The 121,232-nt window shown below is 37.0% G+C and overlaps 2 protein-coding genes across 6 annotated transcripts; both read right to left on the reverse strand.

Moving 5' to 3' along the window:
- Positions 1 to 2,513: 2,513 nt before the first annotated feature.
- Abca9 (ATP binding cassette subfamily A member 9) lies at positions 2,514 to 48,967 on the reverse strand. The gene is made up of 39 exons (XM_048365179.1): positions 48,740 to 48,967; positions 46,586 to 46,687; positions 44,619 to 44,826; positions 42,959 to 43,123; positions 42,094 to 42,197; positions 40,876 to 41,102; positions 38,792 to 38,933; positions 37,545 to 37,730; positions 36,415 to 36,562; positions 35,243 to 35,411; positions 33,326 to 33,384; positions 32,700 to 32,810; positions 32,105 to 32,280; positions 31,665 to 31,784; positions 31,318 to 31,456; positions 30,824 to 30,914; positions 29,278 to 29,417; positions 27,739 to 27,858; positions 26,906 to 27,104; positions 25,613 to 25,779; positions 24,048 to 24,181; positions 22,468 to 22,605; positions 21,798 to 21,920; positions 19,983 to 20,156; positions 19,647 to 19,760; positions 18,791 to 18,910; positions 16,701 to 16,769; positions 15,063 to 15,154; positions 14,570 to 14,690; positions 13,681 to 13,798; positions 12,756 to 12,847; positions 9,886 to 10,046; positions 9,118 to 9,193; positions 8,950 to 9,044; positions 7,678 to 7,797; positions 7,344 to 7,484; positions 6,519 to 6,598; positions 4,363 to 4,418; positions 2,514 to 4,229 (listed from the first exon to the last, which is right to left on the reverse strand). The coding sequence occupies exons 1-39, from the start codon at positions 48,818 to 48,820 to the stop codon at positions 4,131 to 4,133; spliced, it is 4,977 nt and encodes a 1,658-aa protein (XP_048221136.1). The 5' UTR covers positions 48,821 to 48,967; the 3' UTR covers positions 2,514 to 4,130.
- A 7,796-nt stretch (positions 48,968 to 56,763) lies between these two features.
- LOC125365534 (ATP-binding cassette sub-family A member 6-like) lies at positions 56,764 to 108,766 on the reverse strand. Of its 5 annotated transcripts, none has more exons than XM_048365667.1 (40): positions 108,595 to 108,766; positions 108,117 to 108,156; positions 107,302 to 107,402; positions 103,768 to 103,972; positions 102,364 to 102,522; positions 100,850 to 100,953; positions 99,751 to 99,977; positions 95,612 to 95,753; positions 94,822 to 95,007; positions 92,387 to 92,534; positions 91,059 to 91,227; positions 90,563 to 90,621; positions 87,922 to 88,032; positions 87,365 to 87,540; positions 87,031 to 87,150; positions 86,404 to 86,542; positions 85,823 to 85,913; positions 84,878 to 85,017; positions 83,762 to 83,878; positions 82,417 to 82,597; positions 81,816 to 81,979; positions 81,296 to 81,429; positions 79,689 to 79,826; positions 75,096 to 75,200; positions 73,812 to 73,985; positions 73,123 to 73,236; positions 72,471 to 72,590; positions 70,301 to 70,378; positions 68,845 to 68,936; positions 68,073 to 68,193; positions 67,268 to 67,385; positions 66,005 to 66,096; positions 65,452 to 65,630; positions 64,649 to 64,724; positions 64,478 to 64,572; positions 62,807 to 62,926; positions 62,124 to 62,264; positions 60,868 to 60,950; positions 57,916 to 57,971; positions 56,764 to 57,781 (listed from the first exon to the last, which is right to left on the reverse strand). In XM_048365667.1, the coding sequence occupies exons 3-40, from the start codon at positions 107,395 to 107,397 to the stop codon at positions 57,680 to 57,682; spliced, it is 4,872 nt and encodes a 1,623-aa protein (XP_048221624.1). In that variant the 5' UTR covers positions 107,398 to 107,402; positions 108,117 to 108,156; positions 108,595 to 108,766; the 3' UTR covers positions 56,764 to 57,679. The 5 variants fall into 5 exon arrangements, with proteins under 5 accessions (XP_048221624.1, XP_048221622.1, XP_048221625.1 ...); XM_048365665.1 differs by having other exon boundaries at positions 108,586 to 108,766; XM_048365668.1 differs by lacking the exon at positions 108,117 to 108,156.
- Between the last annotated feature and the right edge of the window lie 12,466 nt (positions 108,767 to 121,232).

Below are 121,232 nucleotides of genomic sequence, written 5' to 3' on the forward strand. Positions count from 1 at the left end.
AATGCACCAAATTTTAAAATAAAACCACTTAAACTCCCCATGATAGTGTGTTTTCCAGCACTAAAAAAAAATTGGCACATCCAATTTTTTTCTGCACATGATGTAATAGTTGTAATTTCTTAAAAATTAATTACTGACTCCTTTTATCTGTAAAGTATACTGGCAGAAATTTAGAAACATTAAATTCATTATTATAGTCAAAATAATTTCTCCACAGGTGTTTGTCATTTAATATATGAAGGTTTATTTATAATTACAGAATACAAACCAAACAAGGGAAAAAGAAAAGGTGAACTTACTTCTGTGGTGTTTGAAGGAAGTGACCTAAACACTCACTAATCTCATCCCTGGGTCTCATCACTGACAGAAAAATGGTTCAGATCTGGACAGCATCTTTGTTATGCTTGGTGCATTTGCCTGCTTTAAAGGCTACCAGGCAAATGACTTTCAGAGGGAGATCAGAGCTGTAATTTTCCTAGGCTTCAGAGCCCTGAACTCATGGGATCACTTTTGAATAAATTCATTTTCATTGACTTCCAGTCAATTCCCACAGCAGAGAACTCCCATTGGACTTATTCCCTGACCATTTATGATCTTCCCAGGAGATGGGGTGCAGACAGAATCTGATATTTGTCTGTACCTGAGAGGGAGGAACAGGTTGCAAACTATAGACCACTGTTTCAACACAGTATAAAGCAAAGAGCTTTTGCTGTGAGGAGAAGTTCTGGATTTTCTGGTTGGCATGTTGAATCCAAGAATCTAACAAAGTTTTTTTTTGTTTTTTTTTTTTTTGGCCAGTCCTGGGTCTTGGACTCAGGGCCTGAGTACTGTCCCTGGCTTCTTCCCGCTCAAGGCTAGCACTCTGCCACTTGAGCTACAGCACCGCTTCTGGCCATTTTCTGTATATGTGGTGCTGGGGAATCGAACCTAGGGCCTCGTGTATCTGAGGCAGGCACTCTTGCCACTAGGCTATATCCCCAGCCCTCAAGAATCTAACAAAGTTTTGAACATCGATAGGAGCAAGCTCTTGTCTTTGTTTTCTGATTCCTATACCAAGTCTTCCCTCGCTTTCTGCTTCCTCTCAGGAAATACCAACACTTGCCACTTGTTCAAGCTAAACTATAGGGAAACTCCTTTTCTCCCATCCCTGCAATCCCCTAGCACTCAATCCACCAGCAAATTGTATCAAACTGAGTTTTAAAGTATCTCTCAATTCAACCAGTCTCCACACCCACCATCCCCACCTTGCTCCCAGCCATTATTACCATGTCACAATTAGTATCACTGCTGTGCCTTCCCAGTGACTCTCCCAGGCCCACCTTTAATACCATAAAGCCATTCTGTATTTAGAGACAAGTATTACCTTTTCCCAATGATGTATCTGATAATGTAGCTTTCTCTCCTAACCAACCTCCAATGGCTTTCTAATGCATGCACTTGGTTTAAAATTCATGATGTACAAAACTCAGGTTTGGCTAAGCCCTTTCATAAGGATCCATTGTCTCTAATCACTCAAATTTGTTTCTAATTTGGATCATCCCTTGTGCTTTTTCTCACAGGATGCCCAAGCATCTTTTTCCATTTGCAGATTGCATCCTTAACCTTAACAATAAATTTTCCATTCACTGTCCCCTCAAAAGTCTTGTATGATTGACGCTCTCAGTGCTGACTTTAGTCTTTTTTGGAAGTACTTCACATTATTAGATTTCCTCAACATTATTGATATTTAGGGCTATGTAATTCTTTGCTAATGGGGAGAGGCAGTGCTTAGGTGAAACAAAGGAAGAAATTACAGGAAATGAGAAAGCTGAGGAAATAAGCTATGAGAGTATTGGGTAAATCACCAGATCATCTGGCTAGATATTAAGGCATCCAGAAAATGATTTTAGGAGTAATGTGGAAGAGATGAAGTACAACTTTCACATACATCTTACACCCTAATGACACTAATTCTACGGGGTATTAACAGATGTAAATTAAACATTGGTACATTTGGTTGTGCCCACAGAGATGATCTTCTCATGTTAATGTTAACTGTATCATACCACACAACACCACAGTGGAACATGTCCCACCATATGCATAGGCTCTAGAGAGGAGGGGAACAGATATCTTCAATGGAATATTCCAGAAATCTGCCTTTCACAGCGCCAAATAATTAGCTCCAATGTTCTTAGGAGGTCTGCATAAAGTAATCAATATATGCCCCAAACCTAGCATGTAATGTATATCCTTAGTTTTTCAAGTGAAGAAGACTAAGAGATGTGCATTATTGATGTACTCAACATAGTATCATTTTACATTATGCTTCTGAAATTGTAGTTTTGATATTCTATGTGCCCTAAGATTGCTATCTTAGTTCCTTTCACAGGACTGAGAGATAAAAATATTCCCCTTGAAAGATGCTCACTTAAGATTATTAGCATTGCTTTCAATGCTGAAATAATAATGTATGCACCTCCAAGAGTGGTCGGTGCCCATAAAATGGGATGGTGACACATCCTTCTTTTAAAAAAGTGCTTCACTAAAACACTCCCTGAGTCTAATGAGATGTTGTTAGTACAACTGAGACACATCTTAGAAAGTCTTGTATTATTTAAGGGAAAGTTTTATAAGACAGAGATAATTGCACTGTTTTGTCATTGAGTTAATTGCAAGGAATTCTTATTCTAGTGCTATTATAAGTGATGTGAACTACAGCTTTCAATGTGTCAACTTGTATCAACTCATGGGTAATTCATAAAAGTCAAGTAAGTCAACTGAGAAATAATAATAGTTAAAATAACTTAATCATGTTCAAAAGAAGAAATGCTGGATACCTTGTCTCAAGACCTCATGACTGTTCTCTTAAGATGAAGGAAGCATGTTATTTCCATAGATAAGAAAGACAGGGGAATCAAAGTAAAGATCTTTACTTAACTACCTTTGAATGTTCAGTTAGACAACAATGATAATAGTGGTCATACTAACAAGACTCACATTTAAAAAGTATGCCAATTAATTTTGTGAAATTTAAGGTATCTTGAGGTCTCTGGTTAGATAAGGTCATAGAATATATAGACTTGGAAATAAGGCCTATCAACTTTTAGTGCTTTTTGTAAGAGTATATAGCCTGTATCATAAAAAACACGGAAAATTAAAAATATGTTCAAATTTGATGCAAATATATATGTATATATTTTAAAAATACTCATCAACAAGATCATTCTGATTCTTATTGAAAGCATTTATCTTTGCAGGTTTCAAATTTCCTGCATTGTCAAAACAGACAAAAAATTACTTATAGTCTAAAGTCTGCAAAATGACAGGAAAAGAAAAATCAGTAAATTTTTAAAGTGAGTAAAAAATACTGTGCTAGTGGATATTCGATTCCATGTCCACTGAAATCAATATTATGTCTTAATCTGTACTGACTGAATAAAAAAGATAAGTCAATATTTTTAAATTAGGGAAAGGAAATCAATCCCTATCACATCCTTAGACGAATAAGCAATTCCATTGTGTGTGTGTGAAACAAGATTCGTTTGCTGGCACCATCATTGCATGGTCTATTTGCTCTCAACCTCCATCACTGGGGCTTCTTGACTTTGCCCACTGGCTCCACTAATAAGAAATATTTTTTGAGAAAATTTGTGAGTTCCAAAGGTATGTTGGATCATATCTAGATAAGGCACATTAATGTGTAGAATATAGTCTTAAAAAGAGTTACAAGCTCCTATGATTTGGGTGTACAATGTAATTCACAGGCTCGTTTGCTGGCCACTTGGTCACCAGTTGGTGCACTACTTTGGGACGTGATAGAACTTCAGGAGGTGGATCCTGAAGGCCCTAGCTGAAGAGAGAGGCTCACAGAGGAGCATGATGTGGGAAGTTAGGACCTGGCCCCCAGTTTTCCTCCTTGCTCTTTGAATTCTGACCAGCACCCCATGGAGAATCTTTCACCCCATGCTCCTGCCACCATAATGCTCTGTCCAGAGTCAATGCTGCCAAAAGGACTATGGGCTGAAGCCTCTGAAATCCTGAACCAAAGTAAACCCTCCCTTTGGTTGTTTCTGTCAGGTATTTTGACACAGTGACACAGAAACATGGTTAATGTACAAGCTTAAATGCAAGTGCTGCTACACGGATCTTTAAGGGTCTTCAGGTGGGAGGAGCTTCCACTTCACGGAGGAATCAATCTCCTCATCAAAATCATCCAGTTCCTGTTCTTTGGAGAGCTCCAGGAAAACCTGTAATGGGAGAAAAAAAATAAAGGGGAGGGATGTTACATTTTCTTCTGAAGCTGCCACAGAGAGCAAAGGGTATGAGTATATTATGAATTCATATTCATTGGATGATGTAAAATCGCTTGAACTGACGTACCTGTTCCAGAGTAGACTGTGAAAGACTGTACTCCTCCAAGTTGAAGTTCTGCTTAACTGTGTAAGGATGAATATACATTAGGGGTTCATGTTGTTTTTATTCAGGGAACTTACTGGGAACATTCAATCAAAAATCTAAGAAATTGGGGCTTTTTTCATTCCATTATGCGAGTATCTGGTGCATTTGCTTTCCAATATTTAGTCCCCAGATTTTTATTACTCTATATTTTGTATTTGGATTTCTGACTGAGGCACCATAAGACTGGAAAAAAAGTAGAACAGGCTTCAGAATGTGAATTAGGGGTAAGTTAAGACACAGTTGTTTCGGCTGGAAAACCACCATGTACCCACTACATCTGCCCTTACTCTTCTCTATCCCCATAGGCTGGTGTGCGGTGAGGTCTCCTTCAGGCTATCCGATGGAAAGCCCAACAGGAAGGTCAGAGGAGAGGAAAGGTCACAGCACATATTCTTTCATCCCTTCCCTGACATCCATGTGTCCCCAGACGGAAGGTCATGATTTCTCTCAAGCTGGTGACTCCCACAGGACTCTGCTTCCAGGTTCTAATCATTGCTTCCTTTCTCTGCGCTTTTGGATCTAATGGTCCCAGATATGTTGTTTCTAGTCTCAGGGTATTTTGCTGCCACTGCACTCAATCAGGGACCCCCTGATGATATATGACATGTTGATGATGAAGCCAAGTTGCTGCCATATTATCTCTCCTCCCTTGCCATTTCACTCCACGCAGGAGAGGCCCAGACATATTATGAGTCAGGAGGCATCAAGTGAGAAGAGTGATAAAGCTGACCATCCTATCGTCCTAGATGCAGATCTCCAAATTGGAGACAAGACTGACCTGGCAGGGCCATGTGATGCTAGAATTTTGCTGGAGTTTATATGATCAGAGTGTGATCTTGTGGTAGAAAAGAATGAATTTATGTAAAGGGAAAGGAAAGGCCACGGAGTATGTGTTTCCTTTGCACTTTACTGAGCTTAGCTCATTCAATACATGTGTTGCAACTGAGACTCCTGATGACATTTGGAGGAAAAGGAAATGATAGCTTATGCTTCCACATTTTGCACTCTGGGTCATCTTCACATAATAGGGTAGGAAATTGTGATAAGAAGTTGTGGTTTTAAGTAGAAAAATAAAGTTTTAAGTAGAAAAATAAATTTTAGCAAATGAAGCACCACAGAAGAAACTGTAGGCAGCAGAGAACGCTGTTGAAAGCAGAAATGTTAGGAGGCTTTTAAAGAAAGATTGTGTTGTACTCTCAGGTGCTAGCTTTCCTGGAACATCAGCCTCTCTGCTATTATCTCATTAGGAAGTGCTTCTTGTGTTCTCAGAGCCTGCTGTGGGAATCCTTCACAAGGAAAGGATGCAAAACTAGCAACTAGACTAAAAGAGTTAGTATGGAAAGGAGACTCTAGCATGAAGTTGACCAGTAAGGCGGGGAAAGAAAATCTATCTGGTAATCTTGATCCTGTATCAAAGACTCTTAATAGCTGGGAAGCCTGGTCCTCTGATGAAAGCAGATAAGAACCCAGAGGTACATCTCAGGAGAAGGCTGGGTAAAATGGTGAGAACGCGAAACCCATCAGGATTCTTGCATTAACATACCAAGCGAATACTGAGTCCATGTTAGTTCAATGCAGCATGTCAAAATCTAAATCAAAAGGCTAAAAGAGACTCATGGATTAGCTGACTTGACCATAGATGGACTTCCATATTATCATCTAAAGTATATAAAAACACATTAAGATAAAATCAAACCTATATTTTTCTCTTTGAATAAGTGTGTGGACATTCCTGTTCCAAGTATTGTTTTCTTTCCTCCAGAGCAGTGTTCAATTAAGACAAGGCTTCTCAAACCCAATACTAATGACCACTTGGTTTAATCATTCTTTCCTGTGGGCTAGCTTTATTTCTGGCCTTGACCTACAAGACACCAGATGTACCCTGTGACCCCCACCTCTAGTCATCAAAACCAAAAATACCCTTAAAAATTGCCAAAAATCATCCCCTTCTGAGAGCCACTGGATTGGAAATCTTAACTTACTTACAGTGGAATACTACAATTCAGTAGTTGTATATGTTATACTGTTGAGTTGGAATTTTCCTTGTTTCTCAATACTGTCTCTCAACCATCACTTACCTAGCTCCAATTTGGAGAAAGTTTGTGATAAAGGTCGAACATCCTCAATGGGCAATTTATAAACCATCAAGGAGGAATACCTGTAAAGAAGAGAAAGTAAGACTGACCTCTAGCTTTCAAGGTCATAACCTTAAATAGGTCCTTGTCTGAAAAAAGAAACTCAACAATTTTGTCAAGCATTTGTTTAAATACACCCATCAATCTGGTCTTGGAGACAGCCATAGAGTAAATGGTCTTTGATCAACAAAATGCCAGTCCACTACGTAGACAGGAACATGAGGAAGGAAATCAACAGCATTAAGCCTTAGGAAGGAAGGAACTAGATTATTTTCCCTCCTTCTCAGTGAGAGAATATTGAAGCCCAAACACACACAAAAACCCAACAACATCCAAGTCCAATTTGGCTCTACCACAGTTACTTGGTGTTATTCCTAAGCCTAAAATGCTATTACTGATAATAATGAGTTGGGGACACCATTCAATGAACTCTGAGAGATGGCTGGTACTGAAGCTTGGGTTTTATTCAGGGGCTTTCCTTTATGAAAGGAAGATTTTACCCTCTGGAAGGGGCCACTGAGATGACCTAGGCTCATGTATATGCTACCTGCACCACATCATAGAGCCACCAGAAGTGTTAACTCCCTTCCAAGAGTCAACTTCCAAATAACATTTGGTCGTCCCATTTCTCTATTATGGTAGCACTTGGAACAGAGCCTTTCCCTAGTAATGAAGGTACTCAGTAACTTTTTTAATCAGTGAAAAGATAAAAGCTTTTATTTCTTCACCACTCCAATAGAAACAGCGACACAAAACCCTTATGCTTACCTTTCCTGCCGAGCGGCCTGAGGGAAAAGTCTGAGTATCTCTGCATGGAGGGACTCCACCTGTGTGGGAGTCTTCACCTTCATCTCTAGCAGGTAATCTTTGCCAAACTTGCTTTTCAGGTGTTGGATGGAACCAACACATCTGGAGACAGAAGGAGGATGAAATCAAGCAAATCAGGAGAGAATCTGTGGCCAGAATCTGTGGTCATTCGGCCCCAGAGGCCCCAGAGGCACAAAGAGCTGGGATTGGCCTCTCCAGCTCCTCGCAATGGGTAACGCTCTTCTATCAGAGCAGGTAAGCGAGGGATCAAGCGCAGGCCGAGAGATGCACTCACCTCAGCCTTCCAGACACCATGATGGCCACGCGGTCACACACGGCTTCAGCCTCCACCATGTAGTGGGTGGTCAGGAGGGCGCCCCGGTCCATATTTTTAATGGTGGCCCGGATCGCCTGCCTAGAGTTCAGTCAGAGAAAGAAGTTAACTAAAGGGAAAGTTCAGGGTAGTGTGGAATTTTTTTTTTTAAAGCAGAGTTTCAGCTGACACACTTATAAAACAAGATGTGAATTCAGACTAGGCCCAAACTAGAAATCTTGTAGGATAACAGTCATGAAACGAAACAAACCATTGTTAGACTACAAAATTTAGGAAATGGATTAGCCAAACATAGAGAGTGATATTGGGTGAAAGGATTTTAAAAAAAACAAACCAATAACAAAACAAAAAATTGTTATTTCAAAAGTATTTGTGAGAGTGCAAGGGATGAAAGGCTGAAAATGAGAATTTATTTTTAAAAAATTATGATAATTTTGACATGTGCTATCAAGATATAAAATATCAGACTACAGAAATTTCCATTTGAAAGAAGTTTTTTCTTGTTGGAATATTTCTTTTATCCTCCCAAAGGATTACATGCTAAGTGACACTGCAGACATATTTATAAGTTAAAATTGATCTAAGTATGCCTCATACATACTAGAAGGTCTAAGAGGAAAGAAAATCCCTTAGAATGTGTTAGGTTGACAAGCATACTTTCTTTCTCAATGAGAACTGTTTGTTTGTTGTAATACAAAGGGGCTATTTCTTTTTCTTTTCTTTCCTCCCTCCCTCCCTTCCTTTCCTTTCCTTTCCTTTCCTTTCCTTTCCTTTCTCCTTCCTTCCCTCCCTTCCTCTCTCCCTCCCTCCCTCCCTTCCTTCCTTCCTTCCTTCCTTCCTTCCTTCCTTCCTTCCTTCCTTCCTTCCTTCCATCAGTTGTGGGGCTTGCACTCAGGGCCTGGGTGCTGTCCCTGAGCCTCTTTGTGCTCAAGCCTAGTGCTCTACCACCTGAGCCACAGTGCCATTTCCGATGTTTTTAGTGGTTAATTGGAGATGAGTCTCATGGGGACTTTTCTGTCTGGGCTGGATTTGAACTGTGATTCTATTATCTCAGCCTCCTGAAGAGCTATAATTACAGGTGTGAGCCACTGGCACCGGACTTATTTCTTTTTTCTCAGTGTTGATTTCCCTGTGGGTGGGTATCTTTTTGTTTCTAAGTAAACATCAGTTCTGAAGGCAAGTTGCTACAGGATCTGTATGTCCACACAAGGACAATTCAGGATAACGCCTCACCACATTTGCTGCTGGCCCTCGGGGTCCATGCCTGTGGATGGCTCATCCAGAAGCAGCACTGACGGGTTTCCCAGGATGCTCAGCACGAAGCACAGCTGGAAGGAGAGGCATTGCTTATTAGACTGTGGTTCTCAGGATGCTCAGAGCATCCCCAAGTCTGACCCATACCTTTCTCTTTACTCCCTCTGCTAAGGTCTTCACCGGGGCCTTCAGCTTATCTTGAAGCTTAAATGCATCCACTAGTCTAAAGGAAACAGAGGGATTTCATCATCATTACCCATAAGCAGTGGGAAAGGCACAAGGCAGAACCACCAGATCAGAGCACACACTACAGTGGGGAATTGTGGAGAATCATCCTTGTGCTCATGACTTTGAAAACCCCAAGAGGTTGATGTGTGAGTTGCTTTGACCCCAGTGCGAAGTTGTTAGGGGATGAGGCCTGGTGGGAGGTCCTCAGCTGAAGTGAAGGTGAAGCATCCGAAGGGACTAAGAATTTCTGCTTTGCTCTGGCTTCCTGTCTGGCCCTATGATTGCTCTTTCTCACACACATCCCTGCCTTGCAGTAACTGGCTGTTTGGCCCGCACCAGAAGCTGTCCAATCTTGGATTGTCCACCTCCAAAAGTCCAAGTGAAATAAATGTCTTTTCTTTGAATGTAGCTGGCCTTGGGAGGTTCATGATAATCACGTTAAATTGAGCAATACAGATAGTTTCACCATCCTCCCACTTGTATTATCAATGATTTCTTTCCTACAGTCAAGTTTTTGTCTCCAGGCTTGCAAGGAAGGGAAAACAACTCTGACTTGAGTCCTAGATGTTCAAGTCTCCTCCCACAAGCAAGGGGGTCGTGATTTAGAAACTCGCTTCTTTGATTTTATGTGAACATTATTCACATTGTGTCCCCCTAGTAGGGAAGGGGTGGGGGCTGTTCATGTACCGTTCAATGGTGATTGAAGCATCCTTCTTCCTCAGCCCTTTCATGGCTGCATATACCTCTAGGTGTTCCCCCACTGTCAGGACAGGCCACAGTAAGTTTTCCTGAGGACAGTACCCCAGGAAGCCCTGGGTGTCCTCCTCACCGCTCTTCTTCAAAACCACCTACGCCAAACAAGTCATTTTCAGAGTCGGCTCAAAATGGTGTGCACAGAACATAAATGAGCACAGCCTCTGTATGGAGGTTCATTAAAAAAAAATCAAACATAGAACTGGCCTAAGATCCAGCAATAGCACCCTATGGTATTTATCTAAATTAATAACAACAACAACAACAAAAATGGAAGTCAGGATACAATAAAGGCACCCACACATTCAAGTTCATTACAGAATTATTCACCATAGCTAAGTACTGGAATCAGCACAGATCTACAACTGATAAATGGATCAAGAAAATGTGACCAATTATATAGATGTATGACTATCCACACATACTTGTATGTAAATATATACATACATACATGCATTTTTAAACTAGCAGGAATAACAAAATTATTATCCATTTGCCAAGAAATGGATATAGTTGAATAAAGTCAGACCCAGAAAAACAAAGGACACCTACTTTATCTCATACACAGATGTCAGACTTAAATATAAATATATATGTATGTAACATCCATATACATGGACATTAGACCTAAATATCTACATATGTTGCATGCATATTATATACATGTGTGTAGATGTGTATATGTATATGTGTGTATATATGAATGTTAGATGATCATATTAACTAAAGTATGGTATATGGAGGAGTGAGATTCTGTAGTGTAACCCTTTGAAAATTAACAGTTTGACAAAATAAATATCAGTAAACTGAAACATATCTTGACTTAAAGAGGGGAGATTTAAGAGGAGGGGGTGGACAAAAGCAAAGAGCAATAAATAGAGTCATAATATTCAATGTTCCTACATGAAAATAGAACTAGGAAACCCAAGAGATGGGTGGGGGAAAGAGAAGGTGGGAGGTGGAGAAAGATATAGGAATGGCTTTGATCAAAATATACTGTACACATAAATGGGCAAGTTAATTTGAAATCCCCTTGTACAAGTATTTAAAGATAATATAACAAATCCAATTCTATCACAAAATTTGGGAAAAGTTCTGTATATGTGCATGTGAGTGTATATATCAGTAATATCTTCTCCTTGCATGAGTGCTAAGAATGAAAACATATAAGCAATCCCTTAGCTCTGGGAAAAGGATGGTAAAACATTCAATAATTTAAAAGCCAAATGTTATACATCATTTTCTCCTCCACAATATAGTTTAGATGTCATTACTAATTTGACAATTATTAGTTATTACTAATAGTTGGATTTGAGATTGTTTATCTGGTTGTCCATTGGTTGATGTAATTCACTGGTCCACACTTTCACCAGAGATACTTGTGAAGGATTTTGTTTTACCATTGATAAAAACTTATAACTATAGGCTCTATCCCACAATAAAGCAATAAAGCTCTCAGTCAGGAGCAATCATCCTGTCAGAGCAGATTTAACAATGTCTGGAGACATACTTGGTTGTCTGTGGTAGGAAAGGTGGTACTGGCATCTAGTGGGTAGAGATCAGGGATGCGGCTAAGCATTCTACCACATGCAAAAATTGTCAAATCCAAAATGCCATTAGGTCTAAGAATGAGAAATCCTCGACTAAATAATATATAAAATAAGTAATAAATCCTGAGCTGCTGCATTGGAAAACAATACATCCATGGCAACATTTATTATTTTGAGGAGCTAGAGTGTTGAAATAACTTGTGCCTGAATCTGAGCATTTGTGATAGCTTGAATTCTATTATCTTTACAGAAACCCTATGTTTGGTGTGTAGTTTTATCATTCTTCTGTTTACATATGCAAAAAAACATGTGCACAGATGAAGAAATTTGTACAAGGCCACAAAAGGGTAACCGTTTGTGACCTGAGACTGGATCACCCTTCAGACCAAGCCCTTGACCTTCATCCTATAATGTCCCTCTCCCATAGAAAAGAGTAGAAAACAAGTTAACTGGGCCCCTTGGGTGGCATTAGCCAAAAGGAAATGTACTCTTGGCTTGACTGTAACTGTAACCCCTCTGTTTTTAGCATTTTCAAATTAAAAAAAACAAACACCTTTCACTTGAAAGAGCGAACCAGAATGGGAGCAGCTAAATACACAAGGGGTCCAATTAAAGCCTCAGTTCAACATATTCAAGGAAATAAGTGTGCCTGAGAATGCTGTAGATTTAGTATGGCAAGCATTCAAAGAAAGGCCTTTGGGGGAGGTACATTTTCTAGTAATGAGAAGATAACCAAGCACTATGGCTACTCTATCCACAGGGAGCTCAGACCCAAAGACCCTACAGTGAGATCGGTAAAGGCTATGGATGATATGCCAACACAGCCCACAGCATGTCAAGCCTTTTTCACCTATGGTAAAGGTCTTGATCTATGAATTCTAAAGCAGAGTTTGTCATTGGGAGAGTGACAGGCTATCCTTTACATGAGGTTTTGTTTAGTGCCAGTACTGCGGCTAAAACTCAGAGCCTGGGTGCTTTTTCATTGAAGGGATAGCACTATACTCCTTAAGCTCTATTTCTACTTCTGATTTTTTTTTGCTGGTTAGTTGGGGATAAGAGTCTCATGAACTTTTTCTGCCTGGTCTGGCTTCAAACCTGGATCCTTAGATGCCAGCTTCCTGAGTGGCAAGGATGACAGGCACGAGCCCCTGGCACCTGGCATCTCTGTATTTTTAAGATGAACAGCCACATTCACTGTAAGCTGTTTGTCCTGGGAAGCATTCAAACAGCATTATTCCTGTGGACTTTACTGACCTGACCTGCAGTTGGTTTTGTGTCTCCTGTTATCATCTTAATTGTTGTACTTTTACCAGCTCCATTGTGTCCTAACAGTCCTATAATTTCACCTGAAAGAAAAAAGCAGATGTGCTCAGACATGTAGTTACAACACAAATCAAAGCACATATCACTTGAAGACGATGTCAAGCACTCTGTAAAAGGTGCCTTGCACATTGCATTGAACCAATATGTGGGTGACATGTGCTGTTTGTCAGCTGTGCTGCTCTGCTTCAGTCAGATTTTACCCATTGGGGAATTATGTTGCTTTAAAACCCATTCCAAGGCTGAGGATAGGCTGTTTGCCTACTCCATGTAAGGTGAGATCCTGGGTTCTATTCAACACGACATAAATAAGTATCAAGTAAATAAATAAATGCATTTTTAAATAGAGAGAACAAAACCTGTACCCCCATTTTTAATGGAAAGACTGCATTTTTTTGCTGCTGCTGTTCTAATTGCTGTTTATTGTTCTACAGAACCTAGATAACTGTCTTCTTTTTTTCTTTTTTTTTTTGCCAGTCCTGGGCCTTGGACTCAGGGCCTGAGCACTGTCCCTGGCTTCTTTTTGCTCAAGGCTAGCACTCTGCCACTTGAGTCACAGCGCCACTTCTGGCCATTTTCTGTATATGTGGTGCTGGGGAATCGAACCCAGGGCTTCAAGTATACGAGGCAAGCGCTCTTGCCACTAGGCCATATCCCCAGCCCGATAACTGTCTTCTGATGCAAAGAAAAACTCTTATGATTATGACCTAGGCTTGCAAACCCAAAAGAGCTACTGAACAACCTGGCCATCTCTTAGGTTCAGCAACATAAAGCTGTGATTCAGAAACTCTTTACCACTTAGAAGCATTGTATCTTTAGAGGTCAAGACGGCTCTACTAATAGAACTACTGTTTCCAACCTTTTTTGACACAGAAAGAAACATTTCTTGTGGCGATTTTTTTCTTCCATTTGGAAAAGCAATTTTTCCTTTTGCACGCATATTCTTTCCGGAGACAGTTGGCAATGATAACTGGTTTCTGTAAGGAGAAATGAGTAGTAATGTGGTGTTGCTCCACCTTCCCTTGAGAAAGCACGCTGCCCTCTCACTTGACATTCCCAGGATGACTCAAGAATCGAACCCTTTCCCTACAAACTGGCATTTTCATGAGAACTCTCCTAACTCTATATCTTCATAGGGAAATGCAGTTTGCATGGTCATTGGGCGATTTGTGATTGCCCATCTTGAGACAGCCTGAATAAAGCTAGTCACTGAATTCATGGCTTTGTTAAAACATATACTCACACACAAGTACTTCTGAATTGCTTAGAGTAAGCTTTACTTGGGTTATCAAAGTCACAAAATATTTCTGAGGTTTTAAAATGTCTGACTATACTGATCAAAACTGTGACCCTGAAAAATAAGTTAATTAATCTGTACTTCCTTTGCTTTCTTAACATTGTGTGTACTGCATACTTACCTACATGTGTAAGGGTGAAAGACCCTCAGGCATTTTTTCAGGAAAAAACCTAAGATTAGAATGAAGTTTGCTTTATCTGACAAAATTATTTGATAAAGACTATTTTGGGGGCTGGAAATATGGCCTAGTGGCAAGAGTGCTTGCCTCCTATACATGAAGCCCTAGGTTAGATTCCCCAGCACCACATATATAGAAAATGGCCAGAAGTGGCGCTGTGGCTCAAGTGGCAGAGTGCTAGCCTTGAGCAAAAAGAAGCCAGGGACAGTGTTCAGGCCCTGAGTTTAAGGCCCAGGGGTGGCAAAAAAAAAGACTATTTTTTGTGAGTTCTACCTCATCCGTTTCTAGGACAGCCATTGCATTTGCTGTTCTTGCTCTTTCCATTTGTACATCTTCATCCTCTCCTTCAGGTTCTTCTGGATTTGGAAAAACATCACTGCTTTTTGGAGAAATTCTGAAATCCAAATAGCATGAGAATATCAGGTTTCTAGTTGAAAACTTGTAGCAAAAGAAAAATATATTTTTTCTATATACTGCTATCAGTTATCTGAACAAAATAACCAGGAGTACCATAGAATCTCCTTTCTTCGACCAGCATCTGCCTTTCAAATGGCCTACTTCCTTTCAGTCATGAGTCGAAAGGTACTATTCTTACATTATCTTGACTTTTGATTTAAGTATAGTTTTTGTTAGGAGCCATGACTGCTTTTCAAATGATAAAGCAGTACATACCCTTTAGAAAAGAACTTGGAGGCAGGGTTGTGTGAGAAAATGAATCTAGAAACTAATTTTGACCTGTATGTTCTAGAACTTAAATTTTTTCAACCTGAACACAGGGTCCTTTCTCAGTGATTTCTTCCCAAAGCGCCTCTCCAGACAGCGCAGAACGAAAAGAAAGATGAAAAAGTGGAGGTAAGACTATGGGAAAAGAAAGGTAATCAAAGTTAGTTTAGCATCATCATACAAACAATGATTTCAATATTGCAATGGATTAAGATTTAGTTGTCTAAACAATGTTCATCGCAGCACAATTTGTCATAGCGAGAAGCTGGAACCAACCCAGATGCCCCTCCATAGATGAATGGATCAGGAAAATGTGGTACATTTACACAATGGAATTTTATGCCTCTATCAGAAAGAATGACATTGTTCCATTTGTAAGGAAATGGAAGGACTTGGAAAAAGTTATACTAAGTGAAGTGAGCCAGACCCAAAGAAACATGGACTCTATGGCCTCCCTTATTGGGAATAATTAGTACAGGTTTAGGCAAGCCATAGCAGAGCATCACAAGGCCCAATAGCTATACCCTTAGGAACACATAAGATGATGCTAAGTGAAATGAACTCCATGATATGGAAACAAGTGATATATCACAGTTATAACTACTTTCAACGTCCTATGTGAATGTGTAGTTTCTATTATTGATGATGTTTTGTATCACCTTCCTATGTTTGTACCTACACTATCTCTGTAATCTTATCTGAGTATATTGGAAACCGTGTTTACTGGTATTGGAAGTAGGAAATTCAAAGGGAATACCAAATTCGAGAGACACGGGGTAAAAAAAGAGAAATAACTACAAAAGCAATACTTGCAAAACTGTTTGGTGTAAGTGAACTGAACAACTGGGCGGGGGGGAGGGAAGGGGGGGAGGGAGGGGGGCATGAGGGACAAGGCAACAAACAGTACAAGAAATGTATCCAACGCCCAACGTATGATACTGTAACCTCTCTGTACGTCAGTTTGAAAATAAAAATTTGAGAAAAAAAAAAAAAAAAAAAAAGATTTAGTTGTCTATAAAATTGATTACTGTTGTGTAATTATAACATTAGAATATTAATTGAGCTCACTTATCTATAAAATTGCATTTGACAACATTTCCACAAAGCATGAAGGTCAATAGAGTGGATATTCCATGGAATTCAAAATTAGTGTTTCTGCTCTTCAGAGAAAGTATAACATAAAAATAACAGTATGACATTGATATCAGTAAAGCTATTTCAAGTCTGGGCTATACTTTGGCATCAAATGGTCATTGACATTAGTAGTTGAGATTGAAAAGACATTGTGTGTGTGTGTGTGTGTGTGTGTGTGTGTGTGTGTGTGTGTGTGTACATGCTGTTTTGGATGTTCAAAATATCTAGACAGTTTTGTTTGTTTTTTTTTTTTTGCCATCCCTGGAGCTTGCCTTAGGGCCTGAGCACTGTCCCTTGCATCGTTTTACTCTAGGCTAGTACTCTGCCACTTGAGCCACAGCGCCCCTTCTGGCCGTTATTCTATATATGTGGTGCTGGGGCATGGAACCCGGGTCTTCATGTATACAAGGCAAACACTCTTGCCACTAGGCCATACTCCCAGCCCAGTTTTGTTTTTTTTTTAACTTGTTGCAAGACAAATAAACTCAAACCATCCAAATGTTGCATTCTCTCATGTAAGAGCATTGGAAAGAAAGTGACTTCTTACAGTTAACAATGCCAGGAACGAGATTTGAGATACTGAGGCTCCTAAGTAATCAGCGGAGTCAGGAGGAATCTGTAAAGTGAGGAGAACGTGGGCTTGAGTGATTCCTTTTCTTTTGTTCATGAACTTATCCTACTTAAGATAAATCCATGCCCCGTAAGTGGTCTTGCTGTCATTCTACTGGATTCTCACTGTGTAGCAAGTAAAAGCTGATTTCTGACCATGACCATGTCTTCTTTGTTTCCAAAGGTGTCATAGTAAACTGTCAATCTGGCAGGTGGACAGGTGAGGTCCTTTGTAAACTGAATCAGCAAACTATTTATTAGTTGTACCTGGCAGAACCCACTAAAGCCATAGGTGAGTTTATCCAAAGACCATCATTCTTCCTACCTACACCAATACCTTATATACACCTTCACCTATACCTGCACCTGTACCTACACTTTCACCTAAACCTTCATCTACACTCTCACCTCCACCTTCACCATCACCCAAATCTTTACCTTCACCGACCCCTACATCTTCACCTATAACTACAGCCTACATCTTCCTCTTTTTATCTGGGCTCCTTTCGCAAAGAACCCTGGGATGATATTGTTTTTGTGCTCTCACATCCTCTCTTGACCTAATCATCCTATCCATTATTCAAGACAAAGACAAAATTCTTCATTCTTTCCTGCCAGGGCTAACTTCAAACCATGATCCTCAGATCCTGACCTTTGGAGTAGCTAGGAATACAGGCATGAATCCCTGGCTCCTGGTTGCTTCATTCTCGAAGCCCTCCTTATTTAGAAATTCTGTTCCCCTATCCTTCCCTTTGTCAGATGCACTGGGCATATTTCCAACTCTACTTGTTAAGAAGTGCCTGGGAAGATATTAAGAAAAACTCCCCACCCCGCTGATTTCACTTGAAAGTCAGGGTGGAACATCTTTTAGTAGGTCTTTCAATCCTTCTGGTTAGTCTGATTAGGTCTATTAGTCCTTCTGGAGATTATTTTTCAAATCTTTTCTTTTGTTCCCTCAATTTCCTGTTAGGCTGTGTTAACCTTGCAACTATCACCTGTGTCCTATTAAATCCAATAAGCCTCTTTTTAGTTAGCATTTTTCAGGTTCTCTTAGCAGTATTTGATGGCACAGTAACTCCCTTTTAAAAATATTCTCTCTTATTTTGTAGTCCTAGGATTTTGAACTTAAGGCTTTGCACTTGCTAGGCAAAACTCTATCAAATCTCTATTGGGTAAGTCATTCTTCCAGGTTTTTCTTCTTTGGTTATTTTTTGAGGTAAAGTATGCTTTTTCTTTTACTATGAACTTCCTATTCATATTTTTCAACATAGCTTGGCTAATAAGCATTTACCACCACATTCAACTTTTTCCATTGAGATTGGGAGCTCATGAACTGTAGTTTGAATAAATTATTTATTGCCTTCGGGAATACTCCTATAAACAGTTAAGTATTTAAAAGAGTTTCCAAGAGAAGATGCTAGGACACAGAAGTATGCCATTTTTTCTTGTATCTCCCTAATTCCTTTTGAACTGATTAATTGACTCCTAAACCGCTAAACTTTGGAGTTGAGGTCAAATGCTTGGCCCAGTGTCATTGCTATTTATATTATAATTATACTCTCTAGGTTGTAGTATCCAGTTCTATGGATTTTTAAGACCACCAATGACTCCTGAATCTCAAAGATTTGCTGTAGCTTCATTCTTCCCCACATGTTTGCACTTTGAATATAGCTCTAACTTGCTGCTTGGCATATGTCTTCATGTGTCTGTTAGGATTCTTAAACTTAATATGTTCAAAGCTTAACAGAAGAAGCAATCTCTTTGTCTATCAGTAGAGAACTATAAAATGCTACTACTACTTGGATTTGCTTTTCATGAATGAAGAGTGGGCTTCTGTACCATGAGATCAGTTGTCTTGCTTATAATAAGAGAATTCCTTTTCTGAAAGCAGACTTAATGTTTTGCACATTTAGATGGAGTCTACCCATATGCTTTGCAATCAATATTTTGCAACGTTTGCAATATTCTAAGCTTTCTCCAATGGCCACACACGTTTGCTGATGTGAGGATAGGACTAAAATTACTTACCTCAGAATAAATGAATAATGAGCCAGTCAAGGTGAAGGATGGAATTAATATGGTGCAGAAAAATAGTGCAAGAAACCGGTATTCATTTAAATCATTGGCAACTATCAAGAAATTGGTGACCTAAAATAAAAGCACAGCATAGTGACGTTAAGCATATTAACCATCTTTAATAATTGCCTTTCTCTCTGAGCAGCAATGTGATGTTTGCTATCTGCATCTTTGAAGCCTGAGTTCATTGAGTTTTCTGGCTGTGGGCTATCATTTTCAATGGGTATTACAGAGAGAAGAGTTTGTGGGAGAAAGGAGTAGAAAGAGAGAGACCAGAAAGAGATCTATAATGAATTCATAGATGATAGGAGAAGCAGTAAAGATGGAGCACTCCAGATTTGAGACATTGGAGGACAAAGGACACACAGGTGAACTGAACACAGAAAGAGGCTAACACAGAGAAAACAAGGATGACTCCATATTTTCTGTAGCTGAGTTAATTCTGTACTACATACATAATCCCTTAGGAGACAAGGAAGAATAAGGTTGAGAAAATAGTTACACTTCAGCTATGGAACCATTAAAGTCCTTTTTAAATATTCAAGTGATAAAGTAACTCTTAGAAGTAGGAGTCTCTAGCTCAGGGGAATTTAGCTCTGGCGATGGGGTTGAGAGTCATCCATTATGGATGGTATATACTTACACCTACTCTATATTTTATATGTGTCTATGATTGTCATAGGCAATTAGAATTTTGGAGAGAAATATTAACTTACCATCCTGCTTAGCACAAAGTTAAAATACAGTCTCTTAGGTTTGTTCAAAAATGGTTTATAAATAAAATAATAGGCACCATCTGAATACTTACAATGAAGAAGATAACTGACCAAAGGCTACTGTTTTTTTTGATATTGCGAAAAATGAACGAGATCACATATGTCAAGAAAATGAGAGACAATGCATATCCAATATTGCAAAGGACCTGGAAATACAAATACCTAGGTTATATAATATAAATAGGACTTAGGAAAGCATTTATACTTAGCTCTCAACTTTCCACAACTGTAGTACAAATAATTTGAAATTCTATGGTTTAGGATTAGTAATATTATTCTATTCATGAAAAAAAGTCTAGTGAAACAACCTTAAAACCGAAAGACTTAAAACCGAAAGACTTAAAGACTTATTAATCTTTACAACCTACCTGAATTAAAAGGTTTTGAAGGATAACTATAATCTCCTCTGGATTAAATACATAGTCCATTATTTGCATTAGAAGGAGAATCAGGAAGTACAGGGGCAAATCCACCAGGGCTTGTCCGAACCAGTAAGCAGAAGGGAAGAGGCCAGAAATCCATAGCTGGGAATGAACTTTTTTCTGATAAAGGAGCAGAACAATGAAGAGAAGGCAAGAAAAGTTGAGACATGGGAGACCCTATATAATCACAAATCAGTTTTGTGGTATCTCTTGAACAATTATTATTCTAGTTTGATAAATGGAAGTGCTACACCCCAGCAGTATTAATACTGCAGATTGAGACCCACAAAATGTCCCATCTCTCCCTCCAGGTATTTGGTCAGAAGTTAAACATTGTTAAACACTGTTTAAAAATATTCATGTTAGGGGCTGGGGATATGGCCTAGTGGCAAGAGTGCTTGCCTTGTATACATGAGGCCCTGGGTTTGATTCCCCAGCACCACATATACAGAAAACGGCCAGAAGTGGCGCTGTGGCTCAAGTGGCAGAGTGCTAGCCTTGAGCAAAAAGAAGCCAGGGACAGTGCTCAGGCCCTGAGTTCAAGGCCCAGGACTGGCCAAATTATATATATATATATTCATGTTAATAACTTCCCTTTACTGTAAGCATTCATATAGTCAATCATCAAAGATAATTTAAGAGAAGAACATATGAAAATTAATTCAAGCCCATCAAAGACTTTTCCTGAACATTCAGAAGGTTCAGTATCACTAAGTATCAGGTAACAATGTTGAAGGCAGGAAGATAGAATAAAGTTCTTTAATAGGCACTAGACATACTATAGAGAGACAGAAAGTGTCTGTCACACACTTCTTGAATTTTATATAAAAGTGAGGTGTAGGCAGGTACCAAAAAATTAAAAAAAAAAAAAAAGAAATAGTGCATCAAATAAAGCCAGAGACTAGGCACAGCACCACCATCTGGGCACATCCTGTATGCCATCGTCTTGAAGTTTCAGTTAACCATAGAGGACCAGCTTCTTGGTACATGGTCAAGACTTCCCAGAAGTAGGGCCACAAAGGGATTTTTCCCACCTCTAGATGTCAGCCAGAGGTCCCATCTACATCTCCTATGCCTATGGCTTTCTGCACACACCTTCTCTCAATATCCCTTCTTGGCTCTTTAGCAGACTTTTTCGGGTAATCATTTCCCTTTCCCCAGTTATTGTAAAAGCTTTCCTATTTCATAGATTTCTTCACAGTTATGTACATACCCTTAGCATCCTTGAAGCCTATCCGTAAAAGTGCCAGAGACCCAAAGTTCAGTGTACTCAGCTGCCTTGTCCAGTTGTCTGCCCTCCTAGTGTACTATTGCTTTCCCTTTGCTTTGCTTTCATAAACCCATGTGTTCATGTCTGTATTCCTTCAGCAAGACTAAGAACCTGCCGTTCATCTCCACTGACAAGAACATTACAAACCTGAAGCTTAACAGGACAATCTTTTATCAATAGTAAAAGTGCCATGGTGAATTGGTTAATGCGTTACAACTGAGTTAACTTCCCCACAAGGAAAAATGGAAACCATCACTAAGAAAGTAGATAGAATTGCGAGTGGCAAAGGTCTATGAATAAGACCCTCAGTGATGCACAGTTAAAAAAGCTGTCATTCCTGGTTAGTTGGTGGCATTTCCTGAAACACCCACTTGTTTAGGGAAATACAACCTTCACCAATTGACAAGCCGTTTGACAAGCTATTTGTAGGAAGCACATAAACGAGATGGTTTGCAGAAGAGTGGTCTGATTGATGACATGATCATTCTTACTTTGAAGTCACCGATGCTGCTCATCGCAATGTAAGGAGGGAGGCAGGATGCCACGGTGCTGGAGAAGAAGAGGTTGCTCAGGATGGTGTCGAACAGGTATCTGTGCTCGTAGTACATATACTCCTGAAATTATGCAGAACACGCTGAGCAGCTGCCAGTGGGGCACCTGGGTCATCTGTACTCTCCTAATCAGCCAGGCGTATGAGTTGCACAAACCATTGTCATGTTTGCACCTGCTTACCCACATTCATGTCTGTCTCTGTGTTGCAGTAAGTGGGATGTTTGAACATGTGTCCCCACTTAGGAAGAGGCAAGCTCAACCCCACGAACTGGCTAAGGCCCCATACTTCATACCTATGGAACAGCACGTACGTTTTGCTCTCTGACTTTGTGATTATGACATTACATCCAAGTGATTACTACACACATCAAGGTGATAGAAACTAGAGGTTGTGAACCATCAATCCAAGTGCAATTTTACTATTCTTAGAAATTAGTGCCCCAAACAGTTTGATTCAATGTTTATGAAGACTCATTCCCCTGGTTCAGCATAATGCAGAGAGAGCAAATTAAAATACTTTCCAAGACCCAGTAGATGGAAGTCAACAAGTAACAGCCTTTAGAAAACAGCAATGATGACTCAGGGTGAGGAAGATAATGTTATACTTACACCGAATGATGTACTTCTCTCGGTTTGAATGTGTTTTGAAGAATTAAAAACTCCAAGGAGCCCATTGCTGATAATATCCATGAGAACGGGAAAGCAACTTAGTCTTTTGGTATTACATGCTATTGAGAATCTGCGATCCTAAAATAAAATGAATATTTCTAAGATCTCAGAAAAAAATGCAAAATTGAATAAATGAACATGGTAAAAATCATTAAACATTGATACTAGACCAATACTAAAACTTAACTAATTACTGAGAATGAATCACAACTTAATTAATCAATTAATTAATCAGTTAATACCCACACTACCTACATTATTGAATGAATTCATGGTATACTTAAATGAATCCAGGTCTTCAGTTTTTATCCACCATAGCATTGGCCATGCAGTTATTAATGCCTAAAATCTCACAAAGAAAAATATCTCAAATGATTTTGGCATGCTACAAACTGAATAATAATGCAACTTCACTTGGACATAGACTTGTTTCCAAATGTGGTTCATTTGTTTTGTAAAAAAAGAATATATGGACACTTGAAAAACAAGAGATAGCAGGTGATTTTAACGAATGCCTAAGTTTGCACAAATACCAACCTTGCATCTAAAATCTCTTGTAAAATGGTATATAGTACAATATAAGTGTCACATACATGTCACTATTTCTCATTACTCAGAGTTACAAAATAATCACATGCATAATTATCTCTTCCTCAAATAAAAAAAATAATTATATTGCCCACAGTACAGAAAAGCAATATAGTGGATTTTTAAAATCACAAGTAAATCAAGTATATTGCATCTCACTTAAATATTTTTTCATTTCTTTATTGTTAAGGTGCTGTACAGAGGGTTTACAGTTTCATATGTAAGGCAGTGTGTACATTTCTTTTGCAACTTGTATTATTTAAAATAGAGTTTGTTGAAAACATGTGCCATTTAAAAATTGTATCCTTCTGGGTATATGGGAATGAACTCAAGATCCATCAGAGGCTAGGTTTATTGAGGTAATTTCTTTTTTCCTTTCTTTCTTTTTTTTTTTTTTTCAGGAGGCTGGGGAGATAAGACTGGGCATTGCTATGTAGCTAGACTGAATTTCCAATCTTCTTTTCTCAGAAGTAGTTTCTCATTTTCTTGTTGGCTTGGAAAAATTAACTCTGAAAATATCCAAAATGGTTGTTTATGATTCCTAACCAAGGCGATTTACCCATGAAATTTAATTGTCTCATCTTTTTCTGTTTGTTTATCATTGGGATCTCGAACTTTTTATCTTGTTTAAGCACAAGATATGAGCAAGCAGGACAGAAATAACTACAGCAAACTACGGCAGAATGAACACCAAGTCTATTTGGGCCAGTTGTTTTCAGTTCCAAATGAGAATAAGATTTAAATCTATATTGGAATGGAATCCAACTGATAAGATTTAAGTAATTCCTATAGAGCAGGAAGCTCTAGGAAAATGATTATAGTGCAGATTCCCTAAAGAAAGTGAGAAATACCTCATTTCTGTCAAATTGACCTTGGGTATAGGCTGATTTGAATGACTCAACTTTAATAGACCATCTTTGAGTCCAACTTACCTGATCACTCCCTGACACAATGATAGCACCGTTGTATGATGGTTCATCTGTGCCGTTTCTAGTTCCAAAGGCATCTACTTCTACAGCTATGTTCTGCTGTCTCAGTGAACGTATGAAGTCATCAATGCTTGACCCTACCAAGAAGTTAAAGATCAAATGGAGCAAAAACGGACCACAAAAGCCAAGTACTAGACAACAAACTACTAAACTACTAAACTACCAGGTGAATACAGTCACAATACTCAATGTATATGTGTAAAAAAGGAACCAGTTAACTTGAGATGGGTGAGATTGGGACAGATAGCAAATATGGGGAGTGACTTTGATCAAAATGTATTATATTCAAAAACTGACATGTTGAATTGAAACCCTTACATATGCTGATTTAAAGACAGCATTAAAATAATAATAATTTTAAATCATAAAACATAAAAGTGAAATTTTAAAAAATTCACAAGAAAGTGAAATGACATCACTCAAAGTATTCTATAATATGAGTTGTTGACAGATTTTCTTAAAATTGGAATTGTAGCAATGGTACTAAAGTACATTTTGATATGGGTATAATGAAGTTTTCTTATCTTGAGCCTCAAGTTTACTTATAATTTCTATTAGTGAAAAAATGCTAATTACTGGGCTGGGGATGTGACTCAATGGAACACTTGCCTAGCATGGGCAAAGCCCTAGGTTTGATCTCAGCCCCACAAACCAACAAATATGGATGACTAATCTAAGTATGGGTTACTAATCAACAGCAATATTAATCTATTAATCTGTCATCATATAATCTTTTTGCGCCAGTTCGGGGACTTGGGCTCAGTACGCGGGCACTGTGTCTAAGCTTCTATGTTCAAGACTAGCACTCTACCACTGGAGTCATAGCTTTATTTCTTTTTGGTTGCTAATTGGAGATGATTTTTTTTTTTTTGCCAGTCCTGGGCCTTGGACTCAGGGCCTGAGCACTGTGCCTGGATTCTTTTTGCTCAAGGTAGCACTCTGCCACTTGAGCCACAGCGCCACTTCTGGCCATTTTCTATATATATGTGGTGCTGGGCAATCGAACCCAGGGCTTCATGTATATGAAGCAAGCACTCTTGCCACTAGGCCATATTCCCAGCCCTGGAGATGATTTTTGTAGACTTTCGTGCTTGGGCTGGCTTTGAACCACAATCCTCAGATCTTAGCCTCCTGAGTAGCTAGGATCACAGGCATGAGCCACTGGCACTTGGCTGATACACACAACACACACACACACAACACACACACACAATTTTTTTTTACAGGCCCATCAATACAGACACAAACAAAATGATACAGGAAGACCTCATCAGGCAATGATTTCTTTTCCCAAATCCACTTCAGTTGCTTGTGCAGTCATCTTAGGGTTGAAGTCAACTTCAAAATGAGTTTCTAAAACAAATTTCTTAATCTTGTACATTTCAGTTTTAAATTAATTTTCTATCTGGCCTCCTGTTTTCTAAAACGCCAGAATGTTTTTCTTTTCCTCACGTTTCATTTTTTCTGGGGAATCTCCTAACAAGAACACTTAAAATCCCCTTGCTTACCTGTTTTGTTAATGACCAGGAGGTTGGTAAGAGGGTCCTCAGGCTGTTGTCCTGGTGAAAGGAAGTACATATTTGGAGACAGTCCCCAGGAATTGTTTTTTTTATATGACTCATGGAATAGATGATCCAAAAGTTCAGGGATAAAGCTAATCCCCAAAAGCACTAAGCTATATGGAGGGAAATATACAAGAAAAATCAATTTATAGCCACTTATAGCTTATTAGAGGGAAATAGATAATGACATAATAAAGTAAGTTATAAGCACTAAGTCAACATTTGAATTATGATTTTTCTTCTTTCTAAACGAGGTAGTTCCTATGTACTTACCTTTGCTCTTTTTTTCTTTCTGTTTACTCCTTTGGATACTTCATTCTGGCCTCTGGTGCCTCCTAATTGCCATTCTCAAGTATCCCTGTCTCTCTCTTTCTGTCTCTCTCTCTCTCGTTCCCTTGCTTTCTCTGTCTCTCTCTAGTGCCAACTTCTTCTCTCGACTTCACATCTTCCTTTAGCTGCACTATGCCAATGTTGCATGTCACCAACACCCAGACCCTCCACACCCTCAACCTTTTCCCATGATCCCAAATGATCTCTTTCATTTTCCCATTTTCTCCTGCATTACCTACTTCCAAACACTATTCTACCATTGCCCGATGAACGTGCCTGACATTCTGCTATTGTTTTATCAGCCACTTGTTCAAAATGAAAAATCTATTCTTGGGGACTATCGTGTGTGTGTGTGTGTGTGTGTGTGTGTGTGTGAAATGCTGTGGATAGCAGGTCCTCACACATTCTAGGCAAGTGCTCTACCACTGAGCTACACTCCAGATTTTCGCTATGATGTAGTTTAGTAAATATTTTTACTTTTGCCGCACACTCTGTCTGGTGATGGCCTGAGGTTAGTAATAGACTTCTTTAGATTCCTCTGATCTTCTCCTGTTTAGTACCACTCCTTCTGCCTGATCGTCCATCTCCCTTTCCCACCTTAGCTCAGTGAAGTTGCATTCTCCTTCACCAAGCTCAAATTCTGCCTAAGCTCTTTCTTTGCTGTCTCTCCTTTCACTTAAGCACTTCCTACCCCATGCCTACTGTAGGTTGCATATCTCTATTATACCTTACAAAAACCCCCAATGTTTATATGTTTTTATTATAAGCCCCCATGAGCAATGAGCAAATGTTTTTCGTGTTATTGTTTCAACGGCCAGACACAGTTCCTGGGATTTCTTTCACCAGGTGCTTGCCTGCGTGTTATCCCCCCACATTTACCAGGGAATGCGGAAGCCCGTGGGCACTCACATGGCCAGCAGCCTTTTCTTTTCATGCTTCAGCTTGAGGAAGCGAACTTTGGCCATGGCACAGAGCTGCTGCCCCCAGAGCGCCATGCCGCTCACGATGTTTCCTGTTTCGCTGAGGGAAGATAAAGCCTGTTCCAGCGCCACCGAATTCTCCGTGTCTTTTCTCCCATCGCTTTGCAACTGTCCCCAAATTCCAAGATCTAAAAACACGAGAGCATTCGTTAATAAGGTGTTGTTTTACAGTATCATTTTAGATGCATCGTATTTAGCTTTTCTGGGAGCAAAGGTTCCAGGCTTAACATTATGGTCAAACATGCAAGTAACCTAATTTGTGGTATGAGAGTAACTACTGAGGAAATGGGAGAGAAGCAAAATAATAAATTATACAGTGAAAGGAAATCATGTATTTTCTGGAAAAAAATATTCTCTTCGATTCTACAAAACTTATTCTTGAGAAATCAATGGAAATCAATTTATAACAAAAGCTAGTTCTAAACTGTGTTGCAATAAACGTGGGCATAATGGTGCTCTTGTTACTTCCATCATGCAAACGCTGGGTAAATACCGACCTTCAGAGCAATATCTGAATCCTGGAAGTACTGAAAAAAATCCCTTAGAATGCCACCATAAAGGCAATCATCTATGTAAATCCTACTTTTCTTTTTCTCTTTAGCATTTATATTCAGGTAGCACAGTATTGCATATTCATTGTCTGCATCCTGAAAACTAGGAAATTACATTCCTGTGTTCAACAAGTACCTTCCCTCTCTGTTGTAGACTTTCCTATGATGAGCACCAGCAAAAGCTATAACGTCATTATTGGAAGCATTTTACCTGATTCATCAACAGTTGATTCCCTTTCTAATTTCAGGAACACCTCATTCAAAGTAGTCATGGACACACCATAATCATCAATGCCTTGATTAGAGCACCTGTCAAGGTCCCTGTAAAGATCTAAAGGTAACCACAGAAATAGATCAACAGAAAGTACCCTAATTAAATGTATAATAATTACATTTTTATAAGACATAATCTTGGTGATGGGCCAAATGTAGTTTTTTTGTTTTTTTTGCCAGTCCTGGGCCTTGAACTCAGGGCCTGAGCACTGTCCCTGGCTTCCTTTTGCTCAAGGCTAGCACTCTGCCACTTGAGCCACAGCGCCACTTCTGGCTGATTTCCATATATGTGGTACTGGGGAATTGAACCCAGGGCTTCGTGTATATGAGGCAAGCTCTCTTGCCACTAGGCCATAATCCCAGCCCGCAAATGTAGTTTTATTAGAGACAAGACACTTATGTCTAAAATACATCGATGAGGTGCATTAGCTTTTAGGTCTTTCTGTGTATCAGAGTCTAATGTAAACATTTATTTTAGAAATGGATGTGGTCTATAATCCCAGCTACTTGATAGGTAGAGAGAGGAAAATTGGAAGTCCAAGGCCAGCTCCAAGATCATATCTTGAAAATAACATATAAAACCAGAGGGTTTGGAGTATAGCAGAATGCTTCCCTAGCATGGTAGGTTCAATCTCCAGTACTAATATATATAAATATATTATAATATAATATATAACAATATATTATATTTTATATATTATATATACACACATATATTGTATGTAATATATATGGAAGTGTTTAATACTTCTCAACTCTAAAGATTATTTCCCATAAAATAAAGATTCATACTTTCATGTTAAAATTATGATAAAGAAATAAAGGAACAAGTACTTGTAGATATAAATAATTGCCACAGAATATTTCCCAGTTTGAAAAAAAAATCTCTGTATAAGAAGAAGGTGTGTACTGTGTAACTTGTGCATGAATTCTGAACAAATTCTCCATTTGATCTCTCGTTCTCTATATTAGTTTTGGATCTATGTGTCTATGTATCCTATCTATCTATCTATCTATCTGTTTTGGATCATGGTATGAAATTATACAAATGCCCTTATTTGGGATTCACAAGTCCTTTCCTAATGAATTCTTAAATCTACTCAAGTTGTATCTTTTTCATTCTTTTGTGAAATTATTCATCCTCTCTGAAATGTGTTTAATGAGCAATCAGGTAAAATCTCATGCCCTAACCACTCTTTCATTCATTCCTCAAACAAATTTCCCTAATAACCCTAATTTTAACTTTATTCTATCCTTCACCTCATAAAGATACATGCTTTAATGTGAACACATTATCATTTATTAATTACTCATAAGTGACTATGGGACCATCATAGGAGCTGATATTAGAAGTGACCCTGGGTTGGGAATATAGAATAGTTCATATTGCCATGTGCTTAGCAAGTATGAGAACTAGCCATCATTTTCGTGGGCACCACCATTATCTCAGTTCATTCTATGGTCTCTAGTATGTTACCTGGAAATTTGTTTGTCCTTTCAAAAGGCAAAATATAGACAAGTTTTTCTCCATTTTGGGCTGTTAACTTGGCATCTGGGATGTGTTGCTTAACGAGTGTTGTTATGCTCTCTGGATCACACATTTCATTCAGATGCAAACTAACATTGAGAAGAATAAGATAAAGTTATTATTATCCCACATTGCCTTTACAAACAGCCTCCTGATGATATAGTATATATTTGCCACTCAATATCTATGAGACTCAATATCTGTGATACCAGCATATTATACACACACTAATACAGTTCCCACACTTTAAACACATGGCAGAGAAAGGATTAAAAGGGAAGAGTTAGATACTCAGGGAAAATTAACCAATCAGATCTTGGCTGTGGTAAAGTGGAGAGATATGTCCAATCATGTCAATGTTTATTAGAAAACTCAACCTCAGAAGTTGTCTGAGTTCTGGAAACATAGTAAAACAAAAATAGAACTAATTTATATAGTTGTAAAGGATATGGTTATAATACCATACTAATGCAAGTCCTAGAACTGAGGCAATTTGATGATCATCTCTGAGTAACACTTTTACTGAGGCAATTTGATGATCATCTCTGAGTATCACTTTTCTCATCTGAAAGATAAAATAATACCCAGTTCTCAAAAGAACTTCTAAAGACAGAATAAAATAGTACATATGAGGTAGCCCATGGTCTTCCACAAAGTAAACGCTCAGGACTTGTTATGTAATTTTACTGAGAAATTTATTCAAGTGAAAGCTGTTATCTTTTGAAAAAACCATATCAAGTTCCCGATGAAGTTGTTGTATTTAGGCAACATCCTTATTAGTCATATCTACTAAAGTAAGCTGAGGTGACAGAAAGATATGAACATCATAACTGGCTGATGACTCAAACCCAAAAATCTACTCTATGCTTATAAGGCTGGAGAAAGGTTAAAACATAGGGAGTGTTCCATATGTAAATGTCACAGTAAGTCCCTAAAACATAGCCAATATGTCATAAGTGGTAGACATTACTTAACAATGGTAATGATGATTATTGCACAAAGAGGAGGAGGCAGAAAAGGATGGTGGAGAAAATGAAGTCAGGGAGAATAAAGGGTATTTTTATTTTCTAAATTTTAATAAAGATTTTTCAACGCAACAAGTCAAATCATGAGTACAATGCACCTTGATTATTCCAATATCCTACGCCATCTTTCTTACACCCATCCAGGGGTTTTTTAATTGTTCAAACTACAATAGAATTCTGATTTAGGATATGAGTAAAGATTGAAATACTAGTAAGTTTAGCAAGCAACAGGCTACAAAAATATTTTCCAAATGCTTTATTTGAACCTAAATCAAACATCCTTATATCCTTATTGTTGACAATTTCAGATCATCTATATTCTAGCTAAGAAAGTGGTTGGGACTTTGTTCCAACACAACTTTCCTGAATGAACTTAGGAGTTGTGACCTACTGTGATACAGTGATGCTGATAGCATCAGCCACCAGCATTTTCAATGAGCCCCAATATGTACTAACATTAAGAGTTGTACCTTAAATGGTAGCCAATACCCCATTTCTTCTTCAGGAACAGGGAAGAGCCTGCACACTTGAGCCTCCCGTTGGATATAAACACCTTTCTATCTGGTCAGGAAGAACCAGATGATATATTAAGGAATTATTTCTTCACTGTTCACAAAAGAACAAAGCCATTCATATAAAATGTATGTTAGAAACATGATGCACTAGAATGGATAGAGCCTAATGCTGCCACCTTCCTTTCCCTCCAACAACTCAGATGATACTGTCCTATAGCCTACTTGGGAAAGTTGACAAGTATCTTTTTGTCAAGCCCTTGACATTCATTCTAAATAAAAATAGTATGCTCTATTTTACAACCTCTGCTGTCCTGAATCAGAATGTGTGAAATTCCCATCTGAACAGCTGGCAGTCACCATTGAGAGACAGTCATAGAGCCAATCTATACAGAATTTACACATGCTTCTAATTCCCCCACAAGGACGCATGAAATAAAACTGCAAATTACCAGCCAGGATATCAGCCTCGTCCATGAACTGGGTACTGAAGAGAATTACCCGGTCTGATCTCCTCTCTTTCAAGAGATTCCATACACGGTGCCTTGAAACAGGATCCAGTCCAGCAGTTGGTTCATCTAACAGCAAAACCTGGGCAGTAGAAAGATAGGGAACTACCCTGCTCCTTTCAGGCAAAATTCTTCTAGCGAGCACTATGGCACAACAGTACGAGGGAGAACCATACCCATACTTATCTTGTAAAAATGTCTTCACATTCATGGTTTGCAAACAGCTGAATCTTATGCAGTCATTTGGATGTCCCCCATGTGATTTCACTGTTCATTTTACTTCTAGTTACCTGTGGATCTCCTAAAATGGCAATCCCCAACGTCACTTTTCTTTTTTGTCCACCGCTTAAGTTCTCAGCAAGAATATCTTGAATATTTTCCATCTCTAGGTTCCGTAAAACTTGTTGTACCTACACAGATAAAGAATACAGTATTAGTATTAGTCCAAAACGTAAAATGTTTATTTTTTAAAATTAATTTTATCTTTATTGAAAAAGTGATGAGCCGGGGGAGGGAGGGATGGTTAAAATTACCTAAGTAAGGTAATGACTACATTTGTTTTAAGATGTTTATTTTTAAGAAACTATCGTTTTTATGTCTTTCTGCAGAGCCATTTTTTCTTAAATTTCAATTGTACACAAGTAACTTAACACAAAAAGGGGTAGGGTTTTCTAGGTAAGGCAATTCCCATTTTTTTAATAGATGTGTAACAGTTATCATGGTTGAATACCTCTCTCTCCACTTCATGTGGCAGAATCCCTTTTATTTTAGCAAACAGCCTGAGATTTTCTCTCACAGTAAGAAACTCAAATTGTATGTTGGATTGTGGACAAACTCCAGTGAGCTGGCTTATAGTTTCAAAGTCAGTCACTTCTGAAAGTGGCTGATTATAGATGGTGACAGAGCCTATTAAAAGAAGGTAATGGGTTACTATCAAGAGAAATTAAAATAATGCACTTAAGATACTTTAAAACATAAACCAACATCTATATCAGCTAGTAACTGAATAATCATAAAGTTATTTAGAATACATTTTCCTAAATAAACTACAATTACATACAGGAATGACTTAAGCTTCTAAGATTTGTTTTACTTTCTAAACTGATAATAAAACAAAGATTGTACTTATTAGTGGGATTTGTGACAATATAATATCTGTATGATACATACAACTACAATAGTTGTTACACCTCAGGATATACTCATATTGCAACATTTAAGAAAATGCTAGAATATTTATTGTAAGAAAATCATTGAAGTGAAAGGACAGAATGTGAGGTTAACTCGTTTGTCCTTGAGCTTGTCCTTGGATTATTGTTTCTTACCTGACGTTGGTGGCAACAATCCACTAAGAGTATTTAGCAGTGTGGTTTTCCCAGCTCCACTGTGACCAAGAAGGGCCGTGATCTGACCTTCGTATATGTCAAATACCAGACCTGGCAGTATTTCAAGGAAATGACACTCAGATCCAACAGAGTAACTCCCCAGTTTCTTCCATTTTTATAACTTTTCACAGCATGAATGTTTCTAGCTACCAATATTCATAATTAAGGCAATCTTAAATTCTTCCTTTCACACTTATATCTGGTCCGATACATTCTATAGCTATATCATAATCAATGATGGGTCATTAACATATTGATTAACAAGTTGGGGGATAAAATACTTTGACCCTTAAGGGGAGGCTAGCTATCATAATGATAACTTTAGTACCAGATCCTATGATGAGTTGAAAATAATATATCTTTTAAATCCATCTATCTAAATGGTACTTCTTACATGTTAAATTTATTATATTATTAATTGAGTAGAAGGAAAATAATGTGTTAAAATAAAAAGGAGCCTTGATATCTGGACCATCTTGGTCTTAATTCCTACCAATATATTTGCTACAAAGGAGGCATAGCCCGTAAATCAGACCACCGTGTTACATATAATTTTATTTTATTACCTCTTAAAGCTTCTACCTTTTTATACGTTCCCGTGTATTCTTTCTTCAGATTTCTGATTCTGCAAAAGAGGAGGGAAATGTTTTTGAGGAAATTGTGGATCTGGAGGGAGGCTTGATAAGTCAGGTCTTTGAGGTTATAAGAAGATGTTGGTGGTGTTCTTTGACGTGGGCAGTAGCTGAAGCATCTGGGTCATCTCACTAGAAAGCTGCATCTCTGATCATCATCACTGGAACAGGCTCTCGATGGAGGGGCAAATAGCATGTGGGAGCATGTTGCTATGAGGACTTGGATAGACGGTTAGAGAAGAGGAGAGCTGAAGGTGGAATCAATGGTCATGAGATGGGTAGAGCAGAGAAAAGAAAGAAATCAGCAGACCCTAATAGAAAGATGGGGGTGGAGGGTTGCAGCTACCGCACTCTGGGTAAAGTCTCCCTTGTGTCTTTTACTAGCTCTGTTACAAGTTCTATCTTCTTAACAGTCACTGAATTCTGTTCTAAAGCACTAAAATGAAGATGATGATGTTGCCACGCAGGGCTGATTTATAGAGGAAATAAAATTGAAAATGCAGAGCGCAAAATGCTGGAGATATAAGAAACTTCAAACAAGACAGAAAGAAGACAAGAGGAAAAACTTAAAATGAAGACTTAAAAAAAAAAAAAGAATACAGTGGGACCTAGTGGTAGCGAGTGCTTGCCTCACATACATGAAGCCCTGGGTTCAATTCCTCAATACCACATATATAGAAAAAGCCAGAAGTGGTGCTGTGGCTCAAGAGGTAGAGTGTTAGGCTTGAGCAAAAAAAAAAAAAAAGAAAGAAAGGAACCAGGGACAGTACTCAGGCCCTGAGTCCAAGCCTCAGGATTGGCAAAAATAATAATAATAATAATAATAATAATAATAATAATAATAATAATAATAAAATAATAATAACAAAATAAAGAATTAGCTAGTTGTATTTAAAAAAAGAATACATAGAAAAATGTTACAAGCAAGTTACAGGTCTACTATAAGCCAGGCCCTGTGTATTTTAATTGTATCATGTTCATATATTAACAAAACAAATGTGTATTAGTCTGCTCAGTGTGCTATAACAAATACCATTGACTGAGTGGCCTAATATCAGTCATTTATTTCACATGATTTTGGATGACAGAAAGCCTCAGATCAAGACACCAGCTCTTTTGGGTCCCTGGTGAAGGGTCCCTTCCTACTTGCCTTCAAGGTCACCTTCTTCTGGATCTTTCCATGGTAGACACTGTCTCTGAGTCTCTTCTTATAAACGTACTAATTCCATCATGAAAGCTACCATGTTTGTGATATCATCCAACCCTAACTACTTTCCCAAGGCCCCACTTCCAAGTTAGTCTAATGGGTTAATATGTCAACAGGTGATCTTATATTGAGACAGATTCCCTAAGGGAAGAGGAAAGGGACAAAGTGCATCACAGAGAAAAGAAATGAAAATGACAAGAAAATGATAGCATTGTCTGTCACCAACAGAGTAGCAAAGGAAGGGAGAATAATGTGTGAAGTGGAGAAACAAGAGAGATGGTGGAAAAATGAAAGTATAGAATGAGGGAGGAGGTAACAAACAGTACAAGAAATGTACCCAAGGCCTAACATATGAAACTGTAATCTCACTGTACATCACTTTGATAATAAATAAGAAAAATATTTTTTAAATGAAAGTATAGTTTTTGTGATCTGGAAGCTGTTGCCAATGGCATAAGACTTTAGTCGGTGCAAATGTTGAGGACATGAGAGGATACAGAGCTCCTCAGAATGAGGGTAGCCTTTCCTGGGTGCAGCAGCCCAGGGTTGGTGGGTACAGAGGGACATAGAGGTTCGTGGTTTATCTGACCAATCCTTGCTCTCTGATCTCTCTCCATTGCCCTTCCATGTGATGGATTTGTTACCTGATGGCTTCTTTCCCTTGGAACTCTGGAAGCACTGGCTCGAACGAGTCCTCCAAGGAAGGATCTGAATCCACTTCGTTCTCAAGAAGTACATGCTTAGGTCTTTGGTGTTGGAACCAAAAAGAAGACTTCAGGAAAAACAAGGGAGAGTGCCGACGTCCATACTTGGCTACATGAGCGGAAAGCAACCACAGGTTGGTCAGCTACCATTTCATCCTGAGTCAGTGTGTCCACACTACCCCTCTTCCATGAAACCAGAGCTACACTGTCACCTCAAATTACTGTTCATGTGTGCTTTGATAAATGCAGACCAACATGGAAAAAACAACAGACAAATTACCATCTAGTATACTATTCAACTATGACAAGAAGGTAGCATGATAAACTCAACACTAAGGTGGTCACAAGGTAGTGAGGTATTTCAGGAAGAATTGAAATCTCACATTAAAAACAAGCGTCTCTTCCGTTAGAGCTATCTGAATATGTTGCAGGAGACTATGGTGAGAAATCAACCTCATGTTATTACACTGGCAGCATTTTATCAAGCCCATAAAAGACTGGTGAGTCTGCAAGCTCAGGTTTCCCAAAGATCTTAGAGGAGACGATAAAATTGCATACAACAATTCGTGTTTGTGAGTGCGCCAATCCTGGGGCTTGAACTCAGGGCATGGACACTGTCTCTAAGCTTTTGTGCTCAAGGCTAGCATGCTACTTTGTGAGGTAAAGCTCCATTTCCAGCCTTTTGATTATCCACCCATCTGATTATCCACAATATCTTTGTAAAAGAGGTTGAATAGCCAGGTGCTGGAGGCTCCTGCCTGTAATTCTAGCTACTCAGGAGGCTGAGATCTGAGGATTGCAGTTCAAAGGCAACAGTTCCTGCCCAGGCAGGAAAGTCTGTGGCTTAAGTGGTAGAGCACTAGCCTTGAGCTGAAGAGTCTAGGGACAGCACCCAGGCCCAGAGTTCAAGCCCCACGACCAACAACAACAAAAATGAGGTAGAATAAAGTATTAAGGCAGAGCCCAGTCTTAGAAAGTGAGTCTACAAAGTTCCCAATGTTGCACAACTTGTGTTTGCTATTCTGAAAATGCTAGATGATTTATATTTAGTACTATTTAAAACAGATACAGTTAATGCAGTTATGTTGAAGTCCAATCATGCTACTACTTACTGGGAAGAATTTTGTCAAAATACAATGCCAGCACCAAATAGAGCAGAGCATCCACAATCAATACAAAAAGAATAGCTATTATTAGGTATGAGTTGTTTGAAGAATCCAAGTGAGCGTTAGAATTCACATCATAGTCCAAATGTATAAGCTGGGGAAAAGAAAGAGACATACAAATTAAGAGGATTGGTAGAGTATTATGAATTTTACTATCTCATTTCCACTACTCACTGGATTGCAGACAAATAACCCATGACTTTATCTTTACAGAGCTGATCTACTGGAATGCTAGTGATGAATTTATCTGACTGTAAGCCACAGACTACTCCATCTCCTAGGAGGAGGCAATTATTTGAGCAGCAGATAGAATGACTTCATGCTGAACAATAAGAAGATAATGGTCAGTTGACATGTAAATTTCATTTAGCAGGTTATGGTTTTAATGTCATCACTAGAACTCCCTGCAGAGAGGAAATTCCATTTCATGTAGAAATGTTCAATTCAAAAATTAAAATTCACTTTTTCCAAATTCCTGGTTTTCCAATACTTGTGATAAAATTGCGTTGCATTTCCTGAACTTAGGTGAAGCAAGTGTTCATGGGCACAATCAATTAGAAGTAGAAGCTGAACTATCTGAATCATTCAGAATCATCTTGTATTTAGTGACAAGTCTGCTCAGAGAGAAAAATTTCTATCTCATGTGTTTACCTATTCCCCCTCAGCACTGGAACTTCCAAAGTACTGAGCTAAAGATAAACATGGGCTGGACATTTAAATACTTATAGTAAGTTTCATGAATTATCAAAGGAATTTTTTTTGGATATTTTGGGGAAAAAGTATAATAACTGGGTGCGGTTGGCTCTAGTCTTTAATCCTAGCTGCTTAAAAGACTGAGATCTGAGAAGTGTGGTTTGAAGCCAGCCCAGGCAGAAAAGTCTCTTATCTTCAATTGATCACCCAAAAGCCTGACATGGAGGTGTGGCTTGGGTTGTAGAGGGCCAGTCTTGAGTGAAAAAAGCAAGTAGGAATGTGAGGGCCTGAATTCAAACCCTAGTATGAGAACTAAACAAAAAAATGTAACAAGATAATAATTAAAAGTAATAAAAATTAAAACAATGTAGTTAAACCCTTACCTGGGCCATTCCAGCAGTAAAGGCGAAGGGGCTAAGAACACACAAGGTCCATTCCCAAAAGGCAGGAAGATGTCTGTACAGTGTTGTTAATCCCAGACTCCCCCAGGAGACTGTAAGGACAAAGATCACCAAGCCAGCGAGGAAAGGTTTCCTTATCAAAACACTCATCAGGAAAGCTAAAGGTATCTGAGAGGAGACAAAATTCAGCTGGCAGACCATTCTGAGCACCACTAGTAACACAATAATGAATTTCATATTTCCTGTGATTCAGATCAGTGTTTCTCAAAGCTTAGGTGTGCTAACCACACCTCAGCACTACAGGGAGATGTTGGACCTTTTCATAAACAGTCTACTGAGTGGTCTTCTAATCTTTGGGGGTCTACCCACCAAGGGAGTTGTTGTACCTCAACTGCTTCCTTCTTCCTGTCACAACTGTACCCTGGCATACAATGAGCCATAAGTTTACCATGCACTACTGCTATGAACATTGCCTAGATACAGGCCCCAAAGCAGCAGAGGTCAACCAACTATTTTTTTTTCTCCTTGTCTAAAAAGACTGAAACCTCAAAGACACTCAGCGAAAAATAAAACTTTTCATGTTTCTTTCCCTTTAAAAAAATTTGTTTGTTGTACTTGAGATTGAATCTGGGACCTCCCCTGAGCCACACCCCCGCCCCATCCTTTTTGTTTCAGAGATCGGATTTACTGACTTACTTGGGTTGGCCTTGAACTCATGATCCTCAAGCTATTGCCTCTAGATTATCTAGGATTATAGACACGTGCCACCACACTGAGCTAAACATTCCTAGATATTCTTATAGTGTTAGAAAGTTTATTAACACAATGTGATATAAGTATATTTCGAGCAGGGGGATCGTGGTTCACGCCTGTAATCCTGGCAACTCAGGAGGCTGAGATCTGAGGATCGTGGTTTGAAGCCAGCCCAGGCAGGAAGTTTGTAGGAATCTTATCTCTAATAAACTACTCAGAAAAGGCTGGAAGTGGCACCATGGCTCAAGCGGTAGAGCATTAGCCTTGAGCAAAAGAAGTTCAGGGACAGAGCTCAGGTCCAGATTTCAAGCCCCCAGGACAGGAAAATAAAAAGAAAGTATATTTCATCGATTTTCAATTAGATGTTGTCCCATAAAAACACTCAAAACAGAACAAAAAATGGTGAAATAGGATTATTAACACATGATGGCCATGAGGTAATGAAGGAAGAAAGAGTGAGAGAATTCATCACTTACCAAAGACAGGCCATACAGGAGAAAAAGGATGAAGACCACCATAAAACTAGTGAGGACAACAACATGGGTTGCTTTGACAATAATTGTCATCAAAGTGGCCATGAGAAGGACCCAGGTAGCATACATCAAGCCCCAGGAAAGCCTAGCAAAAAACAAACAACAGAAAAAAAAAAAACAGCATGAATCCAAATTTCTGTTAATTTGTCATGAATGGAATCATTCATCTGTTCAGCCAACAACCGTTGAAGTTGACAATTTATTAGGATTTTAAAAATGCAGTAGCTGGAAAACAAAAACATTCCCTTGCCCCAAATCCCATATTCCATAAAGAAATATAAATAATCACCAACTGTGTTGCATAACACAAAAGCAATAAAGTAGGTGATGCAAGAGGAGTCACTGGGAGAGATTTCCACGAGCTTTTGAGGAAGACATGTTTCTATCAGACATGGACGACTTCTTCCCATAAAATATTATAGGAACAACACCGGCAAGAAGCAGATGATATGAAAGTGGGTCAGCAGGCCATCCTTTAGAAGAACAAGACCATGCAGTGACCAAAAATTTCTTTCATTGTCAAGGTGCATTGTTTAATTTTAATTCAAAGAGAAAAAGAACAGGAGAAAGTCCCATTGTAGACCAAACCAACAATTTAATCCACTTCTCCATTAAATATACTTAATATCTCTTTAGACACAAAAAGTAATAGAACTTGGTATAAAGCAGTAAGCAGAAGCCAATGGCTCCCACCTATAATTCAGGAGGCTGAGATCTGAAGATCACAATTTGAAGCTCGTCCGGGCAGGAAAGTCTCTGAGACTCTTATCTGCAATCACATAGCAAAAAGCTACAAGTGGAGCTGTGGCTCAAGTGGTATAGCACTAGCCTTGAGGAAAAGAAAGCCTAGGGACAATGGCCAGGCCCCAAGGACTGATACACAAGTGCACACACGCGTGCGCACACACACGTAGACTTCCTACTTGGTAGTATAGACTTCTCTTTTAAAGATTGTTTAGCATATGTCTAGAAGTATCCGTGCATCCTCCATTTCTTGTTTAACATTGACAATTCCAGCACAGCTTGTAAAAGGCAAATTCAACATCCAAATCATGACTTTCTGAACTTCAGGATGAATGTTTGACCAATACTGGTCTCTAAAATATCACTTACAAATGTACCCAAGGCCTAACATATGAAACTGTAACCCCTCTGTACATCAATTTGGCAATAAAAAAAAATCACTTGCCTAAACTCATTATATAATGTGGTTACGGACTATTCAAAGCCTGTTTTCGTAAGTTACTCTCAAGTCTGTAATAAAGACTTACAATAAATAAGTGCTTATTTTTTCTTGAGCACTATGTAAAACATTTTAAATACAATTTCTTTCATTTTTGTCTCCAGTGAGTAGACATTATTTTTTTAATTAATTTGCTTTATTGTTATTATAAAGGGGATGTGCAGCGGGATTACAATTACATGAGTCATGTAAATGAGTACACTTCCTTTCGCACAGTCACTCTGTTCCAGTCCCTCCCTCCCATGTCTACCCATGAGTTATATAGTTCACTTTCATCCGTGACAATTATTATTGATGCACTACAAAAACACTGACTGAGATGTAAAGATCTTAAATAACTCGCCCAAGGTGGTCCCTATTAAGTGGTGAGGTGGAGACAGCTTGATGCTCATTAAGCAGAATTTTCTTTTCTCAATGGCATAAAAGTGATAGCTCATTCAACAACAAAGTTAAAACCCATCAAGGCTTCTAATATAGTCACTGAAATAGACATTCCATTGTCCATCGGAACCCTCAGCTTCTAATTACAGGAAAACCGATCATTTGAAATTGTGCTGTGTGCTTAAGCCCTAGGAGTAGTATTCAGCTAAGTCAGAGAAATTGAGGAAGGTCCAGTGACCAGTCACAGAGCTCCATCTGTTTCATCCATTTGTAATGCGTTACTTTATGCATACATCAAGGAAGTCTAAATAGGACACTTTCTATATCTAGGGAGTCCAGCCAGCCAAGTTGTTTTGTTCATTTCTGTTCCTAGTGCATTTAAACACAAAACCATGTTACTTACCAAAATGCAGATTCTCGGAGTCCCATCATCATCATCAATGGCTTCATGTATCGCCTTTCTTGTGCAACACTGACGGATACATAGTACATGAAGGAAGAGAAAGAAATCATGCACATGAAGATGAAAAAATCTGTGGCAACTCCTCCTTGGGCAATGAAAGGTAGATTCCTCATATTTATACCAGTGACCGACATCAGCTGTTCCATCACTGAGTGACTTGTTGTGATCTAGAGGAGAATATCAATAAACAGGCCTAACTAAATTAAACTCCAAGGAGCCAGGAACATTTTGCATTTTAGTAGATGTACCACAGAGGTTCTCAGGATCTGCCAGTTTGATCCTGGATTGCCTCAGGTTTTGCAACCCAGGAACAACTCCTTAGAGAATCTCTGCTTGCCATGTTCACTGAACATAAGTCTACCCATGTTTTAAGACTAGTGGGAATGACACATGACTAGTTAATGTTCCTTGGTATTTCTTTCCTTTCTTTCTTTTCTTTCTTTCTTTCTTTCTTTCTTTCTTTCTTTCTTTCTTTCTTTCTTTCTTTCTTTCTTTCTTTCTTTCTTTCTTTCTTTCTTACCAATACTGAGTTTGGAACTCAAGCCTTGTACTTGTCAGGTAGGGCTGGTTCTTCCATGTGGGACATACCCTGAGTCCTTTCTTACTTCAGTTATTCTGCAGATACAGTCTCTTATTGTTTGCTCAAGGCCTCATGTGGACCAGCTCCCTCCTACCCAGACCTACAATCTCCCATGTCATTGGGATCCCACACACATGACACCTCTGTTTGGCATATTGGCTGAGATGAAGTCTCACTAACTTTTTGCCTTTGCCTGCACTGGAATCACACCTCTACCAATTGCTCCCTCCCAAGTGGCTGGGATTATAGGTTATGAGCTACCAGGCCTGCTTCAGATACTTCTTATCAGAGCATCTCTGGCTCATTGTTGGCCTAGCACACAACTTACAGTCTGATAAAAAGAACTCAAACCTTTATGGCTGTGTATCTCTATTTCTATCTCCCTGCTTGCTCGAACCTCTTGGTAAAAGCGCCCATGTGGTGCTTGTTTTCTGATCTACGATACTTTGTATAATAGTGTGACACTGAGGTTGTGTTGTTTTTCATGCTTAATGACGTGAATAAATTATAAAAATAGGACTATCTACTTTCACTCATCACAATTTAGTTTATAATGCAATTAGTCATTTGGTACTCACTTCTATGATAGCAGCGTTAATAGCGGCTTGAAAAGCTACAAAGCCTTTCTCCCAGAAGACTGAACTTTCACACGTGATATTTTGGCCCACTACTTGACAATGAGCTTTAAGAAAATAAGAACATGCCCATTATTATGTGGTAGGACAGTCTTGTCTAGAAAAGAAATCATAATTTCTAATGTTTCTAAATGTATTCAAAATCCAGAATAATACAGCATATAGTATGATTTCTCAACTGACGTTTATAGAGCAAACACATGGAGGGCCTGTTCAAATTGCTTTGTTAATGTTTTGAAAACCAGCTCTTATTAAGTTTTATAATTCCCACAATTTTAGAATATTTTGGTAAGTTTTTCTTTGCTTGTGTCCCCCCAAATAGCACTAAATAATATTTAAATATTGGGAAGTATTAAGCAAAAGTCTCCCCTTCAAGTTTTATCTAGGTGAGTTACATAGAAATAACAACAAATATAAATTCTTCATAAAATAATATACTAAAGAATATCTTTTTTATTACATAAGAATCAATAAATATCTTGTGTTTGTATAATTTCACCTCTGTCCTCTTGCGGTTAATATCATTAGACAAACATACACACATGCATACATACATAGATAGGTGGATGGATGTTTAGATGAATAGATGTATATGTATTTGAGTGGATAGATATATACATAAATATTTATGTGGGAAGAAGTAAAGGAGGGAGGAATGAAGGAAAAAGGAAGGAAGAATACATACACATACAGATATACATGGATGGATGGGTGGAAAAAGTATAAGATGATAGATAGAGGAATCGATAGAGCCACAGATATAGAGAGATTAGAAAGATAGATAGATCTTTAATAAAGTAAGAGTTACCTGAATGGTCTGTGTGTTCTTTCCTACTAGGAATTCTATTTCCCCAAGGAAATTTCAGATGATAGGAGAACGTATCATTAAAGATGATTTTCACTGGGTCTACAGAAAGATTAAAATCCAACTCATCCATGCTTTGTTCATCAGGCCATCCCATGATTGATCTCCCTGCCATGTAAATAAAGGCAATTGTTGAGGAAGGTTTCAATGTGGCACAAAGACAGAAAGCCAGCTTCAATTATGAAGTTATTTATGTTACAGCTATTTTCTCCCTAAGATAATCACACTTAGAGGTGAGGAGGCAGTGTGATTTCAAATGTTCTAGATAAAATTGGAATTTATATAGCAAATACTTTGATTAAAAAATCCATCCATTCTTTCCAAATAATTTAACCAATCATTTAAAACATACTTGAAGTAATACCAATACCAATCCATCCATTTAAATTCATGTTCAGATAGACCTATTTATGGCAAACCAATGTGGCCAGATTTCCAAAGATAGCATGGTTAAATTGTTAAATTTAGATGCTGTTTTCTTTCTTGATGACTGTTTATTCTAAAATATACAATGTACATATTATAACCTGGACTATTTAGTCTACAGTCTGGATTCTGTGGACTTCATACTCTTGATAAAATCCAGCATTTTCCTTGGTCCTACCATATATTTCCTGAAAACTTTTAGTCAGATATTGATTTATTTATTGTTTTACTAGACTGTAGGAGGTGGTGTTTTGTCAGAAGCTTCCATTTGTAATTGACATTTCTTTTAGGATTTTAGCAGACATTAATGCTCAGTGTCTAGATCCTTGACTTTAATGTAGATTTCAAAATGGCGATGTTTTATTTATATCATTTATTTTCATTTATATATAGAGAACATTTACATTCATAGTTTTGGATGATTATTTGATTAGATATAACATGGCTCACAGAAGATGAGTATAGAGGTATTTTCCCCTTCATTTGTAAAATTTCACAATAAGAACTAAATTAGTATTATCTTATAATGTGATAGAAAAGTCAGCTATGTTTTTGCCTTTTAGTCTCAATCTCCAGGCATGAAACACTTCACTGCTTGTAGTGTTTGGTACTGTCTTTAGTTTCTCTCTTGATTTTTATGTGTCTGAAGAGATTAAAAAGCCATGCTACCATAATCATCTAATATTTCCAGTCTTCTCAAAAACACATCATTAAACAATCCCAGATGACCTATAAAGAGATAATTATCTTTTCTGTGTGTGTGCTGGTACTGTAACTTGAACTTAGGGCCTGGGAATTGTCCCTTCTCTTTTCTGCTCAAGACTGGCACTCTGTCACTTGAGCCACACTTCCATTTCTGGCTTTTTTTATATTAAAGATAAGAGTCTCATGGACTTTCCTGCTTGTCTGGCCTTGAACCACGATCCTCAGATCTCCTGAATAGCTAGGATTACAAGAGTGACCCACTGGCTTTGGGCAATAATCACCATTTTAACATAAAAATTCTTACATAGGACACTGGTTAATATAATAGAAAATCCTCCATCATCATGGGAAGGAATATAAATTAATGATGTTAATAAACAAAGTGTTAACAATTGCCACTGTATATCAAGGAAATCCTAAAGTGAATTTTTGGATTTTTGGAGACAAAGAAATGAACTGCCAGGAAAGATACCTTTCATAAATGGGGCTGAAGCTACCTTGTTCATTATCTCTTGGGTAGTGTTAGATTCGGGTGAAAATTGAACAACAAAATCAGAATCGTTAAAATTATCTACACGTCCCAGATTCACAGCAGACATCTGAGGAGAGTCATTAACTTGATGCAAATTGGAGGAAAACAGGCATGCAAACAACACTAGAAGAAATGAGAAAAACCATTCCTAGGGAACAAAGAGAGAACAAGGGAGTAAGTCAATAGGTGATCGACTAAAAACCATTATAACCACTTCCTGTTGTGACAAAAATTGCATTCCACGGATTCTCTCTCATGTATTTTTTTAAACTATCTTGACTTTTCCTTTGTCCTTAAATATAGGCTTTCTGAAATATGTATTATTATCCACCAAGACAGAACGGTGACAAGGATCTTTGGCTTTGTCATTCTTAACCACAAGTCTAGATGGCTTCTTTTTTTTTTGGCCAGTCGTGGGCCTTGAACTCAGGGCCTGAGCACTGTCCCTGGCTTCTTCCCGCTCAAGGCTAGCACTCTGCCACTTGAGCCACAGCGCCGCTTCTGGCCGTTTTCTGTATATGTGGTGCTGGGGAATCGAACCTAGGGCCTCGTGTATCCGAGGCAGGCACTCTTGCCACTAGGCTATATCCCCAGCCCTCTAGATGGCTTCTTGAATGGCCCAACAGCATGAAGTAGTGTGAAAAGGGCAGGACGTGTGGGACAGGTAAGTAGATGCTCTTGTTGGAGCATGGTTGTGTTTCCACCCGCTGCTCCCTGCAGGTGGATGAAAACAATTCCCAAACACGGCTTGTGGAAAGAGCTTTTAAATTCTTGGTGACTATGACCATCATCAGCAATTTGGAATGCAACAGAATCCATTTCAACCTGAGTCATTAAAACCCACTTTATGACTCTCACTATAACCCTAAACACTGGGCCTTTCCATGAAGAAAGCAGAGTATTTTCAATATCATATGCAATGTTAGCAGTGTGTGGATGAAGCTCACTCTCTGGATCTGTATACTGACATAAATGAGAAAATAGACAAATTGTGTATTAATAAAAGCTAAAAGTTGGGAAGCAAATCAGCTATTTAGAGAAAGATCTCAATTTTTACATTCATATTTATATTATCCTTCTTCCATGCAGAGAATTTTGTGGCCTTTATTCACTGAGAAACCAAACAATAAATATTTGTTGGAGCATGTTCATGAGATAAGGTATTGATATACCAGTTCCTTTTTATGGATGATTTTTTAGTTATTTACTTTGTTTTCCTGGGTTTATCAACTTTCTGTACAAAGAATGTTATTATTGTTGTGGCCAGAAGGGAGTCCCATTTTCATAGAAGCAAAAGCTCAAGATGTTATTTTCCTTTCTTGCTTTTATTGTATGCCCATTTCTTTTCAGTTGACATTTTCTACACCTAAAGTGCAACTATTTAGAAGCAGTACAGTTTGTTGTTTTTCTTATTCTGATCGACACATAATATTTGATTGACACAATATTTGCATAAGTTTACCATGCATGGTGAGATGCTTTGCTGCTAGTTGTTATGCTCATCATCTTATGCTTTTGTTACTTCTTCAATATGACTACATTCTTTTGATTGCTTTTTCAGTTTTGGAATACTTTTATCAGTTAATTCTATATTGAAACCTGCCTCTTTGACAGAGCTTCTGTGTCTATGACTTTATAAAATTCAAATGAGCTCAGATGTTAACTTCTATCTTGGTAGTACAAACATACGGCTTCATTTGTCAAGATGTTTCTGAAAATGGGTTCTTTAATTTTTTTCCATACTAAAACATATTATGATTACATATTTTGAATTTTATTTGTAAAAAATCAAAGTTTTGAAGTTTTTCTGGTAATGAGAATTAAGATGCATATGATACATTGAACAATGATTATAAACATGTACTGCTGAAAGAAACATGCTCACTCTTCTATGATCTGAGCCTTACCAGACAGGTCTCTCTTTTCATCCTTCGCTTCCTCAGGTAGTTCTTGCAGAGAAGGGCCCACGTTTGTGGGCCCACACTTATGTGTCTCCTGCTCATTTTGACCTGTTTATTTTTAAAAAGAGGAAGTAGATGAAATGTGGAAGTTTGAAACACTGTGCAATGGAACAGAGAAGGAACATTGTAACAGCTGTTTCTAATTGCAAGCTTGAAGAAGAAAGTGCCAAAGGGCAGAGAGAAAAAGAAGTGGGGAGGGGGAGAAGAGGAAGAGGGAAAGAAGAGAGGAAGGAGGAAGGGAGAGAGAGGAAGAGTGAGGGAGCAGGAGGGACAGAAGGGGGGAGGGAGAAGGAAGGAGGGGAGCAGGGAGAAAGGAGTTGAGAAGAGAGGAAGAGGAGAAAGAAGAATAGGGAGGGGGAAAGGGAGAGAGAGAGATTAAGATAGAAAGAGGCTAAACTCAGTATTGAAAGAAGTTACAATTCAAACATTTATGAAATAGAGTCTTTACCTTGTTGAACTGAAACAGTTTAGATAATTTAATGGTATGGAGGGTTGTTGTCCATAATACTTGGAGGTTAAATTGCCTAGTGGGGGTAAAGGAGCTTTATGTGCTGCTAGTTGAGTGTGAACATAGCCAGTTATTTGGGTGACTCATTACTCGTTCATTGCTACATGGCAGTATACTCCTGCGTATGTATCCCGCTAAAATTCTTTGACGTGTTCATGAGGAAACCTGGGCACTGATGTGCTTCCTAGTGTAGCTTATTGTGATATGGTGGTGTAAAACACATTGATGGAATACTGACCAGACATTACTATGCAAGAGTTAGGAGCAGCGAATACTACCTGTGAGTCACATGAAGAAGTCTTAAAAGCATGGTGTCAATTTAAAAATAGGGCAGAAAAAGAAAAACATTGAGAATTATCTCACTTACATGATTTATATAAGTTTGTACTAGATGGCATACACATTTTCCAAAAACATTCTGGAACTAAAGGATCATCATAATATGCAATTAGAAGACCCTCTTTTGTGGTGGGAAATGGGGATGGAGGTCCTACGTGAAGAAGTTGTAAGTTAAAGAAAATAAATAAGAATATGCACTTTTCAAGTCACAGATTTGAGTATGATTATAACTCAACCTTTTATGAACCTTTGTGGGTAGAAGCTAACAAATTCTGGAACCAATAAACCTTTGTCTGTCTTTCTCTCTCTCTGTCACACACAAACACACACATACACACACACACACACACATACGCTAAAAGTCCAACTAGCATCAGTTTCTTGAATCTCAAGAATTTCTGTATGCCCGTTATAGGTGGACTGCTCAGCTATGGACTAGTCAAATAAACTCCCAATAATAATGTCATCCGCGGGCTGCCTTTCCAACTCAGAAATCAGTGCTGTGGCGAGCCCTGGGTATCTAAAAGAATTCAACATATTCCTCAAGTGATTAATTTCTGTGACTTAATATATTTGCAAATAAAAACAATTACATAATCATCATCAATGCGGTTATTTAATTCTGACTGCTAAGCCCATCTTTTTCCACTGTGTATCTTGATGTAACTATCAGGAAGAAAAAAAAATACTGGCCAGTATAGTAACACAAAAAACATCTCGTTCATTTCAGTTACTCCCCATAGGAAATCATGTTAACTAGAAATAATAAATTGATTATCAAATCCCAGTCATTTCCCAATATAATAAACAAGATTAGTAAAGAATTTCCCTTAATGAAAATATGCTCAATAAAGTTTAAAAAACAGCAGTTCAAAACTCAGTGAAGCTTGTCTTCTGCACTATTTAAAATTCCTCTGGCAGTAAAGTGGAAACAAGTACAAAAAAAGAATAAATAATTCAAACAACTTAGAAAATACTTTCTACTCATAAGAAGAGAGCATAAAGGTACCATTCCTTTTTGTGAATCTAGCAGCTATTTTTGCAAATATACTGTATTCAGGGGTAGAACAAAAAAAATCATATTTCTTCAATTGCTCCTTTAGACATACAATACAAAACACACAAACTGATTTGAAAAAACAAAGAAACAAAAAAGACTAAATAGCACAGTGTTCAGATGTTTGGCATTTCCATTGCTAGTCTTGCTTTATATTTCTAAACACAGATCACCAGAGTTTTGAAAGTTAACTTACTCTCGAGAAAGCAGAAGCAAAAAATCTAGAAAACAGTTCATCCACGGGTCTCTGTGGTCTCCTGAAGAATTCACATTCCATTAATACATCGTGGTTTTAATTTCGTGACGATTAGCTGTAGTTCTGAGTTAGACCCCTTTCGGAAGAGGATGATGGATTCAGTTCACACAGACTGCCAAATTCTGTGTGTTCACATAGTGACTCCTGGATTGTTTGCTGTTTCTCTGTCTCCCGCCAGTTCCTCAGCAGGGAATTCGTTGTTGCAGATGGTTGGCTGTGCGTTTCCAAACATTAGGAAATCCCAAACCAACAAAGCAACAGGAATTTATTCCTTCTCAACTGTCTCTTTTGCATTTTTCTCCCCTGGTGGGAAAGTTGACCCTTAATGTGATCTTTTAAATCAAGATAAGGGAGGAAAAATCAACTCAAAAATGGCAAAGCAAGAACAAAAGCAGAAAGCTTTTGTTTTTTTGTGTGTTGTTGTTTTAATGATGGGTAGATTTATTCTTTTATTCTCATTACATGAAATCTAGAAGTTGCTCAGCAAGCAGCTAGTAGAAACAGACTGAACTAATTAGTCCAACAAAAGACAATAACAAAATGCTCCTGATTGTTTCTGCATGCTTACATGTACATACAGAATGATCCCAGAAAAATAACACTGCTAATATTTTGTGCCTAAGAGAATATAATTTCTGTAGTATCTTAGTTTCCTCTAGAAGAGCTTTGTGTTTAAGAGAATTCTGGCTCTAGTTGACTTTCTGTCCTGAACTCTGTGCATTTCCTCCAATATGCTGGCCTCTGTTGTGATATTTACTATACCATGTAATTTCGGTGGTGTTATCTCAGAGCAAACTCACCCTCACTGATTTTATTTTCAATGTTTTCTGATTGAGTCAGATGTGTTTACTTCACTAAATAAGCTTTAGAACTTCTTGCCAATCAACAAACAAACAACAACAACAAACTCCATCCAGCAGCTAGTGGCTTACGCCTGTAATCCTCACTGCATCAGAGGCTGAGATCCACAGCTTACAGTTCAAGGCCAGCCCAGCCAGAAAAATCCATGACACTCCATTTCCAAAATACCCAACAAAAAGCTGGGCTGGAGGTGTGGCTCAAGTGATAGAGTACCAACCAGTGGCGCAAACCGGTCAAGACAAGCAAGAGCTACACCATGAGGTCAAACCCCAATATTACCCTCCACACATGAAGAAAAGAAAGATCCCAATATCCAGTACCAGCAAAAAATGATAGTAGAATTTCAAAACTTGAACGACACTGATTTGATACTGGAAATCTTTATTTAGCAATCATTCCATAGAACCTACTATGCTTAAGGTATACTGAAGGGATTTCCAGGGCCTACTGCACGCTAGACAAACGTTCTAACACTGTCAGGAGCTGGCGGCACGTGCCTGTAACCCAAAATACTCAGGAGGCTGAGATCTGAGGATTGCAGTTGAAAGTAGGAAAGTCTGTGAGACTCTCATTTCCCATTAACCACCAGAAAACCGAAGTAGAGCTGTTGCTCAAAATAGTAAAACACCAGCTGGAGCAAAAGTGCTCGGGGAAATGTACTCACTACCTTATTAGGTAACTGTACCCCCTTTGCACACACTTTGTCAATAAAATTTAATTTAAAAAAAAATAGAGCTCAGGGACAGGGCCCAGGCTCCCAGGTCAAACCCCATGACAAACAACAACAAAAATAAACATTCTACCACTGAATCAAACTCCTGACCCCACACTTAAATAATCCACTCATCTACAGATGAAAGAAATGAGGTCTTAGAGTATAAGTAACTTGTCCAAATGCATAGTGATAGAAACAGCAGAATTGCAGTTAAACTGCAGCCCCGCTCAAGATGTATGAGCTAAACTCACCAGTGCTGTGCTGTCTGCCTTGTTTGTGTGTTCTCCGTTCATTCGATTCTACTCACTTGGATGTACACATTTTTACAAAATTCTTTGCCTTTTGTTTCATCTATTTTTCAGCAATATTCTCCAGGGCTGGAAATTATATAAACTTTATGTGACGTATAACATATTATACTGAAAAAACAAAACTTCGAGATCCTAGCTGGCTGTTTTTGTAGAATATTTGTTATCCTGGGACAGCGGATCCATGTGCACTTCCTAACCCTGGGTGCCAAGCCAGCGTTGATTTACAAGGACAGGAGAAGGAAGCAGCCCGGCTGCCAGGGAAGGAAATTGAGATACATTTGTATCCCAGGGGTTTTTCTGTTCTTGCTTTTCCTTCTTGCTTCATCCAGCTGCATTGGTTGCATGTGGGTTTTTGTCAGCTATCTGCCATAATTTTCTTTCTTAAAGTAATTGTAATGAATTCCACTTGGTCCTATTTTGTGCATTTTTAGCTTGAAACATCCATTGTAACACACATTCACACTTTATTTGCAAATCCATTTCTTTTTTATTTTTATTCATTTCTTTATTATTAAAGTGCAAATCTGTGTCTTAGGTGTATTTTGGCCCACCTCTCCTACCTGCCTATATAACATGCCTTGTTTTAAGAAGTGTAGCCAGGTGCCCGTGGCTCAGGCCTAGCTACTCAGGAGGCTGAGATCTGAAGATCCTAGTAAGTCAGCCCGGACAGGACAAATCTAGGCGACTTTTATCTCCAATTAGTCACAAAAAAAAGCCAGCAGTGTTTGCTGTGGCTCATTTGAGAAAAAAAGTAAAGAAAAGCTCAGGGACAGTGTTCAGGATCTGAGTTCAAACTCCACGACTGGCACACACACACACACACACACACACACACACACACACACACACACACACAGAGTAGGGTTGTTTTTGTCATTGTTCTCAGTTTTCTAGTCTCCACTGAGGAAATGTAAATACTTTGCATCATCATTTGATTTCCTTCTTCTCTTTGAGCAATCCTGTTGTTTTCCATTTCTATCCCGATATTTTCTGTTCCTTTGTTTTTAAGGTTCCCCTTTTGTAAAATCCAGCTCTTGTCTAGAAAGTACCAGATCTGAATGTTCATCTACTAGTGATTGTTCTTAAGTGGTAACAAACACATATGAACCCCTATGAATCTGACAGGGTAAAAACTTAGCCTCTATACCTCTCTTTACCTTTCTACACATGCTTTCTGTACTTCACAGGATGTATTTAGCATATTTCAGCTTGAATTTCTCTACTTCTTACTAAGGTGGCAGCAGAACTTCAGTTCTCTTCATCGGTGAAATCCACAGAATGCATACTGGCATCCTAGAATTTACAAGTATAGGACTTGAGGGAAAGAAGGAACGTGGACTCTTTAGCCCAGTACTGAACAGCAAGGGACTGCTCGGTGAATGTTAGCCACTGCACAGTAGTCTTGTAAAAACTGGACAATTTGGGATTTTAAAATTGTGCTGGCTTAATTGGTAAAAATACCCCCAACAACTTACACACATTTTAAATTATTGTGATTTCAAGCAAGCTTTTGTATTAATTGTTGGTTATTTAAAATTGAAGGGCTATAATAAATCTATCCCCGCTCAAGAAGGCCTATCTTTGCCTTCTGAGTAACTGGAAGTACAGGTGTGCTATACATATGCCCAGCTTTCCATAAACACACTTTTTACTATAATACCTCTATTTTCTCTATTTTGTTTTGGTTTTTGTCCTGCATGACACTGTGATCACTTGCAATGAGAGATTGAGACATTTTTAAGCTCTGGAATATTTTCAGTTAATACTTCTGTTAAATATTAAGTGTTCTAATCTTCCTTTATTTTTCCTTCTGGAAGTTTATTGGATGATGGCCATATTGTAGAAGCATCTTTTGTATGGGTGCCATTTTGAGGCAAGCACTCTTGCCACTAGGCCATATACTCCGCCCTTTGTGTGCCATTTTGAAACAAGAAAACTGTCCTATTTCATATCACATATAACCAATCCTTCTGATAATTGTTCATTTTCATTAATTTTTTGATTCTGATCATTTCCTGCACTGCTCTCTCAACAGCATCTGCTTTGCTTCAAGAAAGCATAAGCTTCCTTTATCATCTGGTCTCCGCTTTTGTCTCCTCTCACCTCTTGCTCCACTCACGGTCCCATCTCCAAATCCAGCCATTCCTTAGACATGATTTGTTTTTTCAAATTTTTATTATCAAACTGATGTACAGAGAGGTTACAGTTTCATACGTTAGGCATTGGATACATTACTTGTACTGTTTGTTACCTCGTCCCTCATACCCCCCTTCCCTCCTCCCCCTTTCCCTTCCCCCCCCCCTGAGGTGTTCAGTTCACTTAGACCAAACAGTTTTGCAAGTATTGCTTTTGTAGTTGTTTGTCTTTTTTTACCCCGTGTCTCTCAATTTTGGTATTCCCTTTCAATTTCCTAGTTCTAATAATACCAGTATACATGGTTTCCAATATACTCAGATAAGATTACAGAGATAGTGTAGGTACAACTACAGGAAGGTGATACAAGAACATCATCAATAATAGAAGCTACAGATACACATGGGACGTTGAAAGTAGTTACAACTGTGATATAACAATCGTTTCCATAACATGGAGTTCATTTCACTTAGCATCATCTTATGTGTTCATAAGGGTATAGCTATTGGGCTCTTGTGATCCTCTGCTGTGACTTGCCTAAACCTGTACTAATTATTCCCAATAAGGGAGACCATAGAGTCCATGTTTCTTTGGGTCTGGCTCACTTCACTTAGTATAATTTTTTCCAAGTTCTTCCATTTCCTTACAAGTGGGACAATGTCATTCTTTCTGATAGAGGCATAAAATTCCATTGTGTATATGTACCACGTTTTCCTGATCCATTCGTCTACTGAGGGGCATCTGGGTTGGTTCCAGATTCTAGCTATGACAAATTGTGTTGCGATGAACATTGTTGTGCTGGTGGCTTTACTGTGATTTTGTTTGTGTTCTTTTGGATAGATACCCAAAAGTGGGGCTGCTGGGTCATGGGGGGTTCTATATTTAGCCTTCTGAGGAATCTCCATACTGTTTGCCAGAGTGGCTGAACCAGTTTACATCCCCACCAACAATGAAGTAGGGTTCCCTTTTGGCCACATCCCCTCCAACAACTGTTATTGTTAGTTTTCTTGATATATGACAATCTTACCAGGGTGAGATGGAATCTCAATGTTGTTTTGATTTGCATTTCTTTTATGGCCACTGATGTAGAGCACTTTTTCATATGTCTTTTGGCCATTCTCATTTCCTCATCAGAGAAGTCTCTGTAAGTCTTTAGCCCTGATGAGGGGGCTATTGGTTCTTTGCGGTTTTGTTTTGGAGGAAGGTAATTTTTTTAGTTCTGCATATATTTTAGATATGAGGCCTTTGTCCATTGAATGGCTGGTAAAGATCTCCTTCCAGTCTGTGGGCTTTCTGTTTATCTTGCAAACTATGTCCTTTGCTGTGCAGAAGCTCTGCAGTTTGATGCAGTCCCATTTGTCCAACCTTTCTTTGATTTGTAGCCTTTCTGGGTCTTTGTTAAGGAAGTTCCGTCCTGCGCCAAGGAGCCCAAGTGTTTCTCCTACTCCTTCCTTTAGTGTTTTCAGGGTGTCTGTTTTTATTTCGAGGTCTTTAATCCATTTGGAATTGATTTTGGTGCAGGGTGATATATAAGGATCTAGTTTTAGTTTGTTGCATGTGTTGAACCAGCTTTGCCAGCACCATTTGTTAAAGAGGCTATCTTTCTTCCAAACTATTGTTTTAGCTCCTTTTAAAGGGAATGATTTTCGTTTTTCACCATTTAGAGTTATACTTGCTATTGGTTTGCCATAAACTGCCTTGATTATATTCAGGAATGTTCCCTGGAATCCCAGTTTTTCCAGGGCTTTTAGCATAAATGGGTGCTGGATTTTGTCGAACGCTTTTTCCGCATCCAGAGATAGAACCATGTGGTTCTTTACCTTGCTCCAGTTGATGTGGTGGATTACATTAATTGACTTGCGTGTATTAAACCAAATTTGCATCCCTGGGATGAATCCAGTTTGATTAACCCCAACCCTGACATTCCCTTCCCTGGATGACATATTTACTGTCCCAGGTCCTGTATGGCCAGACATCTACTTACCCCAGAGTCCTTCCTTAAACTGTTCTCTCATAGCTTCCAGGTCCTCCCTACCTTGCATCCCAATGCACTTCTAACTCTCATCCATCCTATTATGCAAACATCCACTAATAAAGCACTCCAACACACCTCAGAAAGCCTGAAACATAAAAGACACTCAATGCACATGCTTTGGGTTTTTTTTTTTTTTTTTTTGGCCAGTCGTGGGCCTTGGACTCAGGGCCTGAGCACTGTCCCTGGCTTCTTCCCGCTCAAGGCTAGCACTCTGCCACTTGAGCCACAGCGCCACTTCTGGCCGTTTTCTGTATATGTGGTGCTGGGAAATCGAACCTAGGGCCTCGTGTATCCGAGGCAGGCACTCTTGCCACTAGGCTATATCCCCAGCCCATGCTTTGGGTTTTAGCTGAATGGCAACAATACGAACTGGAGAAGCAAAAGAAACAAAAAGCATCATTTATTTTTTCCTCTGGGAACTAGGAAGTAAGCTTACATGGTAGCCAAATGAGTTGCTTGGCCAAGAGGTTCGTTGTTTTTCTTTTGTTGTGGTGACTTTTGGAAGGGGAAGTGAAAAAGGAAATGTTGAAAGCACAAGATTAAGCAAACAACAGATGGAGTACTACTTTTTCTGAAAGGGGTGAGGTTAAGAAGAGCTTGGATCAGAGGAGAAAGGATAGTTTTGTTCTGCCATGCGATGGTATTGCAGGTGAGAGCGGGGAAGTTTAGCGGGGAAGTTTAAATGGAATGATTCCAAGTAAAGGTTTTACTTTTGACAGTATTTATGCATGTGTGAAGTAAGAAGTCAAAATTTAAGAGTAGCCTTTCAACACGTGTGCTAAACAGCTGAGGACAGTGTTAGGATTCTAAAACATGCAGCAAGGAGAACAAAGGATTTCCTCAGTCAGGTCAGGAACTCTGAAGCCTTGCACATGTACTTAATGCTACTTACTGCAAAAAGAAACTTTGTGGAGCTTGTTCTGAATGGATGGCTCAAAAGAACACATTTTGAAAAGTCATTTGTCATTCATTAACTGAAATCATTAGTGGAGTAGAGTCATTAAGGCATCAGTGGCTGTTGAAGCCAGGAATGAAAGACTTAAATACTTGATAAGAAAATGTTAAAATGAGCAAGGGAAACACGTAAGCTTGATGTAAAGCTCAACACTCATAAATTTGAATTTCCTAGTTTTCATTATTTGTACTAAGAGTAATTTCCTCAATACATGATTTAATATTTGACTCTATCGCCTAATTTTGAATTTATAAAAAATGCCATTGAATTGACTATTTTGTTGGATCCATTGGAGTTTGACTTCAAGGCTGTATACTTGCTACGATAGTGCTCTAGCACTGAACCACTAGTCCTTTTTGGATTTGTTATTTTCCTACTAGGGCTTCACATTTTTGCCTGTGCCTCTCGGAAGTATAATCCTCTTATTTACATGTCTTAAGTAGCTGGATGACAGTATGTATTTCTACACTGAGCTCATTAGTTAAAATGTATTATACAAAATGTCTGCCCAGTGATGACCTGGAACTTCTGTCTTCTTGATGTCCACCTTCTGAGTAGCTGATACAAATGTGAGCCACTGTTCCACACCCCTATATTGGTTCACTTTTTAAAAAATATTATTTAAATGTATTTATTTATTTTTATTGTCAAGGTGAAGCACAGAAGGGTTACAGTTACATACATTAGTTAGTGAGTACATTTCTTATCCAACTTGATACTCCCTCCCTCATTTTTCTCCCACCTTCCCCATCCCCTCAGTTGTAAAGTTAATTTACAACATATTGTCTTGTAAGTGTTGCTGTTGCATTGCTTTGCCTTTTACTCTTTGTCTCACCATTTTAATGTTCCCCTTCCCTTCTCTAATTCAGACAGACATATATAAAATACCCAGGGTGCCAGGATCAAATACAGTGACAACAGGGGCTAAATCATAGGGAAGATGAACAGAGGAAAAAAAGAAATAATTTCACATAGTATATTGAAAATAATAACCTCAATGATAAACCTTCGTACTAAGATGGAGACTCCCACAGCAACCCTATCAGTTACAATTACATCATTCCCAACAAGCTGTAGTCAGAAGTTACAGAAACCACATGCAGCTAATTAGGATTGGGGGAACTAAATGCAGCTCCGCTGAATTTCTTCTCACTTGAGTGGGAATGTGGCTGTGCTACAGTGGAATGCAAACCCTCTACAAAATGTTAATTTTTAAGGAAAAAATAAAATAAAGTCAAATGGTCACAACCAAAGACATGTATCGCGTATACAAACAAATACCAGGGGACTAACCTTAAAATACTATCAATGACAACAGAAAACCATTGAGGAGCCAAAGATCATAAGAGCTTAATATCAGTATTCAAAACTTTCAATCCTAACAAACATTACCGTGACCTCCCTCTGTGACCTTCCTCATTTCCAAAAGATTTATTTGCCCTTCTTTTCCAAGGGATGTGTTTGTGCATTGGTGAGTCTGAGGGCCTCCTCAGCTCTGTGGGTGTCAACACAATTGGGAAAGCTCTCAGGAAAAGAATCTTGAGTTATACTGTTGATACTGTTGATACTGTTATATCAAAGAAAACCTTTATATGCAATGGTATGAAGTAGCTTCATGGCCTCTGGTTATTGAATACATTCCTCTTTGTGTATTTCAGCAAATGAATTTTTTGGTAAGTGATTAAAAATAATATTTCAAAGGACAGTCTAAACTTGTATTTTGTTTTCATAATGATCGTCTGGCTTTATTGGTTAAACCTAAAATATATGTTTGACATTAATGTTAAACTATCGTTTTAATTATACATACTTCCAAGTTACATAAATGTAACTTTATAGTACAGGAACAAAATTTATTTGGTTTGAGGTTTTAAGGTTCATCTGAATGAGAAAGGAGTTTCCATCTCATGGTTGTATCAACTTCTTCATCAATATTTTCCAGCTCTTGCTCCTTAGAAAGTTCTAAGAGTACCTAAGTAGGAGGAAAGGAAGGAGGAAAAGGATTACCAGAGCTATGGATGTCTTCCAAATGAATGGGAGAAAATACACCAGTTGCCTTCAGGTAAAATTTACAAGGATGATATGAAGTCAAACAAGCTGACTTACCTTTTCCAGTGTGCACTGAGAAAGGCTGTATTCTTCCAGGTCAAAATTATGTTTTGCTGGGTAAAAAACAAAGAGTAGGTGTATATGCTCATAATTCACTATCAAGAATGCTTTCAGTTATACAAACTAAGAATGTAAATCATTAATATAAACAGGAGTTAAATTTAATAAAAACAAATGCTTGTCAGACAGAATAATAAAATAATGACTATCATAGAAAATTCGTATAAATATGTATTAAATTCATATTGACATGAGGATTTTCTTACACGATATTTTTATAACATGCTATTATTTGGTGTGAGTCTTAGGGAGGTATATTTCTTCCTTGAGGAATTGCACCAATGATTTTAACATTCTGATGCATGAGGAAGATTTCAATCCATTTCATGTTTTCTTATTAATTTCAGCAGATTCATGGGTAGGTTTTTGATAATAGTTGTTTTTTTTTTTTAAGCAGCCATGAAAGAACTGTATCCTACAGAACTTGAAGATGGCAGAATAAGCTGATAAATCAAAGCCTGCCTGACAACTAAATGGGAGTAAAGAGTTTCAAAAGAATGAGAAGGTAAGGAATGGGACATAAAATTCCTGGCAACACAAACTTACAGGAAACAAACCCACTAATCAGAAAACCATCTAGATTTAGAAGAGTCTTAGGTGAGGCACTTCAATTGCTTATACTCCAAGCAGTTAGAAGAATGAATCCCTTTGCCCCCAAAGCAGGTCTGTGTAGCACAAGTCAGTAACCACCACATCTGTAATTTGCAGATGGGCCCAAACATTTTCCCCAACTTTCCAAAGTTTTATGTGTCTTGCATGATCCTTTTACCCTTTATGAACAACATTGCAATTGCCGTGTTGACAAAGGGTCTTTAACTATATTCGTAGGTCTATAGAAATGAAAAAGCTATCCTGGAGAGGGAAAAAAAATTATGCCTAGCAAAAAAAATAAACATGTTTTCCTCTTTGTGCTTCACATTGCACTAGATAAAAAATAAGCATAAGCTTTAAGTTTTATGAATATCATGAAGCTGAGCAAGACTTAAAATGAAATAATTGTAGTCTTTATTCCAGCTAAATTGCATTATTGTAATTATACATATGGAAACAACATAAACAGTTTAATGGTTTATCAACTTATATTTTCTCTACATGATGTGCTTTAAGCTCTTATTTAGTTCGGGGAATCTTAAACTCTTATATGGATGTATATTAAAATATTTTTGCATGGGACATAAAAATTTGCATATGACATAAATAAAAATTTTAAATGTTACTGCCATTCAAAAAAAAAAAGAAAACCATCTAATTCTCACTAACCCAAGGCCGAATTCTGTAAGGAATAAGACACTAGGGTATATCTGTGCCATGTGCTCTCTTTCCCTATCACCTTTATTTATGTTGGTCACTTACCTGAATTCTTCTCTTGCCAGACACAAGGACCAAGGTTTTTTAGCTGCCCTAAATTTTCTGGTGAAGTATTTGTTATATTGGCTGGAAAGTTAGAGATGAAGAATATCATCTGGTATGGACTCATGGAAAGGTTATAGTATCCAGGCTCTGATGAGCTTTCCCACAAGGATTTCTGCATGACCTTTGTCATTAGATTCTCATTTACTGTTTATACACTGAATCTCGTATGTGAGAGGATCTCTTAAATACCAGGAACAGAACACCAAAGGTATTGCCAACAGCTTCAATCTTTGTGTGCCCACATTACAGTGGGAGAAATATGGGCACTGACTCTGCAAACACTTAAATATATAATAAGGGAAATACCAATAGTGACTACAGAGAAAAATTAAGCATGTAGAAATGAGTGCCTGTCAAATATGTGTATATATACATATATGTATGTGTACATATATGCATATATGTACATATGTATATACACATACATACAACATAGTCAAGATAGTGGTAATACTGGGATGTTAGAACAATAACCTAAAATACTGAAAAGTAGACCAAGTAGGCCATCTGTTTTAGAAGATTTTCAGAAAGAAAGGTTGGCAAATGCAAAATCTGAGACAGGGGCTTGTGGGTCTGGAGAAATTTAGGGAAAGACAGGAAGTTAACTGGCCAGAGTGGAAGGAACATAGCAAATATTTACATGCCATTTCAAAACTCCAGGGCAAGGCACTTTTCTGGACAGTTCACAATTTTAACCCTTTAACTCTCCTAACAATCTGACCAACAGGACCGTGATACTATCCCTCATCGCAGGGATGGGGCATCTATACATACAGGGGTTAGGTAACCCAGCAAGTGGGCAGCAACACTGGGCTCTAAAGCCTGAGCCCCTCACTACCACAGTGTGTTCAGTAAATACTCAAGGATGCTCTGCTTTGGAGGGATGGTCCAGCTGAAAGCAGAAAGATAATGACCAAAAAGAAAGGGGACAATTTCAGGTAGCAAGAGGAGTTATGCACAGGTAGAGGTTGGCCTTAATAATCACTTAAAGTAACAGGAAAGCCAAATATACTGGCAACACAGATACTAGGAGGTTGAAGGATAAATGGAAGGTATTTGTGTTGCTTTTCATTTTACTAGTAAATATAGAGTGATGGAATCAACTGGTGGAGGAAGTAGGGAGGAGGTAGAAATGTAAAGAAAGAGGAGGAGCAAAATCATAGTTCTAAGTTCACGGTGGTAATGGATTGCGTACACATAGGCAAAGAAGGCCACCCATAGGAACTTTCTGAGGGTAAGGTCACTTATTCAATGTAAGGAAAATGAAACATGGCTGTGTTCTCTGAGGCTTCAGTCCCTTCCATGAGAATGATCTGCTTTCCACAAAGTTGGATTGACTATCATGTTCTACATGAGTCTTAAAAAAATCATGTCCTATATGGCTTAGTTTTAAAATAGGCAATTATCTCCCATTAAATTATTTATACAAGTACAAACTGATACCTCAAAAGTTTTGTGTAAAGTAGTCATCCTTACCTGCTTCTAGTTTGCGAAAGGCCTTAGATAGAGGGTAAACATCTGCTGCTATGGGCAGCTTATAGGTCAATAAGCAGGGCTGCCTAGAAACACATTTCCCAGGGTGAAGATGAGCATCAGAAGAAATATGACAATATCAACAATTCACGTTTTAAAATAAAATCGGGTACAAAGTAATGTATAGCTTAAATATGAGACCAAATTATCTACCCATGGAAAACACTTTACATATGGTTACTGGTTCTGTCAGATATTTCTAGCCATGATCTTGCATAACTTGTAACTTCAGCTTGTGAGAACCATTTACTATTGTCAACAGATACGGCATACAATTCTCTTTGATTAGTTCAAATTTGGTTAATTCTAATTAGTTCAGAATTGAACTAACCTCAAATACAAATTCAGTCATATCAGAAGAAAGCTAATTTGTCAGAGATATGAGGTGAGCAGGATGGGGTGAAACAGTAGAGGAAGAACTTCGAAGGCTTAAAAGACTCTTCTGGCTCTAAGAAACAGCAGTTTAGATATCTAGTTTTCCTGTGCTACTTCTGCCTGTACAAATTTATGCTCCAATCCTTTTTTTTTCTTTGCCAGTCCTGGGGCTTGAACTCAGGGACTGAACACTGTGCGGGGCTTCTTTTTGCTCAGGGCTAGTAGCACTCTACCACTTGAGGGCTTCATGCATGCTAGGCAAGCATTCTACCACTAGGCCACATTCCCAGCCCCTCATGCTCCATTCTTATATCCATCCAAATAACAGTTGGACCTTCCAGGGGGCCATAGGACTAATCAGAGCTACAAGACTGGCTTCTCTTCAGACCAGGATTGAGTTTCACATCCTGACATATACCCTAGATAACTATTACATTTATACTGTGCTAAAACAGAAATCGTAATTTTGTCTTGTTTTGATGATATACTTATCCTTCTAAGGAATTGTAAGTTCAGTACCTGTTTCCATCTTCTTGCTCTCCCCCCAGTAAAGCAGACTTAAATAAATGAACACATTTTGGGTTCACACACAGACACACCGTCCTTGCCATGCCCCATTTAGGAGCACGCAAATTCCACTAAATGGAGACTCTTTATCTCAATTGATATTTGTTTCCTGTCTTGGTGGGATGGGGGTGAGATCACAGCTCTTTGGGTAGCTCACAAATTTCTTATAATCTAGAGAAATCAACAAATCACTTTTTGAGGTCCCTAAGGAGTCTCGTAAAGCCTCTTCCCTCTCCACAGTGGAAAGCTCTTTTTACCTTTCCTGTTTTGCAGCCTGTGGAAAAAGCTTCAGAATCTCCGTGTGGACTAATGGCACTTGAGACGCCTCCTTCACTTTTACTTCTAGAATGTATTCCTTGCCAAATTTGCTTTTCAGGTATGGGATGGAGCCAATCCATCTATGAGCAAGATGGAGAACATGAAAGAAAAATATACTGTCCTTAATATTTGTTTTGGCTGCCCTGAGGTTTTGATGAACTCAGGACCTTGTACTTGCTAGAAAAGCTCTCTAGCATTTGAGCCACAACCCCAGCCTTTTATGCTCTCTTTATTTTCAAATTGGGTCTCAGGTTTTACTTAGGTGGCCTGGATTGTAATCCTTTTATTTCTACTTCCTAAATAGTTGGGATGGCATGTACTTGTCCCCAAACCTGGTTTTTAATTGGTTGAAATGAAATTTTGAGAACTCTTTGCCAGGGCTGGCTTTGAACCAACATCATTCTCCTGATTTCCACCTCCCACGTAGCTAGGATTATTAGTGTGAACCACCATTCCTGGCTGGTCCTTACTTTTTTTGGTGCTACTCTTTAATTCTCAAGGAGGTAGGAGAGTATCAGTAAAGAAGCCAAAGGAAAGGCTTTAGATGCTCACAGTGACTTGCTTTTTTCCTCCACAGAGTTTCAGTTTAGGTGTTATGTAGAGGTTCTGGAGAGATACCCACCTCAGATTTCCAGAAACCATGATGGCTATCCGGTCACACAGGGCCTCAGCCTCAGCCAGGTTATGGGTAGTCAGGAGAACACACCTTTCTTTGTTTTTAACAGCTTTCTGAATGGCCTGCCTGAAGTGAGTTGAGAAATCAACAGCATTTAAAGCAAGAAAGTGCAGAACAACAATAAGGGGGGGGGTGGGAACTTCATGCATAAAATAATTTATGAGTCATGTACAGATCTTAATTCAAAAACCACAGAAAAACATGAAATCTAATTTTTTGGTAATGTGGAAAAGGTTCCAATATTTTTCAGCTGAACAAATGGCACTGTAGTTCTTTAAGTAGAATCTTTTAAAATTTCCATTGAAATTATATTTCCTTCAAAACAATTAGAAGATGGAAATAGAGTGGATGGAGATATAGATGAAAGATGATTGGTTTTCTTAGTGATTGATGGCTCTTAGAACTAAGTGATGGCCATAATGAATTAATAAATTATCTTTTCTATACTTACATAAACTCTCATGACAAAAGATTCTCTTTAAACTGGAAAAAACACTGAATGGTCACTAATTCCCAACTAGATTTGAGATGTTATTAGTCCAAAGAGTAATTCAGAGATAAGAATTTTTAATCTGTTAAGTTGGATAAATAATTTTGTCACATTAATTAAAAGGGGGGAGGAAAGTGGGAAGTTATATTAGCAAGTTAATGTTCTTTAGGAGTACAAGTAGAAAATGAAGAGTTATGGACATCTCAGTCACAAAAAGGCAAAGTTAATACCTAAAATTCCAGCAAAATAGAGTATTTTTTTAAACTTAAGTACTAGAGGAATATGTTAAAATTTTGTTTAATATGAATTACCTCAGGTATAGTCTGGATCTTGATGTCCCTTAAAGCCACATGTGTTAAATAAAAAGACTTGGTTTCTAGGGTGTGGTACTTTTAAGAGATGGATTCTAATGGAAGATCTTTAAGTCACTCTGGGACAGGTGCTCCAGGATAGTGGGATCATGATCAAGTTGTCACTAGTTTGTTCTCTGGCTTGTGAACTGACCAGTTTTACTCTGCTGTGTGCTCCTGCCATGATGTGCTTGTCTTGCCACAGGCTCAAAACAATGGCACCATTGATCATGAACAGAACAACCCTTTTCCCTTTGTAAGGTTATGGTCTCAGTTATTTATTATATTGATAGCTGCTGTAATGGCTGTCACTATGACAAAATATCTGTAAGAATCAACCTAAAAGAAGAATACTTTAATTTGGCCCATAAATCTAGGGGCTTGCCCATGGTTAGTTGACTCCATCACATGGGCTGTGTTAAGGCAGAATACCATGTTGGCGAGTGAGTGGGTGGTAGCCAAGAAACAAGAAGAAAGAGAGGAGGAACCAGAATCCCAGTATATCCTTCAAGGGCATCTCGCCATCTGACCTCACTTCCTCACACTAGGCCCTAAACTTTCTACCATCTCTCAAAAGCACCACAGTCTGGGGCACAAAGCCTTCAATACATAGGCTCCTGAGGGACATTCAAAACCCAAACTAAAGCAGCTGATCAACACAATCTCTGCTGAATCAAGAACCAGTGGGTTTGAGGACCAGTATTCAAAAAACAGTTTATGAGTGCAATTTCACATAATGTTGATATTCATGGATCTGAGGATTCTAATAACACTCACCACATTTGTTGCTGCTCTATTAGATCTGTGCCTGCTGAAGGTTCATCCAGAAGCAGGATAGGTGAATCTCCCAGGATACTCAGCACAAAACAGAGCTGTAATGAAGAGAAATGCCCTTGTTTGCTTCCATTTGAGGTCAGCCCTCAGACAAGCATCAACTAGAACACATACCTTTCTTGTGGCTCCAGCAGCCAGTTTCTGCACTGGAACATTCAGCTGATCATGCAGCCTGAAAGCATTCACTAATCTGATTTTTTAAAAACACAACAGGATAAGAATATGAGGCTAACAGGATTTTTGGTAAATGCAAGCATGTATAACTGTGATAGCACTGAAAGGAAGCTTGGAAGTATTATTCCAAATTCTATGTCATGACAAAAGAATAATAACTATTTTGTAACATGACATATTGTTCATTTCATAGAAAGGCTTTGAAGAAGCTGGGCACTGGTGGCTCATGCCTGCAATCCGAGATACTCAGGAAGCTGAGATCTGAGGATCACTGTACAAAGCCAGCCAGAGCAAGAAAGTCCATAGACTCTTACCTACAACTACTAGAAAACTGGAAGTGTCGCCATGGCTCAGTGGTAGTGTGCACCTACCCAGACCCAGTTCAAGCCTCATAACCAACAACATCAAAAAAAAGTTTTTAAAAGAAAATCCTGAATTCTGAATTAGAAACTGAAAATGGTTATTCTATTTCCAGATAATCTTTCACTAAAAAACTGAAATAAATGATTATTCAATCATGATTATACATTGTCTTATTCCTTGTCAACCATTTTAAACAGTCACTTTTTAAGCTCTCCCATCTATGATTCAGGGAAATAGGTCTTCTTTCCATCCTTGTTCTGCCACTAACACTCTGAAAAGCGGGATATCCCCCTCAGCCTTGCATTCATGGGGATTCCTCATCGATGGGACAAGCCCCCTACTTCTGCACACTAAGTGATTACAGGACCTCTCTACCATACCGTGAAATGACAATGGCTGCGTCCCCCTTCTGCAATCCTTTTACAGCAGCGTACACCTCTAGGTGGTCTTTCACCGTCAGGAATGGCCATAGCACGTTCTCCTGAGGACAGTATCCCAGGAACCTGACTGTGTTCTTGCCCTGGTCACCTGCGACAGAACTGAATCCTTTCATTTCCACCTAGAAAATTAAAAGGCTTTTAGAAACATGTTTGACCTTTTACCAGCTGCACAATTAATCAAGAAATGGACACGTATCTACCTCAACTGTTACATAAAAAAATGCAGACTAGAAATTGCTTTATACTTATTACAGAAGGCAATGTGATCTACTGATATAGGGTTTCCCTCTTCAAGTAGTTCCTGAAAATATGTAATGAACAAAAGGTACTTGGCATCTGATGACATTCCAACTCCTCTTATCAACTTTTACATGCCCATCAAAACCAATTAAAGAGGGCAAACATTTGTATAAAGACCAAAGGAAGTACATTACACAGATATACTCTGTATTTATCATGAATTTCTACTTGAGGAATATATTCTTTTAATTACCTCTCCAGCTGTTGGCTTTGTGATCCCAGCAATCATCCTAATGGAGGAAGATTTTCCAGCCCCATTGGGTCCTAGCAATCCCAAAATTTCACCTGAAAGTAAAAACAATCCAGATCTCAGTATTATAAGGAAAATGGTGATTTACACAAACCTATTTCTTGCATGAAATCTGAAGATTTCTTCTTTGTGCCCATTTCAGAGAATGTCATTTTCAAATTTATAATGTGTAATGGAATTCATGTCATAAAAAAATACTAAGTTCTTATAACGTAATAAATGTAAATTTAAAAATAACTTAAAAAATAGAACTTAAAAATAAAAAGTAAAAAAATATTAAAAATAAACTTAAAAATAGCTAAATAAAATGACATACAAATTTTTGATGCCAAGGTATCTGCTCCTAATTTTCTTGTTTCATCTAGAAATGCACCCATATGTTTTCTCTAGTAGGTGACTCATGTACTGAGTACGTAAATAAGTGATTCCTGAACTTCAGAAGTCAGAAGCACTTTCTTTATGCCCAAATTCAATCATCTGTGCTAAAACTACAAGACTTTTCACCTAACTTGATATAAACCATCCCCTTCCTAAATTCATGAGTAGTCAATGTGTGATCTTTTCAAAATATTAACTAAAAGATGACACAAGTACTCTACCCCCAAAGGCATTCTACCCCCTTGGTATAAAATACATATTTCTTATTGTTTAAAAATTCTTTATGTAATCTAGCCTGCCTTCCTCTTTAGCTTTATCCATTCCACTCACAGACACACCCACTGGACTCTCTGTTTGATACCCAAACACTCCAGATGTTTTTCTATGCTCTCTCTAATTCTTCCCTGAGTGCCCTTGACTCTTAATGCTTATGTAGCTAGCACCTTATCTTCACCCTTATCTAGACTTCTATGGCACTGCTCAAGAACAATACACTGTCTAGACTCTGACCAAACAGATGCAAGTCATTCATGGCATTTATTATATTTCAATGTTCAATGACTTATATAATACTTGATACATTTTAAGTTATCATACTCACAGCACCCCTCCTGGAATAGAAAATACTAGAATAAAACTAGGAAATGTGCCAAATTTCTTCATTTTTAGATTCCCAGAATCCAAAACAGTTCCTAACACACTCAAAAAACTATACGCTGGGTGAATAAGTGAATGAAGGCTTCAACAAGCAGAATGATATCTCTGGCATACATATTCCATAACTATTTTTGAAAATAAAAGTTTATTTTATAAACATTCACTCCAAACCTTTGTTAACACAGAAAGAGACATTTCTTGTTCCTATTTTCTTCTTCAACTTTCTAAAGCATCTTTTCTTCTGAACTGCATACTCTTTATGTAGACAGCTGGCAATTATGATGGGCTTCTAGAAAAGATGACAGCATGATTTTCCTCTAAAGTTTTGAACACAGAGATTGGCATTGATATCAACAGGAGGAAACAGCATGGTTTCATGGAAGGCCAATCCAAGCCAGAATAGCAGTGTCTACGCTCATGGAAGCATCACAACATTGATGGCTTAAAATCTTAATCTCTGCTCACTATCGTATATCAAATCTCATTTAAATTCTTCAGCTCATGAGGTCTTGTTTAGATTGCAAATTGTAGCTCTCATTATCAAACCTCAATAAAAGAAGAAAAACATTATATTTTGTGTCCTTTTAGTTACCAGGACACTCCCAAAGAAGTGTCAGTGTACTTAAAGATTAAAAAGGCACCAAAGTGCCAGGCTCATGTCTGTAATCTCAACTACTAAGAAGGCTGAGATCTGATGATCTTTCCAACCTTGGAAAGTACCTATGAGTCAGCTTCACCAAAAAGGCAGAAGTGGAGCTGGGGTTCAAGTGGTAGTGCACTAGCCTTGAGGACAAAAGCTTAGGGACAGCACCCAGTCAGAGTTCATACCCTAAGATCATCACACACACACACACACACACACACACACACACACACACACACACACACTCCTGAAGCACCACACTTAAAACTAGTCTATCAAACTCTATTATGGGAAATTCTTGGATATTTCTAGAGTATCCATTTGCTTTTCTACCTCATCTGAGTTGGAAATTCTTAGGGCAGTTGATGTCCTTGTTCTTTCTGCTTGAACATCTTCATCTTCATCCACAGGTTCTTCTGGGTTTGGTTGAACATCTTGACTTTGGGGAGCAATTCTGTGGAAAAAATGAAATATGTTGCATGTCAATTTTCAGTTGTCAAAAGTAAGACCAAAAGTCAGTGTCCATGTGATTTTACGATGTCCCCTCTTTTAATAAATAGCTTCTGATTATGGCTATATCGATGTTGCTTAGGCTTTTGCAAATAACTCCCATCCTGCTAGCCAGAATCCTTTTCTTGGTATTTCTGTCATTCTTCGGGCAAGCGTCTTTGGCCCTTTCAAGCTTATTACAAGTACAGCTACTTCCTACTGAAAATTCAAGTTTTTCTCATTTCCTTTGCTTAATCACATCAGAAATTTGTTTTGTTGTGTACTCTTTCCAGAATCTCTCTATTTGTGAAACACTTGAACTCTGTAGCTAAGCCAGTATCTCTTCTGTTCAAGGATATATACCATCTTGGATGGGAGAATAGCACATTCAGTTAGTTACCATTTTTGAGAAACTAAACTTTCCCTCAACTGCTTAGTGACAGAACTCTTTCTGAGAGTTCTATTTCTTGGCTGTAAGAAAGAAAAAGAACCCACTGACTCTAATAACCAGCATCACATGGTCTATATTGTAAATATCAATCCAAATTTACAAGTCAATCATACACTATCTAGGAATATTCAACTATTACATTCAATATAGACTTAAATGTGCTACCTGAAAATAGGATCCTTGTGTATTACTTTCTTTCCATATTTTAGTTCCATGCATCTTAGAACAAAAACGAATATCAAAGTCTGAAAGTAAGGCTAGAAGCAAAGAAAACCAGCTTTATTTAAGTGTAAATTTACAAATATAATTTAAACACTTGAACGAGGTAACAAACAGTACAAGAAATGTATCCAATGCCTAACGTATGAAACTGTAACCTCTCTGTACATCAGTTTGACAATAAAAATTTTAAAAAAATTTAAACACGAGAGAAAACTGGCAATGTTTTGATTGTCAGATAAAATAGCAGACATAAATTGGTATAATAAGAACACTAGCTATATAATCACAATCCAACTTACTTAAACTTGACTCTTTTGGCTCAGAACCCACATCAGTCTCCTAGTAAATTCTGTTGCAACTTCAAAATTATACACATCTCAATTATTTCCAACCCTTACCCAAGTTTTAGATATTATATCACATCTGAATTATGGCAACACATTCCTACCTGGTTTTCCTATGATATTTATTCCTATACAACTACTGTCATTACAGTATCACAGCTAGTCTTTCCATGTATACATCTGATCATGTCACTTTGTTTAGCACTGCAATGGATCCTTCATCCATTAAACTTGTGTAAGCCATTAGAGCAACCTAGACTTTATTACTTCTTAACTATCTTTCCAATTATCCTCTTCTTGCTCATTTCAAAATCATGCCTGGATGACCCTGAACAAGCCAAAGTCACTTTTGCTGCTTCCTAATGGAATGTCCTTCTGTAAGTCCTTCTAAACAATCCACTTAGCATAGTACATTGTAGTTAATTAGTTTGATATCTATTTTCATCAGAATCTAAAGCTTTTGAGGGCAAGGATTTCAGTCTATGTTAGTTTTTATGCCTAGCAAAATATTGACACAACTTAAAGGTAGTTGCTTTCTTTGGCCTAAATATGTCAACATTGTCATTATCCCCTTTCATTGTTAGAATTCACCTTTTGCCTTTTCATCTATCAGCTAAAATTGTAATATCTATTGCAGCTACATTTTCTATAAGCTTTCTCAAATTTAAAAGTAGTCAGTAAGCAAAATAATTAAACAAAAATTCTGTATCAAATCCTAGATTTGTATTTTGTGTGAGTCTGTGTCTGTGCATACATGTGTGTATAACCTTGAAGTTCAAAATTATGTCTGAATATCATTATTTTATTTGAGATTATATTTACCTTTCACCTTATTAGACTTTAACCACAATTGTTATTTCTTATTGTTAAGTAGTTGTACAAAGGAATTTCAATTCAACAAATCAATTTATGAATAAAATGCATCTTGATCAATGTTTTTCCTAAGACTATATTTAAAATACTTTGAAAGTGGGCACACTTCAGACAAGATCAAATAGTTGTAGTAAATGATATCTACCCAAAAAAAAGCATAGAAATATCAATAAATATCTTACTATTAGGCAGACTAGCATATCACTTCCTCTCAAGTTATATTCTACTTCAGACAATTCTTCATTGTAATGGTGGATTCTCTGAAAACACAAAAATGATGCATATGAAAACTTTATCACCTTTATAATGAACATTTAAATAATATGATATTAAACATATTGAATATTTTTCTCTTTAAGCTTCATTCCTCTGTGAACATGGGGGCAAGTTTCCTGCAGGAAAGAAATCCTCTTGGTCGTGGGCTGGGGATATAGCCTAGTGGCAAGAGTGCCTGCCTTGGATACACGAGGCCCTAGGTTCGATTCCCCAGCACCACATATACGGAAAACGGCCAGAAGCGGTGCTGTGGCTCAAGTGGCAGAGTGCTAGCCTTGAGCGGGAAGAAGCCAGGGACAGTGCTCAGGCCCTGAGTCCAAGGCCCAGGACTGGCCAAAAAAAAAAAAAAAAAAAAAGAAATCCTCCTGGCCAACTCTGTTTCTCAATGAGCAAGTAATGCATGTCTGTCTGTTCTCTTATTCCAATTTTCAGAAAGTCTTCTGGTTTAACACCAAAATATTTGCTGAAAATCAACTGAAACCCTAACAGAAAGGGGTGCTGATGTTGTGAAAATTTTCCTTAAAATATTTGTCCCATATATCCCATACAAGATAATTCATAAAACTCTTCCACCCTAGTGCTGAAGTGACTATTTCTCCAACCTTCATAGTAACCCTTTCATGTTATTCTTTTTTCATTAATCAACTCAATCAGAAAACCATTCATTCCTTCTATATTGGATGTGGCAGGTCCTGGGAATATGGCCTAGTGGCAGACTGCTGACCTCATCTACATGAAGCCCTGGGTTCGATTCCTCAGCACCGCATATATAGAAAAAGCCAGAAGTGGCGCTGTGGCTCAAGTGGCAGAGTGCTAGCCTTGAGCAAAAAGAAGCCAGGGCAGTGCTCAGGCCCTGAGTTCAAGGCCCAGGACCGGAAAAAAATATCTAGATGTGGCAGGTCTAGATATATTTCACCTTGCCTGTTTACTTAGGTCTTAGGAAGCAAACACTTTTAGCACGGGGATAAGTTTATAATCAAAAAATCCTGTCATTATTAAGCTCAGATGAAAATATTTTGGCAGATGGATGGCCTCCCCAGTTCCTCTACAACACAGATAATGTTACCCCATACGTTCTTTCAAACCAATTCATTTGGGCTGGTGCAGGGTCCCCCAAAATGTGTTCCTGACTTGAGCTGTCCTATACCCTGCCTTCCTTGTATACTTCCCTCCACTTGGGTATACTTCCCCACACTCGGGTTATTAACATTTTGTGATTTGTTTTTTACTACAATACCTTTGTTTACTTCTTTAGAACATGTTTACCTCCTGTTTCACTCTCCCACTAATTAATTCTTACTCATCAGTTAAGAATGTATTTAAACATCACTTCTCCATAATTGTCTGACTTTAGAGTACATCTGCAATGCTTTGCATGTTCTCCCTTGGTACTCTGCCTTTCCCTTTTAAAAGCTCTGTCTCTGCTGAGTTCTATGATTGGAATGTCTTCACTGTCCTGTCCATCAGATGTTCCTAATTACTAGAACAACAAATAGTAGAGAATAATATCCCATATGTTTTTGAGAGTTGAACGTTATTGTACATCACACTATTCTCATGGTACTTAATACTCATTGAATTGGAAGCTTTATTCAATGGGGGCATTTTAATGAATAGCATTTTTTTTTTTTTTTTGGCCAGTCCTGGGCCTTGGACTCAGGACCTGAGCACTGTCCCTGGCTTCTTCCTGCTCAAGGCTAGCACTCTGCCACTTGAGCCACAGCGCCGCTTCTGGCCGTTTTCTGTATATGTGGTGCTGGGGAATCGAACCTAGGGCCTCGTGTATCCGAGGCAGGCACTCTTGCCACTAGGCTATATCCCCAGCCCTTAATGAATAGCATTTAACAGTGTCTATATTTTCCAAAGTAAATAGGGCAAAGCTTAAAAGAACTCTGTTAAGGTTTAATTTCATGCCATAAAAGTTACTTATTTTAAGTCTATAATTCAGAACATTTTTTCAATTTGCTATGTAAGCATTACCATAGTTCAACTTCAAAATATTTTAGTCATTCCAAAGAAATCCTACATGCCCTTTTGTTGGCATCCCCTATTCCCACAGCTGATAGTATCCCTTACCTCTGATAAAAAGTATAGATATCCACACAGGGAAGATGGAGGAATTAATATCATGCTGGAAATGATTGCACTTAAGTCCAAGTAAGTGGTTGCAAAAATGTAGAGGGTGATTATAAACACCTATAAGGAAAGTCCAAACATACTGCTTTAGACATAGTTAAGTCCCAGTTTGAGTTTCTTTTATTTGGAGTGCCTAAATCCAGAAATGTTTTAGATTTTAGATTTTTTTTTAAGGATTTTAAAATATTTCATGTGATGCATTGGGATGGAACAAAAGTCTAAACACAAAATTGATTTACTTCATATATACTACATATGTTTACATATTTGTATATGTGTGGGTGTATATTTATATATATATTACATATAATGATTTTTATAATATTATCTGGGTGCATATGCATTTATGTGGTCTACTGGAAACATTGCATAAATTGTACAATATATCTTCATTTGAATACAACCCATCACAAGTCAGGTGTAAAATTTTTCACTTGTGGTACCATATCAGCTCTCAAAAACTTCTGGACTTTACATATGAGATTTTGGGGTTCAAACCATATTAAATTTTCCCACATCACAAAGCAAAAGTATGTATATGTTCCACTGAAAATTTAAAATCACCATCTTTTACATATATATTTAGACTTACGACATAAAAGCAAAGTGACCAGAGGCTGCTGTTTTTCTTCCTCTTGCAAAATGTAAATGATATCACATATGTAAAGGAGATCAGAGCCACTGAATAACCAAGAGAATAAGCAACCTAAAGATAATTCAAATAGTATCACAGTCAAAAAACAAAATATCTCATGTGAAATTATACCTTTTTTTTTTGTCTTTCTTCCCCATGGTTTTACCCCCGATGTCACTGTAACTGATTTTGGTACCCTAGATATTGTATATACATGTATTGGAACTAAGGAAGGGAAGGGGAATATCAAAATGGCGAGGCAAAGGATAAAAGACAAACCAATACAACAGCAATACTTACAAAACTATATGCTGTGTAAACCAACTATACAACTCATGGGGAGCGGGGAGGGAAGTGGAGAAGGGGGAAGGTGGGAGAAAAATGAAGAAGGTAGTAACAAGTTGGATAAGAAATGTGTACATTGCCTTACGTATGAGACTGTAACACCTCTGTACATCACTTTGACGATAAAGAAATAATTTAAAAAATGAAATATCATCTGAGGCATAACTTAAAATTACAAGCACTCAAAAATAGTTTATTGTACATGCACTTTGCATTTGTTTATTATGACATCACAGTTATACAAAACAGCAACATTAACATTTTAGTTTTATAAAATGTTGTCTATATAATATGCTACTTACCGTAGTAAACAGAATTTTACTTGGAATGTAAAGGCCTGTCATTTTTGTTACGTAGAAGACTAAATATGTTAAAATGAGAATTAAATTGAGCAGGTTAACATCTACTACTGCCTGCCCAAACCAGTAAGCAGAAGGGTAGAGGCCTGAAATCCATAGCTGAGTGTCAGCTTTCTTCTGATGAGAAAACACAGGTGTACACAGGGTCAATTAATGCAAATTTTTTAAAGTACATTAAAAAATTTTAAATAAATATATTTAATCTCCTAATGTTATTAAAATTATTATACTCTCTAGAAAATAACTATAGATCCAGTTCTAAGATAGTGTCCATTTAAAGAATACATTTTTATTTGGCAGGTTTGATTCACAATACCTAATAAATAGAAAAGTAGATCTCATAATGATCACTGAAGCACTTTCAAAAAGAAATACTATTGTGGAACCTAAAGGTCAATGTTGTGACCTAAATAAAACACAATAAATTTTCTTTGTCTAAACATCTTCTCAAGGAGTTAGTGTCTCTGGATGCTGAAAGCAGACTTATCCAAATCTGATTGTAATGTTTCTGTGGATAAAATGCATAAACACATATATAATGCAAAATTAAATTTTCCAAAGTGAAAATAAAATCCAAGTCTTTAGTTTCAACATTAATATTTTCTCTTTGGAGCCAGGAAATAATGCAGTTAAAATATATAATATTTCCATTTGAAGCCCTGGATTAAGTCTGAACAAATATTTGTGCTTTCTCATAGCATTAAAATAAAAAGCAGGGTTGGGAATATGGCTTGGCAGTGGATGGCTTGACTTGCATGCATGAAGCTCTGGGTTCGATTCATCATCACCACATCAACAGAAAACGCCAGAAGTGGCGCTGTGGCTCAAGTGGTAGAGTGCTAGCACTGAGCACAAAGAAGCCAGGGACAGTGCTCATGCCTTGAGTCCAAGCCCCAGGACTGGCAATAAATAAATAATAAAAAGCAGAGTCTCTCTATATCACTCACACTGGCTTTGATCTGTCTCTGCAGTCCAAGTTGGCCCTGAACCCTCAGTCTTCCTGCCCCAGTCTCCGGAGTGCTGGGATTTCACAATCCCCGTGTGATATTATGTCTGACCTACTTTGCATTTTGAAAAGTAAGTTTTCTGGCTTCCTAGAATCAATGATTAACTACATTACCTAAATTACAAATTGATATCAGTGTCCCCACCAGAGGAAAACATTCTGGACACATTGCATTTAAATTACTGAAATTCCTTACTCCCATTCCCCACCATCCTTCTTACTTTGTAATCAGTGGCACTACTCATGGCAATGTAAGGAGAAATACTGGAAACAACTGAAAACATGAACATGAAATCTTCAAACCCAAGCCAGAGGATGAAGTGGGTCTGCAAATATAAAAGGCACTTGAAACTACAGAATATATTTTAATAAAATATATATTAATAACCACAAAGAACCAATATTTGGAAATACTGTAAAATTAAAGTATATATGTAGCTCACTGCCACAAATGAGAGAGAAAATGATTTCTTTAATATGAGCTTCAACTCAAAGAACAAAGAAGTCAAACTCAGAACCTGCTTTTGAGTTTATATCTCAAAGAACTAACAGCCGGATTTTGTGCTCATTTCGGTGTTCACAGTACCATTATTCACAAAAGCTAGAAAGAACCGAAAGCATGGTAACTATATGTGTAATAAAATAGTAGTCTGCTTTAAAAAGGAAGAAACTCTTGTCACGTGCTATAACGTGCGCAGCATGATACTAAGTGAAATAAGGCAGGCAGGACGTGCTGGCTGGGCACCAGCAACTCATGGCTGCCATGATAACTAAGTGAAGTTGATATTGGGAGGATCATGGTTCCAAGCTGACCTAGGTAGAAGAGTCTGAATGACTACGTCTCGACAGAAAGGAGCTGGATCTGGTGGCATGTGTCCATCATCCTAGCTATGACAAGAAGCCTAGTCCAGATGTAGAGCTGTGGCTCAAGTGCTCTAAGCACCAGCTTTGAGCAGAAAAAGCCAAGTCAGAGCACAAAGCCTTAGTTGAAGTCCCAGTATCAGTATACACACACACACACACACACACACACACACACACACACACACACACACGTTTTAGTAGCCAAAAATTTTAGAAACAAAAAGTTGAAGTAGTTACCAGAAAAGGAAGAATGGATAAAGAGTTGTTTAGTGGGCACAGAGTAGTAGATCCATAAAATGAAAACATTCTGGAGACTTAATTCACAACCATGTGAATAGATGTAACACTAATGAATCTGACACTTAAAATGGTCAATTTCATGTTTTAATCACAATATAATAACTAATAATCAGGAACTGTGTGACCCCTGGTTAACTGATAATTCAGGCCTATAAAATACATCTTGCTCTGTAAACCAGAGGCTGAGGGTGAAGAGTTGAGTAGGTGAGGAGAGGAATTAATTCATCAACTGAGTAGGTGTGTTGTGTATCATAAGGTAAAAAGGAAACATGTCACCACCAAACTCACCTTCAAGAAATTTAAATCTCTACTCCAAAATCAATGTTCTTCTAAGGCTAGTCTAATCCCCAAGCCAACTATAAAACTATCTCATAGGTATAGCAACAAAAGTTTGTCTTGTAATAATTCTGCAATTTTCAGACTTTATTTATAAACTCCAGTTTTTCTCCAAGTGGGAATATCTTGCTCTAACAGAATTACTGTCACCACAGGAGTGATGGTGTTTCACTAGACTGTTCCTAAGAGATTAATCAAAACCTTATGAAACTAACACACGGAATCCACAGCATTAAGTGGTAGTACCTATTAGGTGGTCAATAAACAGTAAGTTAAAAAACAAACAAACAGATGTCAAAGTTTTGCCTAATGTGTCTACACATATCTATCTTCTCAGTATGGGAGATTTTCAGAACTTTTTTTCCATGATATCATAGTTTTCTGTGATATGTACTATGTTTCTAATATGCACTATTCATGATTTCTAAAATCAGAGCAAAAGTAATTATAGTTAGCGTCATAATCCTGTCCTATGTAACAAATCCAATGAATGACCTTTCAAGAGTATATTTACACACATTTATATTTAGCCTAAATATATAGTCCTCATATATAGAATAAATATATATTCTATACATGCATATACATTTATGATAAATGTCATAGCAAAATAAAATTGCTTTCTTATTCTACTTACTGATCTTGGCATCCTTGATGTATAATTTACATTTAACTGGCAACATTCTAGGCTAACTCATATTAACTGCAACAGGCTGAACAGCATGAACTTCAATAAAATGTGCATTAAGTGGCTGAGTTAATTTATCTTCATGAATCCTCAACCATCTGAAGCTTTCCAAGCAGCCTGTGCTTCATCTACAGCATGAACATGCCACTGTAGGAAGTCAGCCCCCACACCATGAGGAAGCCCTGGCTCTCAAGTTGTCAATGAGCAGTACACGACAGCATAATTCCCAGGACTAGACTCTTATGTACTACTTCATCATCTGAGTTATTAATAAGATGAGTTTTGAAAAATAAATTTCTCCTCTGATCTTTTTTTGGAGGGAAGGAGAAAAGTAACTGTAAAGATATATTGTACTTGTAAAATGTTTTGTTACATGGCAACTCCTTTGTACAATTACTTAATAATAAATAAATTTTGGAAAAGTTCCATTGTTTAACTGGTAACTTAATAAAAATGATGGCAAACCAAAGACTACTCGATAAAATAAATTTAACTCATCTGTTTCTCCTATGTAGGATTAGTAAGAGAAGCAGTAATAGCAATTCATGTTCAGAATTTTACTCCATTGGACTGAATTTTTAAAGTGCAACAAAATTTCAAAATTTAGCCAAATGCTTGCTGTTACACATGAGACTTTTTATTTACTCCTCTTGGTACTAATTGAAACTGTGCTCTTACCTATGTTAAGCCCTCTGCCATTAAACTATGTTCACAGTTAAGAAATGCAATTTTCTGTAATATTATGTAATCTTTATGAATCCTGATCTTTAATCAACTAAAACATGAAGCTGATAAGATAAAATAATCTGCAAAAAAAGGGAAAGTCCTTAGCCCATTTTGATCTTGAGTAAATAGGAAATGAAATAAAGAAACGAAAAATTCAAGAAGGGTATTTCACCCAGAGCTATGCACATACTCATAAAGCACTCTCTACTTCTGAGCTATAGCCTCAGCCTCTGGTTCAATTTTCTGAAGAGTTGCCTTCAGACAAGATTGCCCTAAACCATCCTGTGCTGTCTCTAATCACATGATTGGTTGTACTTCTATGCACAGACGTGTGTTTCCAGCCCTGACGCTCAAGTGCATTACACCCTCATTTTTTCCAGTATCTGCAGAAAATTTGCAATCCAATGCACCCCCTGCACCATCAATCCAGTGAAACCAAAACTAAGCTTGAAACCATTGTCAAAAGTTCAACTTCCCTTCTGTCCAGTCCATTGGTAATCTTTATTGTTCTTACAATCTCTGGCATGAAATACTTGGGAGTTGTATCGGCTAGAAAACTACAACCACCTTAAATACTGAAAATAAAACATAAATCAATCATGAAATGTTGTATGGATGATCATCATCCAACAAAGATGATGAGATGGGAACTCACCATCATTCCCTGGCTGAAGAAACAGTAATATGTGACTGGAATCCATTGTGGCAAATCTCTCTGCTGTCCCATAACTGCTTCCTCTTGCCTAAACTGTCTACAGCCAGAATCATGAGCATGTAGCGTGTGTGCATCACACACCCTTGTGATACAGAGTAGATAAAGGAATGAATCAGACAGCACCCAACTCCAGGACTGCTGATTTCTCCTCTGTATTTGTCCACTTCATCAATGGAAATTCCGTTAACAAATTATAAGCTGGTTATAAGAGTCTAAAGCAGGATCACAATACTCCTCATTTCTAATTCAGTGCTTTCTCCCTGTCTACTTCCATAATCAAGTACACATTTGTATCTTTTCATAACATCCCTTATGGGCTACAGCGAACTCTTGGAAAGTATTTACCTGTAAGATTTCTCCACTAACCTAGCAAGAAAAAGAAAGTCCTATTTTATTTGATACAACCTGTTTAAGATATTACTACACAAGAACCACCTTTGGGATCAATGATAAGTTATCGAACATTTAAAAGCTGAAGAGGTTGACGATTTTTTTTGTAGTTCTGAGGTTTTCATGAACTTAGGGTCTTGCACTTGTTAGACAGGAATTCTACCACTTGCATCATGCCTCTTTTTGCTTTAGTTATATTCTTGAGTAAGGTCATGTTTTTGTCTGGGACCAGCCTCAGACCACAATCCTCCTACCTATTCTTTTCACATAATTGGGATCCCATGTATATACCACCATGGTCTGGTTCATATTTTAAGGTGAGGTCTTGCTAACTTTTTCCTGGGCTTGCCTTGAACTTGAGTCTTTCTATTCTGTACCTCCTAAGTATCAGATACTATGGGTGTGACTCACCACTCCTGGTTTATTTTTTTCCTGCATTTGTTTATGTCATCAATTAGTTGTAGAAAGGGGTTGTATTTTGATGTGCCCATATTTGCATACAATGTACCTTGATCAGACTCAACCCTGTCACTTTCTCTCATTCCCCTCCCACATACCAATCAAATGTACACGTTTTTATATGTGTATATAAGGCATTTTGACCATATTAATTCCCCTTCACCCTCTGCTCCCCCTTTCTTCTCCTAATTGTTCTCATACCCAGACAGGATCTGATTTACTTCCCTGTCATTCACTTGTTAGAAGTATCTGTTCATTGTTTAGTATAATTCACACATGCATATAAGTACTCAAAATCAGAAAATAAAATACTTACAAAATGAAAAAAATACTTACAAAATGAAATGAACTTCTTTTGATTTGAATATACTGTGTATGGTTAAGCATATGAAGTAGCCCATTGCTGATGATATTCATAAGGATAGGAAAACAGTGCATCCTCTTGGTGTTGCATACAACTGAAAATCCATAATTCTTAACACAAACAAGACAAGTACAGTAAATAAGAGTAAGTCTAAATCTGTGAAAAACTAAGAAGTGTGCTTTTTTTTTTAAGAGCCTAACAGAACTCGTTTCCTAGGGGGTGTCAGGTGGCTTTCCTGAGCATTGGCTTCCTTCTCTCGATGGGCTCTATGGTTTCAATGACATCATAGCCAATGGAAAGTACAAAGTCAATATTCACTAAGTACAATTTTTATTAGTATTCCTCATTTCATATTATTTTGTCCCCATTTTTCTGGTGAGGAAATTTCAATAAGAGCTACTTAAAAGTTGCCCAGAAAAAGGTTTACCATGGGGCTGGGGATATAGCCTAGTGGCAAGAGTGCCTGCCTCGGATACACGAGGCCCTAGGTTCGATTCCCCAGCACCACATATACAGAAAACGGCCAGAAGCGGCGCTGTGGCTCAAGTGGCAGAGTGCTAGCCTTGAGCGGGAAGAAGCCAGGGACAGTGCTCAGGCCCTGAGTCCAAGGCCCAGGACTGGCCAAAAAAAAAAAAAAAAAAAAAAAAAAAAAAAAAAAAAAAAGGTTTACCATGAGCAAACAAACAAAAAAAAAGCCAGTCTTCTAGACAGGAGATAAATATGGATATAGGTAAGATATCATGATGCCATTTCCATTGAGGCATTTGCTCACTTCCTAAGACACTGTTTATACTCCACATTTATAAAAAAAAATACTTATGTACTCAATCATTGTTACTTAAATAGTATCAGAAGTTCTGTGCAATAAATACATAAGATAAACAAAGCAGCTATCAAAGAAGTTTCTTAAAGTTAGCACTAAGTGACTGAAGGCTCATCATTTATTTATAGTGAATAAAACTGAGTTCAATGATAAATGTTCAAAAACTTTAGCTTTTATTTCTATTACCCTCCTTTTTGTTTTCTTCCCTTCTTAGGAAAAAGAAAGAGATAATTTCATTTAGCTGAACTTAAATTTCACTGGAGTGCAGATAACACTCAAGAGGTGTGTTTTTAGTAGCGTTGCCCTTTCATGGGTCTGTATACCTTGTACACTTTCACAAAAATGAGGTACGTTCAACTATCACATGGATAATACATTGTTCTCAGGGATTTGATGTATGCGTATATTTCATCTGTGAACATATATTCTCATCTTAAAACATCATTCAAGAAGCTAAATAATAAATAGAAAGCTGTAACTCATAATTTTATTGGAGGATAACTACAAGAATAGATTTTTAAGTTGGAAAAGTACAACTAAATTTTGTTTCTTTCAAATATGAAAACCACCTAATTCAAAACAAACAAAATGCTTCGTGCAAAAAAACTTTAGTTTATGTAGATGGAGTCAAAATATTTTTCTGAGTCAACTGGTTATATGGTTGTGTTTTAAACACTTAAATTGTATCACCATTTTACTGTGTGTGTGTATATATGTGTTCCTTGCCATAAAAACAAATAAAATATGCAAATGTACCTTTTGTTTTCCAGAAACTATGATGGCTCCATTATAGGAGATACTTTCAGTGCCATTTCTGTTTTCAAAGTCATCTACTTCCACAAGTATGTTTTGTTCCTTTAGTGACTGAATAAAATCTTCAATATTTGAGTCTAGTAGAGTCCACAATAGAAGAATACATGAAAGCAATAGAATATGTATTATATCCTTTATAATGAGCATCCATACATCAATTAAAGTTGATGGTCATAGTATCTGTCTCATGCTTCTGAACAATAGCAATGACCCATGAAAGAAAAATCCCTTGCTACCATTCTCTACTAAGCAAATCTTATGCTACGATCAATTACCTTTACAATTGTGTTCAGTGTATGTTAACAAGTGATCATTAAGTCAAGTCAATTTTTTTTTTAATCTTGCCTTAAATAAGCCTGCTCCTCATTTGTTGTTTTCTATAAAGGCATATTTTTCTTCTCTGAAGATTGTCTTTTCCTGGCTGCTATTTATTTCTGGATTTAAATTTGGTTTTTCTGTTTACCTGTGTTATTGATGATCAACAGGCTGGTGCGGAGACCCTGAGGAAGTTGTCCAGGAGACAGGAAATACAATTCCGTTTTAAATTCCCAGTCCTTGTTATTTCGCACAAGATACATTACCAGGTCCACAATCAAAGGCAACAATGAAATTCCAATTATGAACAGCCTATAAAATAAACAAAAAAAATTACCCTATGAGTCAGCAGTAATTCTCCTTTATTCAGGAAGACATTCTACAACTATTTGTTGTGTCAAATCTAGTGACACCAACCATGATTCTAATATTCTAGTACGTGTACTAGATTTTGCTATATAAACATCAAGGTATCGAACTAGAAAAACTATACTTGCTGAAGAGTAACCATATAGGTGTTCCCATTATGAGGAAAAATCACATGCTACATTTATCTGCCCTTTGGCAGGAATTCTGGGTATAGTGTTCTACTCTGACATTATCTTCTGGTGTGAACCTTTTAAATTCTTTTCTTGTGGTACTGGGTTTTAAACTCAGGGCTTCATGCTGTACCACTTGAGTCAAATTGACAGCCCAAGAACCTCTTAAAATTCATTTTTCTATTAAACCCCCAGGGCTCTGCTACTTACAAGGCCAAAAGTGACTTCTTCCCACGTTTTAGTTTTAAGAATCGGAGCCAGGCTATTGCGTAGACCTGTGTTCTCCAGAGGCGCAAGTCACTCACGGCCTTCCGCATTTCCAGAGAAGGGCAGGCTTGCTCTGTTTCACGTAAGCTCTCTGAGTCTCTCAGCATTTCTGATTGTTCAAAATCTGTAGCACAACACACTACTTATTAATACCATCCTGAGGGGATCCTAGGGGTTTTTTTCTTCTTAAAAGTATTAAAAGTTGCTTCACTTAGATCTTGTTTTTATAATTGGATTCAAAGCAACTACTTAAAGAACATTTTTCAAGATTTATTAAGTTTATATGCTACCATTGCCTTGAATATTTTCTTTTTGTAGTCATATTTTATACTTTTCCTTATAGTAGGTGACATGCATTAAATGAACACTTCTTCATAACAAAATGTTTTTGGAATATTTGTGGTTAGCAGGCAAATAATATAAAAAATACATAATACTGCCTAAATTCTATAAATTCATGGGAAATACGTTGAATTTTGTATATATTAAATACAAGAAGAATTCAGAAAAACGGTGGGTTTTTTCAGCTCAGATTTTTGAAAGTCTCTGATGCATCAATATGAATAAGAAATTTCAAAAAGTCTTCATAGGAATAGCCAATAATTATCATCTAAATATCCACCACTAAGGTATCATTAATCTAGTGTCGTAGGGAAAAAATATCTCAAACTCCCCAACCTACACAAGAACCCTGTATATAGGTTTTGCAAGTGGAATGATATGGGGACTACTTAACTGCTATTAAGCCTGATACGCTTATCTAGAAAATGGTAACAAGGATAGTATAGGAGTGTAGTGTTACAGGAATAGATCAGTGTGTTATCTATACATTGTTTAAAGTATTGAACATAGCAGGAGCTGTTGAAAAAATAGTTCTTATCGCCCACAAAGTACTCAAAACATAGATAATTAGAATTTTCTCCAATTGGACTTTTTTGTATTAAGGTAAGAACAACTTTTATTTAAACATATATAGATATGTTCAGATCTCATGCCTATGATGAAGAATTTTCATAGCCCCAAAGTATCCAACATGCTATGGGGATTGGAAGTTGCTGAATATATAGGAAGTACATAGTTTCCAAGGATAATGCAGAAAGATCTATGTTAAGTCCTACTGATGATAATAGAAAACAGTAACAGCCTATAACAAACAGAAAAGCCAAATTTGGAACTAGACACTTTGCTTAGAATATATTACGAATAAAAGATTAGAAATAATAATTGACCCATTTATTCCAAAATAAATTTGGAACTTTATTTCTGTGAGTTATACAAATGATATTACCTTTTTTGGTAGTGGATTTTCCTTCTAGGTTCATGAAGACTTCATTTAGAGTTGATAGAGAGATGTCATAACTCACTATACCCTGACCGGAATATGCATCTAGATCACTGAGGAGATCTAAAACAATGAAAAGGAGTATATACATTGGAAAAAACATCAATAGGCAAACCTAGTAAATTAAAGCTTATCTGAAAGATGATGTATAATATTGTTCTGCAAATCATTGTGGAATATCACAATAAATAAGAGAAAAGGTTCATCAGCATGGTCTTCCTCTGAAATGACTACATCAGATTTCTTCAAACTATTATCGTCATCTTCTCAGATCTTTTCCTAGGGTTAGAAGTATACTAATCTCATTTTCACAATAAGAAAAGAAGACCATAAAGTTAATGTCCTCAGCTTATCCCTTAATCACTCAAGGATATGGAATAGGGAGTGATAACCCCATTTTTTCAGGCCTCTAGTGGTATAACTCAAGCATGTTTATTTATTCTTTATACTCCCAGTGAGACTAAACTTCAATTGCCTGCCACAGTAACTTGCTTGATAATGTCAGTTTCACTGGCTTCCTTCTCTCCCCACCTCATAGCTCCATTCTCAACTTGCATTTCCAAAAATTTTCTAGCAAATAAATTCATTGCCCTCAAATCCTCATCTCAAGTCCTGCTTCTCAGATAAGAAACCTAAAACAATATTCATAACCACTAAATAATTTTTTTATTTTATTGCCAAATTGATGTACAGAGAGGTTACAGTTTCGTACATTAGGCCTTGGGTACATTTCTTGAGCTGTTTGTTACCTCCTCCCTCATTCCCACTCATGCTATCACTGTATCTCATCTGAATACACTGGATACTGTATATACTGGTATTAGAACTAGGGAAGTGAAAGGGAATATCAAAATTGAGAGACAAAGGATGAAAAGACAAACGACTCCAGAAGCAATACTTGCAAACCATTTGGTGTAAACAACTGAACAACTCATGGGGGAAGAAGGAAAAAAGGAGGGCGGATGGGGGAATGAGGGAAGAGGTAAATAAATTTTTTAAATAGTGTCAATATTCATTCCCAAATTTCATTCCATTAAATCTATACAGTCATCTATATATTACCTGGAAACCTATTCGTCCTTTCGAAAGGCAAAGTGTACACAAGCTGCTCTTTGTTTTCTGTTTTTAATTTGGCCTCAGGGATGTGACGATTAATGAAGGATGTTATTTTTTCTGGATCACATATTTCATTCCTATGTAAACTGATATTTATTTAAAAAAAAGACAATTATTTACACTTTCTCTGTGGCTACCTCACTGAAGTTTTTACTGAATAATTAGCCTTTGAGCACTATCTTACTTGGCTTTATAAAACAAAATGAGCAGGTAATAACAATAATCATTGGAAATTTTACCTCTATGTGGATGAGCAATAGATCAGAACAACTGAAAATATACAAATATTTCTTGTATTTAAGACAATGCACTGAGTAAACAAAGGGAAATGAGAATATCAGGCAGAAGAGAGTTGTGAGAAAAACAATGACTACACCTGATAGGGTCACTATCTAAAATAATTGGCCAGCAGAGAAATTTGGCCCACCTGGATGTTTTGCTTGCCACAGGGTTTTTATTTTGTGATTTTTTAAAATCCATTTACACCGTATAGATTCTTGTTTCACACATTTCTCACAACTCTACAAGCATATTTTCTACCTGTTGTTACTGGTTTCTGAAGATACTTGCCTTTGAGCTTTTTGAGAGCATAGAAATATACTGCCACATATCAGCTGCATAAAATGAAGAGTGAGATGGTAGAAGATCTGATATATTAAAGAGCTACCTGGAAAAGTAGTACGGAAAGTAACGCTGCTGTAAGCAGATGTACTTAGTTTATAATGTTGACATTTTTGCCCATCATTAGCCTTGTATGGGGTCAAAGAAACAAAAAACTAGGCAAAGTAGTTGAACAATCCTTATCATGAGATTAATACTCTTCACATTGTCTCACTTTTATGTATACCACTACTCACAAATATAGATCTAGTCTTTTCCCAAAGTCTTTACCTTAAGTGATATCCAATGCCCCATTTTCTCTTCAAAAAGACAGAGGAGCCTGCACATTTCAGTTTCCCGTGGGACATAATCACTTTCCTATCTGATTAAAAAGAATCATGAGATAAAAGATATTAGGAGTCATTTTGTCTCTTTCCAAAAATATATAATAGATGAGGAATTAAAGTTCAGAATCCCAAAGAAATGCTCTAGGAGACAAAAAGAAATATACTACACATTTTTAAAATCAAAATAGATATATTCTGAGCTCATCTAACCCAATCTATTTCAGTATCCTCCTTTACTTCCTAAAGAAAAATATCACAAATTACATAGGGGTATATTTTCACTATGAGCACTAAAGAATGAGTAGATTTTTTTTCAGACAAATATATATGAAATAAGATTTGTACATTTAAATAAATCTAGGGCTGATGTGGTCACAACCTAGCACATGCATGGCGATGAGGAACTATTCTCTAGGGTAGAATATAGGCACATCCTGGTGCTCACAGTTCTTACCCAAGAGTAAGCTTCACATCTAAAGCCCCTAGATTTGTCATTGTAACTCTGAGATTAAAAACAACCATTACCAGCAAGGCTGTCTGCCTCGTCCACACACTTGGTACCCAACAGGATCACCCGATTTGTTCTATGTTCCTTCAGGAAGCTCCACACCTGCTGCCTTGAACATGGATCCAGCCCAACAGTTGGTTCATCTAAGATCAAAACCTACAGGTGATAAAGATATACAAAATAAGCCTCCTTTCCATGTTAACCATCTCAGTAATTGATCATGGACAATAATTAATAAAAACAAGTAAAAATGTCCAATAATTGTGTCCAATGTACTTACAGCTAAGCAAAGTGGGTTCCCAGTTGATACAATGCAATGAAAACTCTACCATTTTAAACATCAGGAAACATACTTAAAAGGGGTGGTGAGGGGTTAAAGGGAAGGGGACATATAAATAAAGAGGAAGGGCGGGAAATGTAATAAAAAATACAATATATAGCCTACAAAATTAAGACAAGTGGGGAAGGGGGTGGTTGGGAAGGATGGGTGAGAATGTTGACATTGACCCAGATGCTTGTATTCATAAACTGCTTTGTATTCATAAACTCCTTTGAACAACTACTTAAAGATAATAAAAACATATTTTTAAAAGAATGATTGTCCCTGCCAATCTTCTTTCCTCCCCAGACACAACCTTACTTACCTGAGGATCTCCTAAAATGGCAATCCCAAAGGTCAACTTTCTTTTTTGTCCTTCACTTAAATTCTCAACGCGGTTATCCTGAATATTTTGCATGTGAAACTCCAATAAAATTTTTTGTACCTGTACAAAATATATATATAAAGTCTAAAATCCAAAATGATTCATTTTAACAAATGCAAAAATGCAATTAATTAAGGTAGTGGATGCTATTAGAGGTTCTGATTGACTAAATTTCATTCATAGCTAGACAGGTCAACCAGGGATGAGAATTTTACGGTCATGATTTAACTTGGTACATTATTGGCAGTTCATTAACCTGAGCATGCCCACCAACCTCTTGTTCCACTTCCTGTGGATAAATGCCTTTTATTTTAGCAAACAGCCTGAGGTTTTCCTTCACAGTTAGTATGTTAAACTGAACATTATGTTGAGGACAAACACCAATTCTCTTTCTGATTTCCTCCAAGTCTTGCATTTCAGAGGGATTTTTATTATATATAGTGACTGAGCCTAAGAACAGAATAAAAAATAATTTAATGTTGGTAAGATGATATATATTATTAATATTTTGGATATATTATACAAGAAAATATTGACATACATTCCCCTAAGAATCTAAAATTATGACTTCATGATTCGTTAGCAGCTATTAATTATTTTTAGCACAAATGCATGTTTATAGTGGATCACATTTTCTCTGAAATATCACACAATAGAATCAAAGTGATTTTCATGAGATGAGTGAATTGGAAATATATTCAAAATTACTTAGTTCTTGAAAACTAGTTTAGGAAAACAAATGTCTCTCAAGCCATCAAATTAAAATATTTAATGACATATATATGTATGTGTATATATATATGCATATCTTTTGTTTGCCTTTGTGCTTACCTTCTGTAGGAACAGATATTCCAGTAAAGATATTTAGAAGTGAAGATTTGCCAGCCCCAGAATGGCCCAGAACTGCTGTGATTTGACTTTCATGTATGTCAAAGAACAAGCCTGTTTTTGACATAAGATATTATAAATAGGAGGGCATTCACAGGATGGGTCCTAAGCATTGAACAAGACAAGTAGATTTCACAGTATGTTTATCAAGCATTTCAATACAGTGCATAATATTTTTCCAACTTCCAAAATAATATGTAAATAATTTAATAACTAAAATGATGCTAATGATCATGAAATACATTTAAAAATTAAAATGATACTGATGCAATGTGGAGTGATTAACAGAAGTCTAAAGTTGACCAAAATAAACACAGCCATAAAGATTAGTGAAATGATCTTGCAAATTCATCAAAACATTAACAACTTTTATGTTTGTTATTAAATATAATACATAATGGTTTCTTGGGTCAGAGGGAACTGAACATATCATCACAAAAATAAAATAAGTGACTAAATTTCCACATCTACAAAGGGATGGAAATACTATGTGATTTTTTTTAATTAAATGAGAAAAAAAAATCCATGAGAAACAATTAGCATAGTTTCCAGTAAATGCTAACACCTCAATAAATTTTATGGGTTTATTGCTATTATTTTTTGTCATCATTTTTAATTTTGTATTGCTTATAAATATGGATTTTATCCTCATGAAGGAAAATTAAATATTAATTAAGAACAGAATGTCCTAGTGGAGTATTTTTATGGCAGTAAAAACTTAGAAATAAACTGAATATCATTCACCATATGTTAGTTGAATGAATCATGCCAGTCATACAAGAGAATGGATCTAGTTATTGAAAAACAGGCTCATGAGAAGAGATTTCAAACGTGTGCTTCCAAAGGTATTCTAGAGCCAAGCACCAGTGGTTCATGCCTGTAATACTAGCTACTCATTAGGCTGAGACCACAAGATTGTGGTTCAAAGCCAGCCTGGGCAAGAAAGTCCATGAGACTCTTATCTCCAATTAACCACCAGAAAACTGGAAGTGGCACTGTGGCTCAAAGTGGTAGAGGACCAGCCTTGAACTGAAGAACTCAGGGACAGTGCCCAAGCCCAGAGTTCAAGACCCACAACTGACAAAACAAAAAGTATTCTAGAGTTGGCAGAGACTAGCTGCAGGAGCAGAAAGCCAAGAGTGTAATTATATCTGTTTCTCCCAAGGAGCAACACCAACTCCCTGTGGTTCCATTTTGCATTATTTTTGCATTGATATTCAATATGTTTTTTAACTTTAAAGAACTAATAAATTTTAAAGGAAAATCTGTATTAATAAGGGTTTGTTTGTTGTCTTTTTTGGTACTGCGGATCAAACCCAGGGGTTACAGTTGTAAAGGAAGTGTTTTCCCTCACAAAACACTGATGAATACAACTCATCCAAAATAAAGAAATTCTTAAAAGATTTTTTTCAATGTTTAAGACTGTGAAAAGCTCTGATTATTGAGGAGTGTAATGCTACTTCATAATGTGGTCTGCAAATTTAAAATTATAAATTTAAAATTATTTCTATCTTTCCTCAGCCAAAATTACAGAGCCTCAGACCTAGATAACATTTGTTGATGAAAACCCTAGGAGGAAAATAAAAGTGCTCACATATATGTTAAATTATCAAGGACTTAACCTCAAAGGAATCATTGAGGTTAGCTAAAGGATTTGGCATATATTAGAAAATAAACACAGTGTAAACATAAGGGACAGACCTTCTAGATATTACTGAAGGTTCATTGCCCTTCCTGTATAGTTCTCAAGGCTACTGTATTTTGCATAAGTCATTTCTTTTCCTTCTAAAAGTCATTAGGAATAAAAGCAACAGGATCTCTGTGAAATGTAGATGCTAACTGTAATGTTTGCTTTAAAATTCATTATAGAAAACTACTTTCTAGAACAGTGTTAAAATGTTTGTTTCATTCAAAGTTACAAACTATTCTATCACAGGAAATTGTACATTTAATTCAGTCATTGTCAATGGTTCTACTGAGACGCCTTTAAGTACTACTCTAGTGTGTTTAAGCTCTATATCCCAAGACTTGCTTAAACATTATTCGACTGTAAGTGTAGATGCTCTTTCATCACAGTACAAATGTATCATTATGTTTTTACCCTACTCATACTAAAACACAGAGAACTTGTCTGTTTCATTGTATTAGCCAATTTTACAAAATAATATATCAATGAAATACTGGAAAAGATTTTACAATCAATTTTAATCTCAAAACTTTATTAGCATAAATTAATTTATAATAAATTCTTAATCATGGTGTAAATGAACTGAACACCTCATGGGGGGAAAGAGAAAGGGGAGGAGGGTAGGGGGGTATGAGGGACGAGGTAACAAACAGTACAAGTAATGTATCCAATGCCTAATGTATGAAACTGTAACTTCTCTGTACATCAGTTTGATAATAAAAATTTGAAAAAAAATAAATTCTTAATCATGACTAATACCCAAGTAGTAGAGAAAGATAACTTGCATTAATTTTCCTTTCTATTTTTGTTTTATGCATACTTTTGACTATTACATGTTGAACTTTTCTCCTGTCTTGGTAATAAAGCCAATGACAGAATTAAGTCTCTTTTCTTTACCTTTCAATGCTTCCACTTTCCCAGATTTTCCTTTATATTCTTTTTTAACATTTCTGATTCTGAAATGATAAAGATACTTATTTAGCTGCAACAGAGATAAAAACAGCACAGATAATGTGCTTAGTTTGAGTGATTATATGCAATTGGCCACTTTGTGTGAAACAGATGATGTTCTAACCAAGCTATGTAGAAATCTTCTTCAACTATCATCATAAGATAGATTACACAATGGAGAAAGGGGTTCAGGAAATGAAAACAACAAGTACAATAGAGAAGAGGTAGTACAAGAGACAAAGCAGACACAAGGTGCCACAAGGTGACAGTAAATGGTGGTAATCAAAGCCAAGGGACTTTCAAGAAGCATTTAGGACAACTTGCTGGTGAAGGAAGTAGAACAGCTCAAACGGATGTGGATAAAGATAAACTCCCCTTCAATCTTTTAACCTAGTCTCACTCAAGCTCATTCATGCCTTCATGTCATTCTCGGTGTGATTACCTGATGGCTTCTTTTCCTTGTAACTCAGGAGCTACAGGTTCAAAGTAATCAACAGAGGGCTGCTCAGAATCTAGGTCTTCTTCAATAACATTATTTTTAGTCCTCCAATGTTGGAAACAAGATGATGAATTCAGGAAAAACAATGGAGAATGATGGAGTTCACTCTGGTCTAATTAATCAAGACACAGGAAAGTATCAGATCAGTAATGGTATGAGAAAATAAAATTCAAAATAATATAGAATGTATGTGTTTTTTGTTTGTTGGCCGCTTTCTATAATGTCCTATGTCATTTGAGTGACACTTTCAGCCCTCTTTGATTTAGTTTTTAAAAATATGGTCTCGCATTTATGCCATCCTGCTAGACCATGATCTTCCTCTTATTTATAATTCCCACCCTTGCTTCCAACTATTGGTTGAAATGGGGTTTTGTGAACTTTTTGCCTTGGTCTCACATCATAATCCTCCCAAACTCCACCTCCCAAGAAGCTAGATTACAGGCATGAAACACCACACTCAACTTGGAATGTTGTGAACTTTTACAATACCATAGGAAAAAAAGTTCCCCTTCAAAGTTTCTATGAATTCAGAATAAGACATATGCTACCTCATTTTAGAAAAAAAACAAGAACAATTAAAGTATGTCCTATATTTATCTTAACAAATACTATTTTCCCACATTTTTCACTTGTATATCTAAATATACAGATTTTAGTATTACCTTTAATTCTATTGGTATGATCAAATATATATGTCTACACACATAAATCTAATAATTTTTATGTGCTATGCTAATGCTTGGTGCTTTCTCAGCCTATTTTCTCAGCTTGGTGTTTATTTTTTCCATTTTAAATCACTTTATTCAAACCTTGATTTATGTTTTGTGAAAGGTTCCATTATATTAACTTTTGTAATATCATTTCTCTCGAATTTTCATTGTTATAAACGTGGAAGTTTCATAGCTGAAAATATGTTTCATTCCACAACTGAATTCTCTAAGATCTTTAAAGCAGAACTAACACCAATACTCACCAAACTTTTCAATGAAGTAGAAAGGGAGGCATCATTACCAAACACCTTCTATGAAAAGAGGCAACTAAAAAAGAGAACTACAAACCTATCTCTTTGATGAACATAGATTAAAAAAAACCTTTGCAATAAAATACTAGACAAGTGAATTCAATAACTTGGTCTGAGACAATGAATATTTATTCTTTATGTGTGTGTGTGTGTGTGTGTGTGTGTGTGTGTGTGCTTATGTAGATTTAAGAAAAGCCTGCCAATATAATCAGTTACTGAAAAAGTTAGAAAAACATTCACTTTTACTTACATGGTAAGATTTTGTCAAAGTATAATGCCAATACCAAGTAAACTAGACCATCGAAAACCAGAGCAGAAAATGTTGCTATTATTACATAGGACTCTTCTGAAGGGTCAGGAAAAGTAACACCATTCAAGTTGTAATCCTGGTGAATAATCTAAAATTTAGATAAACATAATAACAAAATGTTAAATTCATAAATAAAGTATTTAGCCAAATGGCAATAATAATTAGGCTACTAACCAACTTTCTCATGAAGCCCTTATTAGTTGTCAGTTGAATATATAAATAAATAAACCTATTAAAATATTTCTATTTTATGGTGGCAAAGGAATATTAGTGGGAAATGTTGGATTTTTTAAAGTACAATGTTCTAAGTCTAGAAATTTAAATTCAAGTGTTTTCATCAAGTCATTGCAACTAGTGAGTACTTATTTGCTACAACAAATGATGTGAAATTGCGAGAAAGCATATGAGTCATTGTTTGAAGCATTTAATTAAAATACTAGAACACGTATCTTGGAGGAATTAGTTCTGCAAATAGAGATTTATATTTACAATAATATCTATTCGTTCTGGAGCCTTTTATACTATCCTACTTAGTCTCCAGCCAAACCCTCTATTGTGAGCCTTGTTACATTTATATGATGTATTCATAGTATGAAATTAAGGTAAAGTTGAGTGACAAAACTAGATAAAGGCAAAATCCACAGGAGGAGAGGTAAAGCTGTGTTCAGAACTTAAAAACCCTAACACCTGTGTTGGGTGACAGTGGCTCACAGATGTAATCCTAGCTACTGAGGAGGTTGAAATCTGAGGATCACACTTCAAAGCCAGGAAAGTCCATGAGACTCTTATCCCCAATTAACCACCAAGATGATTAAAATGAAGCTGTGATTCTAGTGGTAGAGCAGCAGCCTTGAGCACAAAAGCTCAAGGACAGGACCAAGGGCCCTGAGTTCAAGCTCAGCAACTGGTGCAGAAAAAAAAAAAAAAACATAAAGGATCTACCTATACAAACAATTTTTGAAAGAGAGAAATGTAAAAAAAAAATCCATTAAGTATCTGAAAAGGTATTCAATGTCATCAATAATCAGGAAGGTACAAATTACCAGAACAATACATCATTCCTTAACCATTAGAGTGGATAAAATTTGAATGATCAACAATATCATATGTGGGTGAAAATTTAGAAAAACTAGAACACTGAAACATTTATGTAAACTGATGAAACCATTTGGAGAAATATTTGATGAGAGCTACTGTGATTAAGTTACTACACTAGGCCTCACTGTTTAATTCCTATGTTACACTAGGAAACATCTACAAGGATATTTGAGGCAGTTTCGTTAAAACTGTCAAAACTAGAAACTTGTCATTTATCAATAAGAAAACTGATAATATGTTTATATAGTATAATACTGTGTAACACTGTATTATAACTTCACACAAAACCTTGAATGACACTTTAAATCACAATTTTGAATGAAAACAGCCAAATTTTCAAAAATAAACTTTGAATTTTTATATTATTCATATAAAGTGAAAAATAGGAAACTAAAAAAAACATTGTTCAGAATCACAAAAATTATTAGCTGAAAATGAAAAGCAAGGACATAACTGTCATCAGCCCTTACCTTTTCAAGGATACAGTACATACTACAGTTGCTTCAAAGTCAGTGCAATATCCTATTATTTGATCAAGTTCATGGGCTTTGTCTTACTTTATAAATTATTGGTTAAACTGTACATTTATGGCTGAAGAGCTCCTCATATTTGAGTCATAGTTTATCAAATAAAATGTCAAAATAAGTTTTAACAATTTTAAGAACTAGAAGTATACTTCACTGTCTAAAATGAAAATACTAAAATATTTGTATGCAGAAAAAGACCTCAAGAAGAAAATACATCTCAGAAGTAAAAATATTTCTATGTACGTTTTCTGATGAGAGGACAATTTTTCAACACTGTAATAAGATTCTTTGTTTTTGTTTACTCCTGGGGCTTGAACTCAGGGCCTGAGCACTGCCCCTGAGCTTCTTTTGCTTGAGGCTAGTGCTCTACCACTTGAGCCACAGCACCACTTCAACACTGTAATAATAATTTTAAATTTAGCAGAAAAATTGCTTAAAGCCAATTCTCTTGGTGAGATGGGTTAACTACAAAGTGTTACAAAGTATCAGTTCTTTTGAGTGATTTTTTTTTTTTGCCAGTCCTGGGGCATGGCTTCAGGGCTTGAGCACTGTCCCTGGCTTCTTTTTGCTCAAGGCTAGCACTCTGCCACTTGAGCCACTGCGCCACTTCTGGCTTTTTCTATATATGTGGTGCTGAGGAATCGAACCCAGGGCTCCATGTATACAAGACGAGCACTTTGCCACTAGGCCATATTCCCAGCCCGTATCAGTTCTTTGGAAAGCTTATCAATGAGTGAACTAAGCTTTTACCTGACTCAATCCAGAAGTGAAGGCAAAAGGGCTACAAATACTCAAAATCCACTCCAGATATGATGGGAGTTGTTTGTACAATGCAGTGAATCCAACACATCCCCAAAAGACAGTAATAAGAAACATCATCAAATTGGTAAGGGCAACTTTCTGTAACAAAACACTCATCAGGAATGACAAGGCTATCTGAAAGAGAAGACATTGGAGCTGTTTGAATTCATTGGGAATCTATGGAAGTACAATGAAATGAGGCTGTATATCACAAAAGATATTTATCCATGAGAAAGTGACAGAAGCACTAAAATATGAATATTTGTTCTGTCCTCAACTTCTACCCATCCTTTTTATAAAGAAGGATTCATTAAAAAAATATGCTAGGTGTTACTGGGAAAGAGGTGGGGAAATCTGGGGGAAAATATGAGAGTAAGGGTGCAAATAAAAAATTCAAAAATTGAAGGAAGCTAAATTAATGTATAAAGGGTGTTTATAACCTCTACAGAAAACATCCTAGAAGGTAGAAAAAAACTGAAGCCATGTTCAAAGAAGGACAAAAGCAGTGAATTAGAGGGAGAAGAGAGATTCTGCAGAACATCTCATTCAACAGAATAGAATGCACTAGCAAGAGCACATACACACTACACTCTCTCAAACACTTCCACTCACAAACATGTACACACACACACATACACGGTTGGCATGAAGAGAATTATTAGACTATTGTTGAAATTAAGATTTGCTGCACACAATATCTATAGTGGAGCAAGTGATGAACACAAATGTGTGAACTTACCAAAGATAGTCCATATAAGAAAAAAAGTGTAAATATGATGATAAAGCCAGTCATAACTATAATTTCGGTGGTTGTTATCATAACTGTAATGAATATGGAAATAATGAAGACAAGGCCAGCATAAAGTAAACCCCAGGAGAGCCTAAATAAACAAAAACGTTATTTTCATTATTTAACTTTGCTAAAAAATATTTCAGATACACAAAACATCTGAAGAATATCATTACCCATGTATTTTAGTGACTATGGTGTTGATAAAACAGCAGAAGCCCACCCCATGCCCTTTCATTGATCACATTTCTCTGCTTCTCTCCTACTTTTCTAACTGTGATGGTTCTAATTTTTATGGATTTTGACTGCATTGGAACACAGAGATATGGTTAAATGCTAAATATTGGTACAGTCACCAATCAATAGGAAAGGACGCCAGAACCAATTAAGTGATAAAAACAACATTTTAACCTTGTTGGTGTCTATAGGTTAGGCATCAGCTCTGTATGCATGAACTATACAATTAGTATAAAAGTGGTAAGCTGTATAGTACTGTATGTATTCTTCTGAAACTTGCTTTTATCAATCAAGTTTCCTAATGATATACAATGACATAAAATATTTCACTGTCTGGTATACACTAGTGTTCTCTTGTCCATGAACATTTAGGTTTTTTCAAACCTATTTATTTATAATGTTTATTGAAAAGATTAATGTATTTTTTTGGGGGGTGGGATATTCACAAGAATGTGCCCAAGGCAAATATGGTGACTTGAAATATGTATCATCAGCTTTATCAAACATCACTAAATGGTACTAATTGTAGAACTGAAAGGAAATTGTCATCAAGTTTCTTTCTGTCAAGTCAATCAAGTAGTTGCCAGCAGAGAGATGATAATTTGACTATTCTTGAGTATCACTGGAGACAATATCTTTAGTCTTTGTAGGAGAAAAAAAATTCTATTCATGATTCTTCACTTAAACTGATAAAACACACACGTTGTGGAACACCTTTATATATTCACACTGTCTTGCTTTATATGTGCTAGTGTTTATTAAAAAAAAACATATTCAATATAGCAAACTTACAGGGTACACAAGTCCAAGCTTCTCATTTCATAAATTAGAAAGCTGTAATCTCTCTTATAGTTCACAGGTTTTTCCAAGGTCACCAAATAATAAAGCTATAGTTTCTCTCTCTGTCTCTCCCTCTCTCTTTCTCTTTGTCTCTCTCTCTCTCCCTCCCTCCCCTCATTCTCTCTTCTACATAAAACTGTAATGGAAGAGGTATCAGTACAACTCATACTAAAACATGTTTGTACTATAGCTACTGCTGATTTGGCTTTAAAAAAAAGTTCATGTCATTATAATAACTCAGCCTGCATTAGAAATACTAGCATTTTTAAGAAGCATATTCTGCAAAACTTACTTCCCAAGTACAGAGGGGAATTACATTCGGCAGGAATTGCAAACCCATACTAAAGAAAAATTGTGAGTTAACGAGATATTACATAGAGGAAGGGGGGCTGGGGATATGGCCTAGTGGCAAGAGCGCTTGCCTCCTATACTTGAAGCCCTGGGTTCGATTCCCCAGCACCACATTTACAGAAAATGGCCAGAAGTGGCGCTGTGGCTCAAGTGGCAGAGTGCTAGCCTTGAGCAAAAAGAAGCCAGGGACAGTGCTCAGGCCCTGAGTCCAAGGCCCAGGACTGGCCAAAAAAAAAACAAAAAACAAAAAACATAGAAGAAGGAACCAGTCATGGTGAGGAGCTGGAAAGGAGATGTTAATATAGTAAACTTATTGAGAGGAAAAAAACCCAACAACCTTTTGGCAGTCAGCTGCTAACACCAGTAATTTGAGATTCATGGGAGGTTGAAATGCAGGGTATAACGGTTCCGGGCCATCCCAGGCACAAATGGTTTCTGAGATCCCATCTCAACCCAATAGCTGGATAGAAAGGCATATATATGTCTGACATCCCAGCTATGCAGGAGGCCAAAATCAGGAGGTTATGGTTCTAGGCCCTCCCAGACAAAAGTTCCCAAGATCCCATCTCAACATAAAAAGCTAGATGTCGTGACACATGCCTGTCAGCCAGCTACAGTGCAAAGGTAAATAGAATTGCAATGAGAGCTAACCTAAAGACAAAGCAAGACTCCCTCAAAAACAACCAGAACAAACGAACTGAAGTCATGGCTGTCACGTTTGTCTAGCAGGCATGAGGCAATGAGTTCAAACCCCAGTACTATAAACACAAAATCAAAAAATAAAACTAGGGCTGGGGATATGGCCTAGTGGCAAGAGAGCTTGCCTCATATACATGAGGCCCTGGGTTCGATTCCCCAGCACCACATATACAGAAAATGGCCAGAAGTGGCGCTGTGGCTCAAGTGGCAGAGTGGTAGCCTTGAGCAAAAGGAAGCCAGGGACAGTGCTCAGGCCCTGAGTCCAAGGCCCAGGACTGGCCAAAAAAAAAAACCAAAAAACTAACCAATCCTCTCAGGATAAAAACAAAACAATTTAGGTATCATAGTAAAGAATACTGATTACAATTCACATTTACATTAGCTGGTTTTTGAAAAACAAAAAGTCCTATAATGTATCTCCTGGCAACTAATAGTAACTTTTGAGACTCTTCCCTTCTTGGCTTAATTTATTCATATATAAATCCATTTTGCTAAGTTTCAGGTTACCACATGTAAAGAATTACCCAAAGGTATGAAACATTTCTGACTTTAACATGGGAATGATTGGTGCAGTCCTGCTCTCTGGTGGGCAAGCTGTGCACAGTGGATCTTATAGGTCTTGTTCTAGGCTAAGATCACTTCTCTCCTAATGGACTTCCTGGGGAGCTATCATTCTACTCCTTTGTATTTACAAATGAACCACTGCAAAAACTCTTCTTTCTCTTTTATTGATAGTTTCCTCTTTTTGTATTTCACAAATCATGCAGAATATTGGTCTTAAGTTATCCGGTAGCAAAATATATTTTTCAGAAAAGTAAAGATTTCCTCAATCATAATTCTATCTCAGGGAACCTGTTTTTGGCAAAAGATTACTGAATTGAATAAATGATTATTCATCCATTCCAAGTGCTTTCATGAACACAGATGGATTTTTGTTTGATTGATATGGGGTCTCTCTGTGTAGCATGGCCTGCCTGTCTTTCTGCTTCTGCCACTCTCTTCTGCTGGGATTAATAGGTATATACTATCAAACCAGCTAAATATTTTCTTGATGTGAGGAATATATAGAGAATGACACCCATTATTCAATGTCAATAAAGGTCATGTCTTTAAGGATAAAATAAGCAGATGATTTAACATTTTCATGGGTGGTATAAATTTTCTCTAGTAGTCTTATAAAATTCTCTATTTGGTTTTTGTGGGAATTTGGGGCTTATATGACTGACATTTCTATCTAATAACATCACTTCTTTATTATTTTGCTAAGTCTTTGTATCTCTGCAGTTATTTGCTTTTATTATGTGAAGACATAAATAGATGCACACATACATTTACAATGTGTTTATAGAAATGTGTTTATATGCATTTTAAAGCACTTTAAATCATTTATAGAATGGGACAAGATATAATATATTAATACATTAAGCAAATACCCTTCTTATATGCCAGCCATTGTGTTATATGTCCTAGGCACATTACATAAGCTGTGTCACTTGACTTCAACCTGTGGTATTTTGTTGTTCCAAAGAAAATAAATGCCTGGTGGCTAAGTCCCTGAGCAGAGCTTGGCCCTTTAAAGAGCTAGTCAGAAATCATGGCATAACTGTGGACTGGCCCACCATTGGAGCTGCTCCCAGGGCTGAGTTAAGGTTCCAGCTCTCACAGCTATCATCTACTGACACCAGGTGACTCTTATTCGCTTCCACCTCCACATTTCCTGTTTACAGTATAGATTTCAGAGACTTTATCTCAAGGTTAGCACAGAAAAAAAGTCACACAAAAGGAGTTAAGTAAATGATAATCACTATTTTCCATAGCAAAAAATGAAAGACTATATCAAAGTGAAAAGAAATGTGTCAAGTTTAAACCATGATAGTCTGAAAGAAAAAAAAACATTTTTCATAGATTCAGCTTCCCAATTTCCATTTATTAATTTGTACCACTTAATTTGTACCACTTACCAGAATGCTGAATCATATAGTCCCATGATTTTCATCATATCCTTGCACTTTTTTCTCTCTCTTGTAACATTTAGAGCCAGAAAATATATAATTGGTGAGAAGTAAAGTAAACAGAACAAAATAAACATTTCATTTTGAAAATAATCTTTGGATATAAAAGGCAATGTCTTCATATTTATAGCTGTAACAGACATCAGCTCCTCCATCACAGAGTGGTTTGTTGCCATCTAAAGGATTGAAGCCAACAGAAATCATTATTTATAGGATCCAAATGGTGACATCTGAGAAAGTGCTGGAGATTGTACTAGTTTTAATATTTTACTGTAGTCACAAAGGATGTTACCATTGGGGGATACTAGGTGTATTGATTTCTGTAGCTTTGTATAAATAATTGAAAGTTAAAGTACAAAATAATCAAGGTATTTCTTTTTTTTTTTTTTCTTTGGCCAGTCCTGGGCCTTGAACTCAGGGCCTGAGCACTGTCCCTGGCTTCTTTTTGCTCAAGGCTAGCACTCTGCCACTTGAGCCACAGCGCCACTTCTGGCCGTTTTCTGTATATGTGTTGCTGGGGAATCGAACCCAGGGCCTCATGTATACAAGGCAAGCACTCTTGCCACTAGTCCATATCCCCAGCCCCAAGGTATTTCTTATTTAAATACTTGCTTTATCATGTAAACATAGGAAAGCCTCAGTAATTATCATTAGAATGTGTTCCCTCTAAAATTCATGTTGAAACTCCATCCCTATTACAGTGATATTAGAAGCATGGCCTTTGGGAACATGACTGAATCATGATGGTACCACTCTTGTAAATGGATTGCTGCCTTAGAAAAACTGGAGGGAACTAGCATAAGCACTTTTGCCCTTGCATCCTTTAGCCAGGTCAAGATATCTAGGTGGTGACATCCATTAGGAATGGGCCTTCACCAGGCTCCAGTATAGCAAGTAATATATAGCTTGCTGTTCTTTATAAATTACTCAGTCTTAGGTATTTACTTATAGCAGAACTAATAGACTAAAGCATGTAGTTTTCATCAAAGTCTTGATATTTCTGGAATTAATACAATTAGACATTGGAACTTCTGAACTAAGCACTTACTTCTATAATAGCAGCATTAATGAGAGTTTGTATGGTCACAAAACCTCTTTCCCAATATCTGGACAACTCACACGAGAAATCATCAAACATATCCCAGCAATGAGCTATAAGTACACAGAAAGCAAAACCACAGTTTTGAGATAAGAGAAGTTGGAGTACAAGAAATGAAAATCTAAAAGAAAATCTAGAAGATACTCCACCCACTAAAACTTTTAATGACATAGACAAAAGAAGCCAATAAAATGTTCTAAACAAGGTAAATTTTAACTCCTATATTAGGTGTCTTTGGCAAATTCTTCTCCTAGAGACCACAAGGACCCACTGGTCCATAACAATTTTATTCATAAAAGCCACAAAAGTCATAGAAAGTCTTGGAAAATAAAAATAGAAGTGAATATTACACCTCCAGCCATAATAGATTCCATGTTATATCTTAAAATGCCTAAAACATTTCACCCTTTTCTTTGCATATAAATGTTCTCCTTCTAGACAGATTCATGGTTCACTCGTTCCCTTCCAAATGTCTTTTCAAAAGTAATTATATCATATAGAGAGTTTTTCTGTTACTATAAGTAAAATATAGAAACCATCTTGAAATTCAGTCTTTAGCTCTTATTTTTCTTTATATTACTTTAACTGCTTCTGCTTCTTCCATCTTTTTGCAAACAGGCTCCATGTTTTCTTTTTATTACCACAGTGAAGCATATGTAGCAGACATTCAGTAAATGAATAGTAAGAACTAATCCTACTACTCACATCAAGTCTATTTGCTAAATTATCTAATCCATTGGCCTGTCTCATCAGCTCACTGAAGGGTTTCACTGCAATTTACTAGAATCCTTTGCACTCATCCCCTGGGCTATATAATTAATGCTCTGTTAATCTCAGAAATCTAATCACATTTTTATATTATTGACTACCCAATAGCTTAGAGATTTTCAAGATGTCATAGGAAGGACATGGCCCTTAAGTAACTGCAGTCAACATTTTCTCATTAGACTCCATTCCTTTTATGCTTATCTTACAAATCTACTAACAAGATACTCTTTCTCATCTCAGTACCTTAACATTTTCCTTTCTTCCAACAAATATTATCTCAACTTTCTCACACTTGCTGTTATTGTGGTCTTAGTTTACACATCACTTCCCTAATCTGACAATTTATTAGGAATCTCTGGTAAGTCCCTACAAGTACCTTTCCCTATACTTGTCATTAATTGTTCGATAAATCTCTGCCCTAAATTAACTGGAATCATCTGACATTGGACCCCATCAAGCTTGATCACTCTTGTCTTCTTAAAAACATACACCTTAAGGTTAAATATATGATGAATTATTCTACAATATTTTCAGAGTTAACTTCTCAAGGTAATACTCTTGACCTAAGAATAAGATCAACAATAGAAGTCTATTCTCTCTGGTTTTTCATATGCCGCAGAAAATATTTGCTGCCAATTTCCCTATCCCTTAAGTTTAAAAATATGGCCATACTGCTATTTCATGTGAAAATTTACCTGATAAACTTTCTTCAAGCTGTGGAACTGAATATTCTGGAAAAACTTTTATATTGTAAGAGAAAATGTCATTAAAGATGATTCCCACTGGATATGGAAAATTCTCCATAAATATATCATCCATATAGGTATTATTTGGTGCCCCGATGATACTTGCTCCTGTACATCACAAGGCAAAAGTAGACAGAAAATTGTCAGAGAGCGCCACCAAAACAAAACATGCTACTTGACTATGCCATCATACATTTTCATTACATAGAAACTAAAAATTGCTTTCCATTTAAATGAAACTTGAACTGAAATGTAAAAGATAATTTTACTGTTGTAGATTTCAGAATCAGGAGACAGGTGTGTATGAGAATTAAATGCTGCTTTCCAATGAGACAGGTATCGGGGCAAGTTTCAGATATATAGAAATACTATTCTGAGGTAAGCAAGCATGGGAGAATAAGGTAATGATTGTGGTAGTTATTATACAGCTGAGGATTCCTGATTTCCTATTTACTGAAGCCAAGACTATTTTTATGACCTCCACCTTATGAAGGGACCAAGATAGCAAAGCAACACTGTTTCTAATAGAAATTTCATTGGAGTGAAATTTGAATATAAAAGAGTAAATTGACAAACAATATTCAGCTTGCACTTGAATGAAATAGACACTATGTTCTTCTTGATTATATGATGATCTAATTTAAGATGAAGGCCTTTGAGGATGTGTATTACATTATATGCCAAAAGGGACAGGTTTTTAATTATTTTATCTGTATTTCATGCATAACTATGCAGTTATGAAATTATTGTTTAATAAATATGGTCTAATCTTTTTATCTTTGCTGGTCCTAGGGATTGAACTAAGGGCCTGGGAACTGTACGTCAGTTTTTTTCTGAAGACTAGTGTCTAGCATTTGAGCATAATCCAGTGATCCACTTCTGACCTTTTTTGTTTGTTTGTTTTGGTAGTTAATTGGAGGTAAGAGTCTTATGGGTTTCTAGAGGCAGCCTACTGAGTTTTTGTGATTACAGGGTGAGTTACTGATCTACAACTAATGACCTAGTATTTCATTTCAATATTTTTTTATTATATTTTCATGGTAAAAAACATGCACATTCACCAATGGCTATACTATTTCCTAGTCACTATTCTGTAAATATGAAATAAAACAATATATTGTTTATATTCCAGTATAAATACAGGCCGCTAATAAAAAAAAAAAACCTCCTCAAGCTGAAAATATTTAAAAACCTAATTGTTGTGACAATAAAAGCCTAACAAAATATTATTTATCTTGATACTTGAACGTTTTAGCAGAATGCATTGCTGTAATTTCAAACTGGTATGTGAAAGTCTTATCAAAAATATATGCACTAATAAGAGTAATTCTTTCTTACCCTGAGTACACTTACCTTTCATGAAAGGAGAAAGTGCAATTCTACTCATTATGTTCTGGGTTGTATTAGAGATTGGCATATAAACAACCATCATAGAAGAGCTATTAAATTGATCTAAACGTCCCAGGGTTTGAGGAGGCTTTTCAGAAAAATGCGTACTTTTTGTGAAGTGTGAAATCATACTCATATGTAATCCTAGAAGTACTGGGATGCTCAATTCCTATGACACATTAAAAATAAGAATGAGTTTTGATCATTTTTCTGTAAAGTCAGTCAATATCAAAGAACTGTGGCAGACAACTGCCCACTTTGTTTCTATTCTTCGGAATAAGAACCTCCCAATGAAGGATAAATTCTTAGGAGAAACGCTTATTACTTTTGGATGCTAGTACTAAACTTTTGCACTAGCTCAGGACCTAATTTAGAAGCCATGGAAAACCTAGAGATGCAGAATAGGGTCACAGCCTCTATATACCAGGACAGCTGATTCTAGAGGTTATGAGACATGGAATATACCAAGTAGGGTCCAGAGTAGCAAATCAGAGCACTTTTTGTCACTGGGAATATGGCCTAGTGGCAAGAGTGCTTGCCTCTTATACATGAAGCCCTGGGTTCGATTCCCCAGCACCACATAAACAGACAATGGCCAGAAGTGGTGCTGTGGCTCAAGTGGCAGAGTGCTAGCCTTGAGCAAAAAGAAGCCAGGGACAGTGCTCATGCCCTGACAGAGTCCAAGGCCCAGGACTGGCCAAAAACAAACAACAACAACAACAACAAAAAAAAAAAACAGAGTACTTTTTTGTCATATCATTGTATTAGAAACCAAAGGCAAACACTAGGGGTCCTTGGGTCAAAACTTTCTAAGTAAAGATCTGGAAGCATAACACATCAAAGAAAGAGTTGATAAGGATTGTACCATACTTGAAAATTTTTATACAACAAAGGACATAGATAACAAGCTAAAACGAAAGCCTGCAGAATGAGAGAAGATTTTTTACCAGCTATACATCAGAAAAAGGCCTAATACAGTAAAGGAAATGCAAATAAAAACAACTCTGAGATACCACCTCACTCCAGTTAGAATTGCCTATACTCTGAACTCAGGCAACAACAAATGCTGGAGGGGTGGCAGGGAAAGAGGAATCCTTCTCCAGGGTTGGTGGGAGTACAAACTAGTACAACCATTTTGGAGAACAGTGTGGAGGTTCCTCAAAAAGCTCATCATAGACCTACCCTATAACCCAGCCATACCACTCCTAGGCATCTATCCTGAACAACGGGTCTCAGGATACCATAAAGATATCTGCACATCCATGTTTATCATTGCACATTCACAATAGCCAAAATATGGAAACAAGCCAGATGCCCCAATACAGATGAATGGATCCAAAAAATGTGGTACCTATACACAATGGAACACTACATAGCGATTAGAAATGATAAAATACTGGTATTCGCAGGGAAATGGTCAGAACTTGAACAAATAATATTGAGCGAGACAAGCCTAGAACACAGAGAACAAAGGTGCATGGTCTCCTTGATATATGACTGTTGGGTATAGTGGTGGGGGGCGGGGACAGTAGAGACCAGGTTCGTAAAATAACAAACTTCTTTTCAAATGGGATTTTCACATGTTTGGGTCAGTGACTTTACATTATTAACTAAAACCAAACAACTACTAAACAAACATAAAAAGGTCTAGGGTAGACCTATCAGTGGATCACAATAGCTCAACAGCTATGTACACATGATTATATAAGATGAGGATAAGCAAAAAGAACTCCAAGAGAAGGACACAGGAGGATTCTATTGCTGTCTTTACGTTTAATGTTCTAGGTGAATTTCCTTTGGTGTACCCTACGTGGTTACTGTATATGACTTTGGTACACTGGATATTGGATATATGCTTACCTGAACTAGGGAAAGGAAAGAAAAATGAGGGTGTAACAAATAAGACAAGAAATGTACTCACTACCTTAGTATGTAACTGTACCCCCTTTGCACATCACCTTGTCAATAAAATTTAATTTAAAAATAAAGAAAAAAAAACAGGAAAATGCCTAATATCCAGAATATACTTGGAGCTCAAAAAATTAAATCTTGGGGCTGGGGATATGGCCTAGTGGCAAGAGTGCTTGCCTCTTATACATGAGGCCCTGGGTTCAATTCCCCAGCACCACATATACAGAAAACGGCCAGAAGTGGCGCTGTGGCTCAAGTGGCAGAGTACTAGCCTTGAGCAAAAAGAAGCCAGGGACAGTGCTCAGGCCCTGAGTCCAAGCCCCAGGACTGGCCCCCCCCAAAAAAATTTAAATCTTAATAAAACCTCAACAAAACAATACAATTAATTAATGGGCTGATAATTTGAAGAGATTTCTCCAAAGTACAAAGGCCAATAGACACATGAACAAATGCTCATTATCTCTGACCATAAAGGAAATAAATGCAAATCAAAACAACACTGAGATTTCACCTCATTCAAGTTGAATGGCCATTATATCAAGAAAACAAACACTAAGTAGTGCTGGTGAGGATTCAGTCAAAAGGGAACTCTAATCCACTGCTGGTAGAAATGTATACTAGTACAACCACTCTGGAAAGCAGTATGGAGGTTCTTAACTATGCTATGACCTAGCAATTCTACTTCTGGTGTTTTATCCGATAGATCACATTCAAGTTCTTACAGTAAAGCCAGCAGCACAACCATGTTCATTGCAGTATTATTCATCATACCCAAGATATATAATCAGCCCAGATGCTCCTTAATGAACTAATGGATCAAAAAAATGTAGTACACACACACACACACACACACACACACACACACACACACAATTTACTCAGCCATCAAAAAGAATGGTGTTTTACCATTTTTAAGGAAATGGAGAGACTTGGAATTACATTAAGTAAGGTGTGTCACACCCAGAGAAACAAAGGTGTCATGATTTCCCTCAATAGTTATAGGCAAAATGTGCCTAGAAATATATAAGTTAACACATATAGTATGCAAAGGATTACAAATGAATTAACTGAACTATAGTAGACTCTATGGAGAGCTCAAATAGTGTAACTTTTTAGAAAGATAAAGTCAAACCCAACAAACTAAGCACCAGGAAATGGATTTGTACAAGAGGAGGGGTAGAAACAAAGGGAGAGAGGTAGACAAATAAAGGGGGAAAAGGAGGAGGATGTAGTTGAGAATTCATTGTATATCCCACAAAATTAAGTAAAGGAAGTGGTTGGTTGTAGATGTTTGACACTGATCAAGATGCATTGTATTGATAAATTGCTTTGTTAAGTGGCATCTCCTTTGTACAACTACTTAAAGATAATAAAAAATATTTAAAACTTACCATGTAAGTTTTATGTAATTTCTTCTAAAAAATAAGAGTAATACTTTTAGTCTTTGTTGCTCAGTGACTGTCATAAGTCTTTCAGTTAAACATCTACAACTAGAGACAGCCTCAAAATCAATGTCCTGTTTAAAATATAACATCTGAAATCACTAAAGAATGCTAACTGTGGAAAAAAGCAAACTTTCAGACATACCAATAAGCTATCTATTTTCATTCTCCATTTCATAAGAAGATTCTTGTGCAGAAGGGCTTGAGTTTGCTGATACAGACTTCTCTGCTTTATACCCATTTCACCTGATCAGCAAATGAACAAAGGATAAGTAAACCACAATATCAGGATAAGAGTCTTGATTTTATTTTTGAGAAAAATATTTACTACTTTTTTTTTTTTTTTTTTTTTTTGCCAGTCCTGGGGCTTGGACTCGGGCCTGAGCACTGTCCCTGGCTTCTCTTTGCTCAAGGCTAGCACTCTGCCACTTGAGCCACAGCGCCACTTCTGGCCATTTTCTGTATATGTGGTGCTGGGGAATTGAACCCAGGGCCTCATGTATAAGAGGCAAGCACTCTTGCCACTAGGCCATATCCCCAGCCCCAATATTTACTACTTTTAAGAACTAGTTTTAAAAGCTACTAAACATCATTACAATAATTCATGACTAAATGCAACTATATCCACTTGAAGCTATTTGGAAGAGTGGGTAACAGTAGGAAATAGAGTGATTATCATTATGCTTTTCCATTGTAATACATACAGTATTGTAGTACATAAGTACAATGGAAAATTATTGCAAAAATTCATTTATCTAATGGAAGATAATTTCACATTTTGACCTTTTATAAACTGATGTGAATAAGCTGTATCTCATTCTATGAATACTCATTTCTTGTTTCTCACATTTAAATACAAATATCAGAGCTAATCAAAATCATGATTAAATTTGTCGGAATCATAAGTTACATTCCTTAGTTACAACCCCAATAAAATGTTTTATTGTAAAACTTACTTACCTTCAAGTTGAAGTAAATGACTTTTAATAAAAGAATGAGGCTGTGGATTATAATACAAACTCACATTACTTGAAAATAAATTCTAAGACATATGACAAATAAAATATTTCTCCCAAATTTCTGAATTCTGAAGTCTCTGCGTAACTTGGGAAATGAATTAAATTAAGTTTATAAAAGAAAGAAAACAGAAGTTATATAGGAAAGTAATTTTGCCCAAATGCTTCCAAATAAACAAAATATTTCTCTAGTTCTTATAATCACTGAGTTTAAATATTATGTCAAATTTTCATATCAAAATATCCCAATAATTCTTCAGTTAGGATAATGCAAATTTTACTACTTTCCTATATTCTAATGCTATATCCACACAAGAAAAAAAAACACAGAAAAAGTCTTCAATATAAACCTAAGTACTGGAAGCATCAACATTGTAAGAAAAATAGATTGATTTTTAAGCATGTCCACTCACTTTACTTACTGTCAGGAAAATCAGAAAAAAGCACTCTGAGAATATGGTTCTCTTTTTGTGTAGTACAAGAACTAAACTTTATTTCTGCTTCTTCTTTTATTTCCTATGAAGGTGCTACTTCTCGAAGTTCATACTCAGACCAGTTTCAGAAAAAGGATATAGTCAGCCCAGCTGCACATGATTAATTTGTTTTCTGTTCTGTGTTCTTTTTTCACCCTAAGCCAAGTATTTTGTAGGGAAATGACTGTCCCCTGATTGGTTGAGAAAACAACAAGCCCTATGTTTGTTCATTTTGCCTTTCAACTCCAGGGATTGGGGAAGAAATGGCAAATAAGGAAAAGTGAAATTGAGTCCCATCAGACACAATGGGATCAAGAAGGAAGAAAAGGAAAATAAAAAATAACTAATCACACAGAACACTTAATTTTGAATGAGAAGTAATCTATGTTTGTTCACTACTGATGGCTAAATATAACTGTCAATTATAAACCTGGCAAATTTACACTAAGAAGGCAAAACATGCTAGAGCTGATTTTTTTTTCTTTTCTTTCCTAAAAAAGCTAAATAATCCATACTATACCTTGGAAAAAGTTCTTGAGTGAAGAATTATGAACAAATTTCTCCCTTTCTACTTTATTCATAACAGGTACTGGATTTTATAAAATATGTAAATAAAATATAGTGAATTGCCAATGACCTAAACATTACAAATATTCAGGAAAGTATTTTTTTCAGGAATACTAGAAATAAATCTGAAATTCAATTCTTATTTCAAAATCTCTCGGAAAAGAATTGCAAACTTTTCTTGCCTTGTTAGAGCAAATGGCAAAACAGGAAACCAAAGTCCAAAAGGTTCATGAATTGGGAAATCTCAAATATTTGACATGGCTCCCAATCCACAGATGTTAATAATCATAAGACTGAAAAATATCTTCAAGTAAGTGGGACAATTTTCAAACAACAATAGTAAAAGCCGTAGCATTCTATACCTATGTTTATACATGCATACATATATACATACATCCTTGGCAAATATATAATGGACATAGATGCAGCCATTATGAAGAATGAAATTATGCTGTTTGCAGAGTAATGGATGAATCTGAAAAAAAATCAGCTAAGTAAGCTAGACCCAAAGACAAAAGGACTATACTTTCTCCTCTAACTATTCCACAAAGTACAAATAGTTGTGATAATCCAAAACTATTCTGTGGATCATTACCCTGATATCAAAACCAGATAAAGGTATTTCTCCTTCTTCAAAAAAAAAACAAAAAACGGAACCTCTAGGCCAATTTCCCTGATAAACATGGATGCAAATATCCTTGATAAAATATCTGCAAGCCAAATTCAATAGTTTATTTAAAAGGATCATGTTACCCTGATTAAGTTGGTATCATTCCAGGGATTCCAGGATGGTTCAATGCATACAAATAAATACCTGTAATATAACATATAAACAAAAGAAAAATGGAACTTTTATAAGTACACTAAAAAGCAATATTTTGGAGTTTTCCTCTGAAGCAGGTCAGTTTGTTTCAAGGCCCTGAATACTTTCTTAGCCTAGATTTACTTTTGGTAAAAGAAAGAAAATTTAAACTTCTTTAGGAAAGCAATTTCATTTTTATTTTACAGTTTCTTTCTCTGTTATCCCATATAATATATTACATAATTTAGGTCATTTCAATATTGGTCTTTTCAAAAGTACAGCTTTAGTTATAATCATTAAGCCTATTATCTTTAAGTCAATGATTTTTACTTTTATCATTATTACTTTCTCTACTTTTCTTCACTGTCAAGTACCTCTCACATATGAAAAATGTTGATGTTACAAAATATATACCCCCAATATATTCAACATATATTTGCTGTGTATGCTCTCCAAATATTAAGACAGCATTTTGCTACATTTTCGTCAGTAATATGGTTTTTAATTGCATATACATTTAAGGTATCTTTTTTGTAACTTATCCCAAATATTAAGCATTTTTTTTTCTCCACTCAAAGCATCTTCTTCCCTCTTAGTGATGGGTTACTTTTTATTCCTTTGGTAGTACTGGGATTGGAATACACGGAATCAGGAACTCAAGAAAAGTGCACTTCCCCTTCTGTCAGATCTCCAGTCTCTTTGTTCATGTAAGTCCCCGCCCCCACCCTTTTTTTGGAAAGATTTTACCTTATGCTCAGGCCAGCCTCGGTTGCTAGGCTTCACCATGCTGCTGAGGATAACAGGTGCATGCTACTGCACTGAGCCACTATGCCTCAAACCATTGGACTCAAACCATTATCTCTGCCTCCCAAGTAGGTAGGATTACAGGCTTGAATCACTGCACCTGACTTAAATTCTTAAATCGATGATAGCATTATGTTTTATAAGTTACAAGGTGGTCTAACAAGTCATTTTTCAACTTACTTAATATTTTGTTTTTTTTTGTGATGTATCCATGCCAACCCATAAAGTTCTAGTTAATTTAGCTTAACTTTATCATAGTGAATAAAACACAATTTACTGAGGATGTACGCATTATGGGACACGGAAGTGGGATGCAGTTTTTCACTTTTACACACACGGAGCTGTGATTGCCTTGACCTAGCTTCCTTGTCCGTATGTCAGACTTTAATGGTGGTGGACATGCAAGAACATTGAGGAATGCATTGAAATAAAATTAAAAAAAATTAGAACTTTTGTTTACCTTCTTTTGACTCCCAAACACTGAGATTTCCTAATCGTTGATAGAATAAAATGAGTTACCCTTGTTTGGCACACATGTGTTATGCCTTCCACATGTATTTCTCCAACACTGCTAATACTGTCAACCTGTTGTTAGAAAATTCAGAAATGTCAAGTTACAACCAACACGTAATGAGAAAGCTCATTTCTTTAAGTTTTGTCCAGTACATTTCAGCGTGAGGATTATTTTAAAACACTGAGTGATGACATTCACACAGTGAGACCAAGGAGGATATTCTTAGGGCAGGATCACAAGGGGTCAATAGGTAAGTGCATATGATAATATAAAATAATGCTTATCAAAATGAACTCCAAGAAATGGAAATAAGAGGTTTTTGTATTTTACTTTTTTCAGTCGTCTCCTCCTCCTCCTCCTCCTCCTCCTTCTCCTCCTCCTCCTCCTCCTTTCCCTTTTCTTGCTATTTTTTATTATTTTTTTTCTTATTTATTGTCAAAGTGATGTACAGAGAGGTTACAGTTTCATACGTTAGACATTGGATACATTTCTTGCACTGTTTGTTACCTCCTCCCTCATTATTTTTTTTTATTTCTGTCCTTTTGTCTTTTATATAAATTAATCTGGTTTGGGAAGGGGAAGCACAGAAACAGTGAGACAAAGGGTGAACTAATTTATCAGTATTGTTCACTAGACACTATGTTGGGAATGAACTATGTAACTTGAGGGATCTGTTAAAATGAAGATGGCTAGACATCATTCTTGGGGCTTGTGGTTGGATAGATCTGGAAAGGTCTGAGAAAGTGTATTTCACACTGCTGATTAGTGCACCCCTAGTCTATAAAACAGTGGATATGGCTGCAGAATGATGGTCTCCACAGCAGAAATTATCACTGAATTCAGTGATTGTTATTTCTAAAGCTTATTTCTTACATACAAAGTCCCTCCCAATTGTGGGAATTGTTTTACTTTGCAAATATTCCAATGAAATGATGCTTTTGTCTGACTCAGCTTGATACGTTCTCCCAGTGGGAGCTCTCAGTGAAATCCTTAATGATTTATGTGGGGGGGAAATAAACTCAACTATCTGAAGTATGTGAATACTGCTGGTTTTACTATTTGAATCAAAAGAACTAAGAGAACTGAAAAAAACCAGACTGGGGTTTATAGTTACGTCTTTATTAACAAAGACCTTTTTTGAAGCTTTTTCTTTTACTATCTTTGCACAACCCCTCACAGTTAATAAAACTTGCTTTTGAGATGAAGAGATGGTAACAGGATTTCCTATCATTTGGAGATCTGAGAAGTTTCAGGTTTTAGTCCCTAAAAGAGATTAAAGGAAGCCAGGTGCTGGTGGCTTATGCCTATAATGCTACTTAGAAAGCTGAGATCTGAGAATCACAGTTCTAAGCTGCCAGGCAAGGCAGGAAAGTCCATGAGACTCTTATCTCCAATACACTACTCAGGAAAACACCAGAAGAGGCCTGTGGCTCAAGTGGTAGAGTGCTACCCTTGAGGAAAAAGAAAAAGCAGCAGCAGCAGCTCAGGGACAGTCCCCAGGCCCTGAGTTCAAGCCCCAAGCCAAGGGGGTGGGGAATCAAAGATTTAAAGCTGATTTTGAGGTTAGCCTCTTGACAAGCCCACCATTTCTGTCCTTTAACTTCTGGCTGCTAGGGACAGTGCTCAGGCCCTAAGTCCACGCCCCAGGACGGGCAACAAAAACAAAACAAATAAACAAGGAATACCTCTCTGGCTGGGCGTTGGCGGCTCACACCTGTAATCCTAGCTACTCAGGTGTGAAGCCAGCCTGGACAGACCAATCCATAAGACTTGTCTCTAACTAACAAGCAAAAGTCCAGAATTGGAGCTGTGGCTCACATGGCAAACAAGAAAAAAAGAATCACTTCTGCCTGCTTGCCTTCAGTTTCACAAGTGGTTGGAGCTATCTTCTGGCTCACCCTACATTTTGTGTCTTCCGTTTTGATCCCATGGACTCTGACACTTTGTCGTGATTTCCCAAATGAGCTAGTACTTGGGTAAACATTTAGTTCAGTAGAGTTCATTCAGCCTTTGGTTTTCCTGAGGCTGCCTTGCTGGCTTGGCCACAGCCTCTGGAGCCCCACAATCCTTTCTGGGAGCGTGATAGTCCTCTGCTGACCTCTTGTGGTCAGAGTATTTCACACAGTTCTTGGCCCAGCCTCTGCTAAGGCTGGAGTTCCTGTAGCTTGTACTGAGTAGGCTCTGGCTTTCCCCCCACAGGATCAGAAGCATTTCCCATGGCCTCTAAGCCATTTTCTTAAAAGACAGACTTTATTTGTAAATTTAAAGTATTAATAAATAACATTACCACTAACAACGGTTGTGAGATTCATTCCCCCCTAGCACAGGGCTCTGAATTCAAATTGCAAATTATCACGGTAGATCCTTATGATTTTCAACCAGATAAAAAGGCCATTAAACTTGCAGTGGGTTTCTACATGATTCAGTTCATTTTTTTGCCAGCAGTCTGCTGAATAGGTTTTGTACACTACGCTACATGGGAATATCCATGAAGACCAAAGTAGTACTGGGGTGCGCATCTTAAAATAATAACATTATTGATTGTTTTAATGGCCTAAAATCAATCAAATAATGTTTGTTGGTTATTCCTTTCTTTTTTCTCCTTTAAAAAATTTTTGGGGTGGTAGTAGTGGGATTTCTTACCCTCTAGATTACTAGGTAAACACTTACTGCTGAGCCATGTCTCTAGTCCTGCTTTGCTGATTATTTCTGAGATAAGGTCTTGCTTCCTGCCCATATTCCTGGACATATTTGAGATAGATGCAGACTCCTTGAAAGAGATGTAGAGAAGTAGAATTGACATGCTACTTCTAGGGCTTTTAGAAACTTATATTCTTTCTCTGAAGTAGGATGTAGATACAACAATTAACTCAGATCCAGAAACTAGACCCATGACCGTGACAAATTATTGAGGAAATTACTTTTAATGTACTGGCTGTCCACTCTTACATTTATAAAAACAAGAACTACCCCTGTTGACCTATCATTTGAGCCACCTCTCCAAGGTTAGTGTTCCATCAACTATCTCCATAACTCTACAGGTACCACTTTCTACCTCAACCCAGCTGTTGTCAAGATAAGCATGGACTGATATTAAAGCAGATAATAAGATTCCGTTAAATACCAATAGTACGAGAAAGAAGAAAGTTCCTTTCCAACCTGTGTAGAGGCGATTTAGATGTTTAAAAGGGGAAATGGAGGAGTGGGGAGGCAAGTTCAGCAGTTAAAGTAGAGAAGAGTAAAGGAGTATAAAGGGCTGCTAAGTGTGCATGTGAGTAGGCCACCTGTGTTTGGCAGCTGGCTATTACAGTTAGGATCTCCTCCTAGAGCCCGGGAGAAGCTTTATCTTCTTTAATGGTTCTTAGGTGTGCAAGAAGCATCAGAGTTGCCAGCAATGTACTTTCTAGGAAAGTACTGAGCTTTCCTCTTGTAATGGAAAGCTGGAGTCATCCTTCAAGTAGGTGGTTTTGTTGCTAGAACTAGTTTACTAAGTACAAAGTTGTTGTCCACCACTGTTCATTACAATAATTGCATCCATGTGGTTTGGGGTGGTTAAGCACTACCAGCTAGCCAGAATTATTCAAGACTATCATTGACTTTATTGTGAGTCCAATACTATGTCACCATTTGTCAGCTCGCAGAACAGCCACTGCCGAATTCAGTGATACTGGTGTATCCTCAGTGTACTCCTTGTTGCCTGCCATTTAGTCATCTTTGTTTTCCATCCTTATGTAGCATATAGCATACCCACTCATCAAGCATGCCAAATTTTCCAAGTTTATTCATCCTTTATTCTACTGTATGCCATTTTTATGTGGCATTGTGTGGGTGGGTCATTGCCTCACTCATACTTTAGCCGTGTTCACACCATTTCACAGGTTCTGGCCAAGATTTAAAAAATCCTGCATGCCACGAGAGTGCTTCCTAGCAATTTAGTCTCTTGCTCAACTTCATTTTCTGCACCATCTGATCAAGCATCCTCAGATCCAGTCCCAAGCACATTCTCCTAGCTACTGTGGATAGACACTAGGTCTTCGGCTCTGGTATGACAGTCCCTTTCCCTTGGCCAAGCTAATACAGTTTTGACCAATGTCTATGACTTATCCCTTATTGCCAGCCTAATGGCCAGGAAGGGAAGGAGGAGGAGGTTCTGGAAAAGAGCTTAGATTCCTAAAGTTGCCCTAGAGAGTTGAAGGCTGAAGCCTTGTTTTCTGAGAGTGCTCTCAGTAGCTGGAGAAAAAAAAAAAAAGTTCTTTATTTCTGAAAGGGAATGCTGATTGCTCATTACAGAATCAATTACCACTAAACAGGAGGCCTTTCTCTGGACCAGACCACAGGAAATAGAGTTTAGAGTAACTAACTCAATTTCCCAACTATAGCACTCTTCAGCTGTACAGTGAAATGCAACTTCTTTTGTAAACAGCAGCGTAAGGGGAAATTTTCCATGGTCTGTTGTCTGTGATGTTTTTGCAGAACTCTGGCTATCTAATTTCTGTATTACCATGATGGCTTTCCTGTCAAAGTTGTCTTTTTAGTCCACACAAGGACCTAAAGAAATTCATCTTGGCTAATGCGCATTACAATTTCTTTCCTTTCAATTCCTTAATAGCTATTGTTTTTGCCCACTGTGTCTCAGATCAGTTCTTAAGACTTGCAGACCCTTGCCAGGACTCTTGCCTTCTTGGTAGTTTCCCTCAGTTGATGTTATCTCCTTCACTTATTGTCAGGGCCACACTGCACAATTTGCTCTACTGCTCAATTACCTGTTAACTCCATTATGAGTGGACTCCAAAGCTTAACAGCTCCTGCTGTTTATTTCCTTTGTCCACTGGACATTTCTACTTGGATAAGCATCTCAAACTTAACAAATCCAAAACTGAATTCCTGATCTTGCTTTCACATCCTAAAACCAAATTCTACACCTTCATCTATTTGATAATACTGATAGAAGATGGAGTTAGACAAAAAACAATTGATAATTCTACTCTTAGTAGAAAACCAAAACAGAGTCAATTAATATTTTTCCCTCACCCTGTCTTCCTCCAAAACATTCAGAATCTGACCACTTTACTGGTGTAATTAATTCAATCTTCCCCAATCAATGCAGTACCCTTGTAACAGATCCTCCTTACAACACCCTTATACTCTTCCTGGCAGATGATGTCACACTCCTCAGCACCCTCCAATCACTATTGTTCTGACTCAAAGTTCACAAATTATTCAAAAGGATCCCTCTGCTATCTCCCTACCTTATCTTCTACTAGTGTCTACCCTGGATCAGTTCACTCAAGTCTCATTAGTCTAAAATCAACAACGACAAAAACAGTAATGGTAACAACAGTATAGGGTTTCTTATCAATTTAAGCTTAAATAAAAATAATTTTAATCTTATTCAATTACAAACTTGATTTCACATATAATAATGTGTGAGTATTCAAAGAAAGTCAATAAAACTACATAATAATTACAACGGGCTGGAGGTATAGCTCAATGACTGAGTGCTTCTCTAGCATGCAAGGCTTAGGTTCAATACTCTGCACAATAAAAACAACAGTAGACTATGTAATAATTATGTAAAATATCAGACCATAACTGGGTCAAAGAAATTACTAGTGAATAAAAAACTAGTACTCAGGATCTTTTCCTACATTTATGTGACTAATATATATTTATTGGTAACTAGATAGGGGAGCTCCAAACAATAATGTCATCATTCTGTCAGAAAAATAAACCATAGAATTATGGTTCATGACAATTATAAGAATTAAAAGAGGCTGAGGGTGTAGCTTAGTGGTACAGTGTGTTTTAGTATGTACAAAGCCCCAGTTTGAACCCACAGAGCCAAGGAAAAAAAGAATTACAATACGCAACAGAATTGTCATATTATATTCCATAAATCAGTATAATTACTATGTATTAAAATCATTTTAAACAAAATTCTAAGAGAAAAAGAAGTAAAACTGTAACCTCAAGTAAGGAATTCATTTAGCTGTTCTTTAAAATTATGCTACAGCAGAACACAGAACTTGAAAAGTCCTATTTAACAATAAAGCTAATTGACATCTTGTCAGTGGGGGGAAAAATAGAGCTGCCAAAACCTGGAACTGAGATTAGGTTAATCACAGTTGCAAGTATAAGTATAAAACCGAGAGATAAGATTCTGAAGAGCCAGTTAACATTTATACTAGTACTTACTTTACAGATAGCTTAATCTGTCCCAATAATTAACTAATAAGCAAGTTAATCAGGACCTATTTTTTGGTCTCGGGTATCAAAGAAGTAGATTTTGGTGTCTAACAGGGCACTTTTCATTAGCAAAAGTCTAACCTTGGAAAGCATATGGTTAGATATGGTGAAAAATTATTGTACTGATGTACTGACACTGTGATAATGCAAAAATCCTCTACTTGTATTATCTTAATAGTAAATCTTATAATTGGTTAGTTTGTGTATATTTGTTGTACATGCTTGAAATTCTTGAGAACTTGATTTGCTTAACTTAAAAAAGCAATTTCTATGATTTGCTAGAGTTGTTCATATACTTGTAGAGCATGTGGTCATTAAATTGACTTTGAAAAAATTAGATTTAAAAATTCTAAAGAAAGCAAAATATATAAGTAGTGCTAAGTAAATGGAAATAATTATTAAATGTAATAAAGTATAAGGGAATAACTGCTTTATATTTGAACAAAATTAAAATCTATAACTTGTAACATTAAAAGATCTATAAGATGGTTTATAATATGAACATGAATTAAAACTCACTTACTGTCAATGTTCCAATATTTCAAAAAAACTCCTCAGACACTTAAAAAAAAAACTGCCAACAAATTTCATGCCATGGTTTTACTTCAATTTTAATATGAGCCACTCTCCCAATTATCAATGCTAAATAACAAAGAATCCATTTCAGTATACAAAATGAAGAGTTTGTCTTAATTTTCAGTTCTTAGAGATTATTAACAGTATAAGCATATTCATTTTTCTTAAAGGACAGTACTGAGAATTATATATAACACATTGTGAATAAAAATAAGTAACTTTTAGAATAGCTGATATAAAAATAATTCACCTGAGAATAAATTCATTCATTGTAATGGAATATACATTTTCAGAAAAGAAAATGTAAAACCAATGGGAACAATATTAAAAGCATATAAGGAATAAGTAGTTATAAAGCCTATTTATGGTACATAAAAATATCATGTTATTTTAGCCAATTCAAAGCACAAAACGTTGAGTGACCAACAGAATCACAAGAAAAATGACAATGCTTACCTTAGATGGAATAACTGAGCTCCTACAAAATACTGTTAGTACTAACTTGCAAAGCATTCATCGCAGCATAGCTAAATGAGAATCTATCCTCCTTCTGCTGAATTGTGAGATCTTACAAAGCCAAACTGAAGAACCCATTGCTGGAAATATAGTCACTGAAATGTCTGCTGAATTAGAAAAGCTACTCCAAAAATGCAATAAATATAACCATAATAAAATTTTTTCAAATGTAATGAATAAAAAGGAAAAAATGCTTTTCAAGAACCTACAGCCTTTTACAGAGAGTAAACTAGAAAAAATAATAAAAGGTAAGGTACACTCAAAATGTTTTTTTAGTGTTACCGAGTGGTTCCATAATGCTAAAGGCAGCCGAGCCTTATTAGTAAACCAGCCATTCAGTGAAGCCCAGCCTTTATACTACCTTTAAAATATGATTGTGATTGGACAATACAGAGTAGATAAACAATGCTGGTTTTTTTTCCATCTCTTGCATAAAATATGTATTCATTTATTTACTTTCATTTATAGGAATACTACTAAGATGAGTAAGCCATTTTAAAATAAAGACATGGAACAATACATACTGCACACAATAAATAATAAACTTCTATTTGACTTTTTGTCTTTTCTTCTCAGCTCACTTCCCCTGCTTTCTTAAGAATTACATAAGTTACTCCTGAGTTAGAAAGACATTGTCACATTCCAAAGAGGTACTGAACATCACTACAAATATCTTAGTTCGTGACTACAATACATTCCCTCTGAACATGTAAAACCTAAAAACAAATAATTCAAATGTCCTATGTAAAATGTTTACAAGAGTATGCATTCATATACAAGACAGTAAAAGAACTGAACACAAGCAGTAAGAACATGATTAGTCAGCATAATCAACTTTCACTTTGTAGGAAAATAATTTACTCTGCACTGATCACAGATTCACAAAATATTAAGTGACAGTTTCCAGGTCTACATTAAAGAAAAAAAGTGTTGTTAGTCATGCTGCTCTACTTTAAAAACACATTGTTAGCCAGGCACAGAGGCTCAATCCTAGCTACTCGGGAGGCAGAGATCAGGGATAGCTATTTGAGGCCAGCCTGAGAATAAAGTTCAAGAGACTATCTCACTAGGTGACTAGGTATAGTGTCATGCATCTATTATCCCAGCTTATTGGAGAAGTACTATGGCTTGGCTCAGTGGTGTACATCTGTTATCCCCAGTGACATGGGGAAGTCCAAGTAGGAGGATCAAAGCCCAGACTGGACTAGGAATAAATCAAGACTTTATCTTGAAAACAACCAAGGCAAAAAGGGACTGTGGGCACGGCTCAGGTGTCAAAGGACTTGCCTAGCATGTCTGAGGCCCTGAGTTCAATTCCCAGTACCTCTAAAAAATAAAGTGAACAAAATAACTTTTTTTTAGGATAACCAGGTACTTGGGGAAAAACATCTTCCAGTGACTGCCATAGTAAACAATAAATATACAGTTTTGTTTCATATACAGAGTGTACATGCTGAAGGTTATATATAATCACAAAATCACACCCAAAGGAAGGACCCTAGGTGCTTATACAAGTACTAAATATTAAAGGTTATCTCCTTAGATTTATGGCACCATTTAGCAATGACTTGTTTAGAAAATATAATGTGCTATTTATTAATTTCTCCACCAAGGTAAGAGTTTCTCGAGCAGATGTGTCTTGATTGTGTTTTTCATGCAGTAGTCGTTAGCTAGATGTACAAGATTCTCAGGTAAGGAATCCAAAATTACAGTTTGATTTCATGAAGCAAGCTCCTGCCAACTAAATGATGTAAGTAAGGTGAGAACTTAGCTATGGGCTGTAAAATCTATGAAGAGACTTGTAAGGTAGTCCATTTACATGACAGTACCTTTGTAACAGCAAGTCAGGTAAATGTCTTTAGGAATGTATATAGCTATTGCCAAAGCAATGAAGAAAAATATGAGTGGTGTGCTTTGTGCTGAGATAAAAGCACTATTGCTAACACTGAAGAATTAATAACTTCACTGAAGGGGTCAGCTATTTAAAGTAAGTCAGTACCACATCTTTCTGTTGTCAATATTGTTTTGTAATGCAATATTCATATTCCTTATATATTTTTGAAAATATAATACTTTTACACATCTGGTTAGAATATAATACCAAGGAACATTATTTATGTTATAGATATGGTACATAAATTGTCTATATAAGTAAATATTTCTAAGATTATATTACCCATATCTTATTTTAGCTCTGCCCCAGAGTGCAATTCTTGTTCTTATTAAATAAAATTATATACATATGTTCTAGTTATAATTTTTAATCTGGAAGATTATTTATATTATTATGTTCCAAAGTTAAAAGAAACCAAATAAATCTACAGATTGATCAACTTTAAAACTATAGAAAAAGTGATTCAAATAATAAAATTTATCAAGAGAAATGGTGATCCAATAAACTACTTTATCCAAGGATAAAATTATATGTACCCTCTGTGAAAAAGACAATAAAAAAAACCTTCGAGCTTCCATGCAGGGTTAGGGAAAAGTATAGATTAAGTCTTTTACCTTGATCATTGAAGCCACAGACTCAGAGTCATACTGTTACATAGTAACTGAAAC

Source organism: Perognathus longimembris, chromosome 17, assembly GCF_023159225.1.
Source record: "Perognathus longimembris pacificus isolate PPM17 chromosome 17, ASM2315922v1, whole genome shotgun sequence".
Classification (NCBI taxonomy): domain Eukaryota; kingdom Metazoa; phylum Chordata; class Mammalia; order Rodentia; family Heteromyidae; genus Perognathus; species Perognathus longimembris.

What these genes read in the sequence shown, in the direction of transcription:
- Abca9 (XM_048365179.1), bottom strand. Translation starts at nt 48,820, where the DNA reads ATGGAATGTGAATTCTTCAGGAGACCACAGAGACCCGTGGATGAACTG. An exon ending in TTAACGCTGCTATCATAGAA is followed by an intron (nt 41,103 to 42,093) that starts GTGAGTACCAAA and finishes ATTCTCCTCTAG; the next exon opens with ATCACAACAAGTCACTCAGT. An exon ending in TCCTGTATGGCCTGTCTTTG is followed by an intron (nt 37,731 to 38,791) that starts GTAAGTGATGAA and finishes GTCTCCTCTCAG; the next exon opens with ATACCTTTAGCTTTCCTGAT.
- LOC125365534 (XM_048365668.1), bottom strand. Translation starts at nt 107,397, where the DNA reads ATGGGTATAAAGCAGAGAAGTCTGTATCAGCAAACTCAAGCCCTTCTG. An exon ending in TAGTTTCTGGAAAACAAAAG is followed by an intron (nt 79,827 to 81,295) that starts GTACATTTGCAT and finishes GTTTGTGTTAAG; the next exon opens with AATTATGGATTTTCAGTTGT. An exon ending in AAAGAAGTTCATTTCATTTT is followed by an intron (nt 75,201 to 79,688) that starts GTAAGTATTTTT and finishes TTATATTTGCAG; the next exon opens with ACCCACTTCATCCTCTGGCT.